General features: G+C 41.5%; 7 protein-coding genes and 1 long non-coding RNA gene across 8 annotated transcripts; 7 read left to right on the forward strand and 1 right to left on the reverse strand.

Moving 5' to 3' along the window:
- Positions 1-260: 260 nt before the first annotated feature.
- LOC308376416 lies at positions 261-3309 on the reverse strand. The gene is made up of 4 exons (XR_013968913.1): positions 3093-3309; positions 2842-2972; positions 975-1099; positions 261-742 (listed from the first exon to the last, which is right to left on the reverse strand). It is a non-coding gene; the product is annotated as an uncharacterized lncRNA (long non-coding RNA).
- A 5832-nt stretch (positions 3310-9141) lies between these two features.
- LOC308376233 (tripartite motif-containing protein 16-like) lies at positions 9142-27426 on the forward strand (the record flags this gene model as incomplete). The annotated part of the gene is made up of 9 exons (XM_080852528.1): positions 9142-9729; positions 10253-10348; positions 10567-10731; positions 11231-11390; positions 11731-11790; positions 16521-17026; positions 25820-25909; positions 26145-26261; positions 27262-27426. 9 exons carry the CDS (start codon positions 9142-9144, stop codon positions 27424-27426), a joined length of 1947 nt encoding a protein of 648 aa, XP_080708654.1.
- LOC308375689 (stonustoxin subunit beta-like) lies at positions 12042-12578 on the forward strand (the record flags this gene model as incomplete). The annotated part of the gene is made up of 1 exon (XM_080851873.1): positions 12042-12578. A coding segment is annotated over one exon (537 nt), but the record flags the coding sequence as incomplete, so codon positions are not given.
- Positions 27427-37590: 10164 nt separating the features above from the next.
- LOC308376234 (E3 ubiquitin-protein ligase TRIM65-like) lies at positions 37591-99849 on the forward strand (the record flags this gene model as incomplete). Its single annotated transcript, XM_080852529.1, has 11 exons — positions 37591-37864; positions 82358-82689; positions 83093-83188; positions 83419-83652; positions 85289-85448; positions 94571-95184; positions 95575-95670; positions 95904-96137; positions 97236-97395; positions 97734-97793; positions 99302-99849. 11 exons carry the CDS (start codon positions 37591-37593, stop codon positions 99847-99849), a joined length of 2808 nt encoding a protein of 935 aa, XP_080708655.1.
- Positions 99850-102448: 2599 nt separating this feature from the next.
- LOC308376236 (tripartite motif-containing protein 16-like) lies at positions 102449-107435 on the forward strand (the record flags this gene model as incomplete). Its single annotated transcript, XM_080852531.1, has 6 exons — positions 102449-103048; positions 103439-103534; positions 103768-104001; positions 105100-105259; positions 105598-105657; positions 106888-107435. 6 exons carry the CDS (start codon positions 102449-102451, stop codon positions 107433-107435), a joined length of 1698 nt encoding a protein of 565 aa, XP_080708657.1.
- Positions 107436-116862: 9427 nt separating this feature from the next.
- LOC308376237 (high mobility group protein B1-like) lies at positions 116863-117453 on the forward strand (the record flags this gene model as incomplete). Its single annotated transcript, XM_080852532.1, has 1 exon — positions 116863-117453. One exon carries the CDS (start codon positions 116863-116865, stop codon positions 117451-117453), a length of 591 nt encoding a protein of 196 aa, XP_080708658.1.
- Positions 117454-127656: 10203 nt separating this feature from the next.
- On the forward strand, positions 127657-128262 carry LOC308376588 (high mobility group protein B1-like; the record flags this gene model as incomplete). Its single annotated transcript, XM_080852972.1, has 1 exon — positions 127657-128262. The coding sequence occupies exon 1, from the start codon at positions 127681-127683 to the stop codon at positions 128260-128262; it is 582 nt and encodes a 193-aa protein (XP_080709098.1). The 5' UTR covers positions 127657-127680.
- Positions 128263-134931: 6669 nt separating this feature from the next.
- On the forward strand, positions 134932-144047 carry p2rx7 (purinergic receptor P2X, ligand-gated ion channel, 7; the record flags this gene model as incomplete). Its single annotated transcript, XM_080852829.1, is given in 14 exon segments — positions 134932-134979; positions 134981-135126; positions 136477-136624; positions 136727-136798; positions 137103-137175; positions 137989-138085; positions 139212-139292; positions 139386-139527; positions 139719-139855; positions 139944-140034; positions 140124-140189; positions 141428-141529; positions 141885-141992; positions 143393-144047. Coding segments are annotated over 14 exon segments (1836 nt in total). The 3' UTR covers positions 143918-144047.
- Between the last annotated feature and the right edge of the window lie 132 nt (positions 144048-144179).

Raw genomic sequence — 144179 nt, forward strand, 5'->3', positions numbered from 1 at the left:
TGTTGACGTTTCTTTATTTCACAAATTGTTGCGAAAAAAAGAGCATTCTTACTCACAATTTCTGTTCATCTTGGGTTGAGTTTCACATTGATTTACAGGTTGGTTGCTTGCTTTTAAAGGCAATGTTCATATAGCACAGTAGCTGAGCCCATGAATGCACCTTAACAGTACAGTCCCAAACCAAGTGCAGTAATTATATTAGTGTGCGGATGTTCATTTAAACACATGATAAGCAATATCTGAACGAATTTTAACTAAAGTTCAATAGACAATGTTGCAGAACTATGCCAGTGTACAGGATTTATTTTTCATTTCAATGTCAGGCATTTAGTATCTGGTGATTAAAGGAAGAAAGGTGCCAGTCTTCAGGTGGAGGGTCTTGCAGGCTGTGGTCAGTCAAAATTAATTGAGACTTAATGTGTTTAATTCTGTAGGCCTGTGGAAATATACAAGACAAACTGCAAAGCATATACTGGCTTTAAAAACCTGCTAACTTACACTATTCAAAGCAAGACCTGTTTAGTTGAAAGGTACATGTTATGGGTGGGGTGTTAGTGAGAGAAGACAAGACAACGTTAATGAAAAAGCAAAGTTGCCACGGTCAGGAGAGCCAAGACCAACGAGACAGGGTAGTAGCACCACGCCATTGATACAGCACGTTAGTAACACAACTATGTGCTGTCCAGTCACGTCACCACAACGTGTATGCGTCTGTGGTAAGGGCATGGAACACTGCTTTGTCCTGTGAAGACAAAAAAAAAAAACAGTGCAAACTTCTACATAACAATAACAGATACTGGTAGGTTGTCAGACTAGAGAGAAAATAGAAACTACTTACAGTGAAACGTTGTTTGTGATCTGAAACAATTGCTGCAATGCACATATTTACAATGTACAAGAAAGAAAAAGAAATCTGATGACAACATGATTGGAAAAAAGTAAAAATAAAAATGTATTTTTTGAGTTTTACTTACATCATCGGTCAGCCAGTTGAAATCTGGGCCTGCCAGAAAGTCGCGAAACATGGCAGGACAACTTCCAATACTGAACATGACCACGTCTTTGTTGGTTCAGCATTGTGGATCTGTTGCGTCAGTACCTGATGGATTTGGAAGCATGCGTACAGAAGTTAGCTCACATAATGGCCACCCCAAACTACTACTTAATGGAAAAGATGGTTCACATGATACACTAAAGACCATTTCACTTTTTAAGAGGCTGCAGTGTGTAGTGTGTAGTGCTATTGAATTGTATTGTCAAGTCTTTTATTGTCAGATGCACAGAACAACAGAGTCGGTCTGGGCACTGAAATTCTTAGGACAGTACACCGTACCACACTACCATAACAAGACATAACATAACATATAAAGTACTCCACATAATATAACATAACTTAACAATAAGTACTAAACATAAGATATACCTATGAAAGACAAATATTGCCTTGTACTGACGAGTGTTTCTATTATTTTGACCAACCCATACCAATTAGTGGGGCTGGGCTTAAATAACGTTTGTGTCTAATCATCCCCCAAGATGTCCATACAGTTGAACGGCCACCTCTCTTAAGCAATGGGGTAAAGTTTTCCATTGTATTATCCACAAACATATTTAATATTGCAATGTAGCAAAGACTCAAAGCTAGTACTTAGGTAACATCATAAAGGGAGCTCGTACAACATAGACAATGAATTGGAGGTAAAGCAAAGTGTGAGGAGGGGGTGGGCAATGTAAAGTCTTGACTAGGGCTAGACACAGCAATGCTAAATTGCAGATTGTTTTGTACACGGATGAAAGAGAGATCTGTAAAACACTAGGATCCTTTGCATCAGAAAACAAATTGTTAACATTATACTACACCCTAAATACAAAATACAGGTCTAAACTGGTTGTTATTAGGCTACTTGACATGGCTAGATCAGCAGACCTCCGTCAATCTGTCGTAGATGTAATATTGAATAGAAAAGGGAGACGTGGATGCATTGTACAGTGGTGTTAAAATGCAAACTATTAACCGAGGAAAAACAATGTATTGTGCTATGGAGGAAATGCAGTCACACTTCAATGAGCATGCATATACTAAAAGGACATTGGTGAAACATGTCAGACAGTGTGAAAAAATTATGAATAGAAACATTATGCATGCAATTCTGGAGGGCATTGAAAAATCAAATGCGTGTGAATCATCTTGTTCAGTCTAGGCAGACAGGTCTTGACTCAGTGAATTCTGCTATTTCTGGTTTCCCTTATTCCCCTCTAGAGGTAAGAGATCGGCCATACCCAATTTCTGTTGGTACATTAACTTCAAGTGTTGGTAACCTAAAACAGTCATCTGGGCAGATGCTTGTCCTGTTGAGGATATTGCCATTTGTTTTGGAGAGTTTGGAAGTCAATGCATATGTGAAATTGATCATTGAGATAATAGAGAGTGTGCAGATAGTGTTTGCACCTGCTCTTACCATAGCAACTGTGTCTAGGTTGAAGTTACTAATTGAAAATCTGTTGAAGCCTTTTGTAGAGATGAAAAGGTTGCTTGAAAAGATGCTTGAAATAAGAAATTCTGACTTTGACAAAGCATTTTTGTACTTGTCAGTGGTGATCAACTAGCCTCATAATTATAGCAATTCTAGTTTCAAGTTCTAGGTTGCTCAGAACCACTGTCAAAACAAGTATTGACCTTTACGTTTGAATCAAAATAATGCAAAGTTGAATTGCCAGTTGAAAAATGCATCCTCGTGGTGCAAGACCAATTTGTCCGCTCAATTGCCAGTTACGATGATACTGTGTTACATTATTTCATTTCTAAAGACTTCATTCGGTTGTTGAAAAAGTTTTACTTACATCATCGGTCATCCAGATGAACTCAGTTGACCGTTTAAGTCTCGGAATGTGGCTTGGCAAATTCCGATGTTGACCATGACCATGTCCTTGTCACCTTGCAAAATGTGCATCTGTTCCATAAATAGGCCTACCTGATGGATTGGTAAACATGTGGACAGAAGTTAACACACAATTAAATCCAGCGTTTACGTGAATGAACCGTGTTAAATGCAAATTGTATCTGTAATTGCAAAGCAAGTCAATCAACTTACCTTGACCGGAGGTCGTGTGGGTTGCTGTTAAAGTTGACACTTCGACAGAGATGAGTTTTCCAAAGTCCAGGATTCATGAAAATAAAGTGGTGGGCTCCTTCCTCTGACACATGGTATGAGGACCGTGAGACACAAACTCCTGCACTGCATCCCTCTTCATCGGAGTTCATTAACTAGTAACACCATACTCCTAGCTAACATAATTGACCATGTCTAATTAGTCGTTTAAGCAACACAACGGGTTAATAAAATGTGTTAATGACAATGACCAAGTGAACAGCATGCATTAATTTAAGATAACCAATTACCTTATTTCCCCCAAAACATCAAGTGTGTGTCTGTGAGATTGCTAGCTTGAGCTAACCAAAACACCATATAGCTAGCCTGAGCTAAACAAACACTGTATAGCCAGCTAGGTCAATTAGCTCGCGTAAAATAAGTTAACCAATTACGTTATTCTCAAACAAAAAAACATCGATTACGTGTGTTTGTGATGTGTAATATCCTTTATCAGTCATTCAAGTTATTTACGTTTTCGTGAATGTACCGCTGGTGAGATTACAGCTAGGTCAAGATACTGTAGTCTAACCAATTACCTAATACATAACGTTTAAGAACAACTGCGATAGCTTTGTGTTCACAGCCAAACGAGTCTTTAACAGTGAAGTCCGCGATCCAAATTAAGTTTGAGACGTCCAAAGCGAGCTTTAAATGAACAGAATATCGGTGATATTAAGTTATTTGATCGTATTTATCGCCGTAATTCCCTAGTCATGTTCGGTGTCATATTAAAATTCTTTATCACGTCTGTTGCGTCATCCGGAACTTCTCGCTAGCCGGATAAACAGCTGATCGGTCTCTGTTGCGTCACCCGGAACTTCTGGCTAGCCCGGAACTTTTCGCTCATGACAGCTCCACACTAGAACTCTACACCAGAGCTCCACATCAGAGCTCCACACCAGAGCTCTGCATTAGAACTCCACATTGGAGCTCCACACTAGAACTCCACATTAGAGTACCACACTAGAACTCCACATTGGAGCTCCACTCTACACTAGAACTCCACATTGGAGCTCCAATCTACACTAGAACGCCACATTAGAGTTCCACATTAGAACTCCACATTAGAGCTCCACATCAGAGCTCTGCATTAGAACTCCACACTGGAGCTCCACATTAGACAGAAGTGCCTGTTACAAGGTTGGATAAAGCATGTAACATAATTCATGTAGTCCATTATCATTCTTTGTTATCAGTATCATTTATGATTTTTATCATCATATTCATTTCCTGCTGATAGTAATGTTAGATAGTGCATGTAGAAGTAGGCTACTAGTTGTAGCTCATATTGTTATTTTGTGAATTGCTGCTGGAATTCATCTTTGTCATTAAAGTAACCTTACATTGAGGAGTGTATTTCTTCAGGCACAACAAAATCTTAACCAGATTGACATCATTACCTGAGAGGAGTAGTGGGTTATACGGTCCTTCAACGGAGATGAGTAGTGGGTTATACAGCCCTTCAACAGAGAGGAATAGTGGGTTATACAGCCCTTCAACAGAGAGGAGTAGTGGGTTATACAGCCCTTCAACAGAGAGGAGTAGTGAGTTATACAGCCCTTCAACAGAGAGGAGTAGTGGGTTATACAGCCCTTCGACAGAGAGGAGTAGTGGGTTATACAGCCCTTCAACAGAGAGGAGTAGTGGGTTATACAGCCCTTCAACAACTTGATGTTTGTGACTTCAAATGAGCATGAAGATAGGCGTTCCATGGCATCCTCTCCATTATCCTCGTCCTCTCCATCTTCGCCACTGCACCCCATTCCAAACACAGATTAGAAGCAGTACAGTCACTTTCGTCTGCAGAGACAACGGCGGTCTTGCCTTATCTGGCGATTTACTTCCTCTAGACTCATCCTTGCGTGGTAACGCGTCAGTTCAAAGCGCTCAATAGAACGGCACGAATGACAACATCCGACAATAGCCCATGCACGACACGCACAGCACAGCACTTTTAAAATGTTCCGAGTTAATTTAACAGCACAGCAAGTGGCCTAATCATCCAGCAGCATTAGAACAGTCTTTCATTTCAATCTCCAAGTCCCCGGATTTCCAATAACGTCGGCAAAAAATAATGTTTTACCCACCACCTTCCGTGATTGTGGCCTGCTCGCAGTAGGGATTCAACGCGTTAGGACTTAGATGCGTTGCGATTAAGACGTACGGCTCCGCTTCAAGTTGGCAATCCATTGAAATACACAATCCTTCGAATATCCAAACGTATCCAAATCACGATTCGAATCCATCGATGAGGAAAAGGTCTTACAGTGTGGAGGCTATCCTATAAGCCTCGGTGTGGACGGCAAGTGTTCTCAACGCGTAGCAAATCTTTGTCCAGGTATGAGCTCTCTTTGCGTGGTGTTCCCGTTAAATATAAAGTTACAGAAGTGAACATAATTAGTCCTTTTTACCAGGTGCTGTTTGCATATTAAAACAGAAGTCTTTCTGTGAAGTGGGTTTCAGGCTACGGTAAGACCGTGTGTTCCCCGCCATCCACCCCTTTCCAGCAAATAAGCGGCATCAACTCAAGCTGAGTGAGCCTGGAGACCGGAGGATTTAAACTATCGCGGGCGTATGAGAGCGAAGGTGATTGGATAGGTTGTGTTGTCACTAATTAGGGGCGCCTCTCCCGTTTCCTGTATGAACTTGGTCATTTGACACGGTGTAAAAGTTCAATTACCACACCGATTGTACGTTTAGCTGTAGGCCTCGTAAAAGTCAGTTAACTATTGAGCCGCATAACTACTTATAATTTAAAAAAAAAACGATCGTTTAAAACTAATAGTATTAGACAATAAAACATAACGTTTTTTCAGTTCTGGTGAGATGACAATTTTTATACCATAAGCATATATACATGTATGATGTATACATTTCTATTTTTTTTAAACAACTAGCAATCGGAATGACGTAATCACTTCCGATTTCTGTGCCGCACCAGCTGCGAACCTCACGGCACGTCACTGACACACACACACACACACAAACACACACACACACACACACACACTCAAACATAACTATGCTCACTTTGGAACTTTTGAATACAGACACTAACATACAGAATCACACACACAAACAAATCTCACTTATATGTGAAGCATTACCTCACAGAAGATATCAAAGAAATAAGTCTCATTCCCCACACGCAAAGATTCATATCAAATAATAAATAAAAGACACACACACACACACACACACACACACGCACACACACAAATATACCTAACACATATAAATACCTAAGTTTGTCCTGTTTTCTCCTCCATCAGACTCCTGTCAATTCACACTGGATCCAAACACAGCAAACAGACTCCTCCATCTGTCTGAGGGAAACAGGAGGGTGGAATGCAGAAATGAGGCCCAGTCATATCCTGATCATCCAGAGAGATTTGATGGTAGTTGTCAGGTGATGTTTAAAGAGGGTGTGTCTGTACGCTGCTACTGGGAGGTTAAGTGGAGTGGGATTGTTGATATAGCAGTCTCATATAAAAGCATCAGTAGGAGAGGAGAGGGTGATGAGTGTGGGTTTGGACGTAATGATCAGTCCTGGAGTCTGAGCCTCTCCCCCAGAAATTCCTTTTTCTGTCACAATAATAAACAGACTAAACTCCCTCTAGTGGCCAGCTCCAGAATAGGAGTGTATGTGGATCATGGGGGAGGAACTCTGGCCTTCTACAGCATCTCTGACACAATGACCCTCCTGCACAAAGTCCAGACCACATTCACTCACACACTCTACCCTGGGTTTAGGTGTTTGAGTTCTGGGTCATCAGTGAAGCTGTTTGTGACTGGGATGTACAGATGCTGAATCCAGACTACATTCACCCAGCCTCTCTACCCTGGGTTTAGGGTTAGACATTAGATCACCAGTGAAGCTGTTGTGACTCAGGGGTGACTAAAGTGCAAATATAATAGAAAGAAGCCATTTGTTTAATTACCTTTTTTGTATTAGATTACCTTGATTACAGTTTTTCTTGATAGCTTACACACTATAACTTGGCCTGTTAACTAAACATCCCAAACTATGTCACATTCTACCAAAAGACAGACTAATTTCCCAACACTATAAACACAATCCCCTTTTTTTTTTACACATGATTCAGATCTGTGGAACTTTTTGTGCAAGACTCTTCACACAAATCCATTCCTATATCACTGGCTGCACCTTGTGCTATGTAGATTACAGTAATGGGCCATGGGTCACCTTACTTGTTTTGGAACAATGGATCCATTAAGACCTCTCTTTGAGTACAAACTTTTTTTTTTTTTTTTTTTTGGTAAATACATGGAAATTATTTTACTGTATTTAACGTTCTTTACAAATTATTTGTATAATTTTCTGTTTCCGTAAATTTAATTAAAACTTCTAAAATGTTATACATTTGTTGTGTCTTCAAATTGTGTTCATCCTGATTAACCCATCTCATAGTTTGTCTTAACCTTGCAAGCTAACTCACTTGGGTTAGTTACACACATGTACACACACATACATACATACACACACACACACCTAAGACATGTCCAAGTATAGGCCCTCTCCTGCCCCAGAGTCTTACACACAGAAACACACACACGCTTCCAAGACATGTCCACATGTCCAAGAAAAGTCCCACAGCCTAACACGCACACACGCACACACACACACACACACACACACACACACACACACACACACACACACACACACACACACACACAACAAACACACGCACACCTAAAGCATGTTAAAGAATAGGTCTCTCCTGTGTCCCACAGTCTAACACATGTGGCGTAGACGTGGTGTAACCACCCAATCAGGGCCACATCAGGGCCAGGTCTGCCCTTAGATAGCGCTGCCATCTGAAACGCTCTGCTGGAAGAAAGCAGAGAAACTTCCTTATACTTTAGTATACTTTAAAAGTTGATGCCCTCTAGTGGCTGAAGCAAGGAAGTGCACCAAACTATCACAGCTCCCTATGCATAAAGCTTCATGAAATAAACCAGCACACAGTAAAATAAGCAGATAGCTTTATTAAAAGGTGCAGATTTATACTCTGATGTAGATACATGATTATACATTATTGGAATATATTAAATGAACTGATCAGGTATATTGAAAAGCCAAACAAATAAATACACATGGATTAAAGCAAGACTACATCAAATCATGTGTATTACAAAGAAACTGATTTAAAAACAAGCCTATCAAACACTGATCAGTTATGAAGCCACATGTTTTGATTCGTACCCTCTTCTATGTATGGATACTTTTCACGTAATCACATAAATACACACATACTGTACTTTGCATACCTCTGTGACACACCTCTGACCTCTGACCCCAGATGTGTCCTGGATCAGAGATGTATCCATTACAGGAATAGCAGTCATCTGAATTTCACTGACCGTATAAATATAAAGACAGCCGCTACACCTCCGTCATCTTGGACAAACACAGCATCTCCTCCTCCTCCTCTCTATACCTTTCTGTTGAAACACTATAGAGACGTGGAATGTTTTTGGTGTTTTTTTCTTTTTGTTGGTTTAAATGCCTCACTATTTCAAATTGAAGCTGCTGAATGACTTAAAGATACAAATGCACATACCTCCAAACAGCCAGTTCTCAGGCCCACTGCAGATGAAGTTCTCTCATGAACACCATGTCACACCGAGCACTGTGTTGATTCAGATCCTCAGGTACACCAACTATACACTCTCCTATCAGACTCAATACACCTGTTCTCTCCCTCTCTCTCCTTCTCCCACTCTCTCCCTTTGTATTTCCTCTCTCTCCTTCTCTCCCTCTATCTTTCTCTCTCTCTCAGAAACACACTGAGACACATTCACACAAACACACACAGACACACCTTCTCAAATAATCTGACTGACTCCTCCTCAACAGTGTGGCAACAAACATCTCTGCCACTCCTCCTTAGAATAAAACACATGAACCAGAAACTGAACTCTCACACTGTTATCTCTCTGTGTGTGATCGTGGCTGTGAGAAATGGCAGAATCTTCGACCCGAAGACAGGATTCTTTCACTTGTCCAGTTTGTCTGGATCTAATAAAGGATCCAGCTACCGTTCCATGTGGACACACTTATTGTCTGGGCTGTATTAAAGGTTGCTGGGATCAGGAAGATGGTAAAGGCATCTACAGCTGCCCCCAGTGCAGACAGACATTTAGGCCAAGACCTGTTCTCGGTAAAAACATTCTGATTGCTGAAATGGTGTATGAATTTAGGAAGACCAGAATCCAAACTGATGTTCCTGCTCACTGTTATGCTGGACCTGGAGATGTGGAATGTGACGTCTGCACTGGGAGAAAACTCAAAGCTGTGAAGTCCTGTCTGGAATGTCTGGTGTCATACTGTGTAACTCACTACAAAGTTCACAATGAACTTTTTCCTGGACGAAAACACAAGGTGATTGATGCCACAAGCCAGCTCCAGGACAGGGTCTGCTCTCATCATAAGAAGGTTTTTGAAATATTTTGTCGAACCGATCAGAGTTGTATCTGCTATCTGTGCATGATGGACGAACATAAAGGCCATGACACAGTCTCAGCTGCAGCAGAACGGACAGACAAACAGGTCAGTACTGGAGCTACATATGTGACCAACATTTCTATGAGGGTTCTTATACTGTACGTATTAACTGTGAGTATAATACAAAAACTACAAGAATACTATCTCACCAGTCTTTGAGTCTGGCTGTTTCTGAAAGGAACGTTAGAGAAAAAGGAATAACCAGGAAATGATTATCAGGTGCAAGGTCCAGTGTTGAGTAAAACCAGGGAAACATTAACCTGTTGGCATCAAAGTGAACATAATCTTACCTTGCAAAATAATATTCTATTTTCTAGTTTTCTAAATGTGATGAGACAGCTTTGCTGTTGAATACCAGAGCTCCTCTTGAACTTAGCATGGCTCATGGCTTCATCCTGATTTTCACGTGAAGATGACTGCGTGTCATTGTGTCATTAAATATCTTGAAAAGACTCAAATGTACTTTAAGGTTTTTGCTTATGAATGATCAAATGCCATGTGTCATTTTTGTTCCTCATTGTTGCAAACAATCCACCGATAATAATTATTACAATATTTTTTAAAACAGAGGCAGGTGGGGCAGACCCAGAGGAGATTCCAACAGAGAATCCAGGAGAGAGAGAAGGAGCTGCAGGAGCTGAGGAAGGCTGTGAAGACTCTCAAGGTGAGAACTGACCAGAGGAGAGGAGGACAACAGCTGGCTGCTGGAGGAGCCATTTAAGGCTCAATCAGGGCTCTACTCCAGTCAGACAGACAGGAGTATGTAATGCTGAGCCACTTTCCAGCTCCTCTGAGCCACACTGTAGGTACCAGGCTGTGTGGAGGAGCTGAGTGAGTGGGCTGCTTTAGATGGACCCCTCCTCTTTGTGTGTTTCCTAACAGAGCTCTGCACAAACCGCAGTGGAGGACATTGAGAGGATCTTTACTGAGGTGAGTCAGGCTGAAGGACTCCTGAAGCGACTGGAGCAGGAGATTGCTGAGCTGAAGAGGAAAGATGCTGAGCTGGAGCAGCTTTCACACACAGAGGATGACATACATTTCCTCAAGGTAACTGTTGTTAATTGTGAATGTTTGAGGGCACTGATTTATGTTGAATATATTCCTAGGTGGAAATTTGAATTCAATTCAGATATTGTAGAATTTTCTTCAAGGATCTCTACATATCCAGATTGAAACTTTTTCTTCTGATCATAAAAAGTCTATAGCACTTTGAACAGATACCTTAACTCATACAGTTTCAGTGTCTGTAAAGAATGTTTTGTATTTTATCACCCAAAACATTTTAACATGATGAAGACATTTTCATTCTTCAGAAAACTTAGTTCACATCTCAAACATGACTGGATAACATTTAATTTAAGAGTCTCGCATGCACTGTGATATTTGAAGCTTTTAGTTATAATTACCAAAAAAGGTTTGTGATGGATGCTTTTTTTTTGCGAATGTAGCTATTCTCTGTAGCTATACTCTCTCTCTCTCTATCTCTATCTCTGTCACCTTTTCCTCCTCTCTCTCTATTTCTCAATCTCTGTGTTTCTTTATTTAGACTTTCCAGTCAGTCAGTGAGACAACTGTGCCTAAAGACTTATCCTGCATCTCTGTGAAGAAAGGCCTCTCTTTTGAGGCTGTGAAGAAATCTGTCTCCTCACTTAAGATGCAGCTGGAGAATCTCTGCAAGGAGGAAGTCATAAAGATATCTGCATCAGGTTAATCACATTACTCACATTTTACATACGTGTAATGACTCACTATACTCTCCCTTTGGATTGTACTAATAAGCTATATTTGAGGGTGAACTTTAGGAACCTGTATTTCTCAATATCACATATTCATATCATATCCTTTGTATGTCGGTGAAGCTGAGATATTCTACAGGTGTCTCTGTGTTTACATTCAGAGGGTCTTTCAGGTTGAAGCTGGAGAATCATAATTTCCCTCAATAAGAGAACACAAATGTACTGCCATCATAGAAACAGAAGGTTGATATAATATTGACATTTACAGCAGTCAGTGTTGTTTCTAATATGATTCTTTCTCTCTCAATAGTGACTGAAGTCCAGGCTATTTTGCCTCCTGAGCCAACAACCAGAGAGGATTTCCTTCAATGTGAGTTTGACACTCACACATTTTATACAGTTGACTTTATTCCAAATCACAAGTCAAGTTTCAGTAGAAATCACATTTTTACCCCCTCACGCAAAGAATCATAGAAACAATTTCTCTCTCACACACACACACACACACACACACACACACACACACACACACACACACACACACACACACACACACACACACACACACACACACACACACACACATAACCTAACACATAAATACCTAAGTTTGTCCTGTCTTCTCCTCCATCATCAGACTCCTCTCACTTCACACTGGATACAAACACAGCAAACAGAAACCTTCATCTGTCTGAGGGGAACAGGAGAGTGAAGAGAAGAAATAAGGGCCAGTCATATCCTGATCATCCAGAGAGATTTGATGAGTGGTGTTATCAGGTGCTGTGTAGAGAGGGTGTGTCTGGACGCTGCTACTGGGAGGTTGAGTGGAAAGGGGAGTGGGTTAATATATCAGTCTCATATAAAAGCATCAGCAGGACAGGACAGGTTAATGAGTGTTGGTTTGGATGTAATGATCAGTCCTGGAGAATGACCCTCAACCACACAAGCTCTTTTTTCAGACACAATAATAAAGAGACTAAACTCCCTCTAGTGGCCAGCTCCAGAATAGGAGTGTATGTGGATCACAGGGCAGGAACTCTGGCCTTCTACAGCATCTCTGACACAATGACCCTCCTGCACAGAGTCCAGACCACATTCACTCACACACTCTACCTTGGTTTTGGGCTTGATTCTGGATCATCAGTGAAGCTGCTGTGACTGACATATCTAGATGTTGTTAGCACATACATCTTACACATCACTCACATTTAAGGATCTAGCAGCTGGGCCTGAGAATCTTTGATCTTGGGGACAACAACAGACTGAAGCCATTCCCCCATATCTGGACCCCAGCTATTACAATATCTGTACCTCTAGACCTCTGCTGTAACACATGCAGTATCATCACAGCAGAAATTAGCCATTGTGTGTGAAAGGTTTTGATGAGTTCTGTGTCGAATAACCTTACTCTCCCAAGTGTTTAGTCCCTCTATTATTGCATACACATTCTGGTATCTGGTTTTATATGACCAATGCCTTTCTTTATTAAAACCGTTATAACCAGACCAGTATGTTTTAAAAAAAAATCTGGTGCAAAATAGTGAATAAAAAGTTATAAACTTTTTTTGGGTGTGTGTGTTTGTAAATGTGTCTGCAACAAAATGGACACATTCTAAAGGGAACCACATCCTTGCAGCTGTTCAGTTTCTGTAGACCACGCCATGCGGTTGCAGTCACTCACTGCAATGTTAAGGGGTAATGAGGGCTACCCCGTGTGTGAACACACCTTCACTCCGAGACCGGCTTGGAACTAGTAGAACGATATCATAGTGAGAACACACTTATAGCTGTTACATTATGACAGCTCAAAATACTCTCACAGTTAGAACCCGTGTTGTGCATGAACACGTTCATTTTTACGAGAACGATGAACTGAACGCAACTTAATTAGAAATAATGAATTTGAACGGTGAACACATTCATATTATCTGGGTCCGGTGCAACTGAGGTCTAGCTAAAACATTACGGAATGTTTTCCTTCTACTGAGGAAAGACGCTGTCTAAATTGAATACTTGTGTAACAGGTTAAAGTATAATTAATATGTGTGCAATCTTTCATTTTGTATTATGTGTATATAAGTTTAAAGGCACCCAGTGCAACTTTCGAGGCTTAAAAATAAACATTCAATTTCTAGTCTTTTTTACACATAGTAAGTTTCAATAACTCCATACGACTACATATCGACATTCAAGGAGCAAAGATAAGACGTCGTTGTGTGGTGAGAACTGATAGAAAATCGATAACAACAACAATCACCGCCATTTTCTTTATTTTTTGTAACCTACAATAAATAAAGCAGGATTCCAGTCAATGGAAAAATGGCCTCTCCCCACCGGCAATTGTTGTTGTTTACGATTTTCTATCAGTTCTCACCACACAACGACGTCTCATCTTTGCTCCTTGAATGGCGATATGTAATGGTATGGAGTTATTGAAACTTACTACGTGTAAAAAAGACTAGAAATTGAATGTTTCTTTTTCATTGAATGTTTATATAAAGTTTAATTTCACCAAAATCTTGATTTCTTTCATTATAGCTAATTATAGCTTATAGCTTATTATTATTTTCTGAGTAAGTGCGCCCTCTACTGGCTGGTTTGGTGGCTATAGGCTGCAGTGCCTTGCTCAGTCTATGTTTTGCCTGGCAACAAAAGGTACGTGTTCATAGTGTGGTCATATTCATTTAATGTAGGTTTGTGATATATGTGTTTTAAGCGTAAATTGTGGTGCACACAGTGGTTCATTAATATGTTTTGTGATCAGGACATATAGAGTTTGTATGTTTTGGAATTTTGGGATATATTTGCTGTTTTGTAAGTTTGGGAATTAGATATAGCTAACCTCGTGTGTTATCTATTTAACTATGCTAGTTTTCGTTTTTCTGTCGTTTTGTAGTGTAGCCCATATGTTTCAGTTGTCCTTTTGTCTGTCTATGTTTTGCCTGGCAACAAAAGTTGAATTCTACACACTGGACGCTAAAGTAAAGTTGCTTCAAAGAACTGCAGCGTCCTGTTATATTTGCACCTGGACACAACGCAGTAGTCGGCGAAGCAAGACCACGCTGGCTACACTTGCAACCTGTCATTGCTCAGTACCTGTTAAAAGGCCATAGTAATTATTTGTTAAGTTGTCAAGATAGAGCATGTTTCGGTAAATGAACATATTTGGTACAGTGCCTTGCATAAGTATTCACCCCCTTGGATGTTTTACCCTTTTATGGCTTTTATAAATCAGTCATGGTCAACACAAGTTGGCTTTTTGGACCCAATTTTTTTTTTTTTTTTTTTTTACAAAATAGCTCTCTTTAATATCAAAGTGAAAACAGATTTCTACACAGTTATGTAAATTAAATAAAAATATGTAACGAAAATAAGTGATTGCATAAGTATTCACCCCCTTTATAAAGACTGACCTAATTCAACAGAGGTCCAGCCAATTGGTGCTAGAAGTCTCACAATTAGTGAAATGGGGTTCAATCAACTTCAATTTTATATAGCGCTTTTCTATATACTCAAAGACGCTTTACAGATCAGTCCGGTCCAGTCCATTCATTCAGACAGTCATACCAATGGTGTTAAGCTACGAGAGTAGCCACAGCTGCCCTGGGGCAGACTGACGGAAGCGTGGCAGCCAATCAGCGCCTACAGCCCCTCCGACCACCACCTACATTCATTCCAGCATTCATTCAGATTCATACGATGTAATGTGATGCATGTCAGCTGTGCAGTGAATGTGTCTCAAGTGATTGTAGTATATCAACACCTGTGTCGTCCCTGTCGTCGTCCCCCCCTTGAAATGTCCACCAGATGGCGACATTCTTGCTGCAAGCCAAGCTTTAGTACAATGTCCTTTGAATTTCTGTTGCGGATATTCAGTTTTTGTAAAGAGACATTAAACTGGTTTCTGATGGTTTATTCAGTTCATGAATGGTGGAAAATGAATGACAGTATTCTCTACATGTCACGTTTGCAAAGGAATTTTCTTTAGTAACGCAAAGTCCTTGTCCTTATCAATAACAGGAGGCTGTTTGCACGAACACCAACACCCAACCAGGAAGTCGTTTCAAAGTTGCACAGCGATTTCAGGCGAAACGAAACTACGTGAAAACCTGTAAAGCATTATAGGGCACAAACGAAGAATGGCAGAAGCGGCTCCAAGTAAGTGCAATGTTGCAATGTTGATATTTACACCCATCAGTGTTGTTTGTAATTGATTCTTTCTCTCTCAATAGTGACTGAAGTCCAGGCTGTTTTGCCTCCTGAACCTACAACCAGAAAGGATTTCCTACAATGTGAGTTTGACACAAACACATTTTATACAGTTTACTCTCTTCCAAATCTTCCAAGTCAAATTTCACTAACAATCACATGTTCAAGCAGTTCAACATTTCTTTATGGCTGTTATAGTTCATGGGTAGAGGAAACAGTATATTTACAAGTGTCTTTTCCTAAATGGCGTTCTAAACGGAAGTTCAGGAGGAGATGTAACGAATTTGACACATCCCTCAAACATCAATCACCGACACTTCATTTAAACCCCGTTCTCCTCATCAGCACACACACACACACACACACTTCATTTAAACGCAGTTCTCCTCATCAGCTGAAGTAACTGTTTTGGCTCTCCCTCTCAACCCACCACCTCCCCTTACACCACTTGTCTCCCCTTGGTATAGAATGGGGGGTGCAGACATGTAATCTACATGACTCCTGTCAGCATAGTTGACTCCTGCACAATCCCTGCAAGGCGTTTTAGGTCTTTGCCAAAGAGCAGGCCAGACACACTCTTCTGCATGCATCTCTTAGGCACATTTCGAACTCTGTCTCTCACACACACACACACACACACAAACATACACACACACACAACCGTGCTCAATTCTGAACTTTTGAATACAGACACTCACACATGTACACCTGTACAAACATGTACAGAATCAGACACACAAACAAATCTCACTTCCTTCACAGAAGATCACAGAATTAACTCTCATACCCCTCACACAAAGATTCATATCAATTAATAAAAACCACAAACACAAACACACCTAACACATATAAATACTGTACCTAAGTTTGTCGTGTCTTCTCCTCCATCAGACTCCTGTCACTTCACACTGGATCCAAACACAGCAAATAGAACCCTCCAGCTGTCTGAGGGGAACAGGAGGGTGGAGAGAAGTCATAGGCTCCGGTCATATCCTGATCATCCAGAGAGATTTGATGTGTGGTGTTCTCAGGTGATGTGTAGAGAGGGTGTGTCTGGACGCTGCTACTGGGAGGTTGAGTGGAGAGGGGAGTGGGTTAGTATATCAGTCTCATATAAAAGCATCTGCAGGACAGGGTGTAAAGAGTGTGTGTTTGGATGGAATGATCAGTCCTGGAGTCTGGAACTCACCGACAGCAGCTCCTCTTTCTGTCACAATAATGAACAGACTAAACTCCATCTAGTGTCCAGCTCCAGAATAGGAGTGTATGTGGATCACAGGGCAGGAACTCTGGCCTTCTACAGCATCTCTGACACAATGACCCTCCTGCACAGAGTCCAGACCACATTCACTCATATACTCTACCCTGGCTTTTGGATTTTGAATCCTGGAACATCAGTGAAGCTGATTTTGCCACCTGAACCTACAACCAGAGAGGATTTCCTACAATGTGAGTTTGAAACAAACCCATTTTATACATTTTACTCTCTTCCAAATCTTCCAAGTTAAATTTCACTAACAATCACATGTTCAAGCAGTTAAACATTTCTTTATGGCTGTTATAGTTCATGGGTAGAGGAAACAGTATATTTACAAGTGTCTTCTCCATTTTCCTAAATGGCGTTCTAAATGGAAGTTCAGGGGGAAATGTTACAAATTTGCCACATCCCTCAAACATCAGTCACCGACACTTCATTTAAACACTGTTCTCCTCATCAGCACACACACACACACACACAAACACACACACACACACACACACCTCATTTAAACGCAGTTCTCCTCATCAGCACACACACACACACACACACACACTTAATTTAAACTCAGTTTTCCTCATCAGCTGAAGCAACTGTTTTGGCGCTCCCTCTCAACCCACCACCTCCCCTTACACCACTTGTCTCCCCTTGGTATAGAATGGGGGGTGCAGACATGTAATCTACTTGACTCCTGTCAGCATAGTTGACTCCTGCACAATCCCTGCAAAGCGTTTTAGGTCTTGGCCAAAGTCCAGGCCAGACGCACTCTTCTGGGTGCATCTCTTAGGCACATTTCGAACTTGAAGTCATGAACTGCCAAAAACTAGGACAAACTGGCAATGATATCCAGCTGATAAAATATATGCACCTGTCTTATGTATGTGGGATCTGTAAAGCAATCAGATCAACTGTCACCCCGACGCGCAGCGGAGGGTGTTGTTTCGTCCTGAAGGGAATTATTTTTGGAGAATGACCGACGGACAATTCATTATCCCTCTTATTATAAGGTTACTTGCCAAAAACGATAGAAGACATTCCTCCAACATACCTCTTTTTAATGATTTAGTTGCCGTTTCATGAGTCCCGTCTAGAAATAAATAGTTCTTCAAGCAAATAGAACTTTGAAGTTTCAGGTGTTGCATAGCAACCCATTACTTGCTGACTTCAAATTACCATGACTCTGTTACGTTAAAATTACCGGACTTCTAGCGGAATGATATGAAAGAGGTGAATTAGAAGCACAAAAACCGTTGCCAATGACAGCAGTCATTATCTTTTCGCAGTGGTATGATAGCAGGAATTAATGTAGGGTATGACGTAGGAATGGCCCATTCAAATCAACGGTACTTTTTGGAACATTCTGAAGAGCCGTATAATAAAAATGCATAACAGTGTGGTTGGGGTGAGTAGGTGTAGGCTGAGGGATTCAAGTAGATGAGGTGGAGAGACTACAACAGCATCCTACAGCGAAGATAGTCTAAACTAGGAGAGGAAGGAAGAGACATTTGTAATTCTCTGTATTTCTCTTTCTCTCCCACTCTCTGTCGCTGTCTCTCTCACACACACACACACACACACACACACACACACACAACCGTGCTCACTTCTGAACTGACACTCACACATGCACAGAATCAGACACACAAACAAATTTCACTTCCTTCACAGAAGAAATCACAGAAACATTCCCACACATCCCTCTCATCCTCCACACACAAAGATTCATATCAATTAATAAAAACCACAAACACAAACACACCTAACACATACAAATACTGTACCTAAGTTTGTCCTGTCTTCTCCTCCATCAGACTCCTGTCACTTCACACTGGATCCAAACACAGCAAATAGAACCCTCCAGCTGTCTGAGGGGAACAGGAGGGTGGAGAAAAGTCATAGGCTCCGGTCATATCCTGATCATCCAGAGAGATTTGATGTGTGGTGTTCTCAGGTGATGTGTAGAGAGGGTGTGTCTGGACGCTGCTACTGGGAGGTTGAGTGGAGAGGGGATTGGGTTAGTATATCAGTCTCATATAAAAGCATCTGCAGGACAGGGTGTAAAGAGTGTGTGTTTGGATGGAATGATCAGTCCTGGAGTCTGGAACTCACCGACAGCAGCTCCTCTTTCTGTCACAATAATGAACAGACTAAACTCCATCTAGTGTCCAGCTCCAGAATAGGAGTGTATGTGGATCACAGGGCAGGAACTCTGGCCTTCTACAGCATCTCTGACACAATGACCCTCCTGCACAGAGTCCAGACCACATTCACTCACACACTCTACCTTGGGTTTTGGATTTTGAATCCTGGAACATCAGTGAAGCTGTTGTGACTGAGATGTACAGATGCTAAATCCAGACTACATTCACCCAACCTCTCTACCGTGGGGTTATGGTTAGACATCAGTTATGTTGTTACACTGGGGTGGAGCGCTGGGGTGACCCCACGTATTGGTAGGTGTACCGCACTGGTGTGGTGGTGGTCTGGGCAGAAAACAATGCTCTGCAGATGACATCTGAGGCCAAACTTAGAAATATTTAACAACCCATGATGAATAAAGTGCAAATAAAAACAGAAAGAAGCCATTTTGTTAAATTACCTTTTTTGTATTAGATTACCTTGATTACAGTTTTTCTTCACATACTGTATATCACTGGCTGCACCTTGTGCTAAGTAGATGTCTGGGCCATGAGTCACCTTAACTGTTTTGTAACAATGGATCAATAAAGACCTCTCTTTGAGTACAAAAAAAAAAACATCTGTTTATTTTGGTAAATACATGGAAATTATTTTACTGTATTCGACGTTCTTTACAAATTAGTTGCATAATGTTCTGTTTCCGTTTATTTTACTACAGTACTGTACATTGAAAAATTAGAACTTCTGAAATTGTATACCCGTGTTGTGTCTTCAAATCTTCACACACACACACGCACACACACACCTAATCCATGTCCAAGTACAGGCCCTGTCCAACAGTCTAACACATGTTTTCAAGTCAAGTTCAAGTTCAAGTTTTTATTTAACCACCCAATCGGCCACACCAGGGCCAAGTCTGCCTCAGATACAGCTGCCATCTGAAACGGTTGCAGATTATTCGGATCAAAAAATAGTACAATATCCGCGTCATATGAAGTCATACAGGAAGTGTAATATACTTTCAGGCATTGGTAGGGGTAACGAGACCTAATGTTTAGCCTTATAATCTAACCCTATCCCTAACCCTTAAAAATCCTAAGAAAAAGTTGATTTTTTTTATCCGATGTATCCGCAACCATCTGAAACGCTCAGGTGTAAGAAAGCAGAGAAACCCCCTTATACTTTAGAATACTTTAAAAGATGATGCCCTCTAGTGGCTGAAGCAAGGAAGTGCACCAAACTATCAAAGCTCCTTAAGAATAAAACTTCATGACCACTTCATGAAATAAACCAGTACACAGTGGCAGTAAAATAAGCAGATAGCTTTATTAAAGTAACAGTATGCAACAATTATACTTCAGGATTAGGGGTAGGATAAGCAGTTTTACCTTAAAATAACAGCTTGAAAAAAAATTGGGATGCTACAATGACTTTTAATATGGAGAATCGCCTCCGTGCCATTGCCATACCAGGGTCCATATAACTGCTAAATGTAGCCTGACGCTGCCCGGCTTTCTACTGTCTGCCGAACTAGTAAGTAGCTTATTTGCCGTTCTAGTGGGAGCGTCAATGTCCATGGGAAGTTCAGGTAGTCAGTAGTGCAGTGTGTGACCCCTTCGATGTCCTCCCCAAAAGAGTCTTGCAGCACGCTCCAGTCAGTTGACTCAAAGCAGTCCCCGAGGGTATACTCTGCCTCAGGAGGCCACTTCCTGAAGGAGCGTGAGGTGGTTGGTTGTCTCCTCACTTTTAGAGTATATTTGGGTTGTAAGAAAACAAGATTGTGATCGGATTTCCCTGAGGAAGGAAGTGGTGTGGCTTTGTATGCGTTTCTCACGTTAGCATACATTAGGTTAATTGTCCTGTTCTTCCTTGTTGGGCAAGTCACAAACTGGTGAAAAGCAGGCGTTGAGTCAAGAGTAACATGATTAAAGTCCCCCGAAATTGCAATGAAGGTTTCAGAATGCTGAGTTTGGAGCCCATGGATAACAGAGCAGATGGTATCACAGGCGATTTCGATCATAGCTCGTGGAGGGATGTAAACGCAAATAACAATGCCGTGAGAGAATTCCCTGGGCATGTAATACGGACGTAGGCTCACGGCTAACACTTCGATGTCTGGGCAACAAATGGTCTCTTTTTACAGTCACATGCCCTGCCCCACCACCTAATGTTAACATAAAGTGCAAGCCCCCTACCTTTCCGTTTGCCACTTAGCTTAAGATTTCTGTCTGCTCCCACCGCAGTAAAGCCAGGTAGCTTCACGAAAGAGAGTGGCAAGCAAAGGGCAGCATGCACTAACTACAAGCCCTTCTACACTACTGCACTAGATGCTTCACACACACCCTGTGTGATCTGTGTGTGGGCCATCAGGGGCACAAACACACACATATGATAACTGCTCCATCTGAACTTGAAAGACTGACGCAAAATGACATTTAGGAGGCCACTCCTCAGCACACCTTGTTCTGGTGAAAACTAAACTTAAGTATTGCTTAGATGAGTGTGTGTGCAAAATGTCTTTAATTCATTCATTGTTTACTCCATTCGTTATTTTTCAGAGCTCAGGTATAATGTTGTTATCAATGATCTGTACAGTAGTCTAGATCTGCCAGCCTGAATTGATAATAAATGTTCTCACTGAAGAAACTTCACCCTATCACACACAATCCACGTTTTTCAGGCATATTGTGGATATTTTATTTTATAAGTTAGAGTATGTTACAGTAGCATGTGTGTGTTAAGGAAACCCAATGAAACACACACACAGAGTTGATCAGCCTGTCTGTACATTCAGCATCACTGTTGTTTTGTTTCTCTACTGCTGTGATTCAGGAAGAGCAGGTTTAAAGGAATTAAATTGAATTACATTGTATAGTGTCTATTTCTCGGTAACTTCAAAAAAAATCTAAGCAAAAGAAAGTTAGGCCAGGAGAATTAAAGCATGTTGTTTTGTGGGGACTAATATAACGTTTTGCATTTTAACTAAGAGTTTCGAATTCACCAGAACATTGTGTGCTGAGGAGTGGCTTTCTAGATGTCATTTGGCGTCAGTCTTTCAAGTCTGAACGCTTAATGACAACTAGGAAGCCACTCCTCAGCACAATATGTTCTGAGGGTAAAGACACGGTCACTTGGCAGGTCTGTCTCTCAGTGTGCTTGTGGTTCTAGGAGAAAGCAAACACAATGGAATGGATTGACGAAAGAAGAAAGAAAGAAGAGGACTCCTTCAAGTGTCCAATCTGTCTAGATCTGCTGAAGGATCCAGTGTCTATTTCCTGCGGACATAATTTCTGCATGAGGTGCATTAAGGGCTGCTGGGATCAGGAGGATCAGAGAGGAGTCTACAGCTGCCCCCTCTGCAAATGCACCTTCACTCCCAGACCTACACTCTACAAAAATACTCTGATTGCTGGATTGGTGGATGCACATAAAGGCCATTACACAGTCACTGCTGCAGCAGAATGGACAGACAAACAGGTCAGTACTGAAGCTACATGTGTGTCCAACATTTCTATGAGGGCTCTTATACTTACTAACTGAATGTAGTACTAACTACAAGAATACCATCTCACCAGTCTTTAAGTCTGGCCGTTTCCGCAATGACTTAACCCGTTAGAGAAAGGACGAATCAGGAAATGATTATCAGGTGCAAGGTCAAGTGTTGAATAAACACAGTGGCACATTAACTTACTTGTTGGCATTAAAATGAATTGCAAAATAATGTTCTTTTCTGTTAAATAGATTCTGAGCCAGCTTTAAAAGTTTTTGTTGTTTAATAACAGTGCTTCTCTTGAACTTAGCTCAGGGCTTCATTCTGATTTTCACATGAAGATGATAACGACTGCTTCAATGCGTCATTAAATACTCAAATGTACTTAAAGGTTTTTGCTTATAAATATTCAGTTGTCATGTGTGATATTTGATCATTATTGTTGATAGGAATCAGGAAATGATTATCAGGTGCAAGATTCAGTGTTGAGTAAAAACAGGTTCTACAGGTTCTGAACAAGCTTGACAAGTTTTTGCTGTTTAATACCAGTGCTCCTGTCACAGGGAGTGGCAGTGTGGATCCTACTACACCACCCAGTTTTAAGAGCTGAGACACTACGTGTACAGGTTCTTGAGTGGGTGGGAGCAACACAACAGAATAATCCAGACAACAAAGTCCTGATCAAAAAAATGTAATATGTATTACAAACTTTGCTTTCTAAAACAAAAGGTTCACCATAACACAGATCCATCTAAAGTCCATGTACAACAGTCCGTGGCCAAGCTGAATGATTGGGGGACGGACCTCAACTTCAGCGCAGCAGTGAAGCAGCTGGCAAACTTAAAACTGTGACCTAGTGCAGCAGAATTGGCCTTCATCAGATCCATACAAGCGACCTGGGCGACGCGATCTGGGCGACCCCATGCATTTCAACGGGAGCCAGCTCCATTGTGACGTAAACCAGCGATCTGAGCGACGCGCCTGATGAAAATTCGAACATGCTCAAACTTATGCAAATGAGGAGCGATATTTCACCGGCAGCGGCCAACATTTCAGAGAAAGAACACGCCCACTCAAAGCAATGGAATTTGATCGCGTCGCTCAGATCGCTTGTATGGATTTGCACTAACGAATCCTAAGGGATGTCCAGCATCTCACAGACTGCTGTTTAAAAAAAGTGGCTATCATAGCTGTAATTACAAGCACCTGTTACCGTGCAGTCACCTGCCATTCACACGGTTGCGTTGGAATGCGTTGATCGGTCAAGGTTGACGGATCCCCATTTACTTTGCCGAACTGAATTGTGGCTCAGTTGGGTTCTGTTGCATTGCGTTTCATGCGTTCCTTGTGGCAGAAGTTGAAAAATGTTCAACTTTTAGAGAGGCAACGCTCACGTCTAAAGAAGGCGGACCAAACCCTGCAGATGGTCGTATTTGTACCTAAAAGTTGTTTGTTTTACTTTTTTGGCTTAGACTTTTTTTTTATTTACCGAGAAATAAACACTGTACAATGCAAAAACCCCTTTATTGTAACTGAAAAACACGTCTGGTAGGATTTGCGAGGTGTCTGAGCCACCTATCTAATGTTAGCATGCTACTACTCACAAGGTAAACAGCTTGCTAGTGGCGTGATTGGTTTGTTGACCTGTCAATCTCACTATAACGTCTCTGGTATCAACAAAACCCCATGCACCAGACTCCTCCTCTGCCATCCGTTGGATCAACGCATTCCAACGCTTACGTGTGAAAGGCCTGTCAGACGCTGGTAAAGTACTTGAAGGTTTTTGCTTATGAATGTTCAGTTCAATCATTATTGTGTTAAACAATGATAGTATCTAGATTTATACCTTACTAGTGAAGTGCCCATAGGGGGTAACATCTATGACGACGATTGTTCTATGACTATGACATCATTCACAAAAAAAGTGTCCCGATGTATCTGTTGTAATTCGTTTGTACTTTGTTTTCTCATCATTGCAATATTATAAACCTCAGTCTGCATTTACCCTGGCTGGGAGAGGCTGTCATTCGGAAGATACTGTGTGTGATCGCCTTTGCTCTGTGTTCATTAAACCTGTGAATAAAAGGCTGGGTGCCAATAAAATCACAACGCAAGAGTGGAGTACTACACCGCTACAACGGTGACATGGGTTTGCACCGTAGGCTACGGCAAACGGTAAAATACAAATATCTCGCAAACTGTGAATTCAAAAATCTTCAAAATCAAGGATGCACAGGTTCATGACATGCGTAAGCTACATGCAAAATATCATAACTAACGTACCGTCAGGGAGATACACCCTAGACAGACTGACTGACACACAGAGATTTTTGGATTTATAGATAGATATGTCCATATTTTGATGGATAACTATTCCCTGTCTGTTAGATGACTGTAGCCTACAACTCTAGACATTAGGCCTACTTTGAAACTTAATATAAAGAAGCTTAAAAATAAACGAATAGATCAAATCAATCACTGTCTTAAGATTACCTGAGCAAAAGTCTGTATCTGTTCACCAAGAAGAATTTGAATGCGGACCTTATCGTATCCAACGCTATTCTGAACTTTGAGTGAAGGCAGGATAGTTTATATTGTTTGATACTGCTAGGCGTATGATTGTGACGTCACTACCCATAGTGCCGACGGGACGGGAAACGATAACCCATTGTTTCCTATGGGAAACGGTAAAATACAAATATCTTGCGAACTATAAATTCAAAAATCTTCAAAATCAAGGATGCACAGGTTCATGACATGCGTAAGCTACATGCGAAATCTCATAGCTCAAATAACTACCGTCAGGGAGATACGCCCTAGACAGACTGACTGACACACAGAGATTCCTGGATTTATTGATAGATATTGGAAGACTCAGTCGAGGATTTGTCAGTCATGATCCAGGTTTTATTCTTGAACAATGATGGCCATCATTGTGAGACAGAGCTTGAGTTCCACTTGCCCAGAGCTTCGCCTCAAGATAATCTACCTATTCCTTAAAGGACAGGCTGTTATATACATAATGTATAGGGTTGTAACCATCTATTCAAATAGGCCATGGCTGCAGACTCTTTGTCCTGACCCGGAGGGGGAAGGGGTTTCTCACCTCCGTCCCCAGGTCAAATCAAAGAGTCTCACCCAGGAATGCTTACATGCTAATAAAAGTAACATTTATACTAGGTATAAATAAGATGGAAGTATTGACTATTGCATATCCTTATTAACTTTGAATACCGGTCCCTTCAACAATCCACCGATAATATGGTGAAAAGAGGCTGTTTTTCTTTTTTAAAACATAAGCAGTGGGGGCAGAACCAGAGAAGATTCCAACAAATAATCCAGGAGAGAGAGAAGGAACTGCAGGAGCTGAGGAAGGCTGTGAAGACTCTCAAGGTGAGTACTGACCACATAAGACAACTGGTGACTCAGCAATTGTTTGTTATTGTGTTATCACTGTCATGCTGCCATGATCTCTACATGATAAAGACCATCACAGAAAGACATGGTTTGGCAGGATTTGTCCTTGGTCATTTAATCAAGAAGAGCCAGTCGCACCACGAGTGAGTTTGCTCCTTCACTTACCTCTGTGGTCCTCCTGTCCCCCTCCTATTTGTGTTTCTCTTAACAGAGCTCTGCACAGACAGCAGTGGATGATAGTGAGAGGATCTTTGCTGAGATAATCCGCTCCATTGAGAGAAGGCGCTCTGAGGTGAAAGACCTGATCAGAGATCAGGAGAAAGCTGTGGTGAGTCAAGCTGAAGGACTTCTGAAGCGACTGGAGCAGGAGATTGCTGACCTGAAGAGGAGAGATGCTGAGTTGGTGCAGCTTACACACACAGAGGATCATATCCATTTCCTCAAGGTAACTGTTGATGATGAATTGTTAGTGCACAGAATATTTGAGGGCACTGATTTATGTTGAATATATTCCTAGGTGGATATTGTAATTTAATTCAGATATGGTTGAATTTCATTCAAGGATCTTTACATATCCAGATAGATCCTCATTCTTCATATTATAACACATAGTCCACAGTACTTTGAACAGATACCTTACCCCATGAAGTGTCGGTGTCTGTGAAGGAAGTTTTTGTATTTATCTTTGAAAACATTTGAGCATGATGAAGACATTTTTATTCTTCAGAAATCTACTCAAAATCAATGTGGCTTGTGGTTAATTGATAAAAGCACATCTGCCCTGGCATCATGGCTCACAGTTGGTTTGGAGGCACTTGAGGTGCACAGGTGCCTGCCACTCTGCCTCTTTGGTCAGGCCACATGTAGGTCAAAACAAACCAGTGGCGGTTGGACAACCATTTATGTTGGATTGATTTGAGATTCATAACATCAACCAAAACCTTGAATTTAAGGAATCACCACATGGGCTTACCCCGCTAACAGTTAGCCAAATTGGGAGAGCTGCCTGGCAGGGAGTGCTCACATATCTAGATGCTGCACACATACATAAAAGGATGATTTCCAGGTTAGGCTTAGGTTGCACCCAGATACTCATAATGTTCCATTTAGTTCACATCTCACACTTCAGAGGATAATATCTAATTTAAGAGTCTCGTGTGCACTGTAATAGTCAAAGCTTTAAGTTATAATTAACAAAAAAGTTTCCTGATCAACTGTATTTAAACTTACAACTTACTTATACGTGGATGCTTTATTTTGAGAATGTAGCTTTTCTCTCTATGTCATCTCTTCCTCCTTTCACTCTATCTCTGTGTTTCTTTATTTAGACTTTCCAGTCAGTCAGTGAGACACCTGAGTCTAAAGACTTATTCTGCATCTCTGTGAACCAAGCCCTCTCTTTTGAGGCTGTGAAGAAATCTGTCTCCTCACTCAAGACGCAGCTGGATAATTTCTGCAAGGAGGAAGTCATGAAGATATCTGCATCAGGTTAATCACATTACTCACATGACTTACTATACTTTCCCTCTGGATTGTACTAATAAGGGTAATGTGATGGTGAAGTTCAGGATCCTGTGTTTCACAATGTCACATATTTGCACAAGAATGTCTTTTTTTTATCACACTTATCACACTTTTTGTATCACTGTTTACCCAACTCTTACCCAACTGTATTACCTGTACTTAGAATACTTTTTTGCTTTTTTATTGTTTTACTGTACTAACCGTACTTACACCACTTACTAATCATTATATTACTAATACCTCATTCACTTCTTTTTACTTATTACCACCACTAATACACCTGCACTTTATATATTTCACATTTATATATTTCACATCTATCTACATAACACTTCCTACCTCAATTGCTGCTAGTCCCAATTCTGTTTATTTTTCATACCTAACTCTTACTGTATATATCTTATTTATTCAATTATTCCACTTTACATATGCACATACTCTGCACTTTTATTGCTATTTTGCACTTCTGGTTAGATGCTAAACTGCATTTCGTTGTCTCAGTACCTGTACTCTTGTCTGGGAATTCCCTGCCCCTTCACTGCATTTCATTTGCTCAGTTAGTCTGGCAAACTACTCATCAGCGATCCACTTCACTCACGTAATTGGACACGCCTTTAACCAATCAGACCAATGATACTATACAACGATACAACGATCGGTAATAAAGCAAACACATATTTTTTCTGTATGAATTGTTCCAGGGCAAGTTTCTGTTCTGTTTTCAAAGAAAACTTGCCTTATCGAAGTTTTGCGGTACTTCGGCGGCCACCATGTCCAATTTTTAAAAACTCTGCGTGCAGTAGATTTTGTAACGTAGCCGTGGTAAGTTTAAATCCGCCAATGGCGCGCCAGGTAGCCAAAAGCCAGTTTGTGATTGGCTCCAAGGATTCTGGAAATCTTGAAATGAACGGCTATCCAAAGTTGGCCAGACCCAGTGCAGAGGAAAATCAATTTGGCCGGAAGAAGTGGGGCGGGACTTCCCAGACTACCTGTACTCTGTACAATGACAATAAAGTTGAATCTAATCTAATCTAATCTAATCTAATCTAATCTAAAATCTAATATTTGTAACATATCCTTTGTATGTCGGTGAAGCTGAGATACTCTAAAGGTGTCTCCATGTTTACTTGTCTTAAGAGGGTCTTTAATGTTGAAGAAGTTGGAGACTCAAAATGTCCCTCAACAAGAGAACACAAATGTACTGACATCATAAAACAGAAGGTTGATGCAATGTTGACGTTTACACCAGTCAGTGTTGTTTCTAATATTATTTCCCTCTCAAATAGTGATTTTGCCTCCTGAACCTACAACTAGAGAGGATTTCCTACAATGTGAGTTTGACACAAACACATTTTATACAGTTTCCTTTATTCCAAATCACAAGTCAAGTTTCAGTAGCAATCACATGCCCTACATGTTTAAGCATTGCAACATTTTGTTATGGCTGTTATAGGTCAGAGGATACAGTCTTTTTAAGTCACTTACTATACTTTCCCTCTGGATTGTACCAATAAGCTAAATGTGATGGTGACCTTGAGGAACCTGTATTTCTCAATGTTACATATTTGTAACATATCCTTTGTATGACGGTGAAGCTGAGATACTCTAAAGGTGTCTCCATGTTTACTTGTCTTTAAGAGGGTCTTTAAGGTTGAAGAAGTTGGAGACTCATAATGTCCATCAACAAGAGAACATAAATGTACTGACATCATAAAACAGAAGGTTAATGCAATGTTGACGTTCACACCAGTCAGTGTTGTTCCAAATATGATTCTTTCCCTCTCAATAGTGACTAAAGTTCAGGCTATTTTGCCTCCTGAATATACAACTAGAGAGGATTTCCCACCATGTGAGTTTGACACAAACACATTTTATACAGTTTTCTTTATTCCAAATCACAAGTCAAGTTTCAGTAGCAATCACATGCCCTACATGTTTAAGCAGTTCAACATTTCGTTATGGCTGTTATAGGTCAGAGGATACAGTCTTTTCCAGTTTCTGAACTTAAGTTCAGGAGGAGATGCAACTTACTTGCCACACCCCTCTCAGATCAATCACCCACACTTAATTTAAACCCAGTTCTCCTCATCAGCACACAGACACCTTTTAGACACATTTGGAACATAAAGTAATTTACTGCCAAAAACTAGGATAAACTGGCATTATCCAACTGATATAAAATATGCACCTGTCCTATGTATGTGGGATCGGTAAAGCTATCACATCAACGAGTCACACATACACAGACACATATACACACTCTCACACACACACACACACACACACACACACACACACACACACACACACACACACACACACACACACACACACACACACACACACACACACACATACACACACACACACACACTTTCTGCAAGGAGAAAGTCATGAAGATATCTGCATCAGGCTAATCATACATATTATTGACATATGTTTACATGTTATGACTTACTATACTTTCCCTCTGGATTGTACCAATAATCTAAATATGATGGTGAACTTAAGGAAACTGTTTTTCTCAATGTCACATATTTGTAACATATCCTTTGTATGTAGGTGAAGCTGAGATACTCTACAGGTGTCTCCATGTTTACTTGTCTTTGAGAGGGTCTTTAAGGTTGAAGAGGCTGGAGACTCAAAATGTCCCTCAACAAGAGACCCTACTATTTACTGCCATCATAAAAACAGAAGGTTGATGCAATGTTGACATTTACACTAGTCTGTGTTGTTGTCTGTGTCTCTCAATAGTGACTGCAGTCCAGGCTGATTTGCGTCCTCAACCTACAACCAGAGAGGAAATCCTACAATGTGAGTTTGGCACAAACACATTTTAATATAGTTTACTTTATTCCAAATCACAAGTCAGGAGCAATCACATTTAAGCAGTTAAACATAGTCCTACATGTTTTAGCCGTTCAACATTTCTTTAAGGCTGTTATAGTTCATGAGTAGAGGAAACAGTGTCTTTTCCAGTGTCTTTTTCCATTTGACTAAAATGGCGTTTTACATGTACAGAATCACACACACACAAACATATCTCACTTACATGCAAACAATCTCCTCACAGAAGAAATCACAGAAATAAATCTCATTCCCCACACGCAAAGAATTATATAAAACTAGAAAATGCATTTCCTGAAGGAAATACCAGTGCATGAAATGCAAAAGTTAGGAAAGGAAGAAGAAAAGAAAGAAGAGTGAAAGAAGGAAAGAAGAAAGGAAAGAAGAGTGGAAGAAGGAAAGAAGAAAGGAAAGAAGAGTGAAGAAAGGAGAGAAGAGAGGAGGAAGGAAAGAAGAGTGAAAGAAGGAAAGAAGAAAAGAAAGAAGAGTGAAGAAAGGAAAGAAGAGTGGAAGAAGAAAAGAAAGAAGAGTGAAGGAAGGAAAGAAGACTGAAAGAAGGAAATAATAGTTGAAGAAGGAAAGAAGAGTGAAAGAAGGAAAGAAGAAAGGAGAGTGAAGAAAGGAACGAAAAGTGAAAGAAGGAAAGAAGAGTGGAAGAAGGAAAGAAGAAAGGAAAGAAGAGTGGAAGAAGGAAAGAAGAGTGAACAAGAGTGAAAGAGAAAAAGAGAGTGAAAATATTGAAAAAAGGAGATAAAAATTGAGTGAAGAAGAGAGATTGAGTGTGAGAGAAAGTAGACTGAGAGGGATAGAGAGAAAGATGGAGAGATGGAGAAAAAAAAAAGTAGAGAATGGAAGGTGTCTTAATGTTCCTAGTTACAGTTAAATTGAGAGGGACAGAGACGAGGTTCCTTGGATTTGGCGCAGGTGTCAGTGAAGCACAGGTGCAAGCCAGTTTAAAGACCCTATTATGATGTCATAATGGCCCAATGTAAGTCAATGGGAAAATTTAGATTCGTTTTTATTTAATATCTTAAAAAGTATAAAGTTTAGAAAAGTGAAAAATACATAGCATAAGTGTCCTTTACAAGACCTACGCGACAAAGTTTGAATGAAGTTTCTACGTTAAGCGGTTCGGGCTGAATTAATCGCAGAAAAAGGTGAGAAGAAGAAGAAGAAGAAGAAGAAGAAGAAGAAGAAGAAGAAGCCTAGGAATAACAATACAGGGCATTTCATGCACTGTAATAACAACACACACACACACACACACACACACACACACACACACACACACACACACACACACACACACACATACTCAGCACATATAAATACCTAAGTTTATCCTGTCTTCTCCTCCATCAGACTTATGCCACTTCACACTGGACCCAAACACAGCACACAGAAAACTCCATCTGTCTGAGGGGAACAGGAGGGTGGAAGGTAGAGATGAGTACCAGTCATATCCTGATCATCCAGATAGATTTGATGTGTGGGAGCAGGTGATGTGTAGAGAGGGTGTGTCTGGACGCTGCTACTGGGAGGTTGAGTGGAGTGGGAAGCGTGTTTCTTTAGCAGTCTCATATCAAAGCCTCGGCAGGAGAGATTATTTTGGATGGAATGATCAGTCCTGGAGTCTGGAACTCTCCAGCAGCAGATACTATTTCAGGTACAAGAGTGAAATTACTGAACTCCCTCTAGTGGCCAGCTCCAGAATAGGAGTGTATGTGGATCACAGGGCAGGAACTCTGGTCTTCTTCAGCATCTCTGACACAATGACCATCCTGCACAAAGTCCAGACCACATTCTCTCACACACTTTACCCTGGGTTTTGGCTTGAAGGCTCTAGATCATCAGTGAAGCTGCTGTGACTGACATATCTAGATGCTGTTAGCACATACATCTTACACATCACATAATTTAACACATCACTCACATGAAAGGATCTAGCAGCTGGTTCTGAGAATATTTGATCTTGGGGACAACAACAGGCGGAAGCCATTCCCCCATCTTTCGACCCCAGCTATTGTAATATCTGTACCTAGACCTCTGCTGTAAGACATGCAGTATCACCACAGCAGAAATAAGACATTGTGTGTAAGAGGTTTTGATGAGCTCTGTGTTGCATAACCTCACTCTCCCAAGTGTTTAGTCCCTCTGTTATTGCAGACAGGTTCTAATACCTGGTTCTATATGACTACTACAATATTGCGTACCATGGCAGTAAATCTTAATGAGATTGTTTTTGTCCAACATTTGACCCCCAATGAAATGTGTTCCTCAGTTTCTTTGTCAAAACCATTCTAATGACACCAGTAGGTTTTAAAATGTTTTTGATGCAAAATGGTGAATAAACAGTTATAGACTGGCATTCAATGTGCCTTAATGCACTCTCTTCTTTGGTTTGTTTATGTGTATTTTTATGTGTGTGTGTGTGTGTGTGTGTGTGTGTGTGTGTGTGTGTGTGTGTGTGTGTGTGTGTGTGTGTGTGTGTGTGTGTGTGTGTGTGTGTGTGTGTGTGTGTGTGTCTCTGTCTGTGTCTGTGTGTGTGTGTGTGTGTGTGTGTGTGTGTGTGTGTGTGTGTGTGTGTGTGTGTGTGTGTGTGTGTGTGTGTGTGTGTGTGTGTGTGTGTGTGTCTCTGTCTGTGTCTGTGTGTGTGTCCGTGTCCGTGTGTGTGTGTGTGGTTGGGGGGGAATATAAAATGATCAGTGAAGTTGGTGCCACTCTTCAGTCCTACACTTTATTGAACTTCTATGGTAACAATCTCAGTCAAACGCAGGACAACATGTTACATTCCTGGTGCTGCTGGGTTGGGACTTCCCATGATGGCCAGACCTCTTAACGTCTCATGCAAGTAATCATACCGAAACAACCTACACTGTGTACTACAACACATCAGAGGACACCAAACTCACCACACTGCTCAACAATACTAACAGTTAGAGCAACAGCAAACCTGTTCCTCTCCTGGAATTGATTTAATCCATTCATGGCCTTCTACACATTTACGTCATTTAGTATTCGGAGAGCTATAGTCATGCATATAGTTATGCATTATGAAAATACTCAACCTTGACATTGACGTCTTTCATATCATCCTGCAAGTATTAAATATGCATCCTGCAAACTGTTAAATATAGTGAAACTTGAAGTCAGCAAGTAATAAGTATATGCTACACATCATCCGAATCTTTAAATTCAATTTTTATGAGGGAACAATTTTTTTCATAAGACTGCACCAAAATCACTTTGATCTTGGGGACTACGACAGACTGAAGCCATTTCCCCCATCTCTGGACCCCAGCTATTACAATTTCTGTATCTCTAGACCTCTGCTGTAACACATGCAGTATCATCACAGCAGAAATTAGCCATTGTGTGTGAAAGGTTTTGATGAGCTCTGTGTTGCATAACCTCACTCTCCCAAGTGTTTAGTCCCTCTGTTATTGCATACATGTTCTGATATCTGGTTTAATATGACAACCACAATATTACGTACCATGACAGTAAATCACAATGAGAGTATTCATCCAACAAAATCCAATGAAATGTGTTTCTGTATTTCTTTATTAATGCCATTATCATGAGACCAGTATGTTTCAAAAATGTTTCTTGTGCAAAAAGATGAATAAAAACTTATAATCAGTAAGTAAATTATTAGTGAAGTTCAACTAATTCAGCACTGAGTCAGCCCTTATCTCTCCCTCTCCCTCTCTCACTCATACACACACACAGTCTCTCCCCCTCCCTCTCTCTCTGTCTCTCTCACACACACTCTCTGCAGCTGTGCACTTTCTGTTGATCTGCTAGGGAATCCAGCGACTATGAGGACGCCTTGCGGTTGCAGTTACTGCAATGGTTAGGGGCACACCTTCACTCCGAGACCGGCTTGGAACTTGGAACTTGGAAAATGTTCACAGTTAGAACTCTCTCAAAGCTAGAACACTCTCAGTTAGACCAAACTTGTAGCTTGAACACTCTATAGAAGGACAACAAGACCATGTGATAGAATCATCTGCAACAGAGAGTCAAGGACCAGGTATGAAGAGGGATAAAGCAATAGTTTCTGAGACCAGCATTTGTGACGTTGAGAACGTTTGTGAAAGAGGCTGAGATGGAGCAGCTTTCACACAGAGAGGATCACATACATTTCCTCCAGGTTACATAAATGATTTGAGAAACTCTTCTTGCAGGATTTGAGTTTGCTGAGTGTCACTAGATTCAATAAGGCTACCCCGGCCGGCCCGCACACACTAATATGGCAAAATTGTATCCTGTCCTTGTTTTGTATCATTAGACTTGAAATATCCACTAGATGGCGACATCCCTCCTGCAAGCCAAGCTTTACTACAATTCCCTTTGTATTTCTCTTGCGGATATTCAGTTTATTTTCAGTTTATATTCAGAGACAGATAACTAATTTCTGGTGGTTGATTCAGCTCATGAATGGTGGAAAATGAATTGCTGTATTATCTACATGTCACTGTTTAAAAAGAACGTTGTTATTAACTGACTCAAATATGGAGGATTATCGGGGCCAAAACTAAATAAATAAATAACTAACTAAATAAATAAATGAATGGTTAAATACTTGGATAAATACATAATTAGATTTATTTATACCTACATTTATTTATTTATACTTACATATATTTATTTATACTTACATATATTTATTTATACTTACATTTTGTCATACATTTTGTCATACATTTTGTCAAACATTTTGTCATACTTACATTTTGTCATACATTTTGTCATACATTTTGTCATACTTATTGTCATACTTATTGTCATACTTATTGTCCACGGTGTAACTTGCTTGCAGCAAAATAAATCCGTCATCCCCCGTCACCAAGTCAGGGGGCGGGTTAAAGCCTCTGATTGGTGTTACACACCAGGCAGGCTCAACCAGTCGATCAGGCTCGAGGGATACTGAATTTTGGCGTTTATGGATGCCAAGCGCCAGATTTAGTTTAATGAAAGTTATTGAGCATTATTTAAATAAATCAAGATACCAGAATGTCCCAGAAGACATACCCTCAGCTGCTGCGTGAGGCTGCATCCTTAATTTAAGAGGCCCTCAACTCGTCTACTACTAGTAGTATTTCTAGTAGTGTTATGAAATGTTGGGTTTAATGTGGCCTACTGGGTGCACTGGCCGTAGTAGTCGTAGCCAGGTCGTAGCGCTGTCGTTACCCCATCACGTCTATCTCTTCCATAGTTTGCATCAGGCTGCTATTAGAATGTTACGCTGTAGCATGGTTCTTATGTCCTCAGTTTTTGAATCACCAGTGATGAAGAAAGTGTTTTGTCCGTCTCTTCATAAACGGATGACTAAGAGTAAGACCACATTTACACATAGCCGGGTAATTACAGAATAGAGAATATTTCTGCCCTTCCGTTCAAAAATAACGTCGTACACACAAGGTCTTTTTCCAAAAAACTTTCTGTTTACATGAACCTGCATATACGCCCCCAAACGCCATCATAACTATGCTAAACCTGTAGGTTTGCATAAGTAGGCTGCTAATCCATTAAATTGGCTATGAGTCCTAGATATGTCCTTTACGTTTATTTGGCTACAACAGGTAGACAAGATGGAATGTAAAACTCGTAGTCCACTGGTGGAAGTGCAGGGGATACCATTGTTAAAGCCAATAGTCACACACTGTGGAAGGGTTGAGAGATTCAGTTATAGGTTTGAAAGAATGCAATCCTGCGTTTGCATTAACGTATAAATGAGCACTACGTTAACAGCATCCATGATCAGTAAACAGTAAATATAGGACACTCACATCACGAATGCATTTTAGGCGCATATGTGACGCAAACTCCGTTTGACCCAGTGCACACGCAAAAACTGAGTTTTCCTGAAATCTCCACTTTGGCCGGAGTTTTTAGAAATGATCGTTTCCCGTGATAAAACCTCCGTTTTTTCTCGTAAATGAAAGGCCAAACCGCATGAAAATATATACGTTTTCCCACCGTATAAACGGGGTGTTCAGTTGAGTTCTGGATTTTAATACGTTTATCAATCTGTAGATTGGGAGAGAAACCCAGACCTCTGACAATAAAAAACAACACAACACCAGGCTTAGGTCTCAATCATGTCTCTCTCCGCTCTGAAGGCCGGAGGACCATCTTTTATAGGGCACAATACTGTAAACATAGTGACAGTCAAGCAGTAATGACGTTACAACAGTCTCAGAGAAAGAGTCTCACAGCTCCCCAACAAATGACAACTCTCAGACTAGAGAGTTAATAGTTGGAGCTCTCCTTTTAGTAATGACAAGGGACGTTTACCCATTACTTTCTCCAGATCCCGAACATCTATACCCCTGACACAGACACAGTCTACTCTTATTAATACCTGATACCACTCTGCTGCATTTGTCGCTTGATAGTGCGCTTGGACACTCGAAAAAGGTTCGCAATATTTTGTATTTTCAGGCCAGAGAGTGCGAAGTGTTCAATTGTGCCAGCCTAAGATCAAACAGAGTACGACCACCTCCAGGATGTATGACCATCACTCAGCCTCATCTGCTACCTGAGGATCGTGAACACATTTTCATCTATGTCTGTGTCAGTCAGGGCCGATAGCGTTGATATAATCTCAGCGAAGCCCTCAATATGATTTTAAAAACAATGTGAATTGCAGTTGCCTCCATCTCCTCAGCTACAGCCAACATTTCGACTACTGTAGCATGCAATATTCCATTTATTTAATCCACACCGGGTGCTGCCATCTTGAATTAGTCAAAAGCAGTCAATTCAAGTTGAACCACCAATCAGAGGCTTTAACCCGCCCCCTGACTTGGTGACGGGGGATGACGGATTTATTTTGCTGCAAGCAAGTTACACCGTGGACAATAAGTATGACAATAAGTATGACAATAAGTATGACAATAAGTATGACAAAATGTATGACAAAATGTAAGTATGACAAAATGTTTGACAAAATGTATGACAAAATGTATGACAAAATGTAAGTATAAATAAATATATGTAAGTATAAATAAATATATGTAAGTATAAATAAATAAATGTAGGTATAAATAAATCTAATTATGTATTTATCCAAGTATTTAACCATTCATTTATTTATTTATTTATTTATTTATTTAGTTTTGGCCCCGATAATCCTCCATACTCAAAGGCCTTATCGATGTAAGAAGGCTGTTTGCACGAACACGCCCACTCCACCAGGTGGTCGTTTCAAAGTTAGTGATAAAGGCGAAACGAAACTACGTGAAAACCTGTGAGACGTTACACAGCACGAACGAAGAATGGCAGAAGCGGCTCCAAGTTACCACGAACTTATTACATGTTCGATTTGTTTGGATCTTCTTAGGGATCCAGTGACTACTAATTGTGGACACAGTTACTGTATGGGCTGCATTACGAGCTGCTGGGATCAGGAAGATCACAAGGCAGTCTACAGCTGCCCCCAGTGCAGACAGACGTTCACCCCAAGACCCGTTTTAAGCAAAAATCATATTTTTGCCGAGCTGGTGGAACAGCTCAAGAAGACCAGAATCCAAGCTGCTGCTCCTGTTACATGTACTGCTGGACCTGGAGATGTGGAGTGTGACGTCTGCACTGGTAGAAAACTCAAAGCTGTGAAGTCCTGTCTCGAATGTCTGGTGTCATACTGTGAAACTCACTTCAAAGCTCACAATGAACTTATTCCTGGACGAAAACACAAGGTAGTTGATGCCACAGGCCAGCTACAGGAGAGGATCTGCACCCAACATGAGAAGCCTCTGGAGATATTTTGTCGTACGGACCAAAGTTGTGTTTGTTTGCTCTGTCTGGTGGATGAACACAAAGGCCATGACACCGTGTCAGCCTCTGCAGGGAGGAGAGAGAAACAGGTAAGCACAGGAGTTCTCTTGGTCATAGATTAGACTTGTATGGTAGGACATGGCTATTGGGTTTCCAACTGGAAGGCAGGCTATAGACTCATCCTCTTTAGGTTATTATAGTGTGAGGCAGAGAGAGAATAACAATGTAATCTCCCGTTACAAACTGTATCTAAATAATAAATAAAGATAAAAAGCCTAAATTACCATTTAATGTATTATTTTTGTGGTTATTTTGTAATACTTTTGTTATTTTACAGTATTTTATATTAAGATGGGCACATCATGATTTCTGCCTACTATATTGCAGCACAGTCCTCTCAGGTGAGCCCAGTGATTAGGGGGCTGAAATGGCATTTTGTAGGGGTGGTTGGCACTATGACTGAATGACATTACATGGTTATCAACTGCCTAGAGGTCACAGGTCACTCAGTGAGGGTACAGTTGCAGTAAGGGTGTGTTGCACATTTCTATCAACTCCACAAGGAAATGATCAATATGATTAAATAAAGATTTACTGCATGCATGGTTCACTGTTTTGCTCCACAGACAACACTTATTTTGTGTGTTTTTCTCAAGCCTTGTAATGAAACAACGTCTCACCAATAAAGCAATACAGATCACCTCTCAGTCAGCCTCAGTAGCTTAAACAGCATTCCTGAAAGAACAAGCTATCAGACAATACTAATATTATGATGCCACCATAACTGTTAGTTGTGGATGTGATGTATTCCTTCAACATAGACACACTTGGGGGAGACCCAGAATAAAATCCAGCAGAGAATCCAGGAGAGAGAGAAGGAGCTGAAGGAGCTGAGGAAGGCTGTGGAGACTCTCAAGGTGAGTACTGACTAGAGGAGAGGAGGACAACAGCTGGCTGCTGGAAGCCATTTCAGGCTCAATCAGGGCTTTCCTCCAGTCAGCCAGACAGGAGTCTGTAATGCTGAGCCACTTTCTAGCTGAGTGAGTGGGCTGCTTTAGATGGACCCCTCCTCTTTGTGTGTCTCCTAACAGAGCTCTGCACAGACAGCAGTGGACGACAGTGAGAGGATCTTTACTGAGATGATCCGCTCCATTGAGAGAAGGCAGTCTGAGGTGAGAGAGCTGATCAGAGCTCAGGAGAAGGCTGAGGTGAGTCGGACTGAAGGACTCCTGAAGCGACTGGAGCAGGAGATTGCTGGGCTGAAGAGGAGAGATGCTGAGCTGGAGAAGCTTTCACACACAGAGGATCACATCCATTTCCTCAAGGTAACTGTTGATGATGGATTATTAGTGCACAGAATGTTTGAGGGCACTAATTTATGTTGAATATATTCTTTTGTATTCAATATAGATATTGTTGCATTTTCTTCAAGGATCTACATATCCAGTTTGATCCTTCTTTCTTCTGATCCTAATAAAGTATATAGCACTTTGAACAGATGCTCATGCAGTGTCAGTGCCTTTAAAGTTTTGTTTTTATTTATCACCCAAATTAACTGTTCACGATGGAATGTTAGTGCAGAGAGTGTTTGGCACTGGTTTATGTTGAATATATTCCTAGGTGGAAATGTAGAATTCAATTTAGATACTGTTGAATTTTCTTCTAGGATCTCTACATTTCTAGATATCCTCCTTCTTCATATTAAACACAGTCCACAGTACTTTGAACAGATACCCTACCCCATGCAGGTTCAGTGGATGTGAATAAGGTTTTTGTATTCATCACTCAAAACATTTGAGCACGATGAAAACAATTACATTCTTCAGAAAACTAATCAAAAGCAACTTCAATTACCTCTCTCTTTTTTGACCATACATGTGTTTGCATCCCTGATTATGGCAATTGTTAGGACAGGTTAGGTCACATGTTAGGGAAGAACACTGACTGACAGGCAAGGCGTGAGTGAAGTCACCACCTGTGGTTAATTGATCAAAGCACATCTGCCATGACATCATGGCTTACAGTTTGTTTGGAGGAACATAATGTGCACAGGTGCCTGCCACTGTGCCTCTTTGGTCAGGCAACATGTAGGTCAAGGCAAACCAGTGGCATTTGGAGAACCATTTGTGTTGGATTCATTTTGGTTTCAAAACATCAACCAGAAAACTTACACACACACACAAAAACACACACACACACCTACCCACACACACACACACACCTACACACACACACACACACACACACACACACACACACACACAAACAAACTCTCTCGCACACCCACGCACACACACTCACACTCACACACACGCACACACACACACTTACACAGACTCACAGACACACTCAAACAATTATATGTGGATGCTTTATTTTGAGAATTTAGCTATTCTCTCTCTGTCATCTCTTCCTCCTTTCTCTCTTTCTCTCTATCTCTGTGTTTCTTTCTTTAGACTTTCCATTCAGTCAGTGAGACACCTGAGTCTAAATACTCATCCTGCATCTCTGTGAATCAAGGCCTCTCTTTCGAGGCTGTGAAGAAATCTGTCAACTCACTAAAGACGCAGCTGGAGAATTTCTGCAAGGAGGAAGTCATGAAGATTTCTGCATCAGGTTAATCACATTACTCACATATGTTTACATGTAATGCCTTACTATACTTTCCCTCCTGATTGTACTAAAAAGCTAAATGTGATGGTGATCTTTAGAACCTGTATTTCTCAATATCACATATCCTTTGTATGTCGGTGAAGCTGAGATACTCTGCAGGTGTCTCCATGTTTACTTGTCTTTAAGGTTGAAGAAGCTGGAGACTCATAATGTCCTTCAACAAGGGAAAATAAATCTATTGCCACTATAAAAAGAGAAGGTTAATGCAATGTTGACATTTACACCAGTCAGTCTTGTTTCTAATATGATTCTTTCTCTCTCAATAGTGACTAAAGTCCAGGCTATTTTGCCTCCTGAACCTACAACCAGAGATGATTTCCTACAATGTGAGTTCGACACAAACACACTTTGTTGACAGTTTTCTTAATTCCAAGTCAAGTTTCAGTAGCAATCACATGGACCTACATGTTTAAGCAGTTCCACATTTCATTATGGCTGTTATAGTTCATGGATAGAGGAAACCTTGTCTTTTCCAGTTTCTTTTTCCATTTTCCTAAACTGAAGGTCAGGAGGAGATGTATCATATTTGCCACACCCCTTTCACATCAATCCACCACACCTCATTTAAATTCAGTTCTTCTCATCAACACACACACACACACACACACACACACACACACACACACACAAACACACACACTCTTCAAATCAGTTCATCTCATCAGCTGCAGCACTTGCTTTGGCGCTCGCTCTAAACCCACCATCTCCCCTCACACCACCTGTCCCCCCTGGGTATAGAATGGGGGGGGTACAGGCACGGATTCTCCATGACTCCTGTCAGCATAGTTGACTCCTGCACAATCCTTGCCATGCCTTTTAGGTCTTTGCCAAAGAGCAGGCCAAACACACTCTTCTGCGTGCATCTCTTAGGCACATTTGGAACATGAAGTCATGAACTGCAAAGAACTAGGACAATAAAATGGCATTGATATAGCTGATATAGAATATGCACTTGTCCTATGTATGTGGGATCTGTAAAGCTATCAGATCAAAGAGCCACACAAACACAGACATATAAACGCGCACACACAGACACACACACACAAATGTAGACAGACAGCCAGGCAAACATGTACAGAATCTCACACAACAACACAAATGCATGACAGTGAGGTTTGGGTGAGTAGGTGTAGGCTGAGGGATTCTACAAGTAGATCAGGTGGAGAGACACACACACTGCCTTTCTAACACACACACACACACACACACACACACACAACCATGCTCACTTTTGAACTTTTGAATACAGACTATCACACATGTACTGTACACATACAGTACGTACAGAATCACACACAAACAAATCTCTTATATGTGAAACATTCCTTCACAGAAGAAATCACAGAATTAAGTCTCATACCCCACACGCAAAGATTCATATAAAATAATAGAAACCACACACATACGTACACACCTAACACATTTAAATACCTAGGTTTGTTCTGTCCTCTCCTCCATCAGACTCCTGTCACTTCACACTGGATCCAAACACAGCAGAGAGAAACCTCCATCTGTCTGAGGGAAACAGGAGGGTGGAGAGGAAAGCTGCGGTCCAGTCATATCCTGATCATCCAGAGAGATTTTATGATGGGTGTTCTCAGGTGCTGTGCAGAGAGGCTGTGTCTGGACGCTGCTACTGGGAGGTTGAGTGGAGTGGGCAGGGGGTTGGTATATCAGTCTCATATAAAAGCATCAGCAGGAGAGGGGGTGTTGAGTGTGGGTTTGGATGGAATCATAAGTCCTGGAGTCTGAGACTCACCCCCAGCAGCTCCTCTTTCTGGCACAATTATAAAGAGACTAAACTCCATCTAGTGGCCAGTTCCAGAATAGGAGTGTATGTGGATCAAAGGGCAGGAACTCTGGACTTCTACAGCATCTCTGGCACAATTACCCTCCTGCACAGAGTCCAGACCACATTCACTCACACACTCTACCCTGGGTTTAGGCTTAATTGTCTTGGCGCATCAGTGAAGCTGTTGTGACTAAGGTGAACAGATGCTAAATCCAGACTACATTCACCCAGCCTCTCTACCATGGGTTTAGGGTTAGACATTAGATCACCAGTGAAGCTGTTGTGATTCTGGGGTGGAGTGCTGGGGTGACTCCACGTATTGGCATTACCGCACTGGTGTGGTGGTGGTCTAGGAAGAAAACAACCCTCTGCTGATGACATCTGAGGCCAAACTTGTATGTATTTACAACCCTAATGATTATTGAAATGAAAATAAAAGAGAATTAAGTAATTTGTTAAATTACCTTGGTTTTATGTTGGATTACCTTTATTACAGTTTTTCTCGATAGCTTACACACTACAACTGGGCCTATTAACTAAACATCCTAAACCATGACTCCATCTACCAGAAGACTCATTTCCCAAAACTACAAAACACTATTTTATTTTACATATGATTCAGATTTGCTGAACTTTCTGTGCCAAACTCTACACACAAATCACTTCATATATCACTGGCTGCACCATGTGCTTATTTAATAAGCACTGGCATTCGATTTCTTTAACATAAGTCATCACAGCTTGAACCCAACTAGCACACAATTCTTCAGGTGGCAACACTAAGTCAACATTGGTCACACACCAATCAGAACCTCAGGAAAGATGGACACATTTCACCAAAATTTCAGTTATTTTTTGAAAATGTACTGTATCAATGTGTTGGGCCTTGATATTGTGTTCATCATGTGAAGAGGATGTTCTGGGGGGAAACAATAAGTGCCATCACTCATTGCATTAACACGTTTTAACAGGAGTGTTTTGAATTGATCTGTCAAGTCATAAAAAAAAAAGTGAATACATTATAGGCTTTGTGATTAATTGATCCTTATTAATGGCATATATCAATTTTGCCGTTAGAAGTGTTTTAAATTTGACGTTTGACTGCCATTGATGTGACGTAACAAAGTAAACAAGCCACACATGAATGGAAAACAACAGATAGTTCAATGGACTTTATTTAATGAAACACATTTTCTTTATTCCTGATTATCTCATATTTTGTCCAAAACTTGCAAGCCTACTGACTAAGGCAACGTTAGACTACAAGCAACTAAAGCACAGATCCAATCTTGCTATCTTGTAATCCTCCTTGCAAAAAGTCCTTGCGATGTTTTTTTTATATACTATTGTTGAATAACAGTTTCAAGTTTTTTTCAAGTATTTTACAAATAACCTTCAAGTATTTTCAGAGGTTTTTGTGCAAGTGTTCCTGAAATTCTGGAGTTCTCCATTAGAGAGGATAGAATGTCTAATGCTTTCGAAATTTGACCACAGTCACTGATTGTCACAAAATAGAATAAACTATTTTACAACGGGTAGGTTTGGTTTATATTCGATAAGATAGATAAATAGCTAAGGATGGGCATGGGTTACATTTGTATGGACATCAGTATTCGTTCAATGAAGAGAGTTTGCAGCAGTGTAAGCAACCCACCCTCGGAGTGCAGTCGCAAGTCTCTCCGCGTCTCCCTCCCGTGTGCATTCCACTTTCTATTATATTATTTATTATCCCCTCACTCCCAGGTGTACACAATCAGTCCCACAGCCCCAATCAATAAGTCATTAATCATTCAGTCCCTCCCTCCGCCATTCACTGTGCTGGTTTCTGACACAACACCACACCCTGTGCGTCACATTCTGAAGAAACGAAACAGAAAGTAAATGGTTGCTGAAGAGTTTCGTGTAGTGTTTACAAGCGCTTAAAATGGCAGAGGCGATTTCAAGTTACCATGACCTTTTTACGTGTCCGATTTGTTTGGATCTCCTTAGGGAACCGGTAACTATTCTCTGTGGACACAATTACTGTATGGGCTGCATCAAGGACTGGTGGGATCGGGAAGAACATAAAGAAGTTTACAGCTGCCCTAACTGCAAACAGACCTTCACTCCAAGACCCGTTTTATACAGAAATAATATTGTTGATGAGCTTGTGGAACAGATGAGGAAGACCAGCATTCAAACTGCTTCTCCAGCTAAATGTGATGCTGGACCTGAAGATGTGGTGTGTGATGTCTGCATTGGGAGAAAACGTAAAGCGGTGAAGTCCTGTCTGGAGTGTCTGTTATCTTACTGTGAAACACACTTCAAACTTCACAACGATGTTATCCCTGGGCGAAAACACAAGGTGATTGATGCCACAGGCCAGCTACTGGACAGAATCTGCGCCCAACATGAGAAGCCCCTAGAGATATTTTGTCGCACGGATCAAAGTTGTATCTGCTATCTCTGCTCGATGGACAACCATAATGGCCATGTCACAGTCTCAGCTGCATTGGAATGGTCAGAGAAACAGGCGAGTACGGGAGCTAATACTTCTACCTGAGTTGTTTTAAATTCTTACTTCCAAAGAAACGTAATCTGTTTTGTTTTTTGTTCTTTTTTTATGTTTTGAGAAGAATTAGGTAATGGTCATAAGGTGAAAAGTTATGTGATGACCGAAACCGCGCAAACCTTACCCTGTTAGTTGGAAACAACTATTATGATAGTTTATGATTTTATGTACACATTCACATCTTAACTATGTTTGGGCGAGGTTGCCTCATTAAATATCAAGGCAAAGCAGCATAGGCATAAACAGAGCTCTCCTCTAGTGTCCTGTCTATCTCTCATGGTTTTTCTCCCAAACTGGACCTGTCTGCAGTTTGTACAATGGGTCCTCTTTAGTAATTATAGACTACCATTATTATTTGTGTCAGTCGACTTTTCTTATTATTAGCATCATGGCTTATCCCAGTGGTTCCCAGACTTTTCATGTCAGGTCTAAAACTCTTTTGTTTTTGTAGCTTTTTCAAATTTTATTTACCATTTCTTGTGTGAGATACAAAATGATTTTGATCATTACATAATTATTTTGAAATATTAATATGAACTACACTGGAATACGGCTACTTTTTTTGAAAACAGAAGCAGTTGAGACCCACCCAGATGGCTATGCGGCAGAGAATCCAGGGGAGAGAGAATGAGCTGCAGGATCTGAGGAAGGTTGTGGAGACTCTCAAGGTGAGTAGAGGAGAAGATAAATGTTCAGTCCTGAGGTGTCACTTGTGTTTTGTTATACTTCAGTATTATCATGACGCTGGTATGATAAGATCACGTTACAGTCGTGTGATAATACACTCCCCCTTTTCATGTTCGGATGCTTAAATCTGCCAATAAGAACTTAGAATCATCAGAATCAGCAACAAAGTCTGTCCAAAGCTGATGTGTACATGCTGTGTTCTGGATGGTCCACACAGCCTGGGTGCTTTTCCATGAGGGTTGCATCAGTGGTTAAATATCACTGAATTGTTTAGAACATTCCACCTGAGCTTAGTTATTCACACAATATGAAAAACTGCTTTAGCCTCTGACCTCCTTTTTCAGCATATTTGTTCTTAACCCATCAGCCAGGGAAAGCAGGAGATTGTTATAAATCGTCCACCAAAACCAGAACAAAATCAAAACCAAACTAAAAACTCAAGCTGCAAACATATTACAGGGGGCATGTCACTGATTGCACCTCATCCTGTTTGAACTCTTGCAGTCTGACATGACAACCGCTTGTACTGATAGTGAAAATAGAGCCTACTGGCAACACTGGTGAAGTAGCTCTGTGTGTCTTCTGTCACCCTCTTCTTCGCGTGTCTCCTAACAGAGCTCTACTCAGTTATTGTATAATGAAATCTGCGCTGTGCTATGGCCAGATCACAGCTATATACGCATGCTAACTTTTCTTCTAGCAATCATATATGAGACTCTGAAGGTGTTTGACTCTCAAGGTGAGCACTGACCAGAGGAGAGGAGGACAGCTGGTTGCAGTCAGCCAGAGAGGAGTCTGTAATGCTGAGTCACTTTAAACTGTAAATGTAAAATGTAAATGTAAAATGTAAATGTAAACTTAGTGAGTGAGTGGGTTGCTTGAGATAGGCCCCTTCTCTTTGTGTGTCTCCTAACAGAGCTCTGCACAGACAGCAGTGGAGGACAGTGAGAGGATCTTTACTGAGATGATGTGCTCCATTGAGAGAAGGCGCTCTGAGGTGACTGAGATGATCAGAGCTCAGGAGAAGGCTGAGGTGAGTCGGGCTGAAGGATTCGTGAAGCGAATGGAGGAAGAGATTGCTGAGCTGAAGAGGAGAGATGCTGAGCTGGAGCTACTTTCAAACACAGAGGATCACATCCATTTCCTCAAGGTGATGCATTGTTAGTTAAACTGCTTGATGGACAGTAGAATCTGGTTTGGATGTTGTACTGTCCTCATTCGGAAAATAATTATCAGTTGTTTGTAAAGGGTCTCTTTTGGGTTGAGTTTTCATTTATAGAAATAGTTTTGATGCCACATCGCAATAAAACCACACTCCACACACAGACACCAGTGGCAAATATTTACATTTTCACACCAAGTTGTATGGACTTTCATCAAGCAACTTTACCGTAAATTCAATTTGTTTTCAGTTATCAGGTATTCAAGTTTCAGTCTTGTGTTTCTTAAGACTTTTCAGTCCGCCATTGACCCACCTCAGTTTAAAGACTTATCCAACATCACTATCAACCAAGGCCTCTCTTTTGAGGCTGTGAAGAAATGTGTCTCCAAACTGAAGACCCAGTTGGAGGATTTCTGCAGGCAGGAAGTCATGATGATTTCTGCAGCAGGTTGGTAATATGCTTAAATGTGTTTGCTTGTGTGCGTCCTTACTGGCAGTGCATCTTCTACATTTTGATTGATTGTAGTTGTAACGGATCCCCGTATATGAAGTGGCGTGAAACTTACTGCTGGTGAAATCGTTCCTTTATTTTCTATTTTCTCCGTTATACATCCAATAAAACTGTCAGACTATCACCACCGTAAGAGCTATAGCCTCATACGGGTCCATTAAATCATTAAACTTTTGTGCATCCGTCCGTAACTTAATCACTAGCCATACTGACAAGTTAACATTCAACATATAAAACAAATCTGCGATACCCCTTTGACCTTGTCATAATAAAAGTCCTAATTATCTAAGAGAGAATGGCATAAAATATCGATTAATTCTTCAAACACTACATTATCATTAAGGCACATATTAAAGATCAATAAGGCAAATCTAAAACAGGCAATCAACACAAAATAATAGTCCTTCTATGGGGATATTTACACTCCCACCAAATTATAGTGTTTTTACTAAATATAAACCTTAAAACACACAATTTACACTTATAAGAATAACCATTCAAATGTATAGGATATACAAACATAGAAAACTTTATAATTTTATCACAACTGCATAGTGCTTAAACCGCTTCTAGCAGTAAAACCAATTTCTGGACAGGGCGCTCCAAAGCAGGCCTGCTGGTGCGCTCTCCTTTGTGGTTCAGTTCCTTCTCTCCAAACAGGATTTTGGCCCATCTCACAAGTCCATCTTTGCCTTGAATGACTTCTGAGACTGTCCCAAGTCTCCACTTGCTTCGTGGCAAAGTGTCGTCAGCGTCCATCACTATATCACCGACCTGCAGGTTCCTTTTAGCGCTATGCCAGCACTGTCTGGTTGTGATGTTGTGGAGGTACTCCTTTTTCCATAGAAAGCTAGGCCCAGTGAACCAATCAGAAGAAAGCAACTCATCCACTGTTTTCCCTCTTGAAGCATAGTCTGCTGGGTTTTCGTCAGTTGGTACATAGAACCATTGCTTGGGGTCTGAGGCATGACGGATCTTCTGCACCCTATTTGCTACAAAAGTGTGAAAGCTGCGAGCATCATTATTAATGTAGCCTAAGACAACCTTTGAATCTGTCCAAAAGAACTCTTCTACATTACAGTAGCCTAATTCTTCTTTGAGCATATTGCTCACTGCGACTGAGACGACTGCTGCAGTAGGTTCTAACCTGGGTATAGTTGTGACATCCAGCGGCGAGACGCGCGCTTTTCCCATGAGAAGAACACAGTGAATGTCTCCTCTTTCATTCTTCAGTCTCAGGTATGTGCATTGGCCATAGCCCGTGGTGCTGGCATCTGAGAAGAGATGTAGTTCTGTTTTGATCACCTTTCCAAAGCCAGCTGGCTGGTAGCAGCGAGCTACGTGTATCCCTTCCATCTTAACAAGGTCATCTTGCCATTTCTCCCACCGTGACTTCAATCGCTCTGGAATTGGGTCATCCCATCCTGTTCCTTGATGGCACATGTCCTGGAGAATCTTCTTTCCGTTCAGGAGGTATGGAGCTACGAAGCCCAGTGGGTCGTATATGGAGGCGACAGATGACAGGATGCCACGCCGTGTAGCAGGTTGGTTCTTTGGTGCAACTTTGAAGGTGAAACAGTCACTCTCGATGTTCCAGTATATTCCCAATGCTCTCTCTAAGGCTGTGTCATTGAATCTGAGATCCTTTGCTTTGATGTCTGTGGCGTGTTCTGTTGAGGGGATGCTCTGGAGAACAGCACAGTTGTTAGACACAAATTTGTGAAGGCGTAAACCTCTCTTTGCACACAGCTCACGTGCCTCTTTTGCTATTTGAATGGCCTTTTCAACAGACTCAACACTAATGATACCATCATCTACATAAAAGTCTCTGGCAATGAACTGTGATCCTAATGGGTGTGTGTGACTGTGTTCTTTGGCGAGCTGCTTTAATCCATAATTTGCACACCCTGGTGAAGATACGGCTCCAAAGAGATGGACAGACATCCTGAATTCATCGGGAGGTGTGCTTAGGTCGCCGTTCTTCCACCATAAGAAGCGTAGGTAGTCACGGTCATTCTCTGAGACATGGAACTGATGGAACATCTTTTCTATGTCACACATCAGAGCAGTGTGGTGCTGTCGGAAACGAATGAGAACACCTGTCAGGCTGTTTATCATGTCTGGGCCTGGGAGAAGGTGTTCATTGAGGCTGCTTCCCTTGTACTTTGCTGAGCAGTCGAAAACTACTCTCAGCTTTTCAGGCTTTTTGGGGTGATAGACGCCATGGTGAGGTATGAACCATTTTTCTCCACAGGTGCCCTCAGCACGTACCTCCTCTGCGTCACCCCTTTCAATGATGTCCTTCATGTAGTTAATGTAGTCTTTCTTGTAACTTTCATTTGCAATGAACTTCCTTTTCAGGTGACTGAGCCTCACAGCAGCGAGCTGCTTGTTATCAGGTAAGCATGGTCTCTCTCTGAAGGGGAGGGGCATTTCATAATGTCCATGTTTGTTTGTCTTTATGTTTTCCTTTAACTTGTCAAGGAAAGTCAAATCTTCTTGAGAGACTGTTTTGTCATTTCCTTGAGTGTCTTTGAAATCAGTTTCAAGAATTCTGATTGCATCCATTGGAGTCACTGCAGGCAGCTCCTTCACGGTTACTCTGTGACAGTGACTGTTGGACGATTGTGAATCAGAGTGAGGTGCTAAACAGCCAACAATACTCCACCCTAAGTCTGTGAGAATGGCAAAGGGTTCGTCATCCTTCCCTGTTATGACCCGTCTGGGTACGAGACTTCTTGGGCAATTGTAGCCTATCAGTAGCCCCACTTCGCAACTAAGGAGAGGCGGTATTTGGTCTGCAATTGCTGTGAGATGGTGCCATCTTTTTGCTGTTTCATGTGTTGGTATATGTTGTTTGTTCACTGGTATGCAGTCTTTGGTGTATGCAGGAGGAAGTTTGATGTACACAGTAGAATTGAAACCTCTCACGCGCAGACCAGATGTCCGTTCACTTTTAAAGACCATGTTTTCACCCATCATGGTAGTGAGTTTCAGCTTAACTGGGCAGGTAGTCAGCTGCAGTTCTTTGCTAACATCTTGCTCAATGAAAGTCGTGTCACTTTGTGTATCCAGTAGGGCATACACAAGTTTTTCTCTGGATGGATTCTTTTCGTTTGACACCCACACTGGCACTATCATGGAGGTGTTTTCCGACTGACCTTGGCTGTTGACATTGAGGGACAGAGCAGGTGTTGGTTCCGTTTCATTGCGTTGCGCAGAATTTTCCCTTCTTGCCCATTCTTTGTTTTCACCTTTTCCGTAGCCATCATCGTGAAGACATGTGGGATGTCGTCCTTTGCATGAGTCACATGTGTGGCGATGCCGGCACTCCTTTGCACTGTGACCGGGTTTAAGACATCCATAACACAGTCTGTTGTCTTTGACGTACGTCCTCCTGTATTCCAGTTTTCTTTTCATGAAGTCTGGACATTTGCATAGATGGTGACTGATATCTTGACATAACATGCAAGGGGCCTTGACCTTTTCCTTTGTTGTTGTATGCTTATTGCTTTCCACCACTGTTTGTGTGTTGTAGGCACTGGCTTGGTTTCTTTTGCTTACCCTTGTGCTACCTTTGTCTTGACAGGATTCAGCTGAATGGAGAGCGAGGAAAGAAGTGACTGGATTGCAGGCGGTTTCGGCCTCCATTGACATGAACTTGGCAAAGTCCTTGAAGTTAGGGAAATCCTTTCCCTCCGTGAGACGCAATGTCACTTGCCGGTTCCATCTTGAGGCTATCCACTCTGGCAGCTTCCGCATCAACTTCTGATTTTCCTCACAGTCATTTAGGATGTTTAAACCTTTAACATGGGGCATGGCCTGCAGACAGGCATTCAAGAAATCTGAGAAATCTCTCAGTCCTTCTGCATCTTTAGACTGTATTTTTGACCAGTTTGATAATTTTTCTCTAAACGCCTTTTGAAAGATAAAGGGCTGGCCATATCTCTGATCAAGCTTGTTCCAGGCGTCACTGTAAGCTTCGCTGTCACTACGATAGAAGGTCCCTTTTAGGCATTTGTGAGCTGAGCCACCTACGTATCTTTTGAGGTAGTGCAGCTTATCAGTAGTGGGAATGTTCTTTCTGTCTATCAGTGATACGAATGAAGCTTTCCACTCAACAAAGTCAATTGGGTTGCCATTAAACACCGGGGGCTCAGGCATTGGAAGTCTGTTAATGGAAATGCTGTCCTGAACAGCCTGTGCTAGGCAGGATACATCAATGGGAGGAGATGGAGTGACAGCCGTGCGAGGGTGCGTTGTGGCAGGGGAGAAGGAGCTGAGTGGCATTGGGTCATGAAAAGACTTAAAAGACTGAGCATCAGATTCCTCTTTAACTTCTTTATTGTATGCTTCAAATCTGGCTTGGGCTGCCTTTAAGTCCTTTTCAACTTGCAATCGTTCTAATTCAGCCTTCTGTCTTTCTAATTCCCTCCTGTGTTCTTCCTCTTCCCTCCTGTGTGCTTCCTCTAAAGCTCGGATTTTTTCCTTCTGTCTCTTTTCCTCCGCTAACATCTTATATTCAGCCTCCTTAGCAGCTAAGTCAGCCGCTGCTTCTGCTCGCTTGGCAGCAACACTTGAGTGCGTGGAACGATGACTGCCAGTCTGTACTGAAGCAGAGGAGCCATAAATGGACCGGGCATAGTGAGGCTCAAGAAGCTCACGCAAACGCCGTCCTTCATGTTCTGCATCATAATCTCCATTTACGCCAGTCAGTCTCTCGTTCAAGATTTTCACAATGTCACATGTTACTGCTGCACAAGCATCAACCTTGCGTCTGAGCTCAGTATCGGGCGTGCCGTGCCCTCTCAGTTCATCATACAATTTCATGATATCCGCTTTCCGTATTTCTAAATTGTCTGCAAGAGATGCCAGGCGCTTTTCTGCTAGCTCAGATTTAAGTTCTTGACGTGTTTGACGAGCGTGGGCTTTCCACTGTTCATAAAGGCTAACAAGTTTCTTTTCCCGTTTACTCTGTTCTTCTTCACGGTATGCTAGCATCTTTTCAGTGTGAACTCGCGCCCTTTCAGGACGTCTAGCTACATCTATATCATCATCTTCGCTTAACAGTTCAGCAAGAATTTTCTGTGTGTTTTGCAGAGCCTCTTTTAATTCTTGTCTAATAGCACCTTGTTCTGTTTCCTTTTCTAACATTTCCGTTTGTTCCTTTATTACCTTTTGAAGGATTTCAATCTGCTGCTCTTTATCCTTGCCGCACAAAGTAGCATTGATTCCCTCCATTTTCGTTAGCCTTTGTCCGTCTTCTTGCTACCTTTACCACCACACCGTCTTCAATTCACCGCTGCTCTTATCCTTATCGTCCGTAAAAGTGTCCCTTGCCTTCCGTGTAAGTTGTCACTTTTGTCCGATGTAGCCGTCAATGCAGCAGGTTAGCTGGAGAGGTGAAGCTCTTACTGTAACGGATCCCCGTATATGAAGTGGCGTGAAACTTACTGCTGGTGAAATCGTTCCTTTATTTTCTATTTTCTCCGTTATACATCCAATAAAACTGTCAGACTATCACCACCGTAAGAGCTATAGCCTCATACGGGTCCATTAAATCATTAAACTTTTGTGCATCCGTCCGTAACTTAATCACTAGCCATACTGACAAGTTAACATTCAACATATAAAACAAATCTGCGATACCCCTTTGACCTTGTCATAATAAAAGTCCTAATTATCTAAGAGAGAATGGCATAAAATATCGATTAATTCTTCAAACACTACATTATCATTAAGGCACATATTAAAGATCAATAAGGCAAATCTAAAACAGGCAATCAACACAAAATAATAGTCCTTCTATGGGGATATTTACAGTAGTAATTAAAACATTCTGATGGTTAATTCCAAGAACTGAGGAGGACTTCACCTCATGTCCCTTCAGTTCCAAGGAAGCTAGCTGCTCTGATGCTACACGATGCTCTGATGCTACACGATGCTCTGATGCTAGCTGGAGATTCACAATGTCTCTGTTATGCATGATTACAAGCATGAATGCAGTTTTGTGCAGATGATTCACCATTTCCTTTTTGAACACACAAGACAGCGATAAAAAGAAGAGTAGTTTACCTACATGCAGAAGAGACAGATTTTTAGGTGAATCCGGCCAGTAACAGACTAGCTCATGGGATGAAACGCTCACTCACCTCTTGATGTCAGGGTCATCTGTGAGACAAATATTTATAGAGCTGTGTGCGCTTGAGAATGGATATAGAAAAATATGAAGAAAGAGAAACATGCCAAACAACATTTTTGGGTATGTTTACAATAATTCTATCCATTACTTCTGTAGAAGGTTGTGCAGTCATTATAAGACTTAAGAACTAAAGACCTTCTAAACATGCCCTTACCATCATAATGAAGCTGAGTGACTCTTGAATGAGTGCATCTCTGGCTTTACTTGACAGTGGGAGGTGGGAGGCCTTTAAGTTTTAAGCAGCTGGAGACTCGTTATGTAATTATATGCACTTCTTACTAAGTATAATTTATAATAATGCAATGTTTTCTTTCTCAGTGTTAGAAGTTCAGGCTGTCTGTCCTGAACCAGTGACTAGACACAAGTCCTTTTCAGGTAAGTCATGCAAGCTATCACACACACATGCAAGCTATCACACACACACACTGAGACACACACACACAAACACTGACACACACACACACAAACACTGACACACACACACACACACACTGAGACACACACACACCGAGACACATACACACACACCGAGACACACACACACACACACACACACACACACACAGTAAGAGACCAAGGAACATAAATGTCTACAACTCACCAATCTCCACCAATAACATCTCCACCAATAAATGCATCGTCTCTAATAAATGAATTGCAGTCTCAGTCAAGGTTCAGGTCACAGCCTTAAAATCAAGGAACGAAAAGGAAAAAACGTTGCCTCACTACTATTTTTTTTTAAGTAGTAGTAGAAGAAACTACAAAAAAAATGACACTGTCCGACGCGAACCCTTACTCCATTATTCCATATCAAAAAAAGAAAACATCCATGAAACATGATCATCAGCCACATCGGTGGCTAATGACGAGGGATGATACATTATATTTATATTATATTTTCTAAGCTAATTGAAAACCTAACTCCTAAATTGAAGTGACATGCAATCATTTATGGATTTGTTCTTCTCTCTTTAAGATGGTAACTCCACGATGTTAAATCCCGTTCCTGACCCTTGTTCTATGAAAGCAAAATATATCAGTGTGCCATCGATGTGCAATCATCAAAATTCTACCCTATAGTTAGTAATTTAATGATTGTTGTTTAAGATTTAGAATATTTAAAAGGACTGTGAAGTGTGGCTGAGTTCTGCCTGTGTCCTGTCAGATGATACGGGCACCTCACTCTGATAGTCATTTCTGCCCTCGTCTGTAAAATGGGGGTAGATAAGTCCAAGCCAAACATGTTGTGTATTCATGTGTGCATATGTACGTGTGTGTGTTTGTGTCTGTATTTGTTTTCTGCAGCCTTTGGCAGCGCATCCGCATTCGGACCGGCCAGTGGCGCCTCCCCATTCGAAACGGTAAGGTGATCACAAAATAAAAGGGACAAAGAAGAGCAGAGAAAAATGCAGAGTCCATTTTGCAATCCCAGTCACAAAGAGAAAGGGCAGACCTGCGTTTGCGCTTTGGCCTGTCTGGAGCCCGGGTGTGCTTAGTGCCTAGAGCGCAGGGAGGAGGATGAGATGTCTGATCTGTCGACTCCTCAGTGCAGCTGCCTGCCTGTTCTGAAGGTCTGGATGATGATGTCACGTCTCCCGAAACGACTGTAGGACGGAACGGGAACCAGCTGGGGAGAGTGTCCATGTTCAGGGGAGGGGACAGATAACAGAATGCCCTCACACCCAGTCAGAGTCAAGGGATGGCACACACGATAGCAGTACAGATGCCAGAGGGTGAGAGCTGGAGGGAGGTTCTAGAATGAGATATGATCAGAAATCCTGTTGGCAGGTTCTAGAATGAGATATGATCAGAAATCATGTGGGCAGGTTTTAGAATGAGATATGATCAGAAATCCTTTTGGTGGGTTCTAGAATGAGATAGGATCAGAAATCATGTGGGCAGGTTCTAGAATGAGATATGATCAGAAGTCCTTTTGGTGGGTTCTAGACTGAGATAGGATCAGAAATCCTGTGGGCAGGTTCTAGACTGAGATAGGATCAGAAATCCTGTGGGCAGGTTCTAGACTGAGATAGGATCAGAAATCCTGTGGGCAGGTTCTAGACTGAGATAGGATCAGAAATCCTGTGGGCAGGTTCTACTCCTTTTCTATGTTTCTCCTCATCCCTGTTGTTTTCTACTCCTGTGTGTGTGTGTGTGTGTGTGTGTGTGTGCGCTTAAGTGTGTTCATGTATGTGTTGGTACACATGTAAATGTAGTTGTGCCCGTGCCTTTCTGTACCAGGCTCCATCCAGTAGTGGTCTGTTTGGCTCAGGATCTGCAAGCTCAGGCTTTGCCTCAGGAGCCAAAACGGGTGTGCCGTCCGGCCAGCCCAACCAAGCAGGTGACCAGTGTGTTTGTGTCTGTCTGTGTGTGTGTGTTTGTGTCTCAGAGCTGAAATGTAATTGGTAGTCACTGTTGAATCATTGCCGTTTAGCTAAAAAAAACACAGTTTTCTCTTTGGGTAATATACGTACACATAATTAAAATTGAAGTGACATGCAATCATTTATGGATTTGTTCTTCTCTCTTAAGATGGTAATTCCACAATGTTAAATCCCGTCCCTGACCCTTGTTATATGAAAGCAAAATATATCAGTGTGCCATCGATGTGCAATCATCAAAATTCTACCCTATAGTTAGTAATTTAATGATTGTTGTTTAATATTTAGAATATTTAAAATGACTGTGAAGTGTGGCTAAGTTCTGCCTGTGTCCTGTCAGATGATCTGGCACCTCACTGTGATGGGCATTTCTGCCCTCGTCTGTAAAATGGGGGTAGATAAGTCCAAGCCAAACATGTTGTGTATTCATGTGTGCATATGTACGTGTGTGTGTTTGTGTCTGTATTTGTTTTCTGCAGCCTTTGGCAGCGCATCCGCATTCGGACCGGCCAGTGGCGCCTCCCCATTCGAAACGGTAAGGTGATCACAAAATAAAAGGGACAAAGAAGAGCAGAGAAAAATGCAGAGTCCATTTTGCAATCCCAGTCACAAAGATAAAGGGCAGACCTGCGTTTGCGCTTTGGCCTGTCTGGAGCCCGGGTGTGCTTAGTGCCTAGAGCGCAGGGAGGAAGATGAGATGTCTGATCTGTCGACTCCTCAGTGCAGCTGCCTGCCTGTTCTGAAGGTCTGGATGATGATGTCACGTCTCCCGAAACGACTGTAGGACGGGACGGGAACCAGCTGGGGAGAGTGTCCATGTTCAGGGGAGGGGACAGATAACAGAATGCCCTCACACCCAGTCAGAGTCAAGGGATGGCACACACGATAGCAGTACAGATGCCAGAGGGTGAGAGCTGGAGGGAGGTTCTAGAATGAGACATGCTCAGAAATCCTGTGGGCAGGTTCTAGAATGAGACATGATCAGAAATTCTTTGGGCAGGTTCTAGAATGAGACATGCTCAGAAATTCTTTGGGCAGGTTCTAGAATGAGACATGATCAGAAATTCTTTGGGCAGGTTCTAGAATGAGACATGCTCAGAAATTCTTTGGGCAGGTTCTAGAATGAGACATGATCAGAAATTCTTTGGGCAGGTTCTAGAATGAGACATGCTCAGAAATTCTTTGGGCAGGTTCTAGAATGAGACATGCTCAGAAATCCTGTGGGCAGGTTCTAGAATGAGACATGATCAGAAATTCTTTGGGCAGGTTCTAGAATGAGACATGCTCAGAAATTCTTTGGGCAGGTTCTAGAATGAGACATGATCAGAAATCCTTTTGGTGGGTTCTAGAATGAGATAGGATCAGAAATCATGTGGGCAGGTTCTAGAATGAGATATGATCAGAAATCCTTTTGGTGGGTTCTAGACTGAGATAGGATCAGAAATCCTGTGGGCAGGTTCTAGAATGAGATATGATCAGAAATCCTTTTGGTGGGTTCTAGAATGAGATAGGATCAGAAATCATGTGGGCAGGTTCTAGAATGAGATATGATCAGAAATCCTTTTGGTGGGTTCTAGACTGAGATAGGATCAGAAATCATGTGGGCAGGTTCTAGAATGAGATATGATCAGAAATCCTTTTGGTGGGTTCTAGAATGAGATAGGATCAGAAATCCTGTGGGCAGGTTCTAAAATGAGATATGATCAGAAATCCTGTGGGCAGGTTCTAGAATGAGATATCAGAAATCCTTTTGGTGGGTTCTAGAATGAGATATGATCAGAAATCCTTTTGGTGGGTTCTAGAATGAGATATGATCAGAAATCCTTTTGGTGGGTTCTAGACTGAGATAGGATCAGAAATCATGTGGGCAGGTTCTAGAATGAGATATGATCAGAAATCCTTTTGGTGGGTTCTAGACTGAGATAGGATCAGAAATCATGTGGGCAGGTTCTAGAATGAGATATGATCAGAAATCCTTTTGGTGGGTTCTAGACTGAGATAGGATCAGAAATCCTGTGGGCAGGTTCTAGACTGAGATATGATCAGAAATCCTTTTGGTGGGTTCTAGACTGAGATAGGATCAGAAATCCTGTGGGCAGGTTCTAGACTGAGATAGGATCAGAAATCCTTTTGGTGGGTTCTAGACTGAGATAGGATCAGAAATCCTGTGGGCAGGTTCTAGACTGAGATAGGATCAGAAATCCTGTGGGCAGGTTCTACTCCTTTTCTATGTTTCTCCTCATCCCTGTTGTTTTCTACTCCTGTGTGTGTGTGTGTGTGTGTGTGCGCTTAAGTGTGTTCATGTATGTGTTGGTACACATGTAAATGTAGTTGTGCCCGTGCCTTTCTGTACCAGGCTCCATCCAGTAGTGGTCTGTTTGGCTCAGGATCTGCAAGCTCAGGCTTTGCCTCAGGAGCCAAAACGGGTGTGCCGTCCGGCCAGCCCAACCAAGCAGGTGACCAGTGTGTTTGTGTCTGTCTGTGTGTGTGTGTTTGTGTCTCAGAGCTGAAATGTAATTGGTAGTCACTGTTGAATCATTGCCGTTTAGCTAAAAAAAACACAGTTTTCTCTTTGGGTAATATACCTACACATAATTAAAATTGAAGTGACATGCAATCATTTATGGATTTGTTCTTCTAACTCCACAATGTTAAATCCCGTCCCTGACCCTTGTTATATGAAAGCAAAATATATCAGTGTGCCATCGATGTGCAATCATCAAAATTCTACCCTATAGTTAGTAATTTAATGATTGTTGTTTAAGATTTAGAATATTTAAAATGACTGTGAAGTGTGGCTAAGTTCTGCCTGTGTCCTGTCAGATGATCTGGCACCTCACTGTGATGGGCATTTCTGCCCTCGTCTGTAAAATGGGGGTAGATAAGTCCAAGCCAAACATGTTGTGTATTCATGTGTGCATATGTACGTGTGTGTGTTTGTGTCTGTATTTGTTTTCTGCAGCCTTTGGCAGCGCATCTGCATTCGGACAGGCCAGTGGCGCCTCCCCATTCGAAACGGTAAGGTGATCACAAAATAAAAGGGACAAAGAAGAGCAGAGAAAAATGCAGGGTCCATTTTGCAATCCCAGTCACAAAGAGAAAGGGCAGACCTGCGTTTGCGCTTTGGCCTGTCTGGAGCCCGGGTGTGCTTAGTGCCTAGAGCGCAGGGAGGAAGATGAGATGTCTGATCTGTCGACTCCTCAGTGCAGCTGCCTGCCTGTTCTGAAGGTCTGGATGATGAGATGTCACGTCTCCCGAAACGACTGTAGGACGGGACGGGAACCAGCTGGGGAGAGTGTCCATGTTCAGGGGAGGGGACAGATAACAGAATGCCCTCACACCCAGTCAGAGTCAAGGGATGGCACACACGATAGCAGTACAGATGCCAGATGGTGAGAGCTGGAGGGAGGTTCTAGAATGAGATATGATCAGAAATTCTTTGGGCAGGTTCTAGAATGAGATATGATCAGAAATCCTGTTGGCAGGTTCTAGAATGAGATGTGATCAGAAATCCTTTTGGTGGGTTCTAGAATGAGATAGGATCAGAAATCATGTGGGCAGGTTCTAGAATGAGATATGATCAGAAATCCTTTTGGTGGGTTCTAGACTGAGATAGGATCAGAAATCCTTTTGGTGGGTTCTAGACTGAGATAGGATCAGAAATCCTTTTGGTGGGTTCTAGACTGAGATAGGATCAGAAATCCTTTTGGTGGGTTCTAGACTGAGATAGGATCAGAAATCCTTTTGGTGGGTTCTAGACTGAGATAGGATCAGAAATCCTGTTGGCAGGTTCTAGAATGAGATGTGATCAGAAATCCTTTTGGTGGGTTCTAGAATGAGATAGGATCAGAAATCATGTGGGCAGGTTCTAGAATGAGATATGATCAGAAATCCTTTTGGTGTGTTCTAGACTGAGATAGGATCAGAAATCCTTTTGGTGGGTTCTAGACTGAGATAGGATCAGAAATCCTTTTGGTGGGTTCTAGACTGAGATAGGATCAGAAATCCTTTTGGTGGGTTCTAGACTGAGATAGGATCAGAAATCCTTTTGGTGGGTTCTAGACTGAGATAGGATCAGAAATCCTTTTGGTGGGTTCTAGACTGAGATAGGATCAGAAGTCCTTTTGGTGGGTTCTAGACTGAGATAGGATCAGAAATCCTGTGGGCAGGTTCTAGACTGAGATAGGATCAGAAATCCTGTGGGCAGGTTCTAGACTGAGATAGGATCAGAAATCCTGTGGGCAGGTTCTAGACTGAGATAGGATCAGAAATCCTGTGGGCAGGTTCTACTCCTTTTCTATGTTTCTCCTCATCCCTGTTGTTTTCTACTCCTCTGTGTGTGTGTGTGTGTGTGTGTGTGTGTGTGCGCTTAAGTGTGTTCATGTATGTGTTGGTACACATGTAAATGTAGTTGTGCCCGTGCCTTTCTGTACCAGGCTCCATCCAGTAGTGGTCTGTTTGGCTCAGGATCTGCAAGCTCAGGCTTTGCCTCAGGAGCCAAAACGGGTGTGCCGTCCGGCCAGCCCAACCAAGCAGGTGACCAGTGTGTTTGTGTCTGTCTGTGTGTGTGTGTTTGTGTCTCAGAGCTGAAATGTAATTGGTAGTCACTGTTGAATCATTGCCGTTTAGCTAAAAAAAACACAGTTTTCTCTTTGGGTAATATACGTACACATAATTAAAATTGAAGTGACATGCAATCATTTATGGATTTGTTCTTCTCTCTTAAGATGGTAACTCCACAATGTTAAATCCCGTCCCTGACCCTTGTTATATGAAAGCAAAATATATCAGTGTGCCATCGATGTGCAATCATCAAAATTCTACCCTATAGTTAGTAATTTAATGATTGTTGTTTAAGATTTAGAATATTTAAAATGACTGTGAAGTGTGGCTAAGTTCTGCCTGTGTCCTGTCAGATGATCTGGCACCTCACTGTGATGGGCATTTCTGCCCTCGTCTGTAAAATGGGGGTAGATAAGTCCAAGCCAAACATGTTGTGTATTCATGTGTGCATATGTACGTGTGTGTGTTTGTGTCTGTATTTGTTTTCTGCAGCCTTTGGCAGCGCATCCGCATTCGGACCGGCCAGTGGCGCCTCCCCATTCGAAACGGTAAGGTGATCACAAAATTAAAGGGACAAAGAAGAGCAGAGAAAAATGCAGAGTCCATTTTGCAATCCCAGTCACAAAGAGAAAGGGCAGACCTGCGTTTGCGCTTTGGCCTGTCTGGAGCCCGGGTGTGCTTAGTGCCTAGAGCGCAGGGAGGAGGATGAGATGTCTGATCTGTCGACTCCTCAGTGCAGCTGCCTGCCTGTTCTGAAGGTCTGGATGATGATGTCACGTCTCCCGAAACGACTGTAGGACGGAACGGGAACCAGCTGGGGAGAGTGTCCATGTTCAGGGGAGGGGACAGATAACAGAATGCCCTCACACCCAGTCAGAGTCAAGGGATGGCACACACGATAGCAGTACAGATGCCAGAGGGTGAGAGCTGGAGGGAGGTTCTAGAATGAGATATGATCAGAAATCCTTTGGGCAGGTTCTAGAATGAGACATGATCAGAAATCCTTCGGGCAGGTTCTAGAATGAGATATGATCAGAAATCCTTCGGGCAGGTTCTAGAATGAGACATGATCAGAAATCCTTTGGGCAGGTTCTAGAACGAGACATGATCAGACATCCTTTGGGCAGGTTCTAGAATGAGACATGATCAGACATCCTTTGGGCAGGTTCTAGAATGAGATATGATCAGAAATCCTTTGGGCAGGTTCTAGAATGAGACATGATCAGAAATCCTTCGGGCAGGTTCTAGAATGAGATATGATCAGAAATCCTTCGGGCAGGTTCTAGAATGAGACATGATCAGAAATCCTTTGGGCAGGTTCTAGAACGAGACATGATCAGACATCCTTTGGGCAGGTTCTAGAATGAGACATGATCAGACATCCTTTGGGCAGGTTCTAGAATGAGACATGATCAGAACTCCTTCTTATGCCAGCTGGGAAACACCTGCACTGTGATCCTTTTTTTGGTCAATCTGGCAACTCTTCTATTTTTGTCCACAACCAGTCATATGAAAATGAATCATCTTTCTTTTCTGTGTGTGTGTGTGTGTGTGTGTGTGTGTGTGTGTCCTGCTCTTCCTCTTTTTTGTTTGTATCTCCACTCCTTTTCTATATTTCTCCTCATCCCTGTTGTTTTCTACTCTACTCGTGTGTGTGTGTGTGTGTGTGTGTGTGTGTGTGTGTGTGTGTGTGTGTGTGTGTGCGCGCGCGCGCAAGTGTGTTCATGTATGTTTTTGTGTATGTGTTGGTACACACGTAAATGTGCCCGTGCCTTTCTGTACCAGGCTCCATCCAGTAGTGGTCTGTTTGGCTCAGGATCTGCAAGCTCAGGCTTCAGGATCAGCAAGCTCAGGCTTCAGGATCAGCAAGCTCTTTGCCTCAGGAGCCAAAACGGGTGTGCAGTCCGGCCAGCCCAACCAAGCAGGTGACCAGTGTGTTTGTGTCTGTTTGTGTGTGTGTTTGTGTCTCAGAGCTGAAATGTAATTGGTAGTCACTGTTGAATCATTGCCATTTAGCTAAAAAAAAACACAGTTGTCTCTTTGGGTAATATACCTACACATAATTAACACAAATCTGTTTCTTCACACTTCTCTGGAAACTAATCAACATATATATATATATATATATATATATATATATATATATATACATATCATTTTTACCTCCATCTTATATTGATCCAGATAGAAGTTTAGAGTTAAAGGTAATGACATTTTTTCTGAAAATAGACTAGGCCTGTAAGAGTTCATATAAAAAGGGCACTCATGCCTCTGGCCTGTGATTCAGATCCACTCTAAAATGTGATTGGTTCTTCCTAGGCCCATGAAAACAGCCACTAAACCATTCAAAAACCCACGTACACACACACACACACACACACACACACAAACCCGAGGGGGAGCATAACCACACAGGGATTTGGCTCCTCCAGCTCTTGGTAAATGACATGTGCTCACTCCACACACATACACAACGTGGTGGTTTAGTCCAGACAGTTTAGTCAACTACCAGCCTACTGGAGGGCAGCCGTGGCCTACTGGTTAGGGTTTCAGCCTGGAAACCGTAGGGTGGCCGTTTTCGAACCCCGACCAGTAGGAAAAATTTGGGCGGGGGAAGTGGTAGACCACTGCTCTCCCATGCCCACATCCACAGCTGAAGGCACCTAACCCCGATTACTGCTCCCCGGGCACCGCCAAAGGCAGCTCACGGCTCCTGGTTAGTGTGTAACCTCACTTCACTGTGTGTGTGTCACTTCTCTGGATGGGTTAAATGCAGAGGTGGATTTCAGAGTGTGTGTCCTCTGCCATAGAGAGGACCTTCACTTTCACTTTCAAAAGTAAACAGTTCAAATGTTAAAATGTCAAAATTCTACGCCAGTCATCAGACCTTAAATTTGGATAGAATCTTTACTTAAGTAGCTTGCTAGGCTGTATATTCTACATTGAATTATAGCATTACAATAATACGCAACTCCCCTGTTGTTTGGCTTGGTTAATACACATGGAATTCGTTCATTGTGTGATTTGATCAGGAACTTACCTGTGGTATAATCAGGACAGTCTGGTAGCTAAGTCTGCAACGGGCGCAAGTAAACGCGAAGATAAACTGCAAGATAAACAACAGGTGCATTTGGTTCCTCCAATCTGCATTGTACAGCCATGACGACACGAAACATTCAAAACCCCTTTCCCCCAAGGACTGGTAACTTCAATATAGCAACTGGGCATTTATAGCTACCGTAGTATAATGGATACATAGCTAAGCATAAGACTGTTTAACCTTTGTCGATGAATTGATTTGATCACTGAACATTACTCGAATGCACATGCACGCAGAACTACGGAGACCGAAAAAAGACACCCATGTAGCACCCTTGCTTTAATACACTTCAAGTACTAAACCTTTTAGGTCCTAGATTCTGAAGGCTTTATTTTGAAAGTATCCCTTTTTGTGTGTAAATGTGTATGAATGTCAATGTGAAAATAGATCAGTGAGTATGAAAACGATTAGTAAACAAAGAATACTTCGTGCTGATTTTTCACCTTGTCTTTCAGGCAGCCTCTTTGGAAGCAAGAGTAAGTAAGTACTGATCCTATGTAAAAAATGATGAAATTTGTTTGTGTGAGCGCGTGTGTGTGTGTGTGTCTGTAGAGTGTAATTGGTTTCATGCCTGATGTGATGTTGCTTGTTGTGACTAGGCTCGAAGAATCTGCCATACCATGTAGTAATGGAGCCAGTGAGAATGCTCTCTGTGGTGCATCTGTATAACTTGGTCAGAGTTTTTGGCCAGTTTTGAATGCCTCTGGCAGTTTGTCTAGTCATGATTGATGAACACATCAAGGCACTCTCTCCACTTCAGCCACTTTGTGAACCCCCCTTTTACTTCCTGATGTCCACTGTCATCTTCTTAGTCTTGCAGACATTGTTGACAGTGTACTCCACCACGTAACATAAGTGACCTGTCAATAGTGTTTGGAAAGGGAAATGGTGAGCCTATGTGTGGGAGAAACACCCAGCTGCATCGTGGGTAGTGAGAGCACACTGACGGCCTCTCACTCCTGCACCCCCAACACCACTACCGCACCACACCACCACACCATCGACCCAGCACACCCCTGCACCCCCAACACCACTACCGCACCACACCACCACATCATCAACCCAGCACACCCCTGCACCCCCAACACCAATATCGCATCACACCACCACACCATCGACCCAGCACACCCCTGCACCCCCAACACCACCACCGCACCACACCACCACCACCACACCACACCACCACACCATCGACCCAGCACACCCCTGCACCCCCAACACCACTATCGCATCACACCACCACACCATCGACCCAGCACACCCCTGCACCCCCAACACCACTACCGCCAACACCACCACCACACCATCGACCCAGCACACCCTGGCACCCCCAACACCACTACCGCACCATCGACCCAGCACACCCCTGCCCCCTTAACACCACTACCGCACCATCGACCCAGCACACCCCTGCCCCCTTAACACCACTACCGCACCACACCACCACACCATCGACCCAGCACACCCCTGCCCCCCAACACCACTACCGCACCACACCCAACACCACTACCACACCACACCATCGACCCAGCACACCCCTGCACCCCATACACCACTACCGCACCACACCATCGACACCACACCATCGACCCAGCACACCCCTGCACCCCCAACACCACTACCGCACCACACCACCACACCATCAACCCAGCACACCCCTGCACCCCAAACACCACTACCGCACCACACCACCACACCATCAACCCAGCACACCCCTGCACCCCCAACACCACACCACCGCACCATCGACCCAGCACACCCCTGCACCCCCAACACCACACCACCGCACCATCGACCCAGCACACCACTGCACCACTACCGCACCACACCACCACCACACCATCGACCCAGCACACCACTACCGCACCACACCACCACACCATCGACCCAGCACACCCCTGCACCCCCACCACACTACCACCAACACCACCACACCACCACCACACCCCAGCACACCCCTGCACCCCCAACACCACTACCACCAACACCACCACCGCACCACACCACCACCACCCTACCACTCCACCGCACCATCGACCCAGCACACCCGCACCACACCCAACACCAAGTGAATGTGTTTCATTCTTCCTGTCCCCTTAGAGCAGAAACACACTATTAGAGACTCCTGAGCCCCATGCCTCTGACTGGTGCCGGTGCGAGTCCCCATAAAAAAAAGAATCATCAGCTTCCTGGAAGGAGGCTCTAATCCACATGTGTCAAACTCAAGGCCCGACAAGCCATTTAATCTGGCCCGCCAGCTCCTCAGAATGTTTCAAAAAGTTCGATTGATTTGAATGAGCAACGGTTACATTTTATTTGGTTTGCCTAATTTTCCATCAGGATTAATAAAGTATCCATCTATTTATCTATCAGAGCTTGTCTGACGCGGCCGTCAGACAAGTATGTACAACTATTATGTCGAACGCACCACAAATACTACAAGTCCCACAATGCACTGTCCTGCATTGGTAGCATACGTCAATTTAGGGAGCGCTTGCCCCACTGTACGGCCCTCGACTTACACCCATTTTTTTTTTTTTCGGCCCTCTGTGTATTTGAGTTTGACACCCCTGCTCTAAGCTGTGTTTTAAGAGGTTTAGACCCTTTCTTGTTTGCACACTCCAGTTTGGGTTTCAGGAGATGTTCCTTCCACGTTTGTAGTGTGTATTGATGCTGCACTAACCAATCATTATCTCACCTGCAAAATGGACTTGCACAGTCAGTGTAACTGATCCGTCACTCATATTCATTGGTTGACTTGCATGATATAATCACTTTTTGTCTTGTCTATGAGATTAGACAGCAGTTGTCTCTCCTAGTTGTTCTTGCAGATCGTCTGTTGTCAACATGCCTCCTTTAGTCATTCCTAGTGTGGCCCAAGGACCAACAAGGCCAATCATGGGACCTTCAGGTCGTGCCCCTTCTCAAAATTGTCTAATTGATGTCTCTGTGCTTTTCCAGGAATCCCCCAGGATTTGGATATCCAGGATTTGGACGCTGACCAACTCCATTCTCTTTCAATATTTTCACTCTGTTACCTTTGATGCCAATGTTTTTTTTGTGTATTTGGTATTTTTGTGGTATACATATTATTGAGATCAGTTTTCCTTTTACTGTGTGCAAGTTTGGAAAGATATGCTCTTCCTTTTTGTCCCTGTTCTTATCAATGCAACATTCATTTTGGTACACAGTTCCTTTCTAATAAATAACCTGGCAATAAGCAAGCACTTTGACTAGTCAATAATTTTTCTGCAGCTGAAGTAGATTCACCACCAAGCCTAAAACATAACAAAATTACACTAGATGTGCACAGCCGATTGGCAATGCTTAAGCAAACTCAAAGTTAAAATCTGCTGGATGCAGCAGTTTTTTCTTTTGAATGAGTGATGAAACGATGCTTATGAAATATGTCTTTTGAATTTTGGCATCATGCTAATACGCTCACTGTGCACTCATTGAGAAGAATGTGAAAGTGAAAAATGTGTACAAGTTAAAGAGTTGAAAGCGGTGAATTATTAGTTATAGTGTATAGAGTGCCATTAAAATGGGATTGTTTTATTGTTGATTTATTTGGGTTCTGTTTTTGTTTACCCTTTTGCTGCATTATTAACCTGTTGCTATTTGATTTTCTTCCTTGATTAATTTGATGTGAGGTTTTGGGATGTTTTTGACTGGTTTTGTTTTCCCTGATCATTTGTTATTTGTTTTTAGAACAAAAAGGGGCTTCAATGATTGAACTAGGTTTGCATTTCTTGAAGTAAATACCAGTGCATGCAAGGCGAAACAGTCACAACATATACAGACCTAAAACATTACAATGCCTGCAGAGAGAGTGATACCATGAGAGCCTGATGAGGACATAAAAGATGAAGTGAATGAAAGAGAGAACATGATGAAGGCCAAGGAGAAGGAAGGAGATGGTTGGAGTGGAAGAAAGACATGACGTGGAATAAAGAATAAAAATAAGATGGAAGGGTAGATAGAGAACTTAAATCAGAAAAAGACTTGAAAAAGGAGAAAGAGTGGGAATTGATGGACAGAGTTATAATAGAAATAGTAATAATAATAATTATTATTATTTTATTATTATAATGATAAACTTTATTTGTATAGCACCTTTCATTCAAAACAGTGCAGCTAAAAGTGCTTAACAGCAAATAATTGCCGTACACAAAGAAATTACATGCACAGTGATCCACATAAAAATAGACATCAAATAAACATAAGAACTAGGATAGAGTGCATCTGATTATATAAAATGAACATAAAACAGGGATATAGTGCATAAAGAAAAGAAAACATAAAATGCATGACAAAAGGTAGAAAAAATATAAAGAGTAATAGGAAGATACACATCTAGACAGGGTGGATAGGAGTGAGGAGAGTAAAGAAAGAAGTTGGAAAGGGATAGATAGATAGACAGCAAGATGAACGTCTTGATAACCAGTGCTGCAGAGGTGATCCAAAACCAGTCTTTTATGCTAATACGCTCACTGTGCACTCATTGAGAGGAATGTAAAAGGAGAAAATATGTACAAGTTAAAGAGTTGAAAGCGGTGAATTATTAGTTATATTGTATAGAGTGCCATTTAAATGGGATTGTTTTATTGTTGATTTATTTGGGTTCTGTTTTTGTTTACCCTTTTGCTGCATTATTAACCTGTTGCTATTTGATTTTTTTTCCTTGATTAATTTGATGTGAGGTTTTGGGATGTTTTTGACTGGTCTTGTTTTCCCTGATCATTTGTTATTTGTTTTTAGAACAAAAAGGGGCTTCAATGATTGAACTAGGTTTGCATTTCTTGAAGTAAATACCAGTGCATGCAAGGCGAAACATTCACAACATATACAGACTAAAACATTACAATGCCTGCAGAGAGAGTGATACCGTGAGAACGTGATGAGGACATAAAAGATGAAGTGAATGAAAGAGAGAACATGATGAAGGCCAAGGAGAAGGAAGGAGATGGTTGGAGTGGAAGAAAGACATGACGTGGAATAAAGAATAAAAATGAGATGGAAGGGTAGATAGAGAACTTACGTCAGAAAAAGACTTGAAGAAGGAGAGAGTGGGAATTGATGGACAGAGTAATAATAATAATAATTATTAGTGTTATTATTTTATTATTATTAAGATTATGATAACCTTTATTTGTATAGCACCTTTCATGCAAAACAATGCAGCTAAAAGTGCTTAACAGCAAATAATTGCCGTGCACAAAGAAATTACATGCACAGTGATCCACATAAAAATAGACATCAAATAAACATAAGAACTAGGATAGAGTACATCTGATTATATAAAATGAACATAAAACAGGGATATAGTGCATAAAGAAAAGAATACATAAAATGCATGACAAAAGGTAGAAAAAATATAAAGAGTAATAGGAAGATACACATCTAGACAGGGTGGATAGGAGTGAGGAGAGTAAAGAAAGAAGTTGGAAAGGGATAGATAGATAGACAGCAAGATGAACGTCTTGATAACCAGTGCTGCAGAGGTGATCCAAAACCACCACATCTATGCTTGTGTTTTATTCAGAGTGAGAGACTCTCACTGTGTGCGTTAACGCTTGTGCATGGGGTTTCCTTTTCCATGGCAAATGTTTTAATTTTTTTGCCATTTATCTTTCATTTTCTTACCTTCTAAAGAATTTGTATTAGGTTGGAGATTGCCCTTATCAGTCATGACAGTTGTGAGTTTAATTGTGTAAAAGGCATATAATGAACTTGTGTGTTTGAGTGCTTGTCTCAGATAACCGTACAGTCATTATTTGAGCTTCATAAGTGGGCACGACAAGATTGAGGTAGTATTTTAGCAGTAGCAACAACTCCTGTTGTTTTTATCTTAACATAATGGATGTTTCTTGGGGTCTGGTTCAAAGCGTAAGTTGGGGTGTGATAGGGAGGGAAATACATACAGTATGTGGTCTGCTTATATGAGAGGTATGCATGTCTGCAGACAGAAAGGTCTGGCTGACAATAAGTATGTTAGTGAACATGGCAAAATGTGATACATTCTTGTGGGGGAGGAATTGCAACTACTTCTTCAGTATGTATGGTACAATAAAACTTTTCTCCTACATTCATGTCATTATTGTGAGTCAAGCCTATATGGGATACTATAGTATTCAACATTGGGTTTATTCAAGCAAGGTGCTTTAAAAGGACGGTGACATAAAAGACTATTACTTGTAAAGTGTCCGAGATACACACTGAGGTCAAAAAGAGTATTGAGTGTTTACCACACAAGTATTACGTTTGCTTGAAGTAAATTTGTAAGAAAAAAAAACTCAATCATATAATTTCCCTCATAAGTGAGTTAGGTGTTCAACAATGAGATCTGTGCCTGAGCCAAACACCCAATTCAAAATATTAATATTAATATTTTCTTAATGGTCAAACTATATGTCTGGATAGACATTTCAAGTACATCAGAAGAGATGGCATGCAAGCCTCTTTGAAAAACATTACATCTTGTCTAAGACTGTCATCTTTGTTCTTATTGAATTCGATGTTATCTTGACATAATCTTGCAACGATAACCACATGTCAAGCATCTAAACACACAGAGTGTTGAAAAATAATTAATTAATATGGATCACCACAGAAATACCCAAGATCTTCTGTGGAAACAAAAGACATGAATATTATGCGTTATTATTTGCCCATGAACTCTGAGGTCTATAAGTGACTTAACACTACTTTGGATGATTAGAAAGAAATTACATCATATATGTTTTTTTTTAATAACAGCAAATATGATTTAAAACTCTTGTTTTGTTGTAATTGTTTTGTTATATTTAAGTTTTATATTTGATTTCGTTCATTTTTCTCTAAAGCTCCCCAATGAACTGCACCTCAGTCCAGTAGATGGCGGTAATACACTTTGATTGTAAACTGCCATAAAACATAACAGAAGAAGAAGAAGATTTGGTCAGTACGCGAAAAATCACCGGTAAAGTCGGCACGGCATCAGTTTGCTTGTTTGTTAAAAGCCTAGTAGTTGTTTCATATTGCTTTCCGACACGTTTGTGCGTCACTGACGAACTGTAAGTCTGTTTTCTTGTAATATGAAGGTACTCGAGAATTCCGTAATGTAATGACGTTGTTTGGTAATGGTTAGTAGGCTATGGTAGTGTTTGTTAATGTAGAGATGATAGTTATATGTCTGGCTACTGCAAACGCTGTTGAGGCGAACTGTTACTGATGTTGGTGAATATTTTATACCTGTGTCATATTATATGTCACCTGTAAAATTGTGTTTCTGTGTTGGTATGAGTCAAGAATCTCACCGGCTGTATGCGACTGTATTTAATCCAGACCATTGGTAACTGAGACTGATGAAGAGTAGATAACGACGGAACATGAACTTGACCACCGAGCATCCTGATTGGCTAATACAAATATAGTACGGTGGCTCATGTCAAACAATTGCTTCAAATTATCTACATCCTTTCCTTTTAGTTTAAAGCACTATCAAGCAGAACATTAATGGCAGACATTAACATGCACATAGCAATGCAATTACACAAAGAACAAATTACATTTTGCATCTGTGATTTGGTCTGCAGATGCGACCTGAAGGTGTGGTGTATTGTGTGTCGTGATTTTCAATGGGTGTGTGTGCTGTGGGCTTGGGCTCCAGACAGAATGTGTGTTGTGGTTGCACAGTGTTTGGTTTTGGAACTTGTGTTGGGGGAGGATTGTCCACTGTAGGGGGGCTGGTGTCCTCAGGGTCTGGGTCACCAAAGAGCTTTGGTGGTGGCGGCTCTGCGACAGGAAGGATGTTGCGGTGATTTCTCCTGTACGTCTTCCCATCCGCTTGGACTATGTAGGAGTATGGCTCCCTGCTCATCTCCTTCACAGTTCCAAGCTTATCATAGCCCTTCAATGTCTGCATGCGGATCACCTGTCCCTCTGTCAGCGGCTGTAGTGGGTGACTCGATTTGTCGCAGTGACGCTTCAGGGTTAGCCGTTTGTTGAGGAGTTGGGCAGTTACCTGCTTTATGTTCCTGCTTTATGTAGGCTCCAGTAGTTTGGTGCTCACTGGAAAGGCAGCACGAGTTTGACGAGTCATAAGGTGCTCGGCAGGAGTGCCAAGTGTTGGATCGCAGGGAATGTTTCTAAGGTTCAGGAGGCTGAGAAACACATCAAATCCATCCCTGTGCGACTTCTCCATGAGTTGCTTGCCACTGCAGACTGCACTTTCCGCGAGTCCGTTAGACTGGGGAAACTCACGGCTGCTTGTGGTATGAGTAAAATCCCATTGTGTTGCAAAACCCTTGAAGTGTTGACTGGTATTGTAGGGGTGTGCAAAAAAAATCGATTCACATTCGTATCGCGATTCAAGTGCTTCCGATTCAAAATCAATTCATAGAATTCCAAAAATCAATTCATATAAATATGATTTTTTTTTTTTTTTTTTTAAAAAGATTAGGCTTAACGTTCTTTTTGGCTTCGCAAACTGTGTAGTAGGCTAACGTAACGGTTTGAGTGATGGTGAGCGCGATACGGCGAAATGGTTGATAAAAATCATCTGAATAGAAAGATTACCTTTAAAAGTTGTGTTGTGCAAAAGAAGCTAGCTTCACTGTTGTCTGAAAATGTCAACAGGCAGCTGGCTGAAAGCACAGAAGTACTAGGCTTACCTTTGATTGGTAACCTAACTGTTACGTTTCATTGTTTTTGAAATAAGAGGCCTGACTTCTATGTTCACAGCAAACTTGAAAAAAAGAAAACTGCACTGAAGTCTGAAATGTGCACTTTTATTTTGTACCGCCCTGTCTAGCAATGTTGTTTTTCAATAAAATAAAACATTGCATTAAGCAAGCCAATCCACTTTTCAATGATAAGAGCATTAAAATAAAATTTGCGATTTATCTCGATTTATTTTGAGTTAACTATGAAAAAAATGCGATTAAATGTTGTAATCGTTTGACAGCAATAACATTTACATATGTTTTGCTATACAATACAATTTTTTTTAAATCGAGAATCGATTTTGAATCGAATCGTGAGCCTAAAAATCGGTATCGAATTGAATTGTGACATTTTCTGAATCGTGCACCCCTACAAGATACGCCCCTATGTAGTTCCTTGTCAGTTGGGCTGTTGGTGGTGTTTGCAAGGTTCTTGCATGCCTTTTAGGTAGTTGGATTACTAGTTTTGGAACAGAGTTCCGTAATGCTGCTTTAAAGGCACAGGTACACTTTTGGTAAAATTCAGCTTCTTGCTACTCGCGGTCCTCTAGCTCTGTTAAGGGTGTGTCACCAAAAGAACTCTGTTGTTTGAATAGGTTTGGCCCTGCAAATGGGAAACAATCTGTGCCAGTATGATTTGATTGACTGTTGAGCTCAAATATCATCAACCTCTTGCCAGAATCACAGACTACAACCTTTAATGCTTAACATTAGCAAAAATTAATATGTGTACTAATTTGTATTGCAAAAGGGTAAATCCATGGTAACCTTTTCGTTTTCTCTTTTTACTCTCAACCTGTTCCCCAGGTGTGTATCCTATTGTATGAGCATAAAGATAAAGGGGCCGTAGAAGAACAAGTCAGCAAGCATCTCTGAGAGAATTGTGAGTAAATAAACTTTTCCATACCAGACACTATAGATGTACAGGCAAAGAGAAAGCCTTTTTAATGAATGTGAATTGTATTTACTAGTGTTACATTCTTAAAGTAGGGTACATCATCTCCATCACCGTTCAGGACACACATCCACCCCGCCCCCCTACTACACTCCTTTGTGGAGTCTCAGCAGGTTGAGCAATGGCCATAATCCTTTGTCATGCTAGTTGTCACCACAGAGTCAGATTAATGAACTCACATTTTTAAGGCTGTCACTGGGATGCTCTGGAAGTATATCTTTATGTAATTCACCAGCAGTACAACTATACTGTTGTTCTTTATTTGCAGATTTTCACTATATCATTGTAATGAGGTAAAGTTTGACCGAGTTTATGTTTCCAAAACAGAATTCAAGACAGAAATGTCTGGATTAACTGAAGCATCACAACCGCTCATGTCAGTGAAAAAGGAGATAAAAGAAGAAGAATTTGATGAATTCCTACAAGAGCATGTGTCTGCAATTCAGAAAGTGGAAGAAAAGCCTGGAATGGGATGTGAAATCAAGACTGAAATGTACCCATCACCAACCATGAAAGAAGAAAAGTATTCACCAATGGAAATTAAAGATGAAGAAGAATTTGATTTAAGTGAATATGGTCACCATGTCTCTTCTCCTACAAGTAAGTTGCTTGTTCGTCGTTATGTATTATGTATAGGCACACTACTTACATTTTAGAGGATGGCTAACTTGTGCTTCACAATGCGAGACCTTTTCCTTATATGAAATGTCAGGTTTATGTTTATCAATTGCATGTACTTGTTTTGAGGGAATTGTGTGAGAAGCCAAAAAACTACATGAAGCATATAATTAGTGTATGTGCAAAAGTAAGTGAACCCCATGCTGTATTGGTGAAGTCAAATAGGTAACAGATGTGGTGAAACACATTCGGGGTCTTAAATAGTCAATTAAACAAACCAATCAAATGAGACATCCTTTGGAAAAGGTTTGGGCAACACAGATTAAAAAAGAGAGGAAACCACTGTAGTACCAAGGTGTACCCACACAGATCAACAATGCAGAGAGGAAAGGAGATATCCGAGGACATCAGGAAGAAGGTACTGACAGCCCATCAGTCTTGGGAAAGCTATAAGACAAAAGAGTCCAGATCTCCAAAAGATTCCAGCTCCCTCCATTCACTGTAAGACAAATAATTTACAAATGGAAGGCATTCATCATGACCGCATCTCTGTCTAAAACGCCCAATAAGACCATCACCAAGAAACAACAGAAGAATAATAAATCAGGTAAAAGCCAACCCACACATCACCTCTAAAGAGTTGCGGACCTCTCTGACAGCATCTGGGGTAAATGTACAAGCGTCAAAGAAAACTGTTGTCTTTTCACCACCCAAATGTGTTTCACCCAATCTGTTACCTGCTTGACCTGCCAATGCAGCTGAGGGTTCACTTACTTTTGCACATACACTAGTACCATGTTTCATGTAGTTTTTTGGCTACTAACACAATTCCCTCTTAACAAGTACATTTAATTGATAAACATAAACCTGACATTACATATATGGAAAACTGGTGATGAATTTTTTTTTAAATCATGGTAAAACAACAGAAAACTGCTCAAGGGATTCACATACTTTCAAGCGGCACTGTATAGAAATGAATATCAAAAATACGTATCTGTTTTGTAGAAATTACATCCCAGATAGGGGGAAGAGTGAAGATATTGCTAATCTTTTTGAAAATAATCTTACAGGAGACATTCAAAGGTTCCAATCTAGCAAGAGGGGGAACACTGAGAAAAAAAGAAACGAAGACAGATGTCACAATCGCTCACACCTAACCGTAAATACGACGAAACATACTGGAGAAAAGCCAGCTCAGTGTTCTCAGGGTGGCACACCTGACCTCAAGAAACACCAGAGGATCCATACTGGGGAAAAGCCATATCAGTGTTCTCAGTGTGAAAAGGCCTTTAGCATCATATCCCAGCTCAAGACACACCAGAGGATCCATACTGGGGAAAAGCCACATCAGTGTTCTCAGTGTGGAAAGGCCTTTAGCCAAACGTCTAGTCTCAAGTTACACCAGATGATCCATACTGGAGATAAGCCTCATCACTGTTCTCAGTGTGGAAAGACCTTTACCCAAAAGTGTAGTCTCGAGAAACACCAGAGGATCCATACTGGAGAAAAGCCATATCTGTGTCCTCAGTGTGGAAAGACCTTTAGACGTAGGTTTCATCTCAAAGGACACCAGAGGATCCATACTGGAGAAAAGCCATATCAGTGTTCTCAGTGTGGAAAGGCCTTTAGCCTAATGTGTAGTCTCAAGAAACACCAGATGATCCATACTGGGACAAAACCACATCACTGTTTTCAGTGTGGAAAGGCCTTTAGATTTAAGTCTAATCTCAATAGACACCAGAAGATCCATACTGGAGAAAAGCCACATCACTGTTCTCAGTGTGGAAAGACCTTTGGCTTAATGGCTAATCTCAAGACACACCTGAGGATCCATACTGGGCCAAAACCACATCACTGTTTTCAGTGTGGAAAGGCCTTTAGATTTAAGTGTCATCTCAAGGCACACCAAAAGATCCATGTAAATGATGTGCTGCCCTGCTAATACATGATTGAGTATTAGATGTTTATGAAAATAAAAAACATGTGATGTACCTGATAAAGTATAATTTCTTCAGTTTTGAAACATGTTTTAGGTAAAAGATGAATTGAATAAAAAAAGAGAGTGTTTTTTGCAAGTATGTGTTTGTGGGGTAGACACAGACAAACATGGCTACCTCGAGTAAACAGACTGTTGTAATGGGGGGGTGGAGTATCAGATACTTTTCCTGATCATTCCTCCTGGGTGAAATGATGCATACATCTTACCTCCCAGTATCTGCAATCCTGCCACATATTTGAGAGGGAATACCACATGACTGTCAATAATACATAAAATATTATCATGTATTGTTTTGTTTTTTTCTTTCCCATTCTGGTACAGGTTTTTTTACTGAAAGGTTTGTCATTTTGCTTGAAAGGTTTATTACTTTGTGACTACTCCTCATAGGGAGTGTAGTTCTTTAGCTTGCAGCCATGTAATGTGTGGGTTGTAGCTTGCAGGAAAATAACTACTAAAACTAGTGAGTTTTTGTATATTTCCCAGGTCGTTGTTATTAAAACATGTTTATTTTTTCTGAGAGAATTGTCATGTTTCCTTCCTCTAATTTAGCTTCCTAAAAGCAACAATTTCATGCATCTTATTGTCAGTAATTTGATACCAAAAGATGATAGTAGGCTAATGATAATTATGATGTTAATGATAACAGGATACTGTTCAGTGTAGCTCGCTGCGGTTTAGCGAGCTAGATTCCACGCCCCTTTATCGGGTAACTCAACATAGTAACATAGCCTCTTAGCACTAACCTGCTCCAGGGCAGGGAAATATAAGGGTACCAGGATTAAGTTTGCCACACCCCCCGGCAAAAGGAGGGATCCACAGTTCGTGTATGAGCGCTACCGATTCAGCCGACGCGGAATAATTAATTTACAAGACCTTCTCAAGTAATTTATTGCAAACGTCACCACAGATGGAAATTTGAGCAAATAACCCATCTCCCTTACGGAGATATCGACGAAAGTTGTTTTACCTAAGATCTTAATTTTATCATGTCCCTTCTACAATGACGATGTTATTAATCATACGTTATCAACAAATGCAACTTACATCATTGCAAACGTCTAGTTTTGCAAACGTGTCTAGTTTTGCAAACGTGTCTAGTTTTTGTGCAGTAGTGAATAAAGTACAGTCGTAGCCAAAAGTTTTGAGATTTACACAAATTTACATTTTCACAAAGTTTGCTGCTTCTGTATCTTTAGATATTTTTGTCAGATGTTACTATGGAAGACTGAAGTATAATTACAAGCATTTAATAGGTGTCAAAGGCTTTTATTGGCAATTACATGAAGTTAATGCAAAAAGTCAATATGTGCAGTTTTGACCCTTCTTTTTCAAGACCTCTGCAATCTGCCCTGGCATGCTGTCAATTAACTTCTGGGCCACATCCTGACTGACGGCGGCCCATTCTTGCATAATCAATGGTTTGAGTTTGTCAGAAATAGTTTTTTTTTGTTTGTCCACCCGCCTCTTGAGGATTGACCACATGTTCTCAATGGGATTAAGGTCTGGGGAGTTTCCTTGCCATTGGACCCAAAATATCAATGTTTTGTTCTCCGAGCCACTTAGTTATCACTTTTGCCTTATGGCAAGGTGCTCCATCGTGCTGGAAAAGCAGGCATGAGAATCACTCACCTTTCAGCGAAATTCGCCGTTTTGAAAACAAAGTAGGTGACCTACGTGAATCGTGTAGATTCGATGAGTTTTGTTTTTGTGGGGGGGGGGTAAAGACGTAATAACTTATTTGTGAAAGACCCAGAGAAACAATAATATCCGACGAGGCAAAATCCCGGACAATTTTGGAATCCCTGCTGGACGCATTTTTTTTGTGTGACCGTAATGTTAGCATATAAAACGTTAAAACATGTGTTCGGTAACTTAACGGGATGATTCATTGCAAGGGGCATAACCTTCAGATACAAGTATGAAAAAGTTAGCAATGATGTGATTAGCCTGGTTACGAGACGGCTACGGTGTGAATAACTGATGGAGTAAGATAATTTAGCTACATTAACTCAAACGCCACGGAGACTCCCTGTTCTAACTTTGAATCGCTCTGTTGGGGCAAAGTGACCATTGCAAAGGTGTTTGACTACAGACTGTCAACGTAGCAAATAATTCCTACTATTGCAGCCAGTCAACCTACAAGCCTTGCAGGTATAAAACAAATCATGACCATTTTCAGTCTCGTTACCATAAACAAGACCCAATACAGAGCAACCCTGAGCACTGACATGATAAGCACTTTGGTGACAAGAAAGGTGAGCATGGCTGTAAAGGGGACTCTTGTCACATGGAAGGCTTTAGTGATGCTCTGCTCAAAAAGGCCAAGTCGCCAAGCTATGAGGCAAATCAGTCAAGAGCAAGTACCACTGTAGTAGATAGATGGATACTTTAATAGGAGCTTAACATATATTTAAATATATATATCCAGTTATTCAACATAGTAAATCAGCGGCGAAAAAAACAATAGAATCATATTTTCTTGACAAGAATTCCATAAATGAAAAGAGATCCTTACATTTTGCATCATTTAGTACTTCTAAAGAATATATGATTGTATTGTTTTTTTCGCCGCTGATTTATTATGTTGAATAACTGGATGATGCGAGTGCATGGAAATATTAACGCGAAGGGCCTCGCCAATAAAATGTATTGAAATCTGAATTACATAACATTGTATTGGCTGTCAATCATGATGGAAGAGTAGACAAGTTAAGTTACGGCATCTCTCGTGGGGGCTATGCATTGTCATTTGTGGTGCCCTTACCACATTGTGCCTCATATACTGTAAATGATAGACCCAGTGACAGGCTGGCATGAAATGGCTTGCATAATACTGAACACACTGCACATTAAAATAACTATACAGGGCTAACAATCTACCATCATTACTTGCTTGATTAAAAACACTTTACGCACATTTTTGCCTTCTCTGTTGGGATGTATGACAAAAGTACATTTCTTAGATCACTTGATCCTGTTACATTCATACTGCACTCTTTTCCCAAAGGAATGAATCAGTGACTTCTGTTTGAGTATATTACTCTGTTTTTCCTCTTTGGCCTTCTGCCTGTAGAATACCCAGTCTGTGTGTGACCTTTGTGGCAGTTAAGATGTTCCCACCATCAAGGTCAACCAGCACTTTGCTTTTGATCAGGTGAAGCAGTCTGTCACTGAACTGACAGAGACTGGGAAACTTCTGTAAGCATGCAAAACATTGCACTGTTTTATTTAGGAGCGAGATGTCTGGAATATGTTTCCTCGGCTGATTTCAGTAATACTTGAGGCATATTGTGGATATTTAACACTGTTAATTAATTTTCGCTCTTGTTATTATTTTCTCTTACAAGTTTGAGGAGATTGTGTATGAAACATTTAAGTAAGTGGGTGTAAAGTTTTACTGAGTATTCTAGTGTGTGTGTGTGTGCTGTGTGTCTGTGTGTGTCAGAGAGAGTGTGTGTGTGTGTGTGTGTGTGTGTGTGTGTGTGTGTGTGTGTGTGTGTGTGTGTGTGTGTGTGTGTGTGTGTGAACGAAACCCTTCCCCCCAGCTTGTTAGCAGAAATCAACTCATGCCTGCAAATTCACATGCACATGTCAGAGTCCACCCGACAAGGAAAAGTTAATTTAAAAGACCTTCTCGAGTAATTTATTGCAAACACAGTCGGACATTGAGGGCCTGATTTACTAACAGGATTGCGCCCATTTCTGGCGTAAAATAGCGGTCGTAAACATAAAACGGTATTTACTAAGGGGGCGCAGCGCATATTAACGCTTTGAGGGTGTGTACCTGCAAACAGGTGGGATGGTTCGGAAACGTGGGTGGTAACGTAGGCGTGAAGCGCTATTTAATGGGAGGAGTGCGCCTAATGATGAACTGCGTGGTATTTACTAAACTGCCCGGCGAGCGCACATCTCTGATTTGCAGGCTAATTCTCTGCCTCATAAAAGCACGTCTTAACCAGGAAGCACATTTCCACTGAGTATGAAAACGTTGATATGGCAGCAGCAAGGCAAAGACATAGACAGAGACAGCGAACAGAAATATTTTTTTCAACTCGTATAATTCATATATATGAAATTAAACTTTCCGAACGTAATTGGAGAAATTGACCGCACCCACATGCAAACAGTCCCACCTTCAATCCGCGAACACGTTTACCGAAACAGAAAGCACACATATTCAATGAATGTCCAGGTCATATGTGATGCCAACATGACCATTACTTACGTGGTAGTGGTCTGTCCATGACAGTTTTATCTTCCGGAATAGTGCCATCTATCCATGATTGAGCGACGGTGATTTTGGAGAGGCCTGTCTACTTGGTAAATGTATTTGTTTCAGTGGGGATATATTGTAGTGAACCCATGTCCCTTGTAGAACGTATTAATCTCGCCATGTACACATATACAGCCGCGGAAAAAATTAAGAGACCACTTCAAAATGATCAGTTTCTCTGGTTTTACTATTTATTGGTATGTGTTAAAGTAAAATGTACATTTTAGTTTTATTCTATAACCTACTGGCAACATTCCTACCAAATTTCAAATAAAAATATTGTCATTTAGATAATTTATTTGCAGAAAAATGACAATTGGTCAAAATAGCAAAAAAGATGCAGTGTCTTCAGATCTCGAATAATGCAAAGAAAACAAGCTCATATTCATTTTTAAACTACACAATACTAATGCTTTAACTTAGGAAGAGTTCAGAAATCAATATTTGGTGGAACAACCTTGATTTAAAATCACAACTTTCATGTGTCTTGGCATGCTCTCCACCAGTCTTTCACATTGCCGTTGGGTGACTTTATGCTACTCCTGGCGCAAGAATTCAAGCAGCTCGGCTTGTTTTCATGGCTTGTGACCATCCATCTTCCTCTTGATCACATTTCAGAGTTTTTTTTATGGGATTCAGGTCTCGAAATTGGGCTGGCCATGACAAGGTCCTGATCTGGTGATACTCCATCCACACCTTTACTGGCCTGGCTGTGTGGCATGGAGCATTGCCCTGCTGGAAAAAACACTTCTCAGAGTTGGGGAACATTGTCAGAGCAAAAAGAAGCAAGTTTTTCTTCCGGGACAACGTTGTACTTTGCCTGGCTGAGGTTTGTAAAAGACCATAAGGATTGAACCAAAGCGGACTGGAAGGTCTCCTAGTTCGTCTTCTCTGATGAGTCCAATTTTCAGCTTTGCCCAACACATGGTCGTCTGATGGTTAGACGGAGACCTGGAGAGGCCTACAAGCCACAGAGTCTTGCACCTACTGTGAAATTGGACTCATCAGAGAAGACGAACTAGGAGACCCTCCAGTCGGCTTTGTCCCGGAAGAAAAACTTGCTTCCTTTTGCTCTGACAATGTTAATACCTTTTTGCGAGTGGTAGCCTTCATTTTTGTAATGTCGGCGATGTACTCATAATTCAAAGCACTCATAATTATATGACAGTGGTATTAGTACAGTTCAGTTGATACACCCGAAATAACTTGCATGCGCAGCAATCCTGAGACGCGATATTTAGTTTGCACATGAATACTAACGTCTTCTTTGATCCCAGGAAATTTGAGCACATAGCCCTTCTCCCTTACGGAGATATTGGCAAACGTTGTTTTACCTACGTTAACTTACATAATTGCAAACGTCTAGTTTTGCAAACATGTCTAGTTTTTGTGCAGTAGTGAATAAAGTCTCAGTCTATAGTACCAGATATGTTTCTATGGTCATTTATCAGAAGTTGCTTCGCCGAACCCGATAGAGGGGCGTTCTCTTTTTTTAGCCTGGAATCTAGCTCGCTAAACCGTTTAGCGAGCGTCGCCGAACAGTACCCAGTCTGTGTGTACATTCTGCATCTCTGCTGTTTTGTTTCTGTACTGTTGGGATTCAGGAAGAGCAGGTATAAAGGGATGAGGCCTGGGGGAATAACCAAATTGCGCGAGGACAAATATTTGCCTGCCTCTGTCTGAACTTGAAAGGCCGATGCAAAATGACAACGATGGAGCCACTACTCAGCACACCATGTTCTGGTGAAAACGAAACTTAACCATTATTTGGCAGGTCTTTCTCTTAGTGTAATTGTGGTTGTGACAGAAAGCAAACAAAATGGCCGAGGCTAGTTTACAGAAAAGAAGAAAGAAAGAAGAGGACTCCTTCACGTGTTCAGTCTGTCTAAATCTGCTGAAGGATCCAGTGACCATTCCCTGTGGACATAATTTCTGCATGAGGTGCATTGAGGGCTGCTGGGATCAGGAGGATCAGAGAGGAGTCTACAGCTGCCCCCTATGCAAAGACACCTTCACTCCCCCGCGACCAACACTCTACATAAATTATCTGGTTGCTGAAATGGTGGAGACATTAATGAAGACCAGAGTCCAAGCTTCTCCTATTACTCCCTCTAATGCTGGACCTGGAGATGTGGAGTGTGACGTCTGCACTGGGAGAAAACTCAAAGCTGTGAAGTCCTGTCTGGATTGTCTGTTGTCTTACTGTGAAACTCACTTTGGAGTTCACAATGATGTCAACCCCGGAAGACAACACTCAGTGATTGACGCCACAGGCCAGCTACAGGACAGGATCTGCTCTCATCATCAGAAGGTTTTTGAAATATTTTGTCGAACCGATCAGAGTTGCATCTGCTATCTGTGCACGATGGATGAACATAAGGGCCATGACACAGTCACTGCTGCAGCAGAATGGACAGACAAACAGGTCAGTACTGGAGCCACAAAAGTATTCCTGTAGTTATAGTATTACAATCTCACCAGTCTTTAAGTTCTGCTGTTTCCACAATGACTTTGCCAGTTAGAGAAAGGAAGGAAGAATCAGGAAATGATTATCAGGTGCAAGGTCCAGTGTTGATTAAAAACTGGTTCTACAGGTTCTGAACAAGCTTGACAAGTTATGCTGTTTAATACCAGTGCTCCTCTTGAACTTTCACTTGAATCTGACAGTGACTTCTTCGATGCGTCATTAAATCTCTTGAAAAGACTAAAATATACTAAAAGTGTTTTGCTTTTAAATGTTCAGTTGTAATGTGTGGTGTTTGATCATCATAGTTTGAAACTATCCATCAATAATAAAAAGAGGCTGTATTTAAAAAAAAATGTAACAGAGGCAGTTGGGGCAGACCCAGAGGAGTATCCAGCAGAGAATCCAGGGGAGAGAGAAGGAGCTGCAGGAGCTGAGGAAGGCTGTGGAGACTCTCAAGGTGAGAACTGACCACAAGACAACAGCTGGCTCAGCAATCAGTTGTTATTGTTTTATTACCATTATGCTGCAATCTTTACATGATACAGACCATCACAGAAAGACATGGTTTGACAGGATTTGCCATTGGTCATTTGATCAGGAAGAGCCAGTCACACCACGAGTGAGTTTGCTCCTTCACTTACCTCTGTGGGTCTCCTGCCACCCTCCTCTTTGTGTGTCTCCTAACAGAGCTCTGTACAGGCAGCAGTGGAGGACAGTGAGAGGAACTTTACTGAGATGATCAGCTCCATTGAGAGAAGGCGCTCTCAGGTGAAAAAGCTGATCAGAGCTCAGGAGAAGGCTGAGGTGAGTTGGGCTGAAGGACTCCTGAAGCAACTGGAGCAGGAGATTGCTGAGCTGAAGAGGAGAGATGCTGAGCTGGAGCAGTTTTCACACACAGAGGATCACATCCATTTCCTCCAGGTAAGCGTTGATGATGGATTGTTAGTGCACAGAATGTTTGAGGGCACTGATTTATGTTGAATATATTTCTAGATGGAAATTTTAAGTTTACAGATGCTAATTCTTACTATAATAACACAGTCAACAGTACTTTGAACAGATAACTTAACCCCAGTGGCGGCTCCTGAAAAGGAGCACAACTTTTGCCTTGACTGCCTGGCTGTTACCTGATTGGACAATGACATTCAAAGGCATATCAGACGGTCTAGTGGTGGAATCCGACAGAAAAAAAAGTGACATTTACATTTAGTCGTTTAGCAGACGCTTTAATCCAAAGCGATTTACAAGGAAATTGAATCAGGATTTTTTCTTTTCTTTTCCCATAGTCAGTGCGTCGCCCCAATCGCCCTTATGGACGAGCCATCCCTGCTTAACCCATGAGGTTTCAGTGTCTATGAAGAAAGTTTTTGTATTCATCACTGAAAACATTTGAGCATGATGAAGACAATTTCATTCTTCAGAAAACTGCTCAAAATCATTATGTCAATTGTTAGGACAGGTTAGGTCACATGGTAGGAAGATCACTTACTGACAGGCAGGGCTTGAAGGCCGATATATGCTCAGTTTCAGACGCAACGCGTAAGCACGTAAGCATGTAAGCACGTAAGCACGTAAGCGCAAGCAATTCACCGCCAGAACAATAGGCTTGCGTAAAAAGTCTAGAAAAAGGGGCCGACGCACGCAAGACGTGAAAAGACGCGCAAGGGGCCATAATCCGACCATAAATCGGCCTTGAGTGATGTCACTACCTAGTCTGGGAAGTCCCGCCCCACTTCTTCCGGCCAAATTGATTTTGCCTCTGCACTGGGTCTGGCCAACTTTGGATAGCCGTTCATTTCAAGATTTCCAGAATCCTTGGAGCCAATCACAAACTGGCTTTTGGCTACCTGGCGCGCCATTGGCGGATTTAAACTTACCACGGCTACGTTACAAAATCTACTGCACGGAGAGTTTTTAAACATTGGACATGGTGGCCGCCGAAGCACCGCAAAACTTCGATAAGGCAAGTTTTCTTTGAAAACAGAACAGAAACTTGCCCTGGAACAATTCATACAGAAAAAATATGTGTTTGCTTTATTACCGATCGTTGTATCGTTGTATAGTATCGTTGGTCTGATTGGTTAAAGGCGTGTCCAATTACGTGAGTGAAGTGGATCGCTAATGAGTAGTTGGCCAGACTAACTGAGCAAATGAAATGCAGTGAAGGGGCAGGGAATTCCCAGACAAGTCACTACCTGTGTTAATTGATCAAAGCACATCTCTCCTGACATCATGGCTCACAGTTTGTTTTGAGGCACTTGAGGTGCACAGGTGTAATTAAAGGAATCACCACATGGGCTGACCCTTGCCTGGATACACACACACACGCACACATACACACATAGTTACAGTTAACAAAAAAGTTTCCACATCAACTGTATTAACTTCATTTACTTGTCATGAAATGCAGATTGTACATTTAAACCTACAATTTACTTAAAAGTGGATGCTTTATTTTGAGAATGTAGCTATTCTTCCTCTCTCTCTCTCTCTCTCTCTCTCTTTCATCTCTTCCTCCTCTCTTTCTTTCTCTCTATCTTTGCGTGTCTTTATTTAGAATTTCCAGTTGGTCAGTGAGACACCCGAGTCTAAAGACTTACCCTGCATCTCTGTGAACCAAGGCCTTTCTTTTGAGGCTGTGAAGAAATCTGTCTCCTCACTAAAGATGCAGCTGGAGAATTTCTGCAAGGAGGAAGTCATGAAGATATCTACATCAGGTTAATCACATTACTCACATATGTTTACATGAAATGACTTACTATGCTTTACCTCTGAATTGTACTAATAAGCTAAATGTGATGGTGAACTTTAGGAACTTTTGGAACCTGTATTTCTCAATGTCATATTTGTAACGTATCCTTTGTATGTCGGTGAAGCTGAGATACAGGTGTCTCCATGTTTACTTGTCTTTAAGAGGTTGATGCAATATTGACATTTACACCAGTCAATGTTGTTTCTATTATGATTCTTTGTCTCTTAATAGTGACTAAAGTTCTGTCTGTTTGGCGTCCTGAACCTACAACCAGAGAGGATTTCCTACAATGTGAGTGTCACACAAACACACTTTATACGGTTTACTTTATTCCAAATCACAAGTCAAGTTTTATTAGTAATCATATCCTACATGTTTAAGCAGTTCAACATTGAATTATGGCTGTAATAGTTCAGGCACAGATTCAACATTGAATTATGGCTGTAATAGTTCAGGCACAGATTCAACATATGAATCAATGCAAGTTGTTTATGTCTTGGCCAAAGACCAGGCCAGGCACACTCATCTGTGTGCATCGCTTAGGCACATTTGGAACATGAAGTCATTTACTGCCAAAAACTAGGACAATAAACTGGCATTATCTCCCTCTGGAACGAAATACTGTTTTCTGATTGGCTAATGGGGTGTACATTAAGTTCGTATAACCGGACACCTTGGACGTAGTTCCAGTAGAAACGTTAAATCGCCGTTCCATATCAATGCTCTTGAATGGTTACCATTGACAACCAACGTAACGTTTATTTTTTGACAGCTAGGATAATTTGAACCAAGATGGCGGCGTGTTGTGACAAGTTAGTGGGCAATGTTTTATGTCAATTAAGCTGTCTACACGACTTTTTATATGTCTAAATTGACTCGGTTAGTTGTTTATGTTCTACACGAATGTTGTAGAATATTGTAATTCTTAACTGAAAGTCTCTAATATTATTTGTAGGCGGCTGTTAGCGCTTAGAAAAAAAACCCATCGAAACAGATGGTAGCTCACGGCTAACTAGCCGGCTCGATTGTGAGCCTTCGACCAAAATTACTAAACTTGACCTCCCTGTTGCTCTGTCCAACTTCACCATCAACGGAAACGTGGAGTTCAACTGTAAATAGTAAAACCTTATGAACAATACCTGTGTCCGTGTGTCCGTTTACTTACAGAGGTGAGCTCATGAGTGTCACTTTGCAGCAACGCCCGGGGAAACTAAAGGTCCAGTTCCACGCACTACTTTCTCACTACTTTCTCTAACGGGAGCACTAGGCTTCAAATCAAGAATTCATCAGGTTATTATGCATATTACATTTCCTAAAGATAAAGGAAATTCTAAATAATAATAATAATAATTTTGGATGTTGTAAACGGGAGATAAGCGGGATAACGGCCTCCGAGCTGTCCAGTTCTACGAAGTTAATGGACTTCTGCGGACCAACACCACTCCGCTCCGCGTCGTGGTGTTCTTTGCCCCGCAGCGTCCATTAACTTCGTAGAACTGGACAGCTCGTCGGCCGTTATCCCTTACTTGATATCCAGCTGATATATAATATGCACTTGTCCTATGTATGTGGGATCAGTTGACCTATCAGATCAACGAGTCACACACACACACACACACAGATGTAGACAGACATCCATGCAAACATGTAGAGAATCTCACATGACAACAACTCAAATGCATGACAGTGTGGTTGGGGTGAGGAGGTGTAGGCTGAGGGATTCTACAAGTAGATCAGGTGGAGAGACTACAGCAGCATTCCACAGCAAAGATAGTCAAGACTAGGAGATAAGGAAAGAGACATTTGTATTATTCTGTATTTCTCTCTCTCTCTCCCACTCTCTGTCTCTCTCTCTCACACACACACCCATAGAACCAATCACACCTAAGGACTTTCACATACAAAGACACTGGAACACTTTCACACTCACAAAGGACTCATCTCACACAAAGGAATCAAATGAAACATACACAAATACTTACACACACTCAGTGGCGTCCTGAAAAAAATCTCAGGGAGGGCAATTTTTTTTATGTTAAGGCGACCCATTCAGTAGGTACATTAAGTTAGTCGATTTACTCATACAGCAATACTTTTTTGTCCACTATTGGCAGCAACCAACAGTAATATTTCCCCTCTTTCTACATAGCTAGAGATGAAAGTTACAGGTGGAACGCTATGGAAGAAAGTTACATTCATAAGCAAACATGATGTGGCTCCACATTAAATTATCCCACTTTTTCATAAGCAAACATGATGTGGCTCCAAATTAAATGATCCCACTTTTTCATGATCCAAAAGTCTCAAATGTTGTATGATGTAACATAGCTAAACAGGACACATGATATGTCCACTAACAACATAAAGAAGGGGGCAACATACGTCAAAACCAACAATATTTATTGACTGATCTTGAAAGTATTGGCTTATAAAAGCAAAATAAGTCATCACATAAAAAAATATTCATAGTTAGTTCACACTGTGGAACCTATGAAAATGACAGAGGTGTATAGAAATGCAGACCGCGTTAGCCACTTCACGTCCGTGTTTTTCTTTCGTTCCAATATGCAATTTCCCTCCCTTTGTAGAAACCTATTATATGGATACACTAGGTCTAGTCCTAATTGTTTTTTTGGTCAATTTATCTTCATTAGTACGCTGACTAAAAAGAAGGTTCTGCCAAAGAGCGGATGGAGTTGTTGTACTGAACAGGTGCCATCTTGACATGCCTCTGTCGAAGCTGTGTGACGTCCTAATTGGCTTTTACCATAGGCTTTTACATCCATTACTTATGACACGACATGGAGGGGCGAGCCCTCCCAGAAACCATAGAGAATGTATTAAGAACTCTATTTTGTGAAAAAAATGGATTTAAAGGTGCAATAAGGATTAATAGCTATTCGCTAAAGGTATGCTAGCAGCTAAAACTAACGAAATCTCTTGAAATGTGCTGACTTTGACATTATGACAAACTAGTTACTCAACGACTGTCCTTACACAGTCGAACATCTAGCAAGTGCAACACAAGACTAAGCAAGACGGCAAATAAGCTACTTACTAGATCGGTAGAAGGTAAACAAGTCAGGTCGGCGGGCTGCGGCAGGTGAAACTACAGAATGCAGTTATATGCCTATCGACCCTGCTATGCCAATGGCACCGACGCGATTCTCCATATTAAATGTCATTGTAGCGCCCCAATTTTTTTTAAGCTGTTATTTTAAGGTTAAACTGCTTATCTTAACCCTAATTCTGAAGCATAATTGTTGCATATTGTACCTTTAACATGGAAGTCAATCAGAGAGGTCTGGGGCGAAATTCACTTCGCCCCAAATCGCCCCAAAGGGGCTGGGCCATTTGAAGCACGACGTTTGCCTTGACTGCCTGGCTATTACCTGATTGGACAATGACATTCAAAGGCATATCAGACGGTCTATTGGTAGAATCCAACAGAAAAAAAATATGGCATTTAAGTTACATGAAGTCGTTTAGCAGACAATTTAATCCAAAGCAATTTCAAGGAAATTTAATTTATAAATCAGGATTTTTTTTTTTTCCTTTTCCCATAGGCAGTGCATCGCCCCAATCACCCTTATGGACAAGCCGCCCCTGCACACACTCAACACCAATCATTCCTACCAAGGGCTCCCTTCAGACAAACACACACACACACACACACTCATAACCATGCTATCTTTTAAACTTTTGAATACAGACATTTGCGCATGTACACAGGGGCGGCCCTAGCACATTTGGCACCCTAGGCGAGCTTCACTCCTGGCTTTTGGCACTGGCTATTGGCTTTATATGCACCCTCTATTTTAATCATGTCTTTTTTTGTATGATGTAGAATAAATGGAAATATCATAATGTAAAATAAACGGAAATATCATAGCCTATAGCCTATAGCCTCTGTAGAATGCTCAAAGAACTATGTGACAGGGAGTAGGAAAACTTTCAATGATAAGGTACATCTTTTCTTCTTTACTACTTCGGATTTAAGGATTTACCTTTTGTCCTTGGCACGTTTTTCTTCTTCTTCTTCCTTTCTTTTCTTCTTAAATTGCGCCCCAGATGGCTTTAGCCTCTTCATTATTTCGTTCTTCAAAGTTTCTTGAACACACACACACACTCTAACCAAACGCCTCACTGTGCTAGCATGTTCTGACAATACCAAGGAAGAGCCTACCCCTTCCGTTTTCGATTTTTGTCTCATTTTACCCTAATTTAATTTTTATTTTTTTGATGTAAAAATGTTGGTTGGGGATATAGAAGGGGCGCAAAAAAAACTTTTTTTTGCTGGGCGCAGTTTTTGACGCCCCCTCTGAGTGGCGCCCTAGGCGACTGCCTATACCGCCTGTAGGAAAGGCCGTACCTGCATGTACAGAATCACACACACAAGCAAATCTCACTTATATGTGAAACATTCCCTCACAGAAGAAATCACAGAAATAAATCTCATACCCCACAGTCAAAGTTTAATATAAAATAACAACAACAACCACACACACACACACACACACACAAACACACACACTAAACACATACTGTATAAACACCTAAGTTTGTCCTGTCTTCTCCTCCATCAGACTCATTCCACTTCACACTGGATCCAATCACAGCCCACATTGACCTCCATCTGTCTGAGGGGAACAGGAGGGTAGAGATGAGAGCTGGGCTCCAGACATATCCTAATCATCCAAATAGATTTTATGGGTGTAAGCAGGTGCTGTGTAGAGAGGGTGTGTCTGGACGCTGCTACTGGGAGGTTGAGTGGAGTGGGTGGTGGGTTTATATAGCAGTGTCATATAAAAGCATCAGCAGGCCAGGATGGGGTAAAGAGTGTGAGTTTGGATGTAATGATCAGTCCTGGAGACTGGACCTCTCCAGCAGCAGCTCCTTTTTCAAATACAATAATAAAGAGACTGAACTCCCTCTAGTGGCCAGCTCCAGAATAGGAGTGTATGTGGATCACAGGGCGGGAACTCTGGCCTTCTACAGCATCTCTGACACAATGACCCTCCTGCACAAAGTCCAGACCACATTCACTCAGACACTCTACCCTGGGTTTAGGGTTGCTCGTTATGGAACATCAGTGAAGCTGTTGTGACTGGGATGTACAGATGCTGAATCCAGACTACATTCACCCAGCCTCTCTACCCTGGGTTTAGGGTTAGACATAAGATCAGCAGTGAAGCTGTTGTGACTCTGGGGTGGAGCGCTTGTGAGACCCCACTTATTGGCAGGTGTACCGCACTGGTGTGGTAGTTCTGCAGGTAACATCTGAGGCCAAACTTAAAAAATGATTAACAACCCTAAATTGGGATGATGAATAAAGTGCAAATAAAAGCAGAAAGATGCCATTTGTATTAGATTACCTTGATTAGAGTTTTTCTCGACAGCTTACACACTGTAACTTGGCCTATTAACTACACATTCCAAAACATGACGCCATCTACTAAAAGACAGACTCATTTCCCAAAACTCTTAACTCTGTCACCCTGCTTTCACACATGATTCAGATTTATTGAACTTTTTGTGCAAAACTCTACACGCAAATCCCTTAATTTATCACTGGCTGCACCATGTGCTCATTCAGTAAGCACTGGCATTTCATTTCATTAACTCAAGTCATCACAGCTCAAACCCAACTAGCACACAATTGACCCTTCCGGGACCACTCCCCCAAAACGGTAAATGATCAATCATAGCATAGCAACGGTTACTAAGCTGGAGTGTGTAATTCTGACATCCGATATCCAAAAAGGCTGGAGGGAGGGGTACAATTTTATCCCTTCCCGAAACCCAAGACCCAGAGAGAGAAATGCCTGCTGTGGATCAAACAATGTGGACGACCCCCCCATCAGCTGAATGTCAGCAACATAAACAGAAGCACCTACGTTTGTTCCAAGAAGCTATGACGCTAAAATCTGCCCACTGCATCGAAAACATGAGAAAACCCTTGCTTAAAATACAATTCAGTTTTACCACCTTACATGTTTGCGTAGCGGCGACTGTGTAGATAATAGAACACATAAATATAGCTGGAATGAACCTGTTAGCCTTAGCATTTGACTGTCTACAAACACGGCATGTAATGTCGTGGTTGTAGCCTTCATAAGCATATTGCAGACCCTTTTGCCTGCTTCGATCTGAGATATTGCCGTTTTTCCAAAAATTGCTTGTGATTTCTTTGGGTAGAGCTGAAATTGACCCGGTTGAAAACATGTTGCCACGCCATTCATACCCATGCTGAGAACCTGGGAAATGTGAATGCTTGACTGATATAGCAACCGTTGCTAAGGGGGGCGGAGTTTGCGGAAGGGTCAATTCCCCAGGTGGAAACACTAAGAGTCGAAAGTGGTCACACACCAATCAGAACCTCAGGATAGGTAGATTAATGGGCCATGGGCCAATCAGAACCTCAGGATAGGTAGATTAATGGGCCATGGGTCACCTTACTTGTTTTGAAACAATGGATCAATAAAGACCTATTTTTGACTTAAAACTGTTTCTTATTTCTTATATTTTTAAATACATGAACATTATTTTACTGTATTCAACGTTCTTTACAAATTATTTGCATACTTTTCCTTTTCAGTTTATTTTACTACAGTACAAAACTTCTGAAAATGTGTTTTATTGTGTTGTCATGTGAAGAGGTTGTTCTGGGGGGAAACCATAAGCGCCATCACTCATTGCAGGTTGTTACAGGAGTGTTTTGAATTGAATCTCACACAGGCTATGAAAAAATATGTCTGCTTTTTATCCTTGTGGTCCTTTTTTATCCTTTCACTCAAAATATCCACGAAAATCTTACCTTTTCAGTAAGTAAATTATTGAAAAAAAAAAACTGTTGACATTAAATAAATATTTTCCCCCAAAACATGTGTGCCACAAGTATTGGCACACCTAGAAAAATCTCATAATTGAAATCTAAGGAGGATGGTCAGATATAATAATAATAATCTCCAAGGATCACAGCTGGAGAATTGGAGACATTAGTGAGTCTTGGGGTCAGAAAGTCTCCAAAACTACCATCAGATGCCACCTACATCACCACAGGTTGTTTTGGAGGGTTACCAGTAAAAAGCCTCTGCTGTCAATCAACAAACAAACTTAAGTGCCTACAGTTTGCCAAATGTAAGTCAGACTTTCAATAGGACCGAGTTATATGGTCAGATGAGACCAAAATAAAGCTTTTTGGCAACAATAAAAAAGGTGGGTTTGGCGTAGACAGAAAGATAGCCATACAGAAAAGCACCTCATACCCACTGTGAAGTATGGTGGTGGATCTTTGATGTTGTGCGGCTGTTTCTCTTCAAAAAGGCCCTGGACATCTTGTTAAGGAACATGGTATCATGGACTCCATCAAATCCCAGCCGATATTAAATGAAAACCTAACAGCCCCCTCCAGTAAGCTTAAAAGCAGGACAATGATCCGAAGCATACCTCAAATTCAACACAAAAATCGTTCACCAACCGCAGAATAAAGGTTTTGCCATGGCCATCACAGTCCCCCGACCTGAACCCATAGAAAATCTGTGGGATGAGCTGAAGCCGAGTCTACAAGTGTTGCCCTCAGAATCTGAAGGATCTGGAGAGATACTGTATGTAGGAATGGTCTCAGATCCCGTGCCATGTGTTCACCAACCTCATCACACATTATAGGAGACTCGGAGCTGTTTTCTTCTTCCTTCATATTTTTTTATAGCCTGTTTGTTCATATTCACTAAAGGTGCGAATAATTGTGGGCGGCACTGTATCTGATGGCTTTTGTGTGATGCTGTCAAGCGATTCAAAAAAACAATTGAATAAATAACATGCTTTGTGAATAATTGATCTAAATGAATTGCATATATCAATTTGCCTGGAGAAGCATTTACAAATCTGTCTAATTTGATTTAGCTCATCACCATAATTAATAACTTATTTTTTTTGTCAGTCTGACTCCAAAAGCCCTTGTGATACTGGAAGAAGGCACACAAAGAGAAATAATAAGTGTGACAGTGGTCATTAGAAAATGAAATGAAAATGAAATTACCATATATCCGTGTAGTGGTTTGGAATTCAGTGAACGACAACTAACCAAGGACACGGCATTGAATGTGGCTTTGGATGCAACAATCAGTCCTAGAGCCTGCACTGCTCCAAATCTGATTACTCTTTCAGACACAGTAAGGAGGTGACTGAACTCCCCCCAGTGGCCAGCTCCAGAATATGAGTGTATGTGGATCACAGAGCATCTTTGATAAAATGAACAGAATCATAGTCATGAGAAACCGTTCATGAGATTTGTTTAACCCCTTCAGACCTGAATTTTTCCAATAATAACTTGTATTGTGTTAAAAGGAGTTAAAATGCAAAACATCTTTAATTCGCTCATTGTTTACTCCATTTGTTGTTATTCAGAGCTGAGGTATAATGGTATTATCAATGATCTGTAGGCCTACAGTAGTCTAGATCTGACAGCCTGAGAGCGATTGTTTTTGTGTCCACCAATGGATACAGCGGAGCTGGCAGAATTTTCCTAATGCGAGTAAATGTTCTCACTGAGGAAACATCACCCTATCACTCTCATGATTATTTCTCCAAGTTTTTCAGGCATATTCTTGATATTTTCTCATACGAGTTTCAGGACAATGTGTAGGAAACATTTAAGTAACTGGGTGTAAAGTTTTACTGAGTATGCTAGCATGTGTTTGTTTGTGAACGCAGCGAGTAGATTTCGAGAAAGCGTATGATAAATTCGAGCGAGCAGACCAAGTATGTCAGTCTCTGCGCTCGCAGTGGTTGAATTTCTGCTCGCAGATCATAAAATTAAATGCGCAGACGAAATTCACGCTTGCGAAAATCTGAAAGTTGCTCAAATAGACGTTTATTGCGCGTGTGAGTTTTGGCACAAAACTGACGGCATAACATACGCACACAAACACACGCACACATATTTCCCCGCCTCCATCTGAACATGAAAGACCGAAGCAAAATGACTTCTAGGAAGCCACTCCTCAGCACAGCATATTATGTTGGAAACGAAACTTAAAAGTATATCACGTGGCAGTTCTTTCTCTCAGTGCTTGTGGTTGTGAGAGACAAACGAAATGGCAGAAACTATTTCAAAGAAAAGAAGAAAGAAAGAAGAGGACTCCTTCATGTGTCCAGTCTGTCTAGATCTGCTGACGGATCCAGTGACTATTCCCTGCGGACATAATTTCTGCAGGAGGTGCATTGAGGGCTGCTGGAATCATGAGGATCAGAGAGGAGTCTACAGCTGCCCCCTGTGCAAGCGCACTTTCACTCCCAGACCTACACTCTACAAAAATCCTCTGATTGCTGACATGGTGGAGACATTTACGAAGACCAGAATCCGAGCTTCTCCTGTTACTCCGTCTAATGCTGGACCTGGAGATGTGGAGTGTGACGTCTGCACTGGGAGAAAACTCAAAGCCATCAAATCCTGTCTGGATTGTCTGTTGTCTTACTGTGAAACTCACTTCAAAGCTCACAATGACCTAAACCCCGGAAGAAAACACTCAGTGATTGACGCCACAGGCCAGCTACAGGAGAGGATCTGCTCTCGTCATAAGAAGGTTTTTGAAATATTTTGTCGAACCGATCAGAGTTGTATCTGCTATCTGTGCACGATGGACGAACATAAAGGCCATGACACAGTCACTGTTGCAGCAGAATGGACAGACAAACAGGTCAGTCCTGGACATACATGTGTCAAACATTTCTATGAGGGCTCTTATACATACTAACTGTGAATGCAATACTATAACTCCAACATTACTATAAGCAATGACTTTGCCTGTTAGAGAAAGGAAGAATCAGGAAATGATTATCAGGGGAAAGATCATGTGTTGAGTAAAAAAAAGGTTCTACAGGTTCTGAACCAGCATGACAAGTTGTACTCATGGCTTTATCCTGATTTTCAGTTGAAGATGATAACGACTGCTTCAATGTGTCATTAAATCTCTTGAAAAAATGTAAATGTACTTAAAGGTTTTTGCTTATGAATGTTCCGTTGTCATTTGTAATTTTTGATCCTCAATGTTCCACCGATAATAATTATGATAATATTTTTAAAACAGAGGCAGTTGGGGCAGACCCATAGAAGATTCCAGCAGAGAATCCAGGAGAGAGAGAAGGAGCTGCAAGAGCTGAGGAAAGCTGTGAAGACTCTCAAGGTGAGAACTGACCACATAGGACAACAGCTGGCTCAGCAATCACTTGTTATTTGGTTACCACCGTTATGCTGCCATCTCTTCATGATACAGACTATCACAGGGCCAACATGTTTTGGCAGGATTTGCCCTTGGTCATTTGATCTAGAAGAGCCAGTCACACCATGAGTGAGTTTGCTCCTTCACTTACCTCTGTGGGTCTCCTGTCCCCCTCCTCTTTGTGTGTCTCCTAACAGAGCTCTGCACAGACAGCAGTGAAGGACAGTAACAGGATCTTTACTGAGATGATCCGCTCCATTGAGAGAAGGCGCTCTGAGGTGAAAGTGCTTATCAGAGCTCAGGAGAAGGCTGAAGTGAGTCGGGCTGAAGGACTCCTGAAGCGACTGGAGCAGGAGATCGCTGAGCTGAAGAGGAGAGAGGCTGAGCTGGAGCAGCTTTCACTCACAGAGGATCACATCCATTTCCTCAAGGTCATTGTTCATGATGCATTGTTGAAGGACAGAATGTTTGGCACCGATTTATGCTGAATATATTCCTAAGTGGAAATTTTATTTCAATTCAGATATTGTTGAAATTCCTTCAAGGATCACAACATTTCCAGATATATCCTTATTCTTCTTATTATAACACAGTCCAAAGTACTTCGAACAGGTACTTTACCCCATGAAGTTTCAGTGTCTGTGAAGAAAGTGTTTGTATTTATCACTGAAAACATTTGAGCACGATGAAGGCATTTTCATTCGTCAGAAAACTGCTCAAAATCATTATTGCAATTGTTAGGTCATGTTGGTCACTCGGGTGGTAAAGCGACATGTAGGTCAAGGCAAACCAGTGGCATTTGGACAACCATTTATGTTGGATTCATTTAGGATTCATTACATCAACCAAAAAATTGAACTTTAGAAATCACCACATGGGCTTACCCCGCTAGCAGTTAGCCAGCTTGAGAGAGCTGCCTGGCAGGCAGTGCTCACACACACACGCACACAAACACACACACATTAAACCATATAAACACACACACACACTCACAGACACACTCGAACACACATACACACACATACTGTACATCGCAAACACACTCACACACTCACAAACACACACGCACTCACACACACACACACACACACACACACACACACACACACACACACACACACACACAAACACACTCATCCGCACAAGGTAGGATCACACTGTCATGAATAAACATCATGTAGGGATAGTGTGTAGTACGTAGGTGAGGCTTTGCTTAGTTTACAATGTGAGGAGGGACACAGCTAACTGGCAAGACTGTCCTTGGTAACACAATCATATGGAAGCCACATCCATATGCTGCACACACACATCAAAGGACGATCTCAAACATTAGAGGATAATGTCTTCGTGTGCAGTGTAATAGTTTAAGTTTTTAGTTATAATTAATAAAAAAGTTTCCTGACCAACTGTATTTAAACTTTATAACTTAGTTATACGTGGATGCTTTATTTTGAAAATGTAGCTATTCTCTCTCTGCCATCTCTTCTTCCTCTCTCTCTTTCTCTTTATCTATGTGTTTCTTTATTTAGACTTTCCAGTCAGTCAGTGAGGCACCTGAGTCTAAAGACTTATCCTGCATCTTTGTGAACCAAGGCCTCTCTTTTGAGGCTGTGAAGAAATCTGTCTCCTCACTAAAGACGCAGCTGGAGTATTTCTGCAAGGAGGAAGTCATGAAGATATCTGCATCAGGTTAATCACATTACTCACATATGTTTACATGAAATGTCTTACTATACTTTCCCTCTGGATTGTACTTATAAGGTAAATGTGTTGGTGAACTTTAGGAACCTGTATTTCTCAACGTCACATATTTGTAACATATCCTTTGTATGTCAGTGAAGCTGATATACTCTGCATGTCTCTCCATGTTTACTTGCCTTTAAGAGGGTCTTTAAGGTTGAAGAAGCTGGAGACTCATAATGTCCCTCAACAAGAGAACACAAATGTACTGCCATCATAAAAACAGAAGGTTGATGCGATGTTGACATTTACACCAGTAAGTGTTTTCTTTCTTTCTCTCTCAATAGTGACTGAAGTCCAGGCTGTTTTGCCTCTTGAACCTACAACCAGAAAGGATTTCTTACAATGTGAGTTTGCTTCAATCACATTTTATACAGTTTACTATTCCAAATCATGTTTAAGCAGTTCAACATTTCATTATGGCTGTTATAGTTCATGGGTAGAGGAAACAGTGTATTTTCCAGTGTCTTTTTCCATTTACTTAACATGGCGTTCTAATTAAACGGACGTTCGGAAGGGGATGTAACGAATTTGCCACACCCCTCTCAATGAATCACCCACAATTCATTTTAACTCAGTTCTCCTCATCAGCTGCAGCACTTGCTTTGGTGCTCGTTCTCAACCCAACACCTCCCCCTACACCGCCTGTCTCCCCTTGGTACAGAATGGGGGGTTCAGGCATGGATTCTACATGACTCCTGTCAGCATAGTTTACTCCTGCACAATCCCTGCAAGGCATTTGAGGTCTTGGCCAAAGAGCAGGCCAGACACACTCTTCTGCGTGCATCTCTTAGGCACATTTGGAACATGAAGTCATGAACTGCCAAAAAACTAGGACAATAAACTGGCATTGATATCCAGCTGATATAAAAACAAGGCACTTTTCTGATGTATGTGGGATCTGTAAAGCTATCAGATCAACGAGTCACACAGACACATACACAGGCATACATACACACACAGACACACACACAACTGTAGACAAACATCCATGCAAACATGTACAGAATCTCACATGACAACAAAAATGCATGACAGTGTGGTTGGGGTGAGTAGGTGTAGGCTGAGGGATTCTACAAGTAGATCAGGTGGAGAGACTACAGCAGCATCCCACAGTGAAGATAGTCTAGACTAGGAGAGGAGGAAAGAGACTTTTATATTATTCTGTTTTTCTCTCTCTCTCTCTCCCACTCTTTGCCTTCAGACAAACACACAGACACACAGACAGACACACACACACACACACACACACACACACACACACACACACTGAATGATGAATGATTGATGTTGAGTGTGTGTAAGGTTTTAAGTTTGTTTAATTTGATTGCTTTGTGTCCTTCATTTATAGAAGTGTGAAAGTGTTCCAGTGTCTTTGTATGTGAAAGTCCATAGGTGTGATTGGTTGTATGGGTGTGTGTGAGAGAGAGAGATCTGTGAGTCCGCCGGAGAAGGTCCTGACCGGGGCAGGATCAGATTATGTGTGTCACACACACACACACACACACACACACACACACACACACACACACACACACACACACACACACACACACACACACACACACACACACAGACATAAACATGCTCACTTTTAAATACAGACATTCACACATATGCACCTGCACAAACATATACAGAATCACACACACGGACAAATCTCACTTGTTTGTGAAACATTCCCTCACATCCTTCTCATCCTCCACACGCAAAGGTTCATATAAAATCCCAACAACAACCACACACACACACACACACACACACACACACACACACACACACACACACACACACACACACCTAACACATATATAAATACCTACATTAAATGTTGTCCTGTCTTCTCCCCCATCAGACTCCTGTCACTTCACATTGGATCCAAACACAGCACACAGAGACCTCCATCTGTCTGAGGGGAACAGGAGGGTGGAGAGGGGAGCTGAGCTCCAGTCATATCCTGATCATCCAGAGAGATTTGATGGGTGTTGGCAGGTGCTGTGTAAGGAGGGTGTGTCTGGACGCTGCTACTGGGAGGTTGAGTGGAGTGGGAGGCGAGAGGTTTATATATCAGTCTCATATAAAAGCATCAGCAGGAGAGGAGGGGGTAATGAGTGCAGGTTTGGAGATAATGATCATTCGTGGAGTCTGAGCCTCTCCAGCAGCAGCTCCTCTTTCTGGCACAATAATAAACATACTGCACTTCCCCTAGTGGCCAGCTCCAGAATAGGAGTGTATGTGGATCACAGGGCAGGAACTCTGGCCTTCTACGGCATCTCTGACACAATGACCCTCCTGCACAGAGTCCAGACTACATTCACTCACACACTCTACCCTGGGTTTGGGTTTGGGTTTGCGTTTTTTTCTTTTTCTTTTAATGCTGGATCATCTGTGAAGCTCATGTGAATGAGATGTACAGATGCTGAATCCAGACTACATTCACCCAGCCTCTCTACCCTGGGTTTAGGGTTAGACATAAGATCACCAGTGAAGCAGTTTTGACTGTTAGGCAAGAGCGTGGGGTGACCCCAAATATTGGCATGTGTACTGTGTGGTGGTGGTCTGGGAAGAAAACAATGCTCTTCAGGCGACATCTGAGGCCAAACTTTAAATATATTTACAACCCATGATGAATAAAATGCCAATAAAAACAGAAATAAGAAATTTGTTAAATGACCTTTTTAGTATTAGATTACCTTGATTACAGGTTTTTCTTGATAGCTGACACACCATAACTGGGCCTATTGACTAAACATCCCAAACCATGACGTCATCTACCAAACACAGACTAATACCCAAAACTGTAAACACTATCACCCTGTTTTCACACAGGTTTATATTAGTATATACATGTAAACAAATGTAAATGTAAACATGTGTGTGTAAATGTGAGGCACAGTGGCTCAGGTGCTTAAACTGCCGCCTCACAGCAAGAAGGTCATGGGTTTGATTCACGCATTGGGCGCTATTGGCTCTGGGGAGCAGGTCCCCCCCAGACCTTCAGTGCTCAGGTGGGCTATCTCCCGGGTCTTTTTGTGTGGAGTTTGCATGTTCTCCCTGTGTTCACAAGGAGTTTCCTCTACTAAGAACCCCAACAGAAAAAAACATGCAAATAGAACAGAACACTCCTGTCCGTCCCTGACCAAGACGGACGGTTCACTAGGTCCTGGAGGAAGGACGGTCCAGGATGGGAAAAAGGCAGAGAATAAATCCATCGAGACTTCTGGCCTGCGTGTGTGTCCTGTGTCGCCTCCATATATGCACGTGTGTGTTGCAGTGTGTGCCATTAAAACCTGCCAATTATTATACACTTATAATTATTTGTATTAAACTGTATTAGACATTATTTACAAATAAGTTGCATCATTTTAAAACTTTTATCTATGTGTTGTGTCTTTATATTGTGTTCATCATGTGAAGAGGTTGTTCTGGGGGGGGGAGGGGGACCATAAGCGCCATCACTCATTGCAGAAACAGGTTCTTACAGGAGTGTTTTGAATTGATCTCACCAGTGTACTGGCTACTCTGTAGTATATGTGTATTTGATGGCATTTGTGTGTTGTCTGAAGACAATGTTTGGTTTAGATTACGGCTGTCAAGCTATTAAAAAAACATCATCAAATAAATGACATGCTTCGAGATTAATTGATGTAAATGAATTGCATATATCAATTTGATGTGAGAAGCCTTTACAAAATCAGAGACAAATTGAACAAGCCTGGGCAGAGTGATACACAATATTGTCTAACAACAGATACTTCATGGGACTTAATGAAGAGCCCATTTTTCTTTATTCCTGATTAACCCATCTCATAGTTTGTCTAAACCTAGTAAGCTGATAAATTATTTAAAGCTACAACTGATCATACATCCAAACAGCTAGTGCTCAGGCTCAATGCAGATGAAGTTCTCTCATGAACACCATGTCATACCAGGCACTCTGTTGTGTCATGTATTAAGGTATCTTAAGTTCACATGTTGAGTGATAGGAAAAAGACAATAAACACAAGGAGGCTCTTGCACTACGTGGCTACGTTTGTCTAAAAAGTGTTGAACTATTATATCTTACTTTACTCCATTGATATACAATGGAATGATGAAAAAGACTAAATGCGCTATTGCTCTGCCTGCCATTGCAGAAATAAAGAGGATGTTTAACCATACTGTGTCATCATATCTCTCCCGTTTGGCTGATTGTCATCCTCCGGGAAGCAAAAAAACACACATACAAACCTCAACATGTATAATTGCAGACAACATCTACCACAAACACATCCCAATGAGAAGACAGAGCCTGGACTGCTCCAAATCTGATTACTTTTTCAGACACAGTAAGGAGGTGACTGAACTCCCCCTAGTGGCCAGCTCCAGAATAGGAGTGTACATGTGGATCACAGAGCATCTTTGATAAAATGAACGGAGTCATGAAGTCATGAGAAACAATTCATGAGATCTGTTTAAAACCAATAATAACTTGTATTGTGTTAAAATGCTAAACATCTTTAATTCACTAATTATTTACTCAATTTGTTTTTATTCAGAGCTGAGGTTTAATGGTATTATCAATGATCTATAGGCCTTTTTTATAGTCATGTGTGTATTATCTCTTTAGTAACCCATAGGTTTAGTAAGATGTAAACATATTTTACACGGCTGTCTGCATTTTGTTCATTCATTAACTTCATGGGTTTTGACAAGTCTATTCAGTTATCGCTGCATGCTGTTTACCGGCAGCAGCGGTGAGAAATGATAATTATGTCTCAGGGAAACCCTGCATATGGTTTTAGCTTCATAAACTTCAACTGGCCAGCAAAAAAGCAAAGCTAGTGTGTATTTGTAACACGCACACACACACGACGCAAACGTATGCACAGAAACACGCAAACATATTTCCCCGCCTCCATCTGAACTCGAAAGATGCAAAATGACTTGAAAACGAAACTTAAGTATCACGTGACAGGTCTTTCTCTCAGTGTGCTTGTGGTGTTTAGAGAAAGCAAACAAAATGGCAGAGGCTATTTCAAAGAAAAGAAAGAAAGACGAGGACTCCTTCATGTGTCCAGTCTGTCTAGATCTGCTGAAGGATCCAGTGACTGCTCCCTGCGGACACAATTTCTGCAGGAGGTGCATTGAGGGCTGCTGGAATCATGAGGATCAGAGAGGAGTCTACAGCTGCCCCCTGTGCAAGCGCACTTTCACTCCCAGACCTACACTCTACAAAAATCCTCTGATTGCTGACATGGTGGAGACATTTACGAAGACCAGAATCCAAGCTTCTCCTGTTACTCCGTCTAATGCTGGACCTGGAGATGTGGAGTGTGACGTCTGCACTGGGAGAAAACTCAAAGCCATCAAATCCTGTCTGGATTGTCTGTTGTCTTACTGTGAAACTCACTTCAAAGCTCACAATGACCTAAACCCCGGAAGAAAACACTCAGTGATTGACGCCACAGGCCAGCTACAGGAGAGGATCTGCTCTCGTCATAAGAAGGTTTTTGAAATATTTTGTCGAACCGATCAGAGTTGTATCTGCTATCTGTGCACGATGGACGAACATAAAGGCCATGACACAGTCACTGTTGCAGCAGAATGGACAGACAAACAGGTCAGTCCTGGACATACATGTGTCAAACATTTCTATGAGGGCTCTTATACATACTAACTGTGAATGCAATACTATAACTCCAACATTACTATAAGCAATGACCTTGCCTGTTAGAGAAAGGAAGAATCAGGAAATGATTATCAGGGGAAAGATCATGTGTTGAGTAAAAAAAAGGTTCTACAGGTTCTGAACCAGCATGACAAGTTGTACTCATGGCTTTATCCCGATTTTCAGTTGAAGATGATAACGACTGCTTCAATGTGTCATTAAATCTCTTGAAAAAATGTAAATGTACTTAAAGGTTTTTGCTTATGAATGTTCCGTTGTCATTTGTAATTTTTGATCCTCAATGTTCCACCGATAATAATTATGATAATACTTTTAAAACAGAGGCAGTTGGGGCAGACCCATAGAAGATTCCAGCAGAGAATCCAGGAGAGAGAGAAGGAGCTGCAAGAGCTGAGGAAAGCTGTGAAGACTCTCAAGGTGAGAACTGACCACATAGGACAACAGCTGGCTCAGCAATCACTTGTTATTTGGTTACCACCGTTATGCTGCCATCTCTTCATGATACAGACCATCACAGGGCCAACATGTTTTGGCAGGATTTGCCCTGGGTCATTTGATCTAGAAGAGCCAGTCACACCATGAGTGAGTTTGCTCCTTCACTTACCTCTGTGGGTCTCCTGTCCCCCTCCTCTTTGTGTGTCTCCTAACAGAGCTCTGCACAGACAGCAGTGAAGGACAGTAACAGGATCTTTACTGAGATGATCCGCTCCATTGAGAGAAGGCGCTCTGAGGTGAAAGTGCTTATCAGAGCTCAGGAGAAGGCTGAAGTGAGTCGGGCTGAAGGACTCCTGAAGCGACTGGAGCAGGAGATCGCTGAGCTGAAGAGGAGAGAGGCTGAGCTGGAGCAGCTTTCACTCACAGAGGATCACATCCATTTCCTCAAGGTCATTGTTCATGATGGATTGTTGAAGGACAGAATGTTTGGCACCGATTTATGCTGAATATATTCCTAAGTGGAAATTTTATTTCAATTCAGATATTGTTGAAATTCCTTCAAGGATCACAACATTTCCAGATATATCCTTATTCTTCTTATTATAACACAGTCCAAAGTACTTCGAACAGATACTTTACCCCATGAAGTTTCAGTGTCTGTGAAGAAAGTGTTTGTATTTATCACTGAAAACATTTGAGCACGATGAAGGCATTTTCATTCGTCAGAAAACTGCTCAAAATCATTATTGCAATTGTTAGGTCATGTTGGTCACTCGGGTGGTAAAGCGACATGTAGGTCAAGGCAAACCAGTGGCATTTGGACAACCATTTATGTTGGATTCATTTAGGATTCATTACATCAACCAAAAAATTGAACTTTAGAAATCACCACATGGGCTTACCCCGCTAGCAGTTAGCCAGCTTGAGAGAGCTGCCTGGCAGGCAGTGCTCACACACACACGCACACAAACACACACACATTAAACCATATAAACACACACACACACTCACAGACACACTCGAACACACATACACACACATACTGTACATCGCAAACACACTCACACACTCACAAACACACACGCACTCACACACACACACACACACACACACACACACTCACACACACACACACACACACACAAACACACTCATCCGCACAAGGTAGGATCACACTGTCATGAATAAACATCATGTAGGGATAGTTTGTAGTACGTAGGTGAGGCTTTGCTTAGTTTACAATGTGAGGAGGGACACAGCTAACTGGCAAGACTGTCCTTGGTAACACAATCATATGGAAGCCACATCCATATGCTGCACACACACATCAAAGGACGATCTCAAACATTAGAGGATAATGTCTTCGTGTGCAGTGTAATAGTTTAAGTTTTTAGTTATAATTAATAAAAAAGTTTCCTGACCAACTGTATTTAAACTTTATAACTTAGTTATACGTGGATGCTTTATTTTGAAAATGTAGCTATTCTCTCTCTGCCATCTCTTCTTCCTCTCTCTCTTTCTCTTTATCTATGTGTTTCTTTATTTAGACTTTCCAGTCAGTCAGTGAGACACCTGAGTCTAAAGACTTATCCTGCATCTTTGTGAACCAAGGCCTCTCTTTTGAGGCTGTGAAGAAATCTGTCTCCTCACTAAAGACGCAGCTGGAGTATTTCTGCAAGGAGGAAGTCATGAAGATATCTGCATCAGGTTAATCACATTACTCACATATGTTTACATGAAATGTCTTACTATACTTTCCCTCTGGATTGTACTAATAAGGTAAATGTGTTGGTGAACTTTAGGAACCTGTATTTCTCAACGTCACATATTTGTAACATATCCTTTGTATGTCAGTGAAGCTGATATACTCTGCATGTCTCTCCATGTTTACTTGCCTTTAAGAGGGTCTTTAAGGTTGAAGAAGCTGGAGACTCATAATGTCCCTCAACAAGAGAACACAAATGTACTGCCATCATAAAAACAGAAGGTTGATGCGATGTTGACATTTACACCAGTAAGTGTTTTCTTTCTTTCTCTCTCAATAGTGACTGAAGTCCAGGCTGTTTTGCCTCTTGAACCTACAACCAGAAAGGATTTCTTACAATGTGAGTTTGCTTCAATCACATTTTATACAGTTTACTATTCCAAATCATGTTTAAGCAGTTCAACATTTCATTATGGCTGTTATAGTTCATGGGTAGAGGAAACAGTGTATTTTCCAGTGTCTTTTTCCATTTACTTAACATGGCGTTCTAATTAAACGGGCGTTCGGAAGGGGATGTAACTAATTTGCCACACCCCTCTCAATGAATCACCCACAATTCATTTTAACTCAGTTCTCCTCATCAGCTGCAGCACTTGCTTTGGTGCTCGTTCTCAACCCAACACCTCCCCCTACACCGCCTGTCTCCCCTTGGTGTAGAATGGGGGGTTCAGGCATGGATTCTACTTGACTCCTATCAGCATAGTTTACTCCTGCACAATCCCTGCAAGGCATTTGAGGTCTTGGCCAAAGAGCAGGCCAGACACACTCTTCTGCGTGCGTCTCTTAGGCACATTTGGAACATGAAGTCATGAACTGCCAAAAAACTAGGGCAATAAACTGGCATTGATATCCAGCTGATATACAAAAGGCACTTTTCTTATGTATGTGGGATCTGTAAAGCTATCAGATCAACGAGTCACACAGACACATACACAGGCATACATACACACACAGACACACACACACACACACACACACACACACACACACACACACACAACTGTAGACAAACATCCATGCAAACATGTAGAGAATCTCACATGACAACACAAATTCATGACAGTGTGGTTGGGGTGAGTAGGTGTAGGCTGAGGGATTCTACAAGTAGATCAGGTGGAGAGACTACAGCAGCATCCCACAGTGAAGATAGTCTAGACTAGGAGAGGAGGAAAGAGACTTTTATATTATTCTGTTTTTCTCTCTCTCTCTCCCACTCTTTGCCTTCAGACAAACACACAGACACACAGACAGACACACACAGACACACACACGCACACGCACACGCACACGCACACGCACACGCACACGCACACACACACACAGACATAAACATGCTCACTTTTAAATACAGACATTCACACATATGCACCTGCACAAACATGTACAGAATCACACACACGGACAAATCTCACTTGTTTGTGAAACATTCCCTCACATCCTTCTCATCCTCCACACGCAAAGGTTCATATAAAATCCCAACAACAACCACACACACACACACACACACACACACACACACACCTAACACATATATAAATACCAACATTTGTCCTGTCTTCTCCCCCATCAGACTCCTGTCACTTCACACTGGATCCATACACAGCACACAGAGACCTCCATCTGTCTGAGGGGAACAGGAGGGTGGAGAGGGGAGCTGAGCTCCAGTCATATCCTGATCATCCAGAGAGATTTGATGGGTGTTGGCAGGTGCTGTGTAAGGAGGGTGTGTCTGGACGCTGCTACTGGGAGATTGAGTGGAGTGGGAGGCGGGAGGTTTATATATCAGTCTCATATAAAAGCATCAGCAGGAGAGGAGGGGGTAATGAGTGCAGGTTTGGAGATAATGATCATTCGTGGAGTCTGAGCCTCTCCAGCAGCAGCTCCTCTTTCTGGCACAATAATAAACATACTGCACTTCCCCTAGTGGCCAGCTCCAGAATAGGAGTGTATGTGGATCACAGGGCAGGAACTCTGGCCTTCTACAGCATCTCTGACACAATGACCCTCCTGCACAGAGTCCAGACTACATTCACTCACACACTCTACCCTGGGTTTGGGTTTGGGTTTGCGTTTTTTTCTTTTTCTTTTAATGCTGGATCATCTGTGAAGCTCATGTGAATGAGATGTACAGATGCTGAATCCAGACTACATCCACCCAGCCTCTCTACCCTGGGTTTAGGGTTAGACATAAGATCACCAGTGAAGCAGTTTTGACTGTTTTGACTGAGCGTGGGGTGACCCCAAATATTGGCATGTGTACTGTGTGGTGGTGGTCTGGGAAGAAAACAATGCTCTTCAGGGGACATCTAAGGCCAAACTTTAAATATATTTACAACCCATGATGAATAAAATGCCAATAAAAACAGAAATAAGAAATTTGTTAAATGACCTTTTTAGTATTAGATTACCTTGATTACAGGTTTTTCTTGATAGCTGACACACCATAACTTGGCCTATTGACTAAACATCCCAAACCATGACGTCATCTACCAAACACAGACTAATACCCAAAACTGTAAACACTATCACCCTGTTTTCACACAGGTTTATATTAGAATATACATGTAAACAAATGTAAATGTAAACATGTGTGTGTAAATGTGAGGCACAGTGGCTCAGGTGCTTAAACTGCCGCCTCACAGCAAGAAGGTCATGGGTTTGATTCACGCATTGGGCGCTGTTGGCTCTGGGGAGCAGGTCCCCCCCCCCCAGACCTTCAGTGCTCAGGTGGGCTATCTCACGGGTCTTTTTGTGTGGAGTTTGCATGTTCTCCCTGTGTTCACAAGGGGTTTCCTCTACTAAGAACCCCAACAGAAAAAAAACATGCAAATAGAACAGAACACTCCTGTCCGTCCCTGACCAAGACGGACGGTTCACTAGGTCCTGGAGGAAGGACGGTCCAGGATGGGAAAAAGGCAGAGAATAAATCCATCGAGACTTCTGGCCTGCGTGTGTGTCCTGTGTCGCCTCCATATATGCACGTGTGTGTTGCAGTGTGTGCCATTAAAACCTGCCAATTATTATACACTTACAATTATTTTTATTAAACTGTATTAGACATTATTTACAAATATGTTGCATCATTTTAAAACTTTTATCTATGTGTTGTGTCTTTATATTGTGTTCATCATGTGAAGAGGTTGTTCTGGGGGGGGGGGGGGGGGGACCATAAGCGCCATCACTCATTGCAGAAACAGGTTCTTACAGGAGTGTTTTGAATTGATCTCACCAGAGTGTACTGGCTACTCTGTAGTATATGTGTATTTGATGGCATTTGTGTGTTGTCTGAAGACAATGTTTGGTTTAGATTACGGCTGTCAAGCTATTAAAAAAACATCATCAAATAAATGACATGCTTCGAGATTAATTGATGCAAATGAATTGCATATATCAATTTGATGTGAGAAGCCTTTACAAAATCAGAGACAAATTGAACAAGCCTGGGCAGAGTGATACACAATATTGTCTAACAACAGATACTTCATGGGACTTAATGAAGAGCCCATTTTTCTTTATTCCTGATTAACCCATCTCATAGTTTGTCTAAACCTATAAGCTGATAAATTATTTAAAGCTACAACTGAGCATACATCCAAACAGCTAGTGCTCAGGCTCAATGCAGATGAAGTTCTCTCATGAACACCATGTCATACCAGGCACTCTGTTGTGTCATGTATTAAGGTATCTTAAGTTCACATGTTGAGTGATAGGAAAAAGACAATAAACACAAGGAGGCTCTTGCACTACGTGGCTTCGTTTGTCTAAAAAGTGTTGAACTATTATATCTTACTTTACTCCATTGATATACAATGGAATGATGAAAAAGACTAAATGCGCTATTGCTCTGCCTGCCATTGCAGAAATAAAGAGGATGTTTAACCATACTGTGTCATCATATCTCTCCCGTTTGGCTGATTGCCATCCTCCGGGAAGCAAAAAACACACATACAAACCTCAACATGTATAATTGCAGACAACATCTACCACAAACACATCCCAATGAGAAGACAGAGCCTGGACTGCTCCAAATCTGATTACTCTTTCAGACACAGTAAGGAGGTGACTGAACTCCCCCTAGTGGCCAGCTCCAGAATAGGAGTGTACATGTGGATCACAGAGCATCTTTGATAAAATGAACAGAATCATGCAGTCATGAGAAACAATTCATAAGATCTGTTTAAAACCAATAATAACTTGTATTGTGTTAAAATACGAAACATCTTTAATTCACTAATTATTTACTCAATTTGTTTTTATTCAGAGCTGAGGTAGATAATGGTATTATCAATGATCTATAGGCCTATATTTTATAGTCATGTGTGTATTGTTTCTTTAGTAACCCATAGGTTTTGTTAGATGTAAACATATTTTACACGGCTGTCTGCATTTTGTTCATTGCCAACTAGTTGCTTATTTGTAAACTCTGTGAGTGATGATTGATTCAAGTAAATGTTCTCACTGACGAAACATCAGCTTAGTATTCCCCCCCCTGTTTTTCAGGGGTGTAACACGCACACACACACACGGCGCAAACATACGCACAGAAACACACAAACATTTCCCCGCCTCCATCTGAACTCGAAAGACCGATGCAAAATGACTTGAAAACGAAACGAAAACGAAACTTAAGTATCACGTGACAGGTCTTTCTCTCAGTGTGCTTGTGGTTTTTAGAGAAAGCAAACAAAATGGCAGAGGCTATTTCAAAGAAAAGAAAGATAGAAGAGGACTCCTTCATGTGTCCAGTCTGTCTAGATCTGCTGAAGGATCCAGTGACTGCTCCCTGCGGACACAATTTCTGCATGAGCTGCATCGAGGGCTACTGGAATCATGAGGATCAGAGAGGAGTCTACAGCTGCCCCCTGTGCCAACGCACCTTCACTACCAGACCTACACTCTACAAAAATACTCTGGTTGCTGACATGGTGGAGACATTTACGAAGACTAGAATCCAAGCTTCTTCTATTAATCCCTCTATGGCTGGACCTGGAGATGTGGAGTGTGACGTCTGCACTGGGAGAAAACTCAAAGCTGTGAAGTCCTGTCTGGATTGTCTGTTGTCTTACTGTGAAACTCATTACAAAGTTCACAATGATGTAAACCCTGGAAGAAAACACTCAGTGATTGACGCCACAGGCCAGCTACAGGACAGGATCTGCTCTCATCATAAGAAGGTTTTTGAAATATTTTGTCGAACCGATCAGAGTTGTATCTGCTATCTGTGCACGATGGACGAACATAAAGGCCATGACACAGTCTCAGCTGCAGCAGAACGGTCAGACAAACAGGTCAGTTTGAGCTACATGTGTGTCCAAAATTTCTATGAGGGCTCTCATACGTACTGACTGTGAATGTTATACTATAACTACCATAATACTATCTCACCAGTCTTTAAGTCTGCCTGTTTCCGCCATGACTTTGCCCGTTAGAGAAAGGAAGAAACAGGAAATGTTTATCAGGTACGAGGTCCAGTGTTGTGTAAAAACCAGCTTGACAAGTTTTTGCTGTTTAATGCCAGTTCTCCTGTAACAGTGTGGATCTGACTACGCCATCCGGTTTAAAGAGGCAGTGTAGATCCGACTATACACCACCCAGTTTGAAGAGCTGGGACTCTATGTGTACAGGTTCTTGGTTTGTTTGGAGCAACATGATCCAGTGTTGAGTAAAAACAGGTTCTACAGAATCTACATGTTCTGCGACAGCTTGAAAGTGTAATGAGATCTCTTGAAAAAACTCAAATATACTAAAAATGTGTTGCTTATAAATGTTCAGTAGTAATTTAAGATATTTGATCATTTTTGTTGTAAACAATCCACCGATCATGAAAAGAGGCTCTTTTTTTTTTTTAAACAGAGGCAGTTGGGGCCGACCCAGAGGAGATTCAAGCAGAGAATCCAGGGGAGAGAGAAGGAGCTGCATGAGCTGAGGAAGGCTGTGGAGACTCTCAAGGTAAAACTGACCACAAAAGACAACAGCTGGCTCAGCAATCGCTTGATATTGTGTAATCACCATTATGCTGCCATTTCTATATGATACAGACCATCAAAGAAAGACATGGTTTGGCAGGATTTGCCCTTGGTAAGAAGAGCCAGTCACACCACAAGTGAGTTTGCTCCTACACTAACCTCTGTGGGTCTCCTGCCACCTTCCTCTTTGTGTGTCTCCCAACAGAGCTCTGCACAGACAGCAGTGGAGGACAGTGAGAGGATCTTTACTGAGATGATCCACTCCATTGTGAGAAGGCGCATTGAGGTGACAGAACTGATCAGAGCTCGGGAGAAGTTTAAGGTGAGTCAGGCTAAAGGACTCCTGAAGCAACTGGAGCAGGAGATTGCTGAGCTGAAGAGGAGAGATGCTGAGCTGGAGCAGCTTCCACACACGGAGGATCACATCCATTTCCTCAAGGTAAGTGTTGAGTGAATGTGATTTATGTTGAATATATTCCTAGGTTAACATTTTCATTTAGTTTAGATACTGTTGAATTGTCTTCTAGGATCTCTAAGTTTACAGAAATATTCTTCTTCTTCTTCTTATTATTATTATAACACAGTCTACTTCATTTGAACACACTCACACTCACAGACACACTCGAACACACACACACACATACACACACACACACACACACACACACACACACACACACACACACACACAAAAACACAATCATCCACACAAGTTCAGATCCATGGTGATTAATTTCCATCCTGTAGGGATAGTATGTAGTACGTACATAGGTGAGGCTTTGCTTTAGGGCACGTTGTCAGGAGGGACATAGCTAACATCAGACTAACCCCAGACTAACCCCTAGACAACGCATCTTAGCTGCCAAGACTTTCCTTCGTAACACAATTTATTTGGAAGCCACATCCAGATGCTGCACACACACATCAAAGGATGATCTCCAGGTTAGGCTTAGGCTGCACCCATATACTCATAATGTTGCATTTCAAACATCAGAAAATTATATCATACTTAAGAGTCTCGTAGAGACTGTAATGTTTGAAGCTTTTAGTTACAGTTAACAAAAAAGTTTCCACATCAACTGCATCAACTTCATTTACTTGGCATGAAATGCAGATTGTACATCTAAACTTACAACTTACTTATACGTGGATGCTTCAGTTTGAGAATGTAGCTATTCTCTTTCTCCCTCTGATTCTCTATCTCTGTCATCTATTCCTCCTCTCTCTCTTTCTCTCTATCTCTGTGTTTCTTTATTTAGACTTTCCAGTCGGTCAGTGGGGCACCTGAGTCTAAAAACTTATCCTGCATCTCTGTGAAGCAAGGCCTCTCTTTTGAGGCTGTGAAGAAATCTGTCTCCTCACTAAAGACGAAACTTGAGAATTTCTGCAAGGAGGAAGTCATGAAGATATCTGCATCAGGTTAATCACATATGTTAACATGTAATGACTAACTATATACTATTTAAGCAATATAGCACGAGTGGGAGTGGGGAATAACCTATAGCATGGAACGTCTCTCGTCCAATCAGAAACAGCTAAATTACGCGATAGAACCCAATTGTTTTATAAAACTGGATAAAGTATACTGTACTACTGTAATACGCTAAAAATTATAATGAACTTCAGGAACCTGTATATCTCAATGTCACATATTTGTAACATATCCTTTGTATGATGGTGAAGCTGAGATATACTCTACAGGTGTCTGCATGCTTACTTGTCTTTAAAAGGGTCTTTAAGGTTAAAGAAGCTGGAGACTCATAATGTCCCTCAACAAGAGAACATAAATTGACTGCCATCATAAAAACAGAAGGTCGATGCAATATTGACATTTACACCAGTCAGTGTGGTTTCTAATATGATTCCTTGTGTCTCAATAGTGACTGAAGTCCAGGCTGTTTTGCCTCCTGAACCTACAACCACAGGGGGCTTCCTACAATGTGAGTTTGGCACAAACACATTTTATTCAGTTTAATTTATTCCAAATAACAAGAGATATTTCAGTAGCAATCACATGGCCTACATGTTTGAGCAGTTTATAATTTCTTTATAGCTGTTATAGGTCATGGGTAGAGGAAAAAGTCTCTTTTTCCTTTTTCTTAAAATGGCGTTCTAAACAGAAGTTCAGGAGGAGATGTAACAAGATTGCCCCACCGCTCTTACATCAAATTGTATGCAAACATGTACAGAATCTCACACGACAACACAAATGCATGACAGTGTGGTTGGGGTGAGTAGGTATAGGCTGAGGGATTCTACAAGTAGATCAGGTGGAGAGACTATTACATCAGCATCCCACAGCGAAGATGGTCTAGACTAGGAGAGGAAGAAAGAGAGAGAGTGAGTAAGTAGAGTTAGGCTGCCAATACGCATATATATGGGCCATTCTACCGAATTCGTGTAATATGCAGTCCCTCAACAATAAAAACTATTTACAAAACAATTAGGTATTTAGGCATAGATATTTAATTAGAAAATGTTATGGTCTATATAAACCCAATGCATTACATGAGATAGTGATAAGCTAAATATATACAAAATCATCATTTATAGGGTACTTTCTATTGGGAAGTAGCTGTCCCTAACCCTGACATCTAAATTTCAATGCCTTTAAATAACACTTTTCAATTTTTTTAGATTTTTTTCAATGATTTAATTTCAAAGATCTTTATGATTGGGTTGAAACAGAACTTGGAATATTTAGATTTATTGTGGGTTTAATTTTTAAATCAATTTTCTATACTCAAAAAATCATGTCCCTAGTTTTCATGTCACTACCGAAACACAAGAGTTTTAGTCCATTGGCTGAGCCTGTGTTTTAGCCACGACTCTACATTTTTGACCATGCAGTGACACTGCATCTCTGTCCCTCATGGTTGAATGGTAAGTAGCTAAATCCCATAGTTTTTATATAAATGTGTTCCAAAGTCTGAAAATCGACATGTAACCTTAAGAATTGTCACTACCGAAACGCATGTTTTCTTCAATTAAGTAAACCTTTTGGGGTTTCATGGAAAATCTTATGTTTGTATGTGTGTTCACCTCTTCAAAGATGTGTTTGAAAGCCGTGTGCTTGCTAGAATTCTTTATTTATGCTTTAAATTAGCTAGAATTGTCACTACCGAAACAGTCACTACCGAAACATATGGTAGTGACCTGATGATTTCAGTAGTGACAAAATGAAATGGTAAGTAGTTCAATCCGATAATTTTTTTAATAAATGTGTTGTGTGGACTAAAGGGCGGCCCAGAGCACCTTTTGGAAGATTTTGGGAGAGAAATGAACATCTATCCTACAGTGCAGTCACTACCGAAACACTGGATGTCACTACCGAAACAGTGCAGCACTACCGAAACACAGGATGTTTTGTAAAAAATTAAGTATATTGAGTAATCAACTAAAATGTTATGATACTGATTGGATTAATGTATGTTCAATTTCATCAATCAACAACTCTGGAATCAATATGATCAGTATTTTGCATTTTACAAAGAAATATTGCACTTAGATTTTGATGAATTGTATAAATTGAACTTGAAAATTTGGTAAAAAATTCATTTTTATGGATTTCATTGTGAAAACCTTCAAGAAATATTTGTAAAAATACTCTTCAGAGAAGGGAAGGAAACACAATCTGAACAGGTCAATAATAATACTTTTTTACTATAGTAAATGTGATGTTTCGGTAGTGACAATTTTTGGAAGAGGAAAAACATTCCAACACATTCTGAAAATACAATATAAAAATTGACTGTTCTTTTACTAGATAAGTGTACTTTAGATATGGTACAATATACATACGGACAAAGTTTTGGGAATAAAACATAAAAAAAATCAAAATATTTCCGACCTGACTTTGCACCAATTCGGTAGAATGGCCCATATACTTAATGAATATGGTGATGAGCCACAGCCATCGATATTTAGGAGCAAAGGTCACGCTATAAACAAGAGAGAAGGGAGGAGAAGGGGTGGGGAACAAATCAGAGACGTAGCAGATTCATTCATACACCTATCAGGATAAGCATGCTAGCATAGATGTGGTAAATGTGCACAAGCATTACATGGCACATACAATACATGATACATACAACATTAATCGAGGATAAGGTGGGGAAAGAGCATTTGAATATTGTAGGACAGCTTAGGTATACAATGTGCTCATAAGGCTACTATTACAAGGGTAAGTAGAGTAATGGAACAGAACACTCTAGATGGGGGCAATTATTGACATTGCAGGTAATGGGGTAGAGTAAGTGGGGTGTGCGTATATGTACTGACTGGATATGGTGATTAGGAACAATGATTTCACAGCCATCGACATTTGCGTGGAAAGGTCACGCTATAAAAGAGAGAGAATATGGTTAGAAAACATCAACTCATACAGATAGAGAGATACATTTAGGTAAACAAATAACATGAGGTATTATGTCCACTTTATCAGTATCAGTATAAGCATAAAATGATATAGAAGGAGAGGGAGAAGGAGAGTCTGCCCAGCAAGGTGAATGTAAACACATTTAAACTTTCAGGCTTTTGAAAGTGTGAACACACACACACACACACATTCAGCGTCTCTCATAACTACAAAGGAATCTCGTCACACACTCTGTATTTCTCTCTCTCCCTCTCTCTGTCTCTGTCTCTCAAACACTCCCATACAACCAATCACACCTACAGACTTTCACATATAAAGACACTGGAACACTTTCACATACTCCTATATATGAAGGACTCATCTCACACAACGGAATTAATGAAACATACCCAAATCCTTACAGACACTTAACATCATTAATTCATACAAAGGACTCCTTTCACACACACACACACACACACACACACACACACACACACACACACACTGTCTTACATACACACACATACAGTACACACTCACTAGGCCCTGATTATATTAGTTTTGTTTGTTGGGTGTCTGCCGAAAGCCCATGTTTAATTGTGTTATGCCATTGGAATGAGACACTGAGTTAAACGTCTCTCGTATTTTGACACAGGAAGGGGGAATCCTATATTCCAATATTGAAACGAGAATGTGCTGCCCTCTTTCTTTATACGTTTTCTAGTTTATATGTTAATTGAAATGTTGGGTTCAGGTTGGATTAGTATGATTTGTTTTCTGTTTAGCAAACTTTATTTTGCCAACAACACGGACTGAACTGTTGGGATTCATGGACTTAGCTGAGCAGGCTGAGAAAGAACGAACTGAAAAGCACACGGACTAATGGACAAAAATAAATAATTGTCTCTACGTGCTTTGATGTTTTTTTGTTTATGTAATAGATTGATTATCATTCACCTGTGTCATTGAACGGTTCAGTAACAAATGTGAAATTGTGATGAACGCTGAATTATTTCGTAAGAGGACGGACAAGTAGACAGGTAGACACGAATCTACTGTTACAGATCGTTACATAAAAAATTCAGCATTCATAAAAATGTCACTATTGTTTCTGAGACCTTCAATGACACATGCACCTTCTAGACAGCGTAATAACGTTTTGTTGGTCCTCTATTATCTAGCCGGGAACAGAACGTCTGCCACGGACAAGGTCGACAAGATGGGTAAAGATCCGAGGAAGCCACGAGGAAAAAGGTCCTCATATTCCTTCTTTGTGCGGACTTCCAGGGAGGACCAGAAGCAATACCCTGATGCGTCCGCAAGTTGCTCTGGATTCTCCACAAATTGCTCTGAGCAATGGAAGGCCATATCTGCCCAAGAGAAGATGAAGTTTGAGGCCATGGCTCAACAGGATAAGGTCCGCTATGAGAGTGAAATGAAAAATTACATCCCACCTAAGGGTGAGAAGAAGAAACGGTTTAAGGACCCAAATGCTCCCAAAAAACCAGCAACTGCATTTTTCCTCTTCTGCCCGGACATCCGCCCTAAGATCAAGGCGGAAAATCCTGGTCTGACTCCTGGAGACATCAGAAAGAAGATTGGGGAGATGTGGAAAAGCTCTGCTGCTGATGTTAAAGAGCCCTATGAAAAGAAGGCTGCTAAACTGAAGGAGAAGTATGAGAAGGATATTGCTGCATATCGTACCAAAGGAATAGCAGGTTTGTCCAAAAAGGATGGAGATGACGATGATGAGGAGGAGGATGAAGACGATGATGATGATGAAGATGATGATGACGACGAATTCTTGTAGATCCACAACTGATATAGCCTGGATTCCTGTTGATGCCATTAAACCCAATTGTACACACTTTCACCTCTCAAAGTACAAAAGGAATAAGATATGTTAGGCTGTGTATATTAAATGTTTTTTAAGATGTACAGGGTTATTCTCCTTTGGTAAAGTTAACACTGTGTGTCTTCAGTCCTATTTTTATTTCTTATTGGTAGTTCTTGCCTAAAGCCGTTAAAGGGAGAGGATTTAAACAATGGAAGTAGCTAACTTTTCCCCCCAAAGGTGCACAGCACAATATCTGGTGTATGTACTGTAGATTGGTAGTACATTTATCATATTTCTTATATTTTTTTTATTTTGTATTAGTATTTGCCATCATAAGATCCTTATAACTGTTCACTGAATACCACTCTTATTGTAAGAATGTGTCTGAAATAAATGTTCCTTTAAAAAATTAAATTAAAAAAAAAAACGGTCCTTTATTTGTTCTAAGAACTTGTCTGAAATGATCGTAAGTGTGATTCAGAGAAAACGAACGGACGCACAAAAAAACATGTGTACGCCAATCCTTCAGTTATAAATCACAGATTATCGTGGAATTGTGCGCAACTGAATGTTCTCACATCTCCGTCCTCAAACTTCTCTCTGTGACAATGGCAAGCAAGAAGGAAACATGTAATAAGAAGAATTATAGTGAGGCCCAAATTGACATGTTACTCAGTGTTTTTGAGACCATTATTACACTGCAGTTCCAAGGTGGAAGAACTCAACCTTGGCATTGACTCTCTCATATAGCACCATATGGACATGTTAACCTGACCTTTACTGATTTACACAAAGCTAACATTAAATAGTGACAACAACAGTTGGGAGAAGGCAACAAGTTGATGGTTAGGTCCCCTTTTTTTCCGGTAAAATAAGACTCAGAATGGAAGCAACGTGGACTTAAAGTAGCTGGTAAGAATTGTTTGTGCTTATACATGGGTCCACTTACAGCTGAAGACACGTCGGCCATTTTGGAAAATTGTGGTTTTACATTGGGTCATGAATCCTCATGCTCTCTCCCTTGGTGCACACCATTGTGAAGAACAAACCTTCGTCTTGGCATTGGTGCGTTCCATTTACCTCGGAAGTCAGACCTCGGTGCTGGGAATAACATCACACCCAAGTTGATTGTGTTCCAGTAACAAGTCAGAAAATAAGTACAATACCAACTCATTTTTAACAGTTGCTATTAGATGTTAGCAATACCAGTTGATATCAATGCATTACTCTGTATTTTGCATATATAAATATCCTAGCAACATTCTACAGATAGAAGTTGGACAGTGCTGTTTACATTTGATTGTATTGTGTCCATAACATATGGAAGAGAACACATTATTTCGTGCAAATAGGATGATTTCATGTCTTGCGCTGAATTGACTGGTGCTTTTCATTTTGTGGACAAAAGTCTGAATGCACTTCTCAATTTGTAGACAAAATAAATTCCGTTTTAGAGACAAAAGTAATTTTGTCAACGTAATTAATATGTTCATTATGTCTAAACAACAGTTCTGCTATATTATGGAAAGAGTGATCTTTGGTCCAATACAATCTGTGAGTCCGCAGGTTGCCTTACAGCTGTGGCAAGGTATTTCTGTAATTCGGAAACACCACATTCACATGAGATTCATCAAAAGTATGTTGACAGTTTGACCTCTGACACCTGACCATCGGAACACCTGTTGTTAGCTATTGGATTGTAAACATGGAGGAAGTGAAACCATGTTCCATGTTCCATGCAGAGCGAAAAGACAAGGATCAGAGCCAGGGGGACAAACAAGGAAGACACACTTAAAAGACACACATATCATAAAGACACACATATCATAAAGACACAAATATCATGAAGACACACTAATCATGATGACACACCGCACTGAAACGGTTCAGGGACACCAGGAAGAGGAAGATGCGGCAGAAGACGTCGCCAAACCTCCATTCAAATCCGGAGATGTAGTAGCTGTTGCTGAGGTAGAACAACTGTTATGGTTGATCTTCAGATCATTTTGCTTAGCTTTGGTTTGCTTTTGCCACACCTTACATCCCAAAGGCACACCCAATTTAAAATGTCTTGCTACGCCCCTGATTTCAAGAGAGAATGTATTAAATCTCAAAACAAAAAGGCATTCAGTCCCATTGTTGATATATATTTATATATATTTATTTATAGTATATTAGTGATATCATTTTAAGTGAATCACATTAGTTTTCTTGTCTTTCAAATATCTGCTCATCAACCAGACCCATGGTGCAGTGCTATGTTGGCAGGTAAAATAGTTTGTTCTGTTCTTTGTTCATTCTTTCTTTAGTGTGTTTGTTTGTGAGCAGCCAGTCCTGTCGACATGGAGAGACAGGGTGGAGCAGGAGGTTGGTGAGTGTCTGTTTGACGAGGCTCATCAGATCCTCATGAACACTCACGCCCTACCGCAGGTCTTTGAAGACAACGGCATGCTGGACTTCCTAAAGCCCAGGCTGAAGAAACTCTTCAACTGATGAAGGTCTCCATACATGGCAACGCCCTCAAGCTGTTTTGTGTCGTAGAATTGCTAGTATTGTTCTGGTATTATTGAACTTACGTATAGTAAATAACTACCTAACATAACCAAATGGCAGGCAAATGCGATGGCAGGCAAATATAGCTAATGCCCAAAACAGTGTAAGGGTAACCATGGAAATCATTCCACTAATTTGTTGTTGTTATCGATTTTTGTTGTTATCGATTTTCTATCAGTTCTCACCACACAACGACGTCTAATCTTTGCTCCTTGAATGTCGATATGTAATGGTATGGAGTTATTGAAACTTACTACGTGTAAAAAAGACTAGAAATTGAATGTTTATTCTTAAGCCTCGAAAGTTGCACTGGGTGCCTTTAAAGGGGCAGGGTTTGGTAAATAAATAACAGGTGCATTTAAAGGGGCAGGGTTTGGTAAATAAATAACAGTGAAATTCAGAAACAATGGAATTCCACACACTATGTTAATTAAACAGTAATAAGACAGGTTCAATAAAACTGTTGTGAGTGTGAAACAATTGGACACTTTCATCCAAAATGACTCCGTGGTGTGTGTGTGTGTGTGTGTGTGTGTGTGTGTGTGTGTGTGTGTAAAGGCCTCCAATACACTCCCGCTATTCTAATAAGACTCCTCACACTCACTCCAAACAACCTGCCCACTGCAAACATCACTAGTTGTGTTTGTGTGAACATCAACACAAGCAAGTGGTTTAAATCCCTGAACCCATATCCACACGATCTAAATCCCTGAACCCATATCCACACGATCTAAATCCCTGAACCCGTATCCACACGATCTAAATCCCTGAACCCATATCCACACGATCTAAAGCCCTGAACCCATATCCACACGATCTAAAGCCCTGAACCCATATCCACACGATCTAAAGCCCTGAACCCATATCCACACGATCTAAATCCCTGAACCCATATCCACACGATCTAAAGCCCTGAACCCATATCCACACGATCTAAAGCCCTGAACCCATATCCACACGATCTAAATCCCTGAACCTATAGATTAACACTAAAACAAATAGATAGATAGATATGTATAAAACTCATATTGGACTACTGGTAGTATCATTGATCTGTACAGTAGTCTAGATGTGCCAGCCTCATGCAAGGAAATGTTCTCACTGGGGAAACTTCACCCTATCACTCTCTCTCATTATTTCTTCATGTTTTCAGGCATATTGTGGATATTTTACAAGTTAGAGTATTCTAGCGTGTGTGTGTGAACGATACCCCACGAAACACACACACACAGAGTTGATCAGCCTGTCTGTACATTCTGCATCTCTGCTGTTTTGTTTCTCTGCTGCTGTGATTCGGGAAGAGCAGGTTTAATTTTTTTCCCCGCCTCCATCAAAACATGTAAGACAGATGCACAATGACAACTAGGAAGCCACTCCTCAGCACATCGTGTTCTAGGGAAAAAGAAACTTAAGAAACACTTGGAAGGTCTTTCTCGTAGTGTGCTTGTGGTTGTGAGAGAAAGCAAACACAATGGCAGAGGAGGACTCCTTCATGTGTCCAGTCTGTCTAAATCTGCTGAAGGATCCAGTGAGTACTCCCTGCGGACATAATTTCTGCATGAGCTGCATCGAGGGCTACTGGAATCATGAGGATCAGAGAGGAGTCTACAGCTGCCCCCTGTGCCAACGCACCTTCACTACCAGACCTACACTTTACAAAAATACTCTGGTTGCTGATATGGTGGAGACATTTACGAAGACCAGACTCCAAGCTTCTTCTATTAATCCCTCTATTGCTGGACCTGGAGATGTGGAGTGTGACGTCTGCAATGGGAGAAAACACAAAGCCATCAAATCCTGTCTGGATTGTCTGTTGTCTTACTGTGAAACTCACTTTGGAGTTCACAATGATGTAAACCCTGGAAGAAAACACTCAGTGATTGACGCCACAGGCCAGCTACAGGACAGGATCTGCTCTCATCATAAGAAGGTTATTGAAATATTTTGTCGAACCGATCAGAGTTGTATCTGCTATCTGTGCACGATGGACGAACATAAAGGCCATGACACAGTCTCAGCTGCAGCAGAACGGTCAGACAAACAGGTCAGTGCTAGAGCTCTGTGCGTGTCCAACATTTTTATGAGGGCTCTTATACGTACTGACTGTGAAAGTTATACTATAACTACAAGAATACTATCTCACCAGTATTTAAGTCTAGCTGTTTCCGCAATGACTTTGCCCATTAGGGAAAGGAAGAATCAGGAAATGTTAATTAGGTGCAAGATCCATTGTTGAGTAAAAACAGGTTCTGCATGTTCTGTGACAGCTTGAAAGTGTAATTAGATCTCTTGAAAAAACTCAAATATACTAAAAGTGTGTTGCTTATAAATGTTCATATTTGATCATTATTGTTGTGAACAATCCACCAATCATGAAAAGAGGCTTTTTTTTTTTTTTTAAACAGAGGCAGTTGGGGCCTACCCAGAGGAGATTCCAGCAGATAATCCAGGAGAGAGAGAAGGAGCTGCAGGAGCTGAGGAAGGCTGTGGAGACTCTCAAAGTGAGAACGGACCACATAAGACAACAGCTGGCTCAGCAATCGCTTGTTATTGTGTTCACCATTATGCTGCCATTTCTATATGATACATCAAAGAAAGACATGGTTTGGCAGGATTTGCCCTTGGTCACTTGATCAAGAAGAGCCAGTCCACCACAAGTGAGTTTGCTCCTTCACTTACCTCTGTGGGTCTCCTGCCACCCTCCTTCTTGTGTGTCTCCTAACAGAGCTCTGCACAGACAGCAGTGGAGGACAGTGAGAGGATCTTTACTGAGATGATCCACTCCATTGTGAGAAGGCGCATTGAGGTGACAGAACTGATCAGAGCTCAGGAGAAGGCTAAGGTGAGTCAGGCTGAAGGACTCCTGAAGCAACTGGAGCAGGAGATTGCTGAGCTGAAGAGGAGAGATGCTGAGCTGGAGCAGATTCCACACACGGAGGATCACATCCATTTCCTCAAGGTAAGTGTTAAGTGAATGAGATTTATGTTGAATATATTCCTAGGTAGAAATTTTAATTTAATTTAGATACTGTTGAATTGTCTTCTAGGATCTCTAAGTTTACAGAAAGATGCTTATTATTATTATAACACAGTCTACTACATTTGAATAGATTCCTTACCCCATGCAGTTACGATGTGTGAAGAAAGTTTTTGTATATCATCACTCAAAACATTTGAGCATGATGAAGACATTTTCATTCTTCAGAAAACTGTTCAAAAGCATTATGGCAATTGTTGGGACAGGTTAGGTCACATGCAGGGACGTGCACAGGAGTGGGCTAAGGTTGCTCGGGCAACTGCCCATTTGCCCTCCTCGACTGAAGTTGCCCCTCCGAAGGAAACATATATATTTGCGATCAGGGAACGGGGGCGTGGCAGCGGCGGTTAGTAAGAGTTTAAAATAATATTGACAATATTTGCGATCATGGGAAGGGGGTGTGGCAGCGGCTGTGACAAAAATGTACATGTTGCCCTTTTTTTCCAGGGCAGAGCAACTGCCCTTCAAAATTCCTGTGCACATCCCTGGTCACATGGTAGCAAGAACCTTTTCTGACAGGCGGGGCTTGAGTGATTTCACTACCTGTGGTTAATTGATCAAAGCACATCTGCCCTGGCATCATGGCTCACAGTCTGTTTGGAGGCACTTAAGGTGCACAGGTGCCTGCAACTCACATGTTAAGGAATCACCACATGGGCTTACCCCGCTAGCAGTAAGCCAGCTTGAGAGAGCTGCCTGGCAGGCAGTGCTATCACACACACACACACACACACACACACACACACACACACACACACACACACACACACACACACACACACACACACACACACACACACACACACACACACACACGCCCACACGCATGGACGCGCACACACACACACACTCACAGACACACTCGAACACACACACACACACACACACACACACAAACACACAATCATCCACACAAGGTAAGATCCCACGGTCATGAATTTCCATCATGTAGGGATAGTGTGTAGTACGTACGTAGGTGAGGCTTTGCTTTAAGGTACGTTGCGAGGAGGGACACAGCTAACATCAGACTAACCCTTAGACAACGCATCTTAGCTGCCAAGACTTTCCTTCGTAACACAATTTATTTTGAACCCATATCCAGATGCTGCACACACATATCAAAGGATGATATCCAGGTTAGGCTTAGGCCGCACCAAGATACTCATAATGTTACATTTAGTTCACATCTCAAACATCAGAAAATAAAATAATACTTAAGAGTCTCGTAGAGATTGTACTGGTTGAAGCTTTTAGTAACAGTAGTTTCCACATCAACGGTATCAACTTCATTAACTTGGCATGTAATGTAGATTGTACATCTAAAATTACAACTTACTTTTACGTGGATGCTTCAGTTTGAGAATGTAGCTATGCTCTTTTTCCCTCTGATTCTCTATCTCTGTCATCTCTTCCTCCTCTATCTTTTTCTCTCTATCTCTGTGTGTCCTTATTTAGACTTTCCAGTCAGTCAGTGAGGCACCTGAGTCTAAAAACTTATCCTGCATATCTGTGAAGCAAGGCCTCTCTTTTGAGGCTGTGAAGAAATCTGTCTCCTCACTAAAGACGCAACTTGAGAATTTCTGCAAGGAGGAAGTCATGAAGATATCTGCATCAGGTTAATCACATATGTTTACATGTAATGACTAACTATATACTATAACTGGATTGTACTAATACGCTTTATATGATGGTGAACTTCAGGAACATGTATATCTCAATGTCACATATTTGTAACATATCCTTTGTATGTCGGTGAAGCTGAGATACTCTACAGGTGTCTCCATGTTTACTTGTCTTTAAAAGGGTCTTTAAGGTTGAAGAAGCTAGAGACTCATAATGTCCCTCAACAAGAGAACATAAATTGACTGCCATCATAAAAACAGAAGGCCGATGCAATATTGACATTTACACCAGTCAGTGTTGTTTCTAATATGATTCTTTGGGCCTGATTTACTAATATGCGAGCGCTTCTTAATCTGCGTTCGCAAATTAACGCACGGTGTTTTTGCGCATTTTACTTGGTATTTATCAAGCCAGATCTGCGCTGGGCAAACTGTGCTTACTCCGCCCTTTAAAGAGCCTGATTTACTAAGATTGATTTGCGAACGCATCTTTGCCAGGCGCACATTAACGCACGGTGATTCCCCGCATTTTCCGTGATATTTATCAAGCCAGATACGCGCTGGGCAATCATTATTTAGCGCACCGTTAAAAGACTGGAGAACTTGCCAGCAAGTTACTGCCACCATGGAGATTCGAGGAAGAAAAAACTAAGGTTCAGCGAATAGATAGCGAATAGATAGCGAGATAGATATATTGGTTCACGTTCGCTCAATCACTGAACCTAATTCAATGGGTTATATTGTTTTGCCCGCCATCATCTACAGCGAGATGTTTAAAAGAACACGATTATAAATAATATGCTATTGGTGGCATTAATGCATAAACTGTCTATTATAACAATATATATGTGTACATGGCGAGATTAATACGTTCTACAAGGGACATGGGTTCACTACAATATATCCCCACTGAAACAAATACATTTACCAAGTAGACAGGCCTCTCCAAAATCACCGTTGCTCAATCATGGATAAATGGCACTATTCCGAAAGATAAAACTGTCATGGACAGACCACTTCCACGTAAGTAATGGTCATGTTGGCATCACATATGACCTGGACATTCATTGAATATGTGTGCTTTCTGTTTCGGTAAACGTGTTCGCGGATTGAAGGTGGGACTGTTTGCATGTGGGTGCGATCAATTTCTCCAATTACGTTCGGAAAGTTTAATTTCATATATATGAATATATGAATTATACGAGTTGAAACAAATATTTCTGTTCGCTGTCTCTGTCTATGTCTTTGCCTTGCTGCTGCCATATCAACGTTTTCAGACTCAGTGGAAATGCGCTTGGTTAAGACGTGCTTTTATGAGGCGGAGAATTAGCCTGCAAATCAGAGATGTGCGCTCGCTGGGCAGTTTAGTAAATACCACGCAGTTCATCATTAGGCGCACTCCTCCCATTAAATAGCGCTACACGCCTACGTTACCACCCACGTTTCCGAACCATCCCACCTGTTTGCAGGTACACACCCTCAAAGCGTTAATATGCGCTGCGCCAGCTTAGTAAATACCGTTTTTCGTTACGACCGCTATTTTACGCCAGAAAATGGGCGCAATCCTGTTAGTAAATCAGGCCCTTTGTGTCTCAAAAGTGACTGAGGTCCGGGCTGTTTTGCCTCCTGAACCTCCAACCACAGGGGGCTTCCTACAATGTGAGTTTGGCACAAACACATTTTATTCAGTTTACTTTATACCAAATAACAAGTGAATTGTCAGTAGCAATCACATGCCCAACATGTTTAAGTAGTTCATAATTTCTTTATAACTGTTAAAGTAGGTCATGGGAAGATTTTTTTTCCTTTTCCCCTAAAATGGCGTTCTAAACAGAAGTTCAGGAGGAGATGTAACAAGATTGCCAAACCGCTCTTACATCAATCACCCTTTAATCACACTTCATTTTAACTCAGTTCTCCTCATCAGCACACACACACACACACAAACACACAAACACACACTTAATTTAAACTCAGTTCTCCTCATCAGTTGCAGCACTTGCTTTGGCGCTCGCTCTCAACCCACCACCTCCCCTTACACCACCTGTTTCCCCTCGGTATAGAATGGGGGATGTAGGCACGGATTCGACATGACTCCTGTCAGCATAGTTGACTACTGCACAATCCCTGCAAGGCGTTTTAGGTTTTGGTCAAAGACCAGGCCAGACACACTCTTCTGCGTGCATCTCTGCATTTTCAACATGAAGGACAAACTGGCATTGATATCCAGCTGATATAAAATATGCACTTGTCCTTTGTCTGTTGGATCTGTAAAGCTATCAGATCAACAAAAACATAAACACATACACACACATAAATACGCACACACAAACACACACACATACACACACACACACAAACACACTCACTCCAAGTTAGTCCTTTTAGGCGTTTTAGGTTTTGGTCAAAGACCAGGCCAGACACACTCTTCTGCGCAAGCCGGCAGGCCCGTTAGGAGGGCGTTGCAGTAGTCAAGGCGGGAATTCACCAAGGTTTGAACCAGCAGCTGGGTGGCATACTGGGTTAGGTACGGCCTGATTTTGCGGATGAGGTATAGCGCAAAGCGGCACGACCTGGAGACAGAGGCGATGTGGGCTTAGCTTAGCGAGCTGAGAAAGACACACACTGAAAAGCACACGGACTAATGGACAAAAATAAATAATTGTGTAAACGTGCTTTGATGTTTTTTTGGTTTATGTAATAGATTGATTAACTTTCACCTGTGTCATTAAACGGTTCAGTATGATGTGAATGTGCAAATGTGAAATTGTGATGAACGCTGAATTATTTCGTAAGAAGACGGACTAGTGGTAGACACGAATCTACTGTTACAGACCGTTACATACAAAATTCAGCATTCATCAAAATTTCACAATTCTTACTGAACCCTTCAATGACACATGCTCATTCTAGACTGTGTTATAACGTTTTGTTGGTCCCCATTATCTAGCCAAGGAAAGAACGTCTGCCACGGACAAGGTTGACAAGATGGGTAAAGATCCAAGGAAGCCACGAAGAAAAAGGTCCTCATATTCCTACTTTGTGCAGACTTCCAGGGAGGACCAGAAGCAACACCCTGATGCGTCCGTGAATTGCTCTGGATTTTCCAAGAAATGCTCTGAGCAATGGAAGGCAATGTCTGCCCAAGAAAAGAGGAAGTTTGAGGACATGGCTCAACAGGATAAGGTCCGCTATGAGAGTGAAATGAAAAATTACATCCCACCTAAGGGTGAGGAGAAGAGACGGTGTAAGGACCCCAATGCCCCAAAAAAACCAGCAAAGGCATTTTTCCTCTTCTGCCCGGACATCCGCCCTAAGATCAAGGCGGAAAATCCTGGTCTGACTCCTGGAGACATCAGGAAGAAGCTTGGGGAGTTGTGGAAAAGCTCTGCTGGTGATGTTAAAGAGCCCTATGAAAAGAAGGCTGCTAAACTGAAGGAGAAGTATGAGAAGGATATTGCTGCATATCGTACAAAAGAAATAGCAGGTTTGTCCAAAAAGGATGGAGATGACAATGATGATGAGGAGGATGAAGACGACGATGATGATGATGACGACGAATTCTTGTAGATCCGCTACTGATATAGCCTGGGTTCCTGTTGATGCCATTAAACCCAATTGTACACACTTTCACCTCTTAAAGTACAACAGGAATAAGATATGTTAGGCTGTGTATATTAAACGTTTTTTAAGATGTACAGGGTTATTCTCCTTTGGTAAAGTTAACACTGTGTGTCTTTAGTCCTATTTTTATTTCTTATTGGTAGTTCTTGCCTAAAGCCGTTTTAGGGAGAGGATTTAAACAATGGAAGTAGCTAACTTTTTCCCCCAAAGGTGCACAGCACAATATCTGGTGTATGTAGATTGGTAGTACATTTATCATATTTCTTATATTTTTTTATTTTTTATTAGTATTTGCCATCATAAGATCCTTATAACTGTTCACTGAATACCACTCTTATTGCAAGAATGTGTCTGAAATAAATGTTCCTTTAAGTTCCTTGAGATTCATCAAAAGTATGTTGACAGTTTGACCTCTGACACCTGACCATGGGAAAACCTGTTGTTAGCTATTTAGTACAGCAGTTAAGCCCTCAAATCAAGGGGAATTGTGCACTTTTTGAAAGAAACATGAAACTTCTACCATAGTTAGGTTATACCATGAGGTTCATTTTCAGATTTGGAGGGAAGTCAGATTTGACCTCTGAGGCCTGGTAGAGGTCAAATCCAAGATGGCCGCCAATAATATTCAAAAGTGCCTCACGTTGAAACCAAACACAGTAGAAAAACACTTAAGGTGTAATTTCCTACTAACTTTTGGGTGCCCATTCTGTATCTGATACATTTGAAACCACTAGAATTCAAGAAAATGCATTTAAATCAATATGGAGGTCAAATCATGCAGACATAGGGAGGTGAACGGTGCAAAATGGTTGTTTATTTCCAAAATAATAACAGTAATTGTGATGCCAATAATAATGCCAATAATAACTACTTACTAACCGAGAGTGAGGTCATGCAGGTAAATTATCAGACTGAGGCCGTAACATATCGACCGAGCGTTAGCTATTGGATTGTAAACATGGAGGAAGTGAAACCATGTTCCATGTTCCATGCGGAGCGAAAAGACAAGGATCAGAGCCAGGGGGACAAACAAGGAAGACACACTTAAAAGACACACACATCATGAAGACACACATATCATAAAGACACAAATATCATGAAGACACACTAATCATGATGACACACCGCACTGAAACGGTTCAGGGACACACCAGGAAGAGGAAGATGCGGCAGAAGACGTCGCCAAACCTCCATTCAAGTCCGGAGATGTAGTAGCTGTTGCTGAGGTAGAACAACTGTTATGGTTGATCTTCAGATAATTTTGCTTAGCTTTGGTTTGCTTTTGCCACACCTTACATCCCAAAGGCACACCCAATTTTAAATGTCTTGCTACGCCCCTGATTTCAAGAAAAAAATGTACTAAATCTCAAAACAAAAAGGTATTCAGTCCCTGTCCTGTCGACATGGAGAGACAGGGGGGAGCAGGAGGTTGGTGAGTGTCTGTTTGACGAGGCTCATCAGATCCTCATGAACACTCACGCCCTACTGCAGGTCTTTGAAGACAACGGCATGCTGGACTTCCTAAAGCCCAGGCTGAAGAAACTCTTCAACTGATGAAGGTCTCCATACATGGCAAAGCCCTCAAGCTGTTTTGTGTTGTAGAATTGCTATTGTTCTGGTATTATTGAACTTACGTATATATAGTAAATAAATACCTAACATAACCAAATGGAAGGCAAATGCGATGGCAGGCAAATATAGCTAATGCCCAAAACAGTGTACCTAAGGGTAACCATGGAAATCATTCCACTAATTTGCAACAAAACATTGAGTTAGAGTTCAGCTAGAGCTAGAGTTGTAGATAAGTTGATTTGATCTACTTATATGTCCTCTTTTATTAGTTCTGTCACTCTACACACTGTGTTAATGAGTTGCACATGAAATGCGCTATATAAATTAAATTGCCTTGCCTTGCCTTCTGTAACTGTACACGCTATGTTTAATAGTTCTGTAACTGTACGCGCTATGTTAATGAGTTCTGTAACTGTACACGCTATTTGTATTAGTTCTGTAACTACACACCATGTCCTCTTTTATAAGTTCTGTAACTGTACACACTATGTTTATTAGTTATTTAACTCTACACACTATGCTAATTAAAACAGTTAATGACTGGATTAGCCTCTACATGTTTTATTTTATGACAGGTGCATTTAAAGGGGTAGGGTTTGGTTCATAAATAACAGGTGCATTTAAAGGGGCAGGGTTTGGTAAATACTGTAAATAACAGTGAAATTCAGAAACAATGGAATTCCACACACTATGTTAATTAAACAGTACTAAGACAGGTTCAATACAACTTTTGTGAGTGTGAAACAATTGGATCCAAATTGACTCGGTGGTGTGAGTGTGTGTGTAAAGGCCAACAGTACAGGTGTGTGTGTGTGTGTGTGTGTGTGTGTGTGTGTAAAGGCCTACAGTACACTCTCACTACTCAAATAAGACTTCTGTGAACATCAACACAAGCAAATGGTCTAGAGCCTCGACCCATATCCACACGATCTAAGTCCCTGAACCCATATCCACACGATCTAAGTCCCTGAAACCATATCCACACGAACTAAAGCGATGATGGACTAGCTTCGAATGCATAATACTCCATTACCAATGAGAAAAACATCTTTATTAGCATTGACACTAAAAAAAATTGTATTACATAATGTCATTACATGATGCAATAAACAGCAGTCATATGTACTTATTACAATATACAGTACTTTTATAATGAAATGTATTAAAATAACCCTATAAATAGCTCTATGCTGTTACAGTTCAATTCCTACATCATGCTACAGCTGTGTCCCTGGTCTGGTCTTTGCTGACTGGGTCTGGGGGATCCGTCCAACACGCCCCACAGCGCAGTTTCTCCTTCAGATGGCGGTTGGAAGCCGTCACAAGCCCCCCCGACGCCACACAGTAGAAGGTGCAGCCCAGCATGATGACGTCATAGGACATGACCGCCCGACTTAGGAGCCTTGAGATGAAGAAGATAGACACAATAAGCAGGGTGATGACGTAGACGCCCACCAGGGACACGGTGAGCTTGCACACCAGCAGGTAGGAGTCCGAGCTCTGGACCTGCGTCTGGTTCCTGCGGAGGGCAAGCATGTGGCGCCACAGGTGCAGCACCAAGCGCAGGGAGGTGGGCAGCATCACCATCAGAGGGAGCGGGCAGAGCAGGAAGATGAAGGTGGCCGTGTAGAGAATCGAGTCGATCCAGGGGTCAAAGATGATGCTGACAGAGTAGCTCTGGTTCTGAGAGGCGCTGGCATTGGTGACATCGGTGGTGTTCAGCTGGACGATGTAGAGTCGCAGGGTAAAAAAGGGGCTAAACAGGAGCCAGGAGCCGATGAGAGTAACCAGCAGGGCGGCGCCGGTGAGAGAGGAGATGCTCCTCTTCAGTGCCTTGAGCCACTCCACGGAGAAGCTGACCACCGTCACACAGTAAAACACACTCAGCCAGGCGATGGACCAGAAGCTCACAAAGCAGCTGTTCATCCAGAAGAACAAGGCAGCATTGAAGAGAGGGTTAACCTCACCATTGATGATGGTGGTCTCAGTAGATGTCAGCAGCATGACGGCCAGGCAAGCGAGGGCCAGGAGCACGTTACCGTACGAGATGGAGCAGATGACGGCGCTCACCGCCAGCGCCTTCCTACTGCTCCACATCTGAAGCAGCGTGAGGATGAGGTTGGAGGTGTTCAGCAGGATCCCAGCACACAACGGCGCGCCCATTAAGGCCAACTCAGAGACTCCGAAACCAGACGCCATTCCACCCTCAGGTCCTGCTTGCCTCTCAGCCCTGGGTCAGTCTGCCAGTCCTCCTTCCCTCTCAGCCCTGGGTCAGTCTGCCAGTCCTCCTTCCCTCTCAGCCCTGGGTCAGTCTGCCAGTCCTGCTTCCCTCTCAGCACTGGGTCAGTCTGCCAGTCTGCAGGGCCCGCTGCATCTTATACAGACTGGGGCTGTTCTCCATGTATTTACATCAGTCTGCTTGCTGTTCTACATGTATTTAAATCAGTCTGCTTGCTGTTCTACATGTATTTAAATCAGTGCCTCATGTCTGCCTGCCTGATGCTGAGAAGACATTCATGAGAGTATCAAGTTGCCCCAGAAGAATTTGAAAACGCAAATTAGTCTGGATGGCAAATACACATGGCATACGTGTGCAATGATAATAGTGAAGCCTTTGAACTGTATGATGAGAATGAATAATTGATTGGCACACGGGTTTGGGCTCTTGTGTCGTGTTCAGCTCACCACACAGGCTCTTAGTGGTTTTGTGGTCAGTCTTGAACTAGTTTTGTGGTTAAGATCATTGCCACTGATGAGAGACCTAACTACATTCATGTTTAAGCTTTCCGGCAGACGGAGAGAGATTTGGATTTACTATCCATCACTACTAGCTCTGACATCTATGTGCAGTTTGCCACTAAAATGCTGAATTTAAGTCATGACTGCCACTAAAGCTTTAGAATTGAAGTCATGACTGCCACTAAAACTTTAGAATTTAAGTCATTACTGCCACTAAAATGCTGATTTTAAGTCATCACTGTTACCACATCTACGCAGTACAGTTTGTTACTAAAAGGCTGAATTTCGCTTCCCATTTAGCCCTACAACCTGGTGTAGAGAAGCCAAATCAATTCATATATATATAGCACATTTAAAAACAACAGGACACCAAAGTGCTTTCCAGTTGAGGTAAATAGATAGATTAACACAAAAACAAATAGATAGATAGAGAGATAGATATTTAAACTCACAGACACATTTAAACAAATAGAGAGAGAGATATATTTAAACACATAGACACACACAAACAGATAGACTTCCTATAGATACACTAAAACAAATAGAGAGAGAGAGAGATAGATAAACACAAATATACACTAAAACAAATAGAGAGAGAGACAGATAAACACATAGACACCAAATAAACAAATAGATAGTTAAACACATATACACTAAAACAGGCCATGCATTATTTAAAAAAATCTAAATCATAGACAAAATATTGCTAAACAGAACCTTACAATTAATTATTTCCAAAAGTGCACCTCTCTCTGTATCTTTCTGTCCCTCTCTCTAGTTCATAAAGAGTACAGAACCGGCTAATTCAGTTCAGCCCTGAGTACAGAATCAGCTGATTCAGTTCAGCCCTGACCTCGCTTTTGCAGGCCTGGGAACTGGCCATTGAGAGATCTTGTGGAACAGGTGCAATCCATGTTTTTAAATCAATACATGTCTCCCACACCCTCCTCTAAAACGTATTGTATTTTCCCACACTGACCTAGCTATCCAACTTCAAAACCTGATTATGCAGTGGGCTCTTGATTTGTTGATTACCAAGCCACATTTTTTAAAATCATACTCCATTTACCAAAACTCTAAACACAAATATAACTGCACAGCCATCTTTACAAACTTCCATGTTAAAACCAAACTCTCTTAAAATTTTGTTATCTTACATCTAAACCAAATGTTGCCTTCACACATCAAAACAACTGAACTGACCCACGGCTCTCTTATCTATCTAGCCTGAGGTTTTGAACCATTTTCAATTGTGTGTTAGTTGGGTTTGAGCTGTGATGACAATTTACACAGGTATAGTAGAATGCACAATGGCATTCAAATAATAAACAATGAATAATAAGCAAACAAATAATTCAGCACTTCCAGTACAACACAGTTAGGCATGATCATCATCAGAATGTATTATGTTTGATGCATGTATTATAATGCAACACATACAGTAACATATCGATCATTGGTCAATGAGATTGCCTCAGTCAGTGGAGGAAAGCCACAGCTACTTGGAGCGCACACTTTTAAAAATGCAAATAGACGTTTTTCCCTTCATAGTTGCAGTTTAAATAGAATTTCACTATTCAAATTCTCTCAGGCTTTCTGTGGATTAAAATGTTAAGATAAGGCAATGGATATGTATCCACTACACATCATTTACCATTCAAAGTTTGGAGTCGTGTGTCTGTACCCAACCAAAGATAAACCTGAAGGATGAAGCAAACTAGACTAAGCAACAGGATGGAACCGAAGACATTGAAAAATCATTCTTAATCAGTAATATTGGAATTAGGACATAGCATCAATTTAGATAGACATATGAGCATATAAAAGAAGATAGAAAAATAACAGATTTAAAACAGTAAAGTGCATTATAAAAGACCATCAAATATTAAAAATTAAGCTGAAAGACCAGATTAGATAAATAAATGAAACAGCAATCATTTAAAAAATAAAAAGTAGAGTGCTTTGAATAAGTTAACAAAATGCATCTGAGAACATGTCTTGAGTCTAGATTGGACACTGGAGTAGGCTACATTTGATGTTATCAGAGGCTTGCAGTTAAGTAGAGAGTAACCGTTAAAGTTCATAGCTTGTGCCATGCAGAGCGGGCACAAAACTAAAAATAAAAGACGCCCTTGCTGGGATTTTTGGTCCCTTGGAGTTTATTTGCGTTGAGAACAAGCATTTATTTTTAAACTGCAGGTTATGTAAATGTTAGAACGAACCATGGTTTTCCGGTCAAAGACAGAGATTTAAGAATACAGTATGTAGATATCTTCAATTGGTCGACCAGCTGTGAGCAAGAGAATGTGGTCGGACCATGTGACCACCCTGGAGAGGAGTAGTAGAGTCTTGAGACAGAGAGAGAGCTCCCTCCTCCACCATGCCTTGCTGTCTACTCAATCTGTGCGAATATGAAACTCACAAACTCGTGAAAATAAAAAGTGTTAGACTCGGATCGATGAAATGGATGACTAACGGAATTATTTTGATGTTTATTTGGTAAGTCTGTGAACCGTTGATATTTACGATCTTGACTAATAACGCCCACGCATTAGGCTCAGGTTACTTGACAACAAACTGCATTATGTAGCCTACAAAGTTAAAACGTGCAGCTATTTTATAGCGAATGCTTAAGCAACACTATACTGTAACCACTTTACTGTCACAGACATATAGGCTACTCCCCAGATAGCAAGCAAGCATATCGGTCCATCGATGGATATTGGTCAGCACTCCACTGGCCACTTCTGTTCCGCTCTTTGACCACCATCATCTTAAATTCAACTGGGCGTGGACATGAAGAAAAAAAAACATAAAATATTACCAATTCCTGGCTTTTCTTAATAATATCCTCGGCATAGTCTATGTCAGACAATGGACGGCTGTCAACGTGAAAATGTTAAATGATAAGGGTTGGTGGAAATTAATGAAGAAGCATACATGTATGAAAATATGTTTTTAAAGCAAGTGGCAAAAGGATGGGCCGTCTGTAACTCACCAGTGTGGACCACCATAAACTGATGAACAAAAGGTCAGCAGAGCGCCAGCTCTGTCCCCAGTGGGCTAACAGTGGTCTATTGGCCTTTTGCCATCTGGGTATGTTGGTAAGCCCTCCTTGCGACAGTGTTGCCGCCAGTGGCGAAGCCAAGCATCCTCCTTTGTAACAATACACACTTGAACTATAATTCATGAAACATTTCATGTCATTATATATCAATTTTCAAATCAATTAAATTCCATTTTATTTATTAAGCGCCAAAACAATTGGTTGCCACTGGTGTTGCTAGGTTCACGCTCCCTTGGCCTTGGTTGCCACTGGCGTTACTAGGCTTTTGGAACAGTTCGAGCCTAAGCCTGACTTTGGAAAAACAACATAGAACAATAATTTAAAAAACAAACTTAAAATGAGTTTGGACTATTCCATTCGCCAAGAAAGAGTAATTTCTGCTGAATAACCTCCTATTGTTAAAAAGTGTGTATAGAAGCAGAGAGAGAGTCAGTTTTGTAGGCTTATGGTTTTGCAGTGTCATTAGCCCTGGTCATTTCACTTTTTGTTCAAATCTCTGCCCTCAGAGATGCACTTCCTCTCTCTCTCTCTCTCTCTCTCTCTCTCTCTTGCTCTCTCTCTCTCTCTTCCCCTCGGCATCTCTCTGTCTTTTGCAACTCTCATTCACTCTCCTTATGCATTCTACAGCATCAAACAATGTAATAATTTACAAAAAAAACAGCAACCTGCCCCGTTGTAATTTTTCACAAGCTATACCTTGTTGGTAAAGAAGCCTAGTTTCGTGAGGAAACTGTGACCCTTGTACACCAGTTGACAGCCACCTTCCCACTTCCTTGTTCCAGCTTCATGCTGTTTTGGAACCAAGAATACCAGGCATACGACTTGGTCGTCAGCTCGGTCACCACCAAGGTGAAGGGGGTGGCGCAGACTAGCATGCCTGGCATCGGTGATGTGGTCTGGGATGTGGTGGACCATAGCGGCCCTTCCCAGGTAACCTGGTGTCCTCCACTCACTTCACTTGGTGTCCTCTACTCATTCTCTCTTAAACCACATCACACAACCAAGCGCTCATAAAAGTATCACCATTTGCAGGGGAAGAACTCATTTTTTGTGGTCACCAATGTCCTTGCCACGAAGCAACAGAAGCAGAGCAAATGCCCAGAGGTAAATAGTAGTGTATGTATTGTATATGTATGTATGTATTGTAAACATGTGTATGTACTGTATGTATTGTATATGTATGTATTGTATTGTATATGTATGTATTGTCTGCTGAATAATGTCCTCTGCATGACCATGCCTATTCCCAGAGGTAAATGATGTATGTATGTATGTATTGTAAATGTATGTATTGTATATGTTTGTTTTGTATATGTATGTATTGTCTGCTGAATGATGTCCTCTGCATGACCATGCCTATTCCAAGAGCTGTGCAGGAGAAACATGTTTGTGTTTCTGTCCACTACAGACACCCCAGGACGGGAGGCTGTGCCGCTCAGATAAAGACTGTGAGATGGGCTACTGGGACCAGCGCAGCCATGGTACCTAGTGTTAGGGTTCTCCTAGGGTTAGGTTCCCCTAGTGTTAGGGTTTCCCTTAAGTTAGGTTCCTCTGGGGTTAAGTTCCCCTTAAGTTAGGTTCTCCTAGGGTAAGGGTTCCCCTTAAGTTAGGTTCCCCCTAAGTTAGGTTCCCCTTAAGTTAGGTTCCCCTTAAATTAGGTTCCCCTAGGGTTAGGTTCACCTAGGGTTATGGTTCCCCTTATATTTGGTTACCCTGGAGATAGCGTTCCTCTTAAGTTAGGTTCCCCCAGTGTTAGGGTTCCTCTTAAGTAAGGTTCCCCCAGTGTTAGGGTTCCCCTTAAGTAAGGTTCCCCTGGAGTTAAGGTTTCCCTTAAATAAGGTTCCTCTGAGGTTAAGGTTTCCCTTAAGATAGGTTACCTAGGTTTCCAGACCCTTTGAAAGAGGCAACTCAGCAGTGTTGGTCAGGAAGAATCAACAAATACCTGCACGAGGACTTCAACAACGAATCCACTTAATCAATCAAATAGTTTGTCTTGGCCTAAACTTTAAATCTTTGTTTATACAACCTGAAAACAAAAAGTTGCTCATGCCATGTATCCAGCAATGCTATGTGCATTATGTAGGTTATTAGGAAATCAGGCAAAACTCCTGGTGACTCTCGTCTCATCACAGACACAGAATATAAATCGATGATGAACCCACAATCAAAATAGTCGTTGGTTGCGGCTCTAACCTGCACTCATACTCATGTCCATCAATTCCAACTTAATCAAGACACACTTGCACACACATTCAAGTTGTTGATTTCTCTGTGGTGTTGTCTTGCCGCCACAGGTGTGCAGACAGGTGTATGTGTGAAATATGATGTAACCAGGAAGACCTGTGAGGTTGCCGCGTGGTGCCCCGTTGAGAAGAGACAACACCCTCCAAGGTGCAGTACCACAGCAGTCATCCCTCTCTGAGCTACTTCTGACAAAAGAATACCACCAACATTGTTGTGTGGCAATAAAGTTGTATCTATCTATCTATCTATCTATCTATCTATCTATCTATCTATCTATCTATCTATCTATCTATCTATCTATCTGTCTGTCTGTCTGTCTGTCTGTCTGTCTGTCTGTCTGTCTGTCTGTCTGTCTGTCTGTCTGTCTGTCTGTCTGTCTGTCTGTCTGTCTGTCTGTCTATCTATCTATCTATCTATCTATCTATCTATCCCTCTCATCCTGTCAACATACACGATAGTCACCTGCCAAGGTGCAGTACCACAGCAGTCATCCCTCTCACCCTGTCAACATACACGATAGTCATCGGCTTGCATGAAGTGAAACATCCGGATTTTTCAATGTTTACTCCATTTCTTAGCCTTGTTTTACTTCTCACAGCATATTAACACTAGGGCTCCTAAGAATCTGTGACTGGTGACAGCTTTAGAATCCCAGGGGATTCTAAAATGAGACTTAACTCTGGGCAGGAAAACATACAGCATTGTTTTTTCTTAAATTATGTGTTTTATCATGACATCTTGCTGATGGTGGACTGTTGTGTAATCCCTCCAGGCAGATTTGAGGAACTTTTAAAGGCACACTTCCTCTGTTGCCTCGAACATGATATGAAACCATGGCCTTCTGTTTTGCCTTCCCATCCTCTCTGACCCCCAGTGATATTGGATTAAAGACTGGGTTAAATAATAATAATAATAATAATAATAATAATAATAATAATAATAAAATGGATTTTATTTCTATAGCAATATATAAATGGCAGTGTTATGAGATTACAGGATGGGTTAAATGGCAGTGTTATGAGATTACAGGCTGGGTTAAATCGAAGTGTTATGAGATTACAGGATGGGTTGAATGGCAGTTTTATGAGATTACAGGATGCCTTAAATGCCAGTGTTATGAGATTACCGAATGGGTTAAATGGCATTGTCATGAGATTATCGGCTGGGTTGAATGGCAGTGTTATGAGATTACAGGCTGGGTTAAATGTCAGTGTCATGAGATTACAGGATGGGTTAAATGGTGGTAATTAAGAGGCACCTCCTACTTTTTTAGGCCTGCTCTACTGGCATCAGCAGAAAACTTCACTGTCCTGATCAAGAACAACATCCGATTTCCAGCTTTTAATTATATAAGGTACACTCCATTAAATTCAGCTTTTATCCACATAATGAAGTAAGATACTGTTCTTATACAAACATTCTTCGTCTTCAACAATTCCTTCAACAGAAGGAATATCCTGCCGGAAATGACAGATACCTACCTGAAGAGCTGCATCTTTAACCGACGAACCCACCCGTACTGTCCCATCTTCCGCTTGGGAGACATCGTGACTCAGGCAAAGGAGAACTTCACAGAGATGGCAGTAGAGGTTCCGCTTTTTCTTTCTTTTCTGTTTTATGCTCTTTTAGCTCTTACAAAGTTTTAGTTAGGCGTTTATTTCATGCATACAGCTGTTGGTTGTGCAGTTATAGGGGTAGGTATGTTCAACACTGGCATAGCGGTGATTAAAGGTACATTACTTGATTATTCCCTTGGACGTGTTGCTCTCTCTATTCCTAGGGTGGTCTGATTGGGGTCCAGATCAACTGGGAGTGCGATCTGAACCCATTGTTCCACAGGTGTTTGCCCAAGTACTCGTTCAGACGATTGGACGAGAAGGAGAGCAATAGAACCCTATACCCTGGGCTGAACTTTAGGCAGGTAACCCCCACCCATAATGGAGAGTTGTGACAGATCTGTGTTTTAAAAGTGCAAGATTAATTTGAGCTGAAACAATGTTGCCAGGTTTGCAAGGTACTACACAGAGAATAGCATTGAGCACCGGACCTTGTACAAAGCTTTTGGGATCCGGTTTGATGTCATGGTGTTTGGCAAGGTGAGCTTGGCACATCTAATGCTTTCCCGCCATAACTGAATCAGTAGTCATGGCAATCAGTGACTGATCTATTGCTGTGCTTTTCATAGGCTGGGAGGTTCAGTGTAATACAGCTTGTCATCTATATCGGATCAACACTATCGTACTATGCACTGGTAGGCAGTTTTGACTGTTACTCAGTATAACTTTATATCCTGTCCTGTGTCGTAATTGTTGTCATGACAAAATCAGTCCAGTGTCACAGAAGTTTATTGTGAGATACAGCGTTTTGAAAGGAGAGTGCATCTAAAAACGACGTTTTTCTAATTTTACCATTTTTTATTTTGCTTAATCTATAATCTATCCATCTCCAAAATAATGTACTGTAAAGCAACCTATAATTATGACTTTGTAAGCCAATAAATGTGTATGCATTTAGGTTTTCTAAAGGAAGTGGATATTATTTTGTTCAAACCGGTTTTGTCAGAGCAAAAGTTTTCCCTGGTCTGATTACTTAATGTTTGGTATAGCCATTTACTTTTATGAGGTCCTCGTGAATATTCACCCAGAATTTGAAGAAAGTTAGGCATTGACCAACTACACTGATGTTGTCATGTCATGTCCCACATTACATCTGCTCTTTGACTGTGCTCTTTTGTGTCATGTGTACTGTATGTGATCATGTTTGTGTCATATGTATGTGACTGTGATTGTGTCATATGTATGTGACTGTGTTTGTGTCATATGTATGCGACTGTGTGTGTGTCATATGTATGTGACTGTGTTTGTGTCATATGTTTCTGACTGTGTTTGTGTCATATGTTTCTGACTGTGTTTGTGTCATATGTATGTGACTGTGTTTGTGTCATATGTATGTGACTGTGCTGTGTTTGTGTCAAATGTATGTGACTGTGTTTGTGTCATGTGTACTGTATGTGACTGTGTTTGTGTCATATGTATGTGACTGTGTTTGTGTCATGTGTATCTGACTGTGTTTTCGTCATATGTATGTTTCTGACTGTGTTTGTGTCATATGTTTCTGACTGTGTTTGTGTCATATGTATCTGACTGTGTTTGTGTCATATGTATGTGACTGTGCTGTGTTTGTGTCAAATGTATGTGACTGTGTTTGTGTCATGTGTACTGTATGTGACTGTGTTTGTGTCATGTGTATCTGACTGTGTTTTCGTCATATGTATGTTTCTGACTGTGTTTGTGTCATATGAATGTGACTGTGGTGTGTTTGTGTCATATGTATGTGACTGTGTTTTCGTCATATGTATGTTTCTGACTGTGTTTGTGTCATATGAATGTGACTGTGGTGTGTTTGTGTCATATGTATGTGACTGTGTTTGTGTCATATGTGTGTGACTGTGTTTGTGTCATATGTATGTGACTGTGCTGTGTGTGTCAGACCACTGTATTCCTAGACTGGCTCATTGGGAGCAGATGCTACTCCAGAGAGGCCAAACACTACTCAGAAAGGAAGTTTGAGTCCATTCAGGATCAACAGGAGGTGATAACCCCCCCCCCACACACACACACAAACAGACACACACACACAGACACACACACACACACACACACACAGAAATACACACACACACACACACACACACACACACACACACACACACACACACACACACACACACACACACACACAGACACACACAGACACACACACATTTGCATGTGGGCTGTCTGGTAGTTGGATGGCATAAGATCTACACACATATACACACAGAGACAAACACACACACACACACACACACACACACACACACACATACATTTGCATGCGGGCTGTCTGGTAGTGGGATGGAAATGTGGTCTGACCACTGAACACTGGGTTTATTGTCTGCCCTAAGTGTTTGCTTGGCGTCTCTTTTGTGGATGAGGACAAAGTACGGTTGGTGAAGAGGTCCAAAAAGAAAAGTTTACAGAAAGTAAAGCCCATTTCATTTCACCAGCGGAAGGTAAGCATGAACAGTAATGATGGTTGAGTGAGAAGAAACCGATTTGACTGCCAAAAAAAATCTGTCTTTGTAACACAATAGCCCCTAGTTTGACAGTGAAAACAGCAGTTGGAAACGTCAGACGCTTGCACATTGTTGCACAAAAAGAAACGCTTCGGAAGATGTGGTCAAATGCACTAACTGGGCAGAGCAAGGCCAAGGTTGATTAGTTGAGGTTTAAAGCCAAACAAGAGCAATTCCAAGGAATCCCTTTAAACTGACATCAGACTAAATCCCAATGAGGTGGCAACATCAGCACTATCAATGTAGTATCCTAATAGACAACATCGCCACTATCAATATGCAAATGCAATGCAAACATTTAAAATCCACCTTGGCCAACTTAAGGCATCTTAGAAATCACATGTCCACCGAGGCGGCTAAAATGTACATGTTCTCGCTGATATCATCTCACATTAACTACTGCTTAACCACCTGGTCTACTGCCAACTCCACTACCCTTAAACCAGTCATGTCTCTGTAAAAGCAGGCTTTCAAAATACTTGACAAAAAACCTAAATCACACCATCACTGTTCAGTCCTCCATAAGTCCAGACTTTTAAGTTGGGACAACCTGATCACATTTAAGAACTGCTGTTTAATGTTTAAAATCCTAATGTTTAAAAGCCCCCCCACCACCACCACCACCACCACTATGCAGCCTATTCAAGTTTAGAACAGCAGCAGCCACTGCTACTCGAGGGGCAGCAAGAGGAGGCTGTGAAATTCCTTAAAAAAAGTGTATTTGGACAGTCGGTCTTCTCAGTTAGGTCAGCCCGGGAATAGAACCATCTCCCACAGAACAGTAGAGAATCAACCTCATTTAACTGCTTTAAAATAATTCTCAAAACATGGATTATAAATAACCAAAAATGTGTTTAGTAGTGGGTAAGCAGTAGAAATATTTTTGTTTACCACTTTGTTCTTTCTCTTCTACTTACTAAGTGGAGCTTGTATATTGGGATTTTATTTTTGATATATTGTCAATGTTATGTTTGATATGTTAATGCCTTTTCTAAGGTTGTATAGCCTTTTTTCACTCTGGCAGGGGGACTGCCAATGGAAACTAGCCTTTTGTCTATAATTGGGTGCATTTACATTTTAATGTTCATGAATGTACACTGTTGCTCTTGATCAAATACATAAATTGATTGATTGAGTGATCAAAATAATATCACAAGACTCTGCCAAACATTCAGTGATATGAAGTTTATTGCAATTACTATTTATGTTTTCATTATGACTCTTATTATATGATACTACAGTATATATTGCTTTATCCCACAATTATAAGGCAGGGATGAGGATTGTTAAATGACTATAAAGTCTTCATAACTGTTCGTGGTTGTTCTCCCTCACAGGATGACTCTACAAGCTTCAAGGCCATGATCAGTGCGCTGCAGACACCAGCCAAACCGGACATGCTTGCCCAGAACGGGTCGGGAGAGCCCAGAGCTGAGGCTGACGGAGGAAAGGGGCAGAGCTCAGGCACTCCTCTCCTGGAGATGCCCCGGGGCAACTGCCCCTCGTGGTGCCAATGTGGCTGCTGCCCCCCCTCTGACCTGCTGGAGGAACAGCTGTGCTGCAGACGGGGGCGGGGGCGCTGCCTCACCTCTTCCCCTCTCTTCCCCTCCCTGGTGCTGAGCCGCCACACACTGGAGACCATGCTGCTCTACAGGAGCCCCCTGGCGGAGCTGCACGAGGAGGCCCACCTGCGCCATGAGGCCTATGCCCAGTACATCAGCTGGCAGTTTGGAGCAGCTCTGCCCCAGGAGGCCAAGCCCGTCATGCCCAGCTGCTGTGTGGCCAGGGTCAGAGCGGAGTACCCCAGCCCTGACGGCCAGTACAGCGGCCTCGGGCTTCGCCATGCCCTCCGACCCAGCTAGGGTGTCGGCACTAGAAAGACACAAGCTTGTTTTTTCGTTTGGACTAATCTCGTTCGCCTTAATACATCTAAGTGTCCTTCTGTCAGGTAGGATCCAAATACATTTACTTGAATGCCACTGAGTGGAGTACAAGGACTTTGCATGTCCTTTAAGTATGTAATTATATTGCCTTTAAGTATGCTATTCTTTTGCCTTGTGCACCCAGGACAAAAATGGCTTTACTTTACTGAAACATGTTTCCGCTTGTGGATTGCTAAAGGGA

Source organism: Sprattus sprattus, assembly GCF_963457725.1.
Source record: "Sprattus sprattus genome assembly, chromosome: 15".
Classification (NCBI taxonomy): Eukaryota; Metazoa; Chordata; class Actinopteri; order Clupeiformes; family Clupeidae; genus Sprattus; species Sprattus sprattus.